Source organism: Mauremys mutica, chromosome 2 (assembly GCF_020497125.1).
Source record: "Mauremys mutica isolate MM-2020 ecotype Southern chromosome 2, ASM2049712v1, whole genome shotgun sequence".
Classification (NCBI taxonomy): domain Eukaryota; kingdom Metazoa; phylum Chordata; order Testudines; family Geoemydidae; genus Mauremys; species Mauremys mutica.
The window spans coordinates 139,137,012-139,279,069 of NC_059073.1; the positions used below are offsets into that span (position 1 = coordinate 139,137,012).

Below are 142,058 nucleotides of genomic sequence, written 5' to 3' on the forward strand. Positions count from 1 at the left end.
AGTCCACTTCACCCTGTGGTTTGGCTTAGTGATGTGAAAAAGCCAACTGGGGGTCTAGCAGCGATGATGTGTCTCCCAAAATGATAATTTACTCCCCAAAACAAAAATATCCTTTTCAGCTTCTTCCCACACCTCCCAAAAAAAATATGGTAGGTTCAACTGTCTTCACTTTAAACACTTTTCCTCTTCTGTTCAACCAGAAACCGTGAGAATTTGTGATATGGCATTATCATGTACACTGCCACACACCCCAGTTTGAGAACTGGAAAGACCCAAACTCACTGAAGACATGATCCAAAGCCCATTGAAGTTAAATGCGAGTCTTTCCATTGACTTCAATAGGTCAGGCCCTGAAACAGCAGATTCAAATCCCACCTGGACTGAGTAAACCTTTCTTCCTTCCAGGGTTAATAAGCTAAATTCCATGCCATTTATGTTCATGGATCTTTCAGATGAGAACTTAAGGTCTGACGCCCTATGTCCTGTGTCTATCTAAGGTACTTCTCACCTTCAGATATAAATACCATATGAATCTGAAAGATCCCTATTCTTATCAGAAGACTAGGAGATTCCACCCCATGTCTTTGGCCAAGACTTTTCCTTTTCACACTGCGGTGTAACGTAATATTCACCAACTGAGATCTGCCTTCACTATGGATGTCTGTATGGAGGGACTAGTCCCATCGCCATTGAAATCAATGGCAGTCTTTCTACTGACGTCAGTGGGATGTCTCTAAATCAGGTTTCTAGTGCCGTGGGCAAAAGGCACACCATCAATATGGATTATTCTTTTTATTGTTTGCAGCATTCAGTACCTAAACTATAACATTTTCTGTTCAATCTATGCAGATCAGCTTGCAGCTCTAGTGTGTATTCCTATGTAAATGGATACTATCACTGAGGCCCCTATGCATCAAAGGGGGTCTTCTTCTGGTCTCATCTGACCCCAATCAGTGCTTGTGCAGAAGTAAGCTTTGCTCTCCCCATGGACTTTGAAATCAATGTTTGACCCTGGCATGATACGAACAGATCACAAAAGACAGAGATGCCCCAAGAGATTATCACCATAAGTGCTCTGAGGGTTGACTTGTAAGAGGGCGTGGAGCACATATGTGTAGTATATGTATACCTGGGGTACCACTAGCATTATATGGAACATGTCACAAACAAGCAAAAGGGTTTCGATGCAACTAAAGAAGGCATCAGCAGTTTATGGAAATGAAATGGTTAATTCCACTTTTTCCTTCCGCTCAGATGATTGGGTGCTTTAACACTTAGAAAGACTAGATTCCAAGTTAGTGCCAAGGGCATAGAAATCAGGATCATGCTGTTTGGAGTATTACTAGGAGGGAATAAACCACTAGCCAGAACAATTAACACACTGACACTATGCCTAATGTATTATTTTCAGAATAAATTTGTCCCAGATCTAACCAAAATAGTGCTGCAGATGCAGGATTTAAATAATGAAACAGGGTGACTCTATCTGATGCCTCAGAAACAGGAAGTTCTAATGCTTTCCTCCTCTGAACCAAGCCAAACTATCCTGGCCTTAGATTTAACAGAATGGGTTTGCATGGGGAAAGAGGACTATATTTGTTTTGGGGTATTTTAAGTGAGTTGATATGCAAGTATCAATAAGTGAGTTTCTTATTCTTTCCTTCACCTACCCCTCTCCCACAAGGAAAATTTTGCTTGGGGTGGGGAAAATGTTCTTTGTTTAGAGATAGCTACAGAGTGCTCTCTCAGTCTACAGGCAGAGAGGAACAGAAAGTCAAGAATCAAAACAGGTTAGGATAAAGAATGGCTTAAAATTTTTAAACCGCATCTAGTGAGGGCCATTTATGTACCACTGCTAGCCGGTGTCACCCTTGAAATATTTCTCAGGAGTTCCTCCTCTACAACAACTTCAAAAACTGTCTTGCCTTTAAGGCTTTGCATCTCCTGCTGCTGAACTTGAATGCACCATAGCTCTGGGACCTCTGAAGGAAGTGACACATTTTCCTCCTGGAAAGGAAGCAGCTGCCTGCAGCAACAGTCCCCAGACTTATTCACAGGCTTAGCTCCAACTGTCCATTCTCTTTCATCGCTTTCTCATAAATGACTTCTCATTACGCAAGCTGTGAATAACTCTGTAGAGAGCGTAATTCAGAGATCTGGGTCCTGATCTTGAAAGTTACATAGGAGTCAATGGGGTTCTTCAAACCCATACTCTCCATGTAGAATAACTTGCAAGATTGGGATCTCTATTTTTTCAACCCCAGCACAAAGCAGAAAGGAAATTATTGGGCTTGTGAGGCACTTTTTTGCTTTTCTATGTTGGATAAAAGCCTTTATAGGCCTTTAAAGCTTTTGGGAGGGTTAAATGGGTGGGTGGGGGAGAATGAGGGAGTATTAGAAATTCAGGTCTTTCAAACCCTGGATAATTGGAACTCTAATAAATTTATGACATCATGAGTGCCAATGAAGTGATTCTTTATGAATAAAAAAATCCTCTCTTAATGTTCTTATATGTCAATAGTTCTACCTTAAGAGGGAAATAGGGCTCAGGTAGAATAAGAAGAAAATATAAGCTTTCTGTTTAAGAGCGGACAATTGTCCCTGGCTGAATTCAGAATAACACCTCAACTAACATGCAAACTGGACCAGTAATTTGGGATACCTTTCTTAAACTTCACAGGAGCCTGACTTTTAGAATCAGCAACAGAACAAGCATTAGAACTAAGGATTTCCTGTCTAATACACAGACCACACCTTTCTCCTGTTTATAGCATTAACTTATTCCCCACCAGAAAAGCCATGTAAATGGAACAATCCACTTTGAAATTCTGGCCTCCTTCCTTCCCTTTGCAATTCATTCCTGGCATTACTTTCAGACTCTCTCTGTTGCACAACCAGAAGAGTCAGTTGTTATTCCAAGACAAAGGAAAGTAAGCAAAGAATGTCTCAGAACAGCTTGAGCTGCAATGCACACGTACTTTTTAATTGCTGAGTTAACTAATGTTTGCAAAACACTGTGAAGATGTCCTAGAAGAACTAAATACTATTAAGTACCAATAGAAGAATGAACCTAAAAACAACATGGACCATAAAGCTAATGATTATAAAACAGCAAATGATACACCAATAATCGTCACACATCACTTAACTACATAACACAAAAATGGGGGGAGGAGTTATTTTTAAAGGTTTTCTAAAAAGGTTGTTAGGATAGTAGTATTGCTAACCCCATGCATTCAAAGACAGGTCCTCTAAAATCATTAGTTGTCTTAAAAATCATGAGATTTAAAAAAAAATAGCATTGGGGATTTTTATTTGCTTGTTGGATTTTGAGCCTTTAGAGGGTCACATTTTCAAGCTTTTCCCAACAACCACAAGATCTAGAAACTTATATTAAATATAAAATAAAATGAACAGATTCTCACAGATTCATGATTCCAGGAGTTGGGGGCTCCACATTTAACATTGGGAGAGCCGGCAACACTGGGCTGATCTATCGATTGGAGCAAAGAACTGGGAGTCCGCAATGCAGGGCTCTATGTCTGACTCCAGCAATCTCCCCCATACTCCAACCTACACTATACAACTAATTTAAAAATAAGTGTTTCTTCAAATAAAGTTTGACCACCAGGATGGATAGGTTCATACAACCTAATATTAACAAACAGACCATGAATCTGCAATGAGCTCTGTGCAAACAGATTACTCTCCCTGTGTAACCCATCCAATTAAGTAAATAGGCCTCCTTACAGACATAAAGATCTCCTCCTATGCAGCTCATTGCAGAATCAGGAGTTTATACTCCCCTTTAACTGGGCTACAACTTCAATAGCTGAAATTACTTATTTATTAACACTAACTTCAGTGCTGCACAAAGGATGACTATATCATTTGGGGGTAAATCCCCTGAGTTGTGTCTTCTATACTTGAGTTTACCCTTTGAAGAAGAAAAAAAACCCTCTCTACAGATATAATTTACCTACCTCACAGGACAGAGTGGCAGCTCATTAATTAACTAATGCTTATAAAGCACTTGGAGATCCTCAGATGAAAGGAACCATAGCCCCCAAGCTGTATTAGATAAATTATACTTATAAAGATGGTGCTTAATGGTTAACTGCAAATTCATTTACAGCTTCCTGCTCTTAGCAAGTAAGTTACTTGTATATAGCTTCCTCAGTCTGAGTTTTCACTTTTGTGGACAGGTGATTGGGGTGACCTGATTCCCATATAAAAAAATGCAATAACTATTCCCTCCTACCCCAGAAATAGTCCCTGTGAATAGCCCATGAATGTTTTCAAAAGCAAATTTAATGTTCTTTCAGCTGTATATCCAAGCTCCTCCTCTTCCTGCTCTGCTGACCTGGTAGTTGTCCCTCATAAAAGTAATGGTGCTTAGGGCCGCCTTCATCTATAAGTTACTTCCTGCTCCTCAGAGATGCAGTATAGTATCTCAGGTAAGTATATTTTAAACTATGTTGTTTCCACACCCAAAATGCATTTACCTAGTGCTCTTCATCCATAGGCCTCAAAACCCAGCGTGAGGGTGTGCAAGCCTATTCATCCTCATTTCACAAATGAGAACATTTAAGCATGGAGAAGTTAAGACAATATTTACAGAGGTGGGTATGTCAATTCTGCGGGGTTCATAACGTGACTATATGACCCTGATTTTTAGAGGCACTGAACTGAAGATAAGGCTGTAGGATCTGAGCACCTCTGAAAATCAGCCCAGAGATTTCTTGAAAGGAGTATTCCAAAACTGAAGCACCCCAAATCAGAGATCACTCCAGAAAACAGTGGATTAAGTGTTTTTCCCCAGGTCACACAATGAGTAAGTGATAGGTCTCATGATTGCTAGTGCTATGCTGTAGCCATATCTCTAGGTTTAATAGGATCATGTAAACTTCCCAATCCATTTCTGTTCTCCTTTTGAATTCAGAAAAATACTTGTGATTACAGCCTGTTTGCTTCACCTGTTTCAGAGGCTCAGCAGTTTTGCCTGAGCTTTACTGTCTTTTTTTTATTTATTTGAAATTGACATTTCAAATAAACCCCATGCAACTGAACTAAAATTAAAAAAAAAAAAAAGCATCAAACTGGTAACTTTTTGCAGGCTCTGGTCTCACATGTGGCATTGTGCAATTACTTCTCTTTAACAAATCCATTATGAGAATGGACTTAAACTTGTCTTGTAAACTATTTCCCTTAACACAGTTGTCAAATCATTTCCCAAACCAATTAGCTTTTGTGCTAGCAAAAGGAGGGCTAAAAAGCCTGGAACAGCCCTAATTTAGGAGACTACCTATAGGAATTTCCAATACCAAACCCCATTGAGACTTCCTCCTGTACAGCTAGTTAATCCAATGAGCTTTATACTTTTAAAATGACAGTTAAGCTGCTTGTATACCCAAATTCCTCATCTTTCTTTGCAGGGGTTTGTTCAGTGAGGAATGGCTTAGGCCACTGAGTTACAGAGCCACTAGACTTTATTGCTGTGTTATTTTGCTTAAACAGCTCTTTAGATGACGGTTACAAAGTGATCTACAAGGTATGTGTCATCTCTGTCCACTTTTACCTAAGATCTCCAGTGTCTGCAAATGGAGAGATTAATTCCTAAGTGCTCATTAAGTTGTGCTGCTTCTAGTATATCGTGCTCAAAGCTGCTAGCAATTTTAATGTTATACCTTTCCAAAGAGGGAGCACTAAATAAAAGAAAATCAGTTTTAATAACCAAGCTATTATAATGCCTTCAGCTTCTAGTAGCTCTAATAGGCTCTGCCAATGGCCCCAATCCAACAAACACTTACAAGCACATTTAGCAGGTGAATAGAACCATTGACTTCAATGGAAGAATGCCCATGAATCAAGTTAAGGATTTACATAAATGGTAGTCAGGGTCTGGCTGATGATAGGACTGGAAATGTGCTAGTTGTTACCTTTGTTTAAACAGAGTTATAGCTGTGATGATACCCTGAGAACAGGGATTTTCAGGGCTTTATAGCACTCTCTGTTCTGAGTGAACTCAGGACAAGTGAACCGACTGATAGCAAAGGAGAATGAAATCCCCATATGCTTTAATGCAGGGGTCGGCAACCTTTCAGAAGTGGTGTGTCAAGTCTTCATTTATTTAGTATAACTTAAGGTTTCGCGTGCCAGTCATACATTTTAATGTTTTTAGAAGGTCTCTTTCTACAAGTCTATAATCTATAACTAAACTATTGTTGTATGTAAAGTAAATAAGGTTTTTAAAATGTTTAAGAAGCTTCATTTAAAATTAAATGAAAATGCAGATCTCCCCGGACCGGTGGCCTGGATCCGGGCAGTGTGAGTGCCACTGAAAATCAGTTCGCTTGCCGCCTTCAGCACACGTGCCATAGGTTGCCTGCCCCTGCTTTAATGCATCAGAATGTGACAATTGCCATTCCAGGTAGGGGCCTGGCTATTCTGAGAGTATTTGTATCAGTGTAAACTCCCGAGGCAGACGTGCTGCACTGATGTAAACTGGGGCTCACACTAGTAATGTAACCTGTGAGTACGCCTGCACAAAGCTGACTGCAGGGCCAGGGCTATTTGACCATTTTGTTAAGCAGGAGTTTCCAGCTGGCAATAGTACAAAAAAGCTAAAACTATGAGTTGTCAATTTGTTGGAAGGTATTAATTAAATGGCTGTATAGCTAGGAACAATGATATGAAATTAAGAATAGGAGAATTTAGGCTATTGGGAAACTTTGCCAAATATTAGTGCCTTTTAGCCTCTGCAGTGGTTTCCCAAAGACAGTGATGGAAGTCTCGGTGTTTGAAATGTATTAAAACTAGACTGGATGAAGTGCAGGAGAATATGCTGTAGGAAACCATTCTGCACAGATGCCAGATAGCGATAGAAGAGACCTATTAGGTCACATCTAGTCTAACTTCTATGTTCCATTATAATTAATGCCTTTGTTATTTCTGGAATTGATTGTTATAATTCATTATCCTCTTGTCTAACAGATCATATTATTAAGAAACTGCAGCAGACACCGAGTATGCTGCTGTTAGAGTTCTTTCTGTGTCTAGATTGTTTGATCATTGCCCTAGTTTTGATATATTTTCATTAGTTACCTGTCCGATTTCACTTGATTTGCTTGAACTGATTTGTGTGTATGTGTTTTTACCACTGCCCTCTAATAAGCTGAATCAGGACTCATAGACTTTAAGGCAGGGTTTGCTACGTGTCTCAGTCCCTATATTGTTCTCAGCTAATGTTGATTCTCCTTTAGTTAAGTGGTAAGGATATGGTTTTGAAACACAAGGATATGGGTTCTAAACTTGCAGCTGCTGTGAAATTCTGCATGGCCGTTATGTGTCGCATAATGACCTTCAGTTGTAAGCTTTTTAGGGCAAGGACTGTCTTTCAGTTTGTGTTTGTACAGCACCTAGCACAATGTGGTCCCGGTCCATGATAGGCATTTCTACCACAATACAAATGAACAGAAACAAAAACGAAAACGGTGAAGTCCTATAGGTGCCCATGACAGACTTGTCATCATATGGTTCTTGGTTTTCTTAAGGTTAATATCTGTTGATTGTGCTAAATATAATTTTATGGTAGTTGTCACTCTGGATTCTACCCGAGTCTAATTTATGCTATGTGAATATGGAGTTTGTATTACCTTTGTACACATGAAAACATGAATCAATTTTTAAACCACAATTGAACAAGGCATATGTTTAAGAATATTTTGTTCAGTGTAAATCACCCTGGGATGTCTTGTGAAGGGTATTGTATAAATTTAGCATAGTGCTGTTAAAGGCCCTGATTCAGCAAAGCTATTATGCACATGTTTAAATCCCATTGAAGTCAATGGGAAATAAGCATTTGCTTAAGAATTTTGCTGAATCAGGGCCATAAGATAAACATTCCTCATTTGCACTAATCACTAAACTGGCGTAAATAACTGGATTCCATGAATTAACAAGTGTGTGAACATACAAACAAGCAAAGATCATGCATCCCGAGATGTTTCACTTGTTATCACAACTGTGATTTAATGTTGTTTATAACACTTCATTATTATAGTCTGTAGTTCAGTTTGTTTGGAGGGGAAAAAAAAGCAGTGGTCTTGGTATTATGTGGTATTATAACACTTTGGCATTGTGATATTCAATGTTTGCTAAAGGGTGGGGAAGAGACTGACTTTAGTTTGTGCTAATTATAGAGTGAATTAAGGCATCGCCATTACATTAGAGAGCTAACGCTGTTTCTGAAACAATGTCTCTGAAGAAGTTTTTGAACTAATGTGTGCTGTAAACTATGGGCCAATTCCATTTCTGGAGTAACTCCATAGGAATCAATGAATGAACTGAAGCTCATAATGCAAGAGAGACTTGCTTGCTAAGTGGTGGCCAGATATTTTTGCTCAGAGCTGTGCAGCATTGCTGTCAAGGAATCCTGAAACAACTGGCCAGGTTTCATTGCAAATTTGAAACTCAGTCCAGGTTTGCCCAAAGGTTTATAGATCTAGTGAGTAAAGATGGTCAGAACACCTCTGAGTTTTGGGAAAGTTTTGGACCTTGTTTTTCTGGCTGGCTCTTAACACTGTAGTGAGTCAAACAAACACCACTTCATCCTGGGTTATGACCATCCTCAAACTTTGGGCAAGTTTGGCTCTGGACTTGTTGACTTGCTCTAAATTCTGTAAGGAACCAAATAAAAGACCTGGATCCAAACACTCTCAAATGTAGCAGAAGTGTGTCTAGGGAGCTAAACTTTGTGCTCTCTCCACTTTCAAGTGAATCTGGAACCAGTCCTGAGTGAAAATTTTAGTTATTTATTTATAGGGTTGTATGCAGCCCCCAATACTGTGCAATCGGAATGCCTCACAAATATGAATCTATCCTTTCAGTAACCCTGTGAGGTAGGCAAGTATTTTATAATCTCATGGAGGCTCAGAGACCAAGGCTTAAATTTTCAAGAATGGCCTATGATTTTTGGCAGCTCAGTTTCTAGGTGGCTAATATGAGACATCTTGAGGCCTGATTTTTCAGTGACTGGAAAGCATAATGGGAATTAGGAATGGGGGTATTAAAAAAAACAAACAAAAAAACAAACAAACTGGACATATACCAATCTCCTAGAACTGGAAGGTACCTTGAAAGGTCATTGAGTCCAGCCCCCTGCCTTCACTAGCAGGACCAAGTACTGATTTTTGCCCCAGATCCCCCCTCAAGGATTGAACTCACAACCCTGAGTTTTGCAGGCCAATGCTCAAACCACTGAGCTATCCCTCCCCGCAGCATACACAATGCTGCTGGCATGGAGGGAGAATGGGGCCCCCCTGGTTTTGGAGGAAGGTGGATTGAGGGTCACAGTCTCTTGCAGAAGAAAGATTAGGGGATTCTGGTATGGGGGGAGAAGGAGGAATGGAGAGGCTTGTGGGGGAAGGGGGAATAAGGGTGCATACAGATGTTTTTACATGAGGGGAGGAGACTATGGGACCCTGGAATGGGGTGGTGCATACAGAGGCCCTGGTATAGGGGGCACACAGTCCTGGGCATGAGCGAGAGGATTGGGTGAGTTGCAAAGAGTCCCTGAAAGAGAAGATGAGAGGTGGCCCACAGGTGGAATAGAGGAATGGAAGGAGCCCCTGGTGAGTGCAGCAAGCTTGGCTTACAGAAGCTATGAAGGACATAACCCTCTGGTTATATCTGAGACTTGTGTGTGATTTCCATGAAGAAAATCAGGCCCTAGGTGTTTCAAGCTGGAAACTCCAAATCAATGAAAATTTTGTCTTAACCAACCCTAACCCTTAAGCAACTTGCAAATCACACAGCGAGTCTCTGATAGAGCTGGGAATACAAGAAGAGCTCTTTAATTCCAGCCCACTTTCTTCTCTAGGGCTGATTTGTGGTTTCCCATTTATAGCCATGTAAAATCACTGAATTTTTAGATCTGTTCAAACTGGAATTTAGATGTGAAAGTTGAGGTATCTGAACCCCATGCTGACTGAAAGCAAAGGAAACATTTACACAAATCTCTCTAAAGCAAACCTGATGAATTCTGCAAGGTCCTAACTGGATTGGATGCAGTAATTTATCTGAGTTCTGCATGTTAATTGCAGCTGAGACTTGAGGTGGGACCTAGTGAGCTGAAAGGGAGCCTTCATCCTTTTCAAGCCAGCAGGAGCTGTGCCAAGCTGGTCTCGACTGGAAGTCTTTCTTTGTAGATCTTACAGGCTGTCGGGATGAAAGGTGGATGTAGGCTAAAAATGGCTCAGGAGCATGGCTGGGTATATGCAGGGAATAGCAATGAGAAAGGAGAAGGGTTATCTAGTAAAATATGAACTAAAAGGCAATGGACATTGTGGAAACCATCCCAGGGGGGGTGGGGAGGGAGAAATGTGCATCCAAACAGGGTATGTGGCCAGAACAGAGGAAATGCTGGATAAGCCGAACGAGGAATGTCATCAGAGGACAGCAAGAGTGTGAAAAGGAACAGGTAAGACTCAATGCATGGGTGAAATAAGGAATGGGGCTGAAAAATACTTTGAAAAACAGTACAGGACAGAAATACCCGTATTGTTCCGAGTATAGGCCGCTCCTGATTATAAGCCGCACCCTTAAAGTTTGGTGCTATTTAAAAAAAATAAATTTTTAACTTTTTTTAACTTAAAGAAAATATACACATTAGTAGAACAGTATATCAGTATTTTATTTAATGAATAGGAAGACATGTACCAGTATTTTTAACACTTTTGGTAGTCCTGCTTTTGATGGCATATGTTATATACTCAGAAATATTGAAAACTATTTTGTAGTTATACTGTAAATAAAGAAGGGAAAAGGAATGGACAACAAGGAGACTGATGGGAACAGTTCTCACCCTCTCCCCTGCACAACAATCAACAACATTAGCAAATGTTCTTAGGGTTAGGGATCATGGCCCCCCCCCCGAACTCCTGCCCCATCCAACCCCCCGCGTTCCTTGACACCTCCCCCCACCCCAGGGACCCCTGCCCCATCCAACCACCCCTTCTCTCTGTCCCCTGACAGCCCCTGGAACCCTTGCCCCTGACTGCCTCTCACCGCCCCATCCATCCCCTGATCCTTTCTAACTGCCCCACCAGGACCCTTGCCCCTATTCAATCCCCCTGTTCCCTGCCCTCTGACCCCCGCAACCCCTATCCACCCCCCACCCCTGCCCTCTCTCCAACACCCCCTCCCTGCCCCCTTACTGCGCTGCCTGGATGTGGCTGGCGGCACTACAGTCCGGCCGCGGCTGGAGCCAGGAGCCCCGGGATGCTGGGCCAGGGCAGGAGTCACGCGGCCGGAGCCCGGAGCTGGAGGATGTGGCGGGAGCCGGACGGCCAGAGCCAGGTAGCTGGCCAGCCAGAGTAGGGCGGCCGGGAAGGGATGCGGGGCCGGAGCCGGGCGGCAGGGGACGCGGGGACAGGGATGGGTGATGCGGCGGCGGGGGACGCGCGGCCGGGCAGGGCTGCCCAGAGAATTCCGGGGGCCCGGGGTCTTCAGCGGGGGGGGCCCCTTCCATTCCGGGACCTGCCGCCAAAGTGTCCCGAAGACCCGCCGCGGGGCGCCCCTGTCGCCGAATTACCGCCGAAGCGGGACCCGCCGCCGAAGTGCAGCCCGGTCTTCGGCGGTAATTCGGCGGCGGAAGGCCCCGCCGCGGGTCTTCGGGGCACTTCGGCAGCGGGTCCCGGAACGGAAGGGCCCCCCGCCGCCGAATTACCGCCGAAGACCGGGCTGCACTTCGGCAGCGGGTCCCGCTTCTGCGGTAACTCGCCAGTGGGGGGTCCTTCCGCCCCGGAGCGGAAGGACCCCCCCCGCAGGCGAAGACCAGGAGCAGAAGAAGCTCCTGCGCCCGGCCCCACAAGAGTTTTCCGGGCCCCCGAGAGCGAGTGAAGGACCCCGCTCCGGGGGCCCCGAAAAACTCTCGTGGGGCCCCTGCTGGGCCCGGGGGGCAAATTGCCCCACTTGCCCCCCCCCGGGCGGCCCTGAGGCCGGGGCCGGCAGAGGTGGGTACACGGGGCTGGGGCCGGGAGGTGGGGACGCGGCCGGCGGAGGCAGGTGCGTGGGGCCGGGCGGCGGGCGGGGACGCGGCCGGGGCCGGGCGGCGGCCGGGGCCGGCCGGGCCGGGCGGCGGGCGGGGCCGGGGCCGGGCGGCGGGCGGGGCCGGGGCCGGGCCGGGCGGCGCCGGGGCCGGGGCCGGGCGGCGGGCGGGGACGCGGCCGGGGCCGGCGGAGGCAGGTGCATGGGGCCGGGGCCGGGCGGCGGGGGAGGCGGGGACACGGCCGGCGGAGGCAGGTACGCGGGGCTGGGGCCGGGTGGCAGAGGGGGCGGGGACATGGCCGGGGCTGGCTGGGCGGCGCGAGGCCAGGGCCGGCGGAGGCGGGTACACGGGGCCGGGGCCGGGCGGCGGGGGAGGCGGGGACGCGGCTGGGGCAGCCCAGAGCCCTCTGAGTCCCGGCCGCAGCTGGGATTTAAAGGGCTCTGGGCTCCCGCCGCGGCTATTGTCCCGATTGTAGGCCACCCCTAGTTTAAACACTCACATTAGGGGGGAAAAGTGCGGCCTATACTCGGGACAATACGGTAATTGTGCACTAAGAAGGTGGATTGATCTGACACATATATTGAAATCTATTCTATACCTTTTTCAATGTGATAAATGTAACTTCAGAAATAAAATACACAACCTCCCCATTTTCAAAGTGGTAGCTGTGTTAGTCTGTATCAGCAAAAACAACAAGGAGTCCTTGTGGCACCTTAGAGACTAACAAATATATTTGAGCATAAACTTCGTCAGATGCAAGATGATTTGTAACCAAGTTCTTTGGGGGATTGGAACATAGCTAATTCTTTGAAGTGCCATGTCAATTTGTGACATGAATCAGAGGGGGCCCAAAAACCTTTTATCCAGCAGCTAGTGGATACTGGGCTGGGTTATGGGCGCAGTGGCATAATTGGCAAGTGCTAGCCAGAGTTGTGAGCACAGCAGGTGCAGACAGGGCAAAGGTATAGGTGCAGAGGGCGTAGCTAGCTGAGGTTGACCAGAGGTGAAAGTGCAGTGGGCCCAGCATTAAGCAGGGAGGGCCTGTTGGCGAACATAGCTGTTGCAGGTAGGTAGGGTGACCAGATGTCCTGATTTTATTGGGACAGTCCTGATCTTTGGGTCTTTTTCTTATATAGGCTCCTATTAGCCCCCACCCCCTGTCCTGATTTTTCACACTTGCTGTCTGGTCACCCTACAGGTAGGCCAGGTGTGTAGGAGAAGTGAATGCTTTTGGCAGGTGCTGGACGGAAGTGTGGGTGCAGTGGTCACAATGGGCAGAGAGGTTGGCGGATGTGCAGCTGGTGGAGGCTGGGCCAGGGGCGGCTCTATGTATTTTGCCATCCCAAGCATGGCAGTCAGGCAGCCTTCGGTGGCGCACCTGTGGGAGGTCGGCTCTGCTGGTAATGTGGATTCAGCAGCATTCCTGCTGGAGGTCCACCAGTCCCACGCCTCCAGCATACCCGCCGCCGAAGCTGCGGGACCAGCGGACCTCCCGCAGGCATGCCACTGAAGGTGGCCTGACTGCTGCCCTCACAGTAACCAGCAGGCGCCCGCCCCCCCTGCGGCTTGCCGCCCCAGGCACGCACTTGGTGCGCTGGTGCCTGGAGCAGCCCCTGGGCTGGGCAGATGTGCAGGCTCAGTGTAGAGTGAATTGGGGGTGGCTTACTAGTAGGAGCTGGGCAGGGCAGAGGTGCAGTAAATGCAGTGGATGGGGATGGCTGGGGTGCAGGTGGTGGACTGGGGATATGTGTGGGTGCGGCGGGGGGAGCTGGGTGGATGTGTGGGCACAGCTGGGGTGCAGTGAACACAGTGAATGGGGCTGGTTAGCAGCTGGCAGGGGCTAGGCAGTCCAGCTCGCGGAGAGGCACCAGAGAGTGCAGCAGGGGCGGACGCAACCGAATCAACCTTCTTTCCCGGTCGCCCCTCCTGTCCCTCGCCCCCCCCCCTCGCTTCTCTTTGGAGTTCTCACCCCGCCCCTCGTCCCCCCTCCCCTCCCCTCTCCGGGTGACGTCACCCCCAGCTCAGCCGGCGCCATTTTGAAAGTGGAACCTTGGAACGGGAGGGGGGGGGCGGACGAGCGAGCAGGAAAGACCGACTCGGAAGAGCGGGGGAAGCCGAACGGAGCCGGCTTTACACCGCCCCCCCCCCCCCCGGTACAATCTGCCGCCATCCTCCCTCCACGCTCGCCATCAGCCCGGCCAAGGGGGCCCTTTCTAGAGCGGAGAGGCCGCTCTCTCTGACCCGGCCGCTATTGGGAGCTCAACATGGCAGGTAAGGGGGAGAGTGCCCCCTCCTTCCCGGGGGCCGGCCCCCGCTGCCCATAGAGCCCAGGGGGCGGGGGGATGTGTGTAGGGGCAGGTGAGGCCACTAAAATGGCCTTGAAAGCAGCCTGCAAACCTGAGCTGCTGCTGTTGTCGCCTGTTATGTGTGGAGGTGGCAGACTTGCTCGCTGGGTACATCGGTCTCTCCTTCTTTTCCTCTTTCTCATTCCCTCGCTCTCTCTCTTATTCCTTCCTCTGAAAATGTGGGCTCGGTTTCTCTTGATCTCTCTCTTTTTTTTTTTTAATTTGCATTCCTAAAACCTTCAATCCTGAAATGCAATTTGCATCGCCCCCCCCCTTTTAATATATTTGTTTTCTTTCTAGAAATCTGTGTTCTTTCCCCTCTTTTGCTTGCAGAACATTTGTGTTTCACGAGGAAAAGGTGGTGGTGGCTGGGTTTGGAAGAAGCCCTGTATTTCTGAAGTTGAGCATGTTAGATTTCCAAGCAGGGTGGTGTGGTTTTTTTTGTTTGTTTTTTTGTTTTTGTATTTCTTCCCTAGACTTTCTGGTTTTGCGACGGAATTGCTCTTCGGTGTTACGTTCTTGAAGTGCAGTTTGTAGGGGTGCAGATGTGCACAGGAGGATGGCTGTAGGGTGCAGATGTGATTGTGTTTAGAGTGCAGCTGCACTCTACTGTAGGGTGTAGTTGTGTAAATATCTGCAGATAAAGGTGAAATTGGGAAGAGGATTGTAATTTGTTAGAAAATTCAGGTATCTCTGTGTGTGTGTGTGTGTGTGTGTGTGTGTGTGTGTGTGTGTGTGTGCGTGCGCGCAATAATGTATGGTGTTTTTATTTCTTATTCTGGAGATTTATGTTCATTCCCAATTTGCAGATTGCTTATCTTGCATCCTGAAGTGCGATTTGTAAGATAAAAATTGATCCACATGCACAGGATGTCTCTTCCTCTTACTTTTTCCTCTTCAATTTTTTTTTCTTCTGGTGATATGTTCATTTCCCCTCCTCTGCAAATGAATTGCCTCTTCGGTGCCTTGCATTCTGTAGAACAGCATGAGAGGCTGTATTTAGGTTTGCACCTTGCTTCCCACACACATACCAGGCTATCCCACTCCACCCTTCTCTTTCCTTTCCTTCTTAATCAAGGGAAACAAGGCCTTGAATGTAGCAAGTTGTATGAAAATTAAAATACAGTTTGCTGCATACGATATATTATTTTTTCTTGCAAAGAATCATTTTCAAAATGCTTCCAAGGTGTTAAAAGTAAGAGTTAAATAGCAAATAGCAGAAGTGTGGGGAGGACAAGAAATCGAGTGGATAGGGTTGTTGGTGGTTGGGAAAGATGCTGAGGGTGGAATACTTTTCCAATACATTTATCCAAAACAAATATTGCAATTCATATTGTCTAGATGGACATCCTGATAAGATTTCCCCCATCACCTTGGCTGATTCTAGTTCAGGTTGTCTCCCCTAGTTCCCGGACTTTGTAAGAAGCTCCAAATACAGACCACAGTCTAATCCTTTTCAGACTCCTCTCCCCTTCTTCTCTCTCCTTCTCCTACTCCCCCCCCCCCCCCCCCCCCAGGCAGCCTCTCGATCTTTCATGGAGAGAACTGCTCCTGACTTGAACTTAACTTAATTTGTTCCTCAATTGGTGTGATTGGGGGGAGGAGGGGAATCCTTGCATGCCCCCTCTTCCCCAAAAATGTTGCATAACCTTAAAGCTTTGCAAACTGCATCTGTTCTGTAGTCCTTTTCGGTTGTTGTGGGTTGAGAAGGAATTTCCATTTTGATAGCCTCCTGCAGACAGTGCAAACTTGTTTCCATCTCTCTTCCTGTCTGGACCCAGCCCAGTGATTTGTTAAGAATGAAATGCAAAAGAAATGGGTGGTGTTTTTTGGGGCATTTTGGTGGCAAGGTTCAAATGAATCACTACCGTCCGCCGAGGTGGTAATGTTCCTGAAGTTTTCTCTTCGATCTATTTTCTATGGTAGTTATACTTGCTGTTAACTTCAGGCAGATTGTTCAGATTGCTGAACAGATTTGTTGCTTTTTAAAAAACCTAAGCCTGACGGTTTCTTTTGGTACTTTTATGGTGAAGGAGGGAGAGGATTATAAACTTGTTTTCTCCAGCCTGAAGTACTTAGGTGGTGTAATGTATTTTCCAAAAGAAAAATGAATTGTTTTTTTTTATAAAGTGCAAACATTTAATGATTTGAAATATTTGGAAAACTTGTAGGGGCCATTCTGGCACCTAATATTTACTAAGAAATTTAAGTCACTTGTAAGTAAAGTGCTCTGTTTTTTAGAGGGCACTGAAGTTTTTAAATTAAAAAAAAAAGAAGTGTTGTGAAATATTCCGACTGGTGCTCGTTTTAACATGGCATAGTTTATTAACACTAGCTGTGCTTATTTTGATAGTTTTGTGAGTTTTCAACAATTGTACAGAACAACTTTTATCATCCCTGCTGCTACTTTTGACAGATGTTGCTTTGGATATTGGGCAAATAACTGACAAAAGCAATATCAGGATTGCCGGGGTGGGGGGCAGGGAGGCGGGAGGGACTTGCAGGGGAAAAAAGTTTGTAATCAACTTTTGGAATTTCTATATTTGCGTAGGAAACATTGTTTGTTTGTTGTAGGTGTGTACAGTAGTCTAAACTGAGTCACTTGCCAGCGGTGGATACTGCCTCTGTGTTTACTGGAGTAAACACAAAACAGACTGATTTAATGAGGATCTGTTTTATTTATTTTTTGTTTTGTTTTTTCTAGGAGCTGGAGGAGGAGGGAATGACATTCAGTGGTGTTTTTCTCAGGTGAAAGGGGCTGTAGATGATGACGTAGCAGAAGGTAAGAACAAACTTTTACAGTGATTTAATCTGATTGCTGATGAAACGTAGCAAGGGTGTTGCTGAAGTTTCTCCTTCAGAATTGGGTTTTGTTGTACGTAATTTTATTAAAGTAGGAAAGCAAGTGGAAACATGCAGGCATCCCAGTATATTCTGGGATCAAACTTGTATGTGAAATAAGTGGGTGCAATTCAACTGACATCCATGGTCCTCCTGCTGCTTACGTCAGTGTTGAATTTGGCCTATGGATTGCAACAGTAGTTAACTTGTTTTCCAGAATATCTGTCACATGACAGATAGTAGCTCTGTTTCAACTGAGACTAACTTGTCTGTTTCCCCCCATGAAATGGGGATAATAACACGTTTTTTACAGGGGTGTTGTGAGGATTAATTAATGTGTGCACAGCACTTTGAAGATGTAAGGTGCTGCATAGGTGTCAGGTAAATCTTCGTCTTTCCATCCTGCATTAGCCATCAGAATTAAAGTGGAATTTTTGTACAAAATTACTTTTTAAGTGTCAGTTTATTTTTCATGATGAATTATTATTGGAAACTGCTGTAAGCTTTTGTAGTATAGGGCTCCTACTCTGCCAGTTACAGATGTCACCTTTTTAGCAAAATGGCTGCCTCCAGTTGATGATGTAAAAATTCCATCTGGAATTTTCAAATTATGCTTGTTTCATGGAAGGTAGAGGTCTTTCTTTCCTTTCGACTATTCAGCCTTCTGAGATGAACAGGGCCCTTGATCCTACTGGCTGTTCCTCTGACTTGGATGAAATTTTCCATGGCTTTAGGGGTCCATTTACACAGAGCAGCTTGCAAGAACAAAAGACCTAAAATAGTTTTCTCTTACAAAAAAACTGACTTTGGGTGTGTGTTTGTATGATTTAATCAGCCTATGCACCATTTAGTCCTGTACTCACTAACTTACAGGCAAATGAGAAAAATATTTGTTGCATTTAAGAAAGTAGTAACTTGTTTCATTTCCATTATTTTTTACTTTAAATTCTGCAACTGCTACTACGAACTGAGACAGAAAAACATTAGAGCTGTTTCGTTGATGTTCATGCATTTGTTCCATTAAATAATACTAACTGGTGGGGTTCCCTTGCCCCCCGCCTTTTTTTTTTTTTTTTTTAAATATATCTGTGATTAAATGGATCTGGAAATCCAAGAGCCAGTCTCCGTTCTTAACTTCCCTATTTGTTCTTAAATATTATAGTGCCTACACATTTAGTATGAAAGATGATTTAGCAGTCTCTCACTTCGTGACAGCTGCAATAGCTAGTCACAATTGATCGAGTTAAAGGCCAAGAGTATGTTAACTAGCTTGAATTTCAGCCTGACACTCAGTGTTGCTTTTAACAGTTTTTTCTCTAAATATCCATTTCTAATTGTATAAAAGTAATAAGCTGCTCATTGTGCAAGCTGTCCCTAGACAGAGACAAAGAAGATTATAATAACTTCATAGTCAGCTATATCATCATCTTGTAAAGGTGTTTTTTAGTGTCTATTACAGGGCTTCTACCTAGGGCCTGAGATTTTTGTAGTAAAGTTGTGCACTGGGATGGCTGCTTAAGTAAGGCCCCTAGGAAAATTTAAGTGGGAGTATCTGACCATAATGGATTTTGTTCAGCTGGAATTCTTTTACCCGTATGGCTGACTCCCACATGGCATGCCAAAACCCCTTACACAAAATAGATGGACAGACATCTTTCAAATCAAACTGTAACTTTAGCTCCCACCCAACTATTTAAAGGTACTGGTATACTTCAGATAGATCCCTTATCCTTGAAATATTGTTCCAATAGTTTAAATACTGTTTAATTGCATTTCTTAAGTTTATTTCCTTGCATTTGTTATATTTCTAGCTGTTTACTGAGTAAACACACCTTTTAATAATCCTCCTTGTGAATTTGGGACTATAGTTTTACATGTTTCTGGTGTATGTAGTCTCTCTAAATTGCACGGGAATAAGTATGCAATGGCTCTAAGTCCAGGCTGATAATCTTGTTCTCTGTCTGCCTTTCTGCTTGTTCCTTGTAAGCAGGTTGCATATTGAAAGCTTACAAGAATGTTGCTGTCTGAGTCTTGAGAGGGTGGTGGTCTTTTAAATTTGCATGTACTGCCTTCTCACAAGAACGACCTGTGATTATGGAGGAAAAATGCTGGTTATTGTAAGGTTGCAGCTAGTATGTGTGTGTGTGGTTTTAAAAAGTGATCTTAAAAAGACAACTGAATTGAATATACACAATTTAAAATCAAATTCCTTGTAATACTACTAGCTTGGGTTGTTAAAACTGAAACAATTTTAAAACTAATTCACTTTTCACTTTGTTATGCAGTTTATTTCTTGCTTTTCTTTCAGCATGGAAGGTTAAAATAGAGTAGTTTCACTTTTGTTTGTAGTGAAATGTTAGTAAGTTTCACTTTTTATAATGTTTACATTGTAAACACTTAGTGCAGTGGTTCTCAAACTGTTACACTGGTGATCCCTTTCACATAGTAAGCCTCTATGTGTGACCCCCCCCCCTTTTAAATTAAAAACACTTATTTACATATTTAACACCATTATAAATGCTGGAGGCAAAGTGGGGTTTGGGGTGGAGGCTGACAGCTCGTGACCCCCCCCCCCATGTAATAAGCTCGTGACCCTCTGAGAGGTCCCTACCCCCAGTTTGAGAACCCCTGATTTAGCGCTTGTTTGCCATCCTGATCCTCTCTTCTTTGCCATCCAAAATTTCTGCAGACTTAGGCAATTTTGGGTGCACGAGTGATGCAGAATCAGATCTTCTTTTTAGATTTAAAAAAAAAATCTTAATTGTGCAAAAGAGCTCTTTGATAGTAACTGGATGCTGCCAAGTTGTAGCCTACAGAGTAAAGGACAGCAGACACATTATAAACTGAAACTTGGGATCAAAATAGCAATATTGGTAGACTTACTCTAGCTACAAATCATGTTGTTATACTTCTTTCCATTGCATCATCTGTTTCTTAATTTGCTAGATTGTACTAGCTTGCTTTCTGGATCTGCTGGTCCATTTGCATGCATGGCCATGGGATAGTCCCTTCTCTTTTACATTTGTATTCACATAGTAGGTTCCCAAATCCTGTGAATGATCTGCACTCAACTGAGACCCTGTTTACAGTAGGGATGGGGTGGGGGAACCCATTGGCTTTACTGGTTCAGCTGAATCAGAATACAGGTGTAGACTAGGCTCCTCCATTGGCTTCTGGAGTTAAATCTTCTCAGAAGGTTTAAACACTAGTGTTAAAAGAACCCAGAAGCTGCTGGAGCCTTGTTCTTACTTGTGCTACCCCTGGTTCAGCACTGGTAGCAATTTTTTTGTTCTTAAAATCCCTAGTGTAGACATAGTAGCAGTGTCCTTTTTATTTAATAGTAATTCTATGCATGGTATGTATCTCACAGTTCCAGAGTAACTGCATCTGTATTTCCCCCACCATGGCATGCACTCCAGGAGTGCTCAGTCAGGTCTCTAGTCTCCAGCTATCACCTGTCTCTTGGGAGGGACTCTGGTCCCACTCCTATCTGACCAGGGGTTTTAAGGCTGCACTGCTCCTTGCCTTACGCTGATATCTCCGACAAGCTTGTCTGCTTGAAGGCCGATATCTGAGCTTTGCTTTTTGTCCGAGGGCTAGGAACAGTGTTTTGCCAGGAGTTACAAGTTACCACACAGCTCTTTCTAAGCAGGCGTATTTATTCTTAAGGTAAAAGCGTTACTGAGAAAATATAACAACAACAATCAACACATTTAAACCCACACACAAATCATATCAGGAGTCACCTGTCAGTCTTATGGGACCTTAGCAGACCAAAGTCTGTCCAACCTTTCAGCAAGGGTTGAGGCTCTCTGTGGACAGAAGGTCTTGTTTGTGTGTGTGTGTGTGTGTGTGTGTGTGTGTGTGTATATATGTGTGTGTAATATATATATATATATATATACACACACACACACACAAACATTTTTTTTTTTCTAAAAAGGCCACTTTAGGCAAGCCTCTTTTTAGGCACTTGTGTAGTGCAGGAGGTTTCTTGTGATACTTGTGACATCATGGAATGATGAATTTGGCAGCATCGCAACAGAGAGGAATCAAGCACACTTTGGAGGAGCTGAAAAGAAAGAAGAAAAACTTCTAGTGATAGACCGGGAGTTAAGAGATGTATTCCTAGCTGTGCCTCTGACTTGCCATGTGACATGGGCAAGTCACTTTCCCTCTCTATCCCTCTCTATCCCTCTGTTTCCCCTCATATTGTTTGGCTTGTCTATTTAGGTGGTAATTTTTTTTGGGGGGGAGGCCCTGTCTCGTATTATAGCAGGGGTTGGCAACCTTTCAGAAGTGGTGTGCCGAGTCTTCATGTATTCACTCTAATTTAAGGTCTTGTGTGCCAGTAATACACTTTAACCTTTTTAGAAGGTCTCTTTCTATAAGTCTACAATATATAACTAAACTATTGGTGTATGTAAAGTAAATAAGGTTTCAAAATGTTTAAGAAGCTTCATTTAAAATTAAAATGAAATGCAGAGCCCCCGGGACTGGTGGCCAGGACCCGGGCAGTGTGAATGCCACTGAAAATCAGCTCGCGTGCCACCTTCGGCACACGTGCCATAGGTTGCCTACCCCTGTACTATAGGTTTGTACAGGACCTAGCCTAATGGGGCTCTGACTTTAGTTCGGGCCTCTGGGTCCTACTGTAATACAAACAATGAAAATAGTGATGCTGAATGCCTGATGATATTTGGGAAGTACAGTGCTTAAAAACATTTTTAAAAATTCTGTTTCTCTTTTAATGAAACCCAACAATACAAATTATCCAATATCAGATTTGTTAAGTCATCCCAGAAGGACCAGAATCTAAAACATTGGCCTAAGAGAACAGTTAAAAGGAGTGCCAAACATCCTGAATCACTGCTGATCTTTAACTCTGTTTCCTTCCTTTTTTTTTTTGGCTTAAAAGGATTTCTGTTTTTAAAGCCCCAAGCTAGACTTCAAGTCTAAAAATCTGGAAGCCATCCCCCATTGGATTGTAAAGAACTTCTTAAAATGTCCATTTCCATCCCTGACTCTCTTGGCTAATAGCTGTTGATGGACCTATCCTCCATGAACTTATCTTCTAAGGATGAAGGGCTGCTGGTGATCACAAATAGTTCTTTAAACTTAAAAAGAGATGGAGTGAATTAAAAGCAATTTGAACAAAATTATGCCTGCACTGGCATATGCCAGATTTCAGTCTTGAAAATCAGGGTATTATATGTGTAATATTTAAAAAGGGAAAAAAAAAAAGGTGCAGTTGCAACTGCATTATAATGCTACTCAAACACATTTTATCTCTGTACGTATTTTTATAGTGCCAGTGATCGTTATATCAATACATAGGATACAGTAATCAGATTGGATTTTCGTACTGGTTAGAACCATTTTGTCCTGCTCCAGGCTTGGTGAGATTGTACTTCATAGGTCTTTAGAGGAGGGTGGAGGAAGAGAATTTGCTATAATTCTGCAATATTGCCTATAAAAAGAAAAGGTGTAATCAAAAACATTTCTTGTGCTCTGAAAGAGGAGAGATGTTGAAGTATCCTGACATGGTATAGTATGGAGTTGTGTAATTGAGCATCCTTCACTGCAAATATCATGTTTTTCAGTCTCGGGCTATTTTTCAACCAGAAATATGTTAGGTGTTTTCAAAACATCCCCATAGGCTACATTTAAGACCACATGATTCTGTTTGTTGAAACAAAGTGTCATGTTGGTTTAAAGCAAAACAAAATCTGACCTGGAAAGAGTTAGTTTATGCTCCCCTGAAAATCAAGGTTTAATGCAAACACTGGCTGTCAGAGCCTGAACTATGGTGGTACTACTGAAGATTATAATAATATTACAGAAACTTCAAATGACTGTTTTCAGAAATTGATCATAATTCAGTTGCAGAGCGTGGAACTGCTGCAAGCTCTTCTCTTCTAACTCACCATTCTTTTGTTAATCACCGAAGGAGAAGTAATTACCTTAGGCACACAGTCTTTATAAAAATGTACTTTGCATTTAGAGATTCACAAGTGATAGCAACATTTTAAGAAAAACCAGCTTATTTGGGTTGCATGTTAAAACCCCTAGGCAGTTGTGCTTGCATCTAATTTTGGAACTGTAGGCAGAAGTTTTAGGGTCAGTGGGAGAGAGTGGAAAATCTGCATTCTAAGTAAGGTTGATTCTTCAGGTATGTATAACACAGCCTGTGTAAAATGTTTTTTCTTAGCATTTTCAGTTGAATTTTTTGTATGACTGATTCTGGGAACGAATAGTGACTCCCTGTGAAAATACTGCCTTTGTACTTAACTGAACCCAGCTACTCAAAATCATTATCTGCATAAACTACATATATTTCAGGATAGTTAACTTAATAAAGACTTCATATTGCATATTTGTATTTTAAAATTTGCACTGAATTCCTACTTATGCACTTAGTTAAATCCTGCTAGATTTTTTTTTTTTGGGTCCCCGATAAATGTCAACAGTATTCCAGGAAGCATTCTTTGAGTCTTCAAAGCAGTGATGGCAACAGTGCTTTCCACCATGTCAGTGGAAAAAGATTTAGTAAACAGCAGTCGCATTCAAATGTGACCTACATATACTGCCTATGTATGTGTGTTCAATACAAGGACTTGTTTTCCCAAAATATTTTTTCCTTTTTTTAAAGCAAATTGTCATAGTACATATGAAAATCAGTTGAGCTACAGTCATACTGAAATCAACTTCCAGTTTGATCCATTATAAAAACAGATCATAGTCCTTGTAAAGAAACTTTTTTCCCAAGAGGTCCTGATCATCTATTCAGCAGAGGAACATAATCAATACAAATACATATCTTAAATGTGTCTGTTCCAGGTCTTTTGTGCTTTTCACAGGGATGTATATTTGGATGTGTTGAATGGCCTTTTTTAATCTCTTCAATTCCAATATCACCGTTGTTTGGGAAATTGCATTGCAAGTCTCTTGTTTTCAAGAGAAGTGGGTTGTGCAAGCACATAATTTGGAGTGAGGAATTTGTGTTTTAACTGCGTCAAGGACTTGGAGTCCTTCAGTGATCTTAAGCAAGTCAATTACCTTCTCTCCCATCAGTTTCCCGATCTATAAAATGGTTGTACTTGTTTACTTCTAGAGTACCTCCCATGCAAAGTACTCTGCTTTCAACCCATACCAGTGAATTAAGCCTCCAGTACCCCTGAAGTGATAGGTAAGAACTAACATCCACAATTTACAGTTAGGCAAACTGAAGCGCATATATTAACGGGGGAGCCGTTTTCAAAGGGCCTCCTTTGAGTGCTTTGCAGAGGATGTCATTGCCCAGTTTTGCATGTTCAAAGAAGGGGACTTTTCAGAGCATGAGCTGTGCTTGGTGGTTTGTTTATTTTTTGTTTTGTTTTTTTAAATATCTGCTGATGGCATCAAGTGCCCAAGCTGTCTGAAAGTTTAAACTCAGCTGGGTGCCTGGGCGCTGGATTTTCAAAACCTTATTGCTAGGGACCTACCAAATTGATGGCCATGAAAAACATGTCCTGGACTGTGAAATCTGGTCTGCCCCCATGAAATTTGGTCTTTTGTGTGCTTTTGCACTACACTATACCGATTTCATGGGGAGACCAGTGTTTCTCAAATTGGGGGTCCTGACCCAAAAGGGGTTGCAAGGTTATTTTAGGGGGGTCGTGATATTACCACATTTACTTCTCTGCTGGAAAGCCAGAGAGAGGTGGCTGTTCATGAGGCGCCCAGTTCTGCAAGCAGCAACACAGAAGTAAGGGTTGCAGTGCCATACCATGCCATCCTTACTCCTGCGCTGCTGCTGGCAGTGGCTCTTCCTTCAGAGCTGGGATCCTGCGGCCTGCAGCCACCACTCTGTGGCTGCCCAGCTCTGAAGGCAGTGCCGTCGCCAGCAGCAGCGCAGAAGTACGGGCAGCAGTACAGCAGGGCCCCCCCCCCCCTTTTTGGGTCAGGATTCCTACAATTACAACACTGTGAAATTTCAGATTTAAATAGCTGAAATCATGAAATTTATGATTTTTTAAAATCCTTTGACCATGAAATTGACCAAAATAGACCATGAATTTGGTTGGGCCCTACTTATTGCTATATTATGCTATGCTCTCCAGGCTCTGCTGTTTTGCTGGAGCTAAATGTCACTCGTTCCTCCCTACCTCAGTCCAAAGTCACTCAGGACAATTGAACAATTCTAGTGCGAGGCACCTGTAGCCTGTAAAACACCTTCAACAACACAGAAATGATAGAAGAGCCTCAAATGGAGGAGGGGGTTGATCAGTGGAGGATTGGTCATTGGTTTGTAGAAGTGATTTTAAAGCAGCAAAATGGAATGAATGTAAAGCAGATAGGAGGCAGTTTCCACACCATGGGCAACATTTTCAGAACCTTGGGTAAGGTCAAATAGCAGTATGAACTTCCATCTAGGAAATCAAGTGGGGGTTGGGCAGTTGGAGAAGATAGGGTGCAGTTCAGAGATGATGTTTGACTGAGCACAAATTGTCTGGGATTTTCAGAAGTGCCCAGGCAAACTTCCTAGTACCCAGGGCTGAGCAGAAGCACCCACAGATCAGTTGCCAATACACTAACTGGTATAATTTGCACAATTTGGAAAAGATATGGCATCATTTGAATGTTTTAAACATGGAACCGCTATCATTCCCCCTACACAAAATAATGGCAAAATAGAGGAATACAGTTTGTAACTGTATTGAGGAATCTTCTCCCATATTACGAATTGGGACTGGGAAGATAGTAATAATACCAGTGTTGCCCCAGATCAGGTTATCTTCTCCCCTGCTAGCCTACCATCATCCCAAGAAAACAAAACAACTACTACAAAAACCCAAACAAAAAAATCCCCCTGCAAAACCCAGCAAAAGATCATGCACAGGATATTCGTTTGCTGTACAAATCTGTTTATGCAGCAGTGTTAAAATAAATTCCCATTCTAAGAGTTGCATCTTTTCCCCAGCACCCAAAGTGGAATTGGCTGGCACCATCAAATTCATGTTCTCAGTAACTGCTGCAGCCTGAGTTAAGCTATTACATTGGCTTGAGTTGTTCCTAAAGAATGAAATATTTTGTCAGATTGATATCTCCAAATGCTGTGAAACTGACAGTGAATACAGAGAAATTGGAATACAGAAAAATACAGAGGCTGTAATCCTGAATCAACACTGATTTGCTATCTGAAGTTGGGGGAGTGTCTCTGCCTTGGTTTCCTTGATTTGTAAAGCCAGTGTGCCTGCTTATCTCAGGGGTAAGTGTTGAGGAGCTTAAATAATGGCATTGTGCTTTGAGATCCTTGGATTAAATTTAATATAACCACTTAAAACTTTATATCTTGCTTTACAACTGTTAAATAACTTGATATCACCTAGGGAGAATTTTTACTTCCATATTTTACAGATGAGATTAAGGCAGAGAAGTTAAATGACTTACCCAAGGCAATAGAGTGAGCCATTATCAAAGCAGCTGTCTTGCTCAGACTGCTAGTGGTTCTCAACCTTTCCTGACTACTGTTCCTCTTTCAGGAGTCTGGAACCAAAGCCCTGCCACCCAGGGCTCAAGTCTGAGCTCCGCCACCTGTGGCTGAAGCGTGTAACTTAGTTTCTCTGGGGCCCCAGGCAGTTGCCCTGCTTGCTACCCCCTACCACCAGCCCTGCACTTGTGACCCCTCTAAACCCATCTTGTGACCCCTCCCCACTGGAGGTCACCCCCCCCATGTTGAGAAACACTGATCCAGATGAGTTGATGTACCCCCCCGGAAGACCTCTGTGTACCCCTGGTTGAGAACCACTGCGCTAGATTATGCTTCCTCTCTGCAAGATGCTGTATAATGTATAAGTACGGGGCTTGATTTTTCAGAGGTGTCAAGAATCTGCAGCTTCCATTCATGTAATTTGGAGTCGTGGGTGTTTCCTATTTCTGAAAATCCATCCCACGGTGTTATTAGACCCATGTTAACAAGGAAATTTAAAAAAAGATAAACAAACTGAGCCATTTATGTTTGTGCCAAAATAGAAACACAGGAAAATATTTGCTAAATGGGGGGTGGGGGGGAGAATTGGTAAAGGGAAAACTATTTACCAGCCTCTAAATGGCACCACAAGCAATTGATTAAACTAATTTTAAAAGGAAATAAACTGTTAAAGTAGTTGTGTCCTTCTATGAGTGAAGTAATCAGAAGCTTTTATTCTGTGATCATTTGATAGATAGATCTGTGTATTCATTCCTGTTGGAAATGTAAGTTGGAAATGTACTTGTGACCTTCACAAGTGCTGAGCTTTCCAGGACGCTGCCTGAAACTCCATCTAGCATGTGTGTGTGTGTCTCTCTCTCTGCCCCTCATGCCCATTATGGCAGGTAAGAATAATTTTGCTTTCATTTGATTCTTTCAAGGAAAGCACCTTCCCCAGGCCCTAGGAGACATGCTCCTTTGTGGTCTAGAGCTTGACACTTGAGGATTAAGGGCCTTACAAACTTCTGGACTTAGCCTTAGTATCTGGAATTAAAGCATTGCTCAAATAATCTGTGTGAGGAGGCTTGAAGGAATGGGATCTCCAATTAAAATAATGGGTTTAAAATCCACGCAGGAAAGTCTCCTTGGGTTAGAGAACTACAGTGGCTGAGTATGAAATGCATTTCCAGACTCTACTTATGCTTTTGATAGCAGTATTTTTCTTATGTATTAAATATTTGTTTTAAATTTGTATTGTATGTCTGAGTGGTTTCAGTTATAATAAAAAAAACAAAAAAACCACCCAGATAATCCAGGCTTTTACTGCACAATATGTAATGTTTTCAGTGACAAATCAAGGAAGTCATTGCCTAAAGGCTTCTGATATTTACATGCAAAACAATAACACAGTAAATTATTTCCAAACATATTGGCATTTGCAAGCACAAACCTAACCACTGGCTCTTCTGTGCTGTGCAGCCTATTGAAATTCTGGCTGTGGTTTCAGCAGAGATTTTTCCATAAATAGCTCTGTACTACTTTGGAACACTAGCAGGCCTTCTGAAAAGAACTAAAGTGTGGCCTTCCAAGGACTATTCCTCAATCTAGGGTTATAATATGTTAGTAGTACTTCATTGTATGTAGCTCTGTTTTGCTCTATTTTACACAGAGTGGGCCGGGGGATGTCAGGTGGGGAATAGGAAGGAATTGAACAATAAATACTTCTACTTTCAAGATAAAGATACGGATTGATATGTGACCTGAAGAGAATTTAGAGGAAAGGGTTAAAAAAAGGAAAAAAAACCCAAAAACTTATCAATGAGCAGCTGGCAGGTATTTTTCCTAAACAAATACTGAGTTCATTTTAACATTGTCACGTTTTAAGTTAATATTCGTATTTAACATACGTGATCTGTTGCTTTAATCTGGAAGGTTGCCCAACATCAGAAGGATCCTTGCAGAAGTTTTATAGATCTGATGTTCTGTGATTTATGTGAATAGTGCATACATTTATTTTATAGTGAATATTTGTTATCCTTCCTAGGGATAAGGCACTAGAATTGTATATCATCTTCATTCTTGAATATATGAGTGATTCCATGGTCATGTTTTGTATAAAATACATATTAAAATAGTAAGACTTGATTTTTGGGAAAGTCAGCAGAATCTCTTAACAAGAAATAAAAATAGTTCCTAATCTAGGAAAATTTAATTAAAATATGGACTGTTTTCTTGAAGAGGAGCTTATAACTTCCAACACGTGGCACAAGAGGCAACAGAGAAAATATTTGAGTGTCTCTTAGTTCATGGGGCTCCTCCTGAAGAGGAAGAGAGAGAGAACAACTGATTGAGCAAGGGTTCAAGTTGTTGCCCATTGTGGGCTGTTATAAACTTTTTTGTGCGATAGATGCAAGTGTTGTAGGACTTGTCTACGTGGAGCAGCAAGGTGCACTGCAGGGGTGTGATTTCTACAGCTTGCTAATTTGTTGTGCGTTGATTGGTCTGTGTAGACCCTGCTGGTGTAAACTAAAAGTTCCCTAATGTGCTCTAACATACAGCACTGTGTTAAAGCTCACTAGAGAACTTATAGTTTGCACCAGCAGAGTCTACACGGACCAATTAATGTGCAGTGTGGTGGTAGGCTTTAGAAATCACACCCCTGTAAAGTCCCTTGCTGCTCCATGTAGACTAGTCTGTAGCGATGGGTACTATAATAAGTTTTTTGGTCTCTGGAATTCTGCAGTATATAAAGTCCAGACTTGGCTTTTTTGTCTGTGCTTTTTTGTCTAACCCAATCTGAATAATGACTTTTGATTTCTCTCCCAATAGAAGTATAAATTTTGCATGTGGTCATTTATTCCTTTACACATGTTGTTAGCACATACAGTAAAACCTCAGCGTTATGAACATCAGAGTTATGAACTGACCAGTCAACCCCACTCCTCATTTGGAACTGGAAGCACACAATCAGGCAGCAGGACTCACTCTACAACTTTCAGAAACGGTGTGCCAAGTCTTCATTTATTCACTCCAATTTAAGGTTTCACGTGCCAGTAATACAATTTAACGTTTTTAGGTGGTCTCTTTCTATAAGTCTATAATATATAACTGTTGTATATATGTAAAGTAAATAAGGTTTTTGAAATGTTTAAGAAGCATCATTAAAATTTAAATTAAAATGCAGAGCCCCCTGGACCGGTGGCCAGCACCCGGGTAGTGTGAGTGCCACTGAAAATCAGCTTGCGTGCCGCCTTCGGCATGCGTGCCATAGGTTGCCTACCCCTGCTCTACAATACTGTGTTAAATGTAAAGTACTAAAAAAAAAAAAAGAAGTTTAAAAAAAAATTGACAAGATAAGGAAACTGTTTCATTTAAATTAAGATGATTAAAAACATCACTTTTCTTCTGCATAAAAAAGTTTCAACACTATTAAGTCAATGTTCAGTTATAAACTTCTGAAAGAAGTTTTTAAGAAGATAGTTTTGTTCAGAGTTACAAACAACCTCCATTCCCAATGTGCTCATAACTCTGAGGATCTACTGTATGTGTTCAGTCCACATGCTAAAAATCCTTAAGACATTTTGATTGAAAAATGTACTGTAGCACCAAGTTATTTCTTGTGAAAGACCGTCTGTTGTTTTTAATATAGCATGGGTTACTTTTTCCATGTTGGTTTTTCCCCCATGATGTTTCTAATTATAAATATGCTTTAAAATCTGGTATCCAGGAACAAATTAGTTGAGGCGTACCTAACCTCTGAATGTGTAGTGCTACCAGAAAAACAAGAAATGCTCTGCATGATCTTGCTGATATTACGACATGGAGCATTAAGTAGTGGGGGTGGTTCCCATGCGATGGAAAGGAAGGAGGTGCAAAACTAAGATCGGAGATGGTGTTAAACACTCGTCTGGAAGGAAACAATTTTTTTTTCTTCTGAATGTGGAATTAGGCTGTTTGGGTTCGCAGCCTGCAAGAAAGGTGGTGTGTGGTGGCTGGAAAACTGAATCACACTTCTGGCACTAGTGTTGATCAACTAGATGGCATTACAAATATCAGTGTGTCAGATTTGTCTCTGATTGCTGTTCGTTAGAGGAAAGGTGTCCGTCCCCTCCTCCCCACCCACCCAGGGTTCTGGAAAGAGCTATTTAAAATGCCATGGTGTAACTTCATTTTATTTTGTGACTACATATTTAATGTAGCTCCTGCAAATGAAGGACTCACAGAAAAGCCATGACATGTAATTACATAGTCCTAATTGTGGATAAATATTGTGGTTTCATAACCTGTGGTGGTCACCTGCCTTTCCAAGGTTATTTAAGACTGGTACAGGGGCAGGTCTGGATTGTTGCCATTTATGTCTCTTATGTGTATGATATTAATAAACTGGTGTCAAATGTCCTGGGAACGGGTGATGTGGGTTGAAAGACCTTTGTTTCTACCAACAATAGAACTGAATTACTGTGAATAGGAAAGGCAAATAGGCATTTCCTGTCATATTTTGGGGGTGACTTTAGTGGAGCATGTATACTAAGTAAATTTTAACAACTGTACCAAAACTGTACCAAAAGGTTGCTTATTATATGTATATGCTTTATAGATTTTTTTTTTGCAGCTGATCTTCACTTATGTTCCCAGCTTTGCAAGTATAAAATAACTTTTCTTTAATTTCCCTAAAAATGCCTGTATATTACAGTGCTTAATAAGGCAGTGAAATTTGGGGAAAATCCATTTGTTGAAGTAGATTATTAAAATTTTACTAACCTTCTGTGTGGCTAATCTACAAACACAGTTACCTGTGGACAATAAACTATAGGGGACTTGTTTTAAGAACTCAGCTGGGTCCCTGAGTTAAGTATCTGAGCTAAAAGCACCGGTTACACCTAGAGTTTCAGACCACCTTTTCAGACCCTCCACTCAGAGCTGATAAAACTTCTCTTTTGTAAAAGTCCAGAACGGAGTCAGCCTTCGTCCTCTATGAGATGATCATAATTTAAAAGACCTAACATTCTCGGAAGTTGCAGTGCCTGTAGATGGAAATACCAGATACTTGCAATATGTAGTATTCTAACAGGCTGTCACCAGTGCAGTCCTTTAAGTGGGAGAATTGTCAGTCTTCCAGTCTTGAACAGTCTGAGGTTAGCTGCCATTTTCAAGGTAGAAGATATTGTTGAGTAAATGTTTCTTTGGTAGAGACTGAGGTAAAGGAACACTTGTCAGGTTTTAGAGCTGGTTAGTTCTAATTGTTGGAGTGATGAAACCCTTACTCAGTTCTCTGTAAGGTATTGCATTGATATCACCGAGTATCCTAGTTCTAAAGGTATGTCTTCACTGCAGGGTTAACTTGGATTCTTATTTGGGTGTTATCCCTAGCCTGCCCATGTGCCAAATGGGCATACAAGTTCTCCCATCATTCACTCTGAAAGAATCCTAGACCAGCTGAGCTTAGAGCAGCAAAAAGAACCACGGGATGTGCCCCCAGAAGTCCTAGCAACACCCAGTGAGGACACACGAATTTGGATATGGTGTTGCATTGTGGCTACTCATGCCCAGGCTGGGCTAACATGAGTTGACTTTGTAGTGAAGATGTACCCTAACATAGAGGTGACTGACTACTAGGTCTAATAGCAGTTTCCAAACTTTGCCTTTTCTGGTAGTCTTGGCTGTACTTCATTGGACTTTGATCTATCATAAATTAATTTCATTTTCTCCTGCTGTACATGTAGTTAGCCCTGATGCTCCTAGTGTAGTTTTATTTCTCCATGCATTGCTCATCCGACTGCATAATGGCTAGAATAGGGGTATTGTTTTGAAGGTACAGTAGTTTGCAGCTTTTTGTAGGCTATTAAAATACTGCTGGGGTCTATATTTCACTGAGTTGGGTAAAGGGAACCATTGCTCATTGGTTTCCTATGCATTTGTTCTGAGAGGAATTGCAGTAGTGTCCTTTCTCAAGGTTTAAAAATAGAAGGTAATTAATCAGGGTGATGAGGGTTAATGGTTTCTGTCCAGAAACCAAACAGCTTTGCATCTGGTTATAGAGAGAATAACCTTGTATACATATACTATAATTATGGTTTGTTTTTTATTTAGGAAGAGATATTTTAGTACTTTATATATGTATGAAATCTCTCTCTCTCACACCCACCCACACCAGCTTTTGGCTTCAAAAAAATTAGGGGGTTGGGTATATTTTTAAACAGTTGGAATGCCTTCCAAAACACCCGTGTAGAGGCTTTTTTCAACCAACAAACCCCAACCCTTTAGTTTTCCCATTTGTAGACTGTTAGGCTTGTCTACACTGGCACTTTCATCACTAAAACTTCTGTCGCTGAGGGGTGTGAAAAAACACACCCCGATAGACAAAAGTTTTAGCAACAAGAAGCACCGGTGTGGACAGTGCTTTGTTGGTGGGAGCTGTGCTCCCGGCGATGAAGCTACCGCTGCTCGTTGGAGGTGGCTTTATTTTGTCCCATCAAAAAAGAGCAGCTACACAGTGCACCTTACAACAGCAGAACTGCACTGTTGTAAGGTTCGCAGTGTAGACATAGCTTTGGATTTGTAGTGTAGTAGGTTCACAGAACATTTCTATAATGAGTAGATGGTGTGAAAGTTTAAACAAAGAACAGGACTCCTATTTTCGTGAGCAGTGTAAAGGTATAATACTAACACTGTGGACAGGTACAGTCCAGACAGACCCAGAGGATGGTGGTTATAGTAAATGGAATGCAGCTGGAGCTTCATTATTACATGTAAGCATGTGGATTATTTCCATAACGTTACACAATTTTTAAGGAATTTAAGGTTTGAAAACTTTTCCCCTGACCATGTAGTAGTTTTTAAATTAAATAAATGCGTTAACTCCCCAAAATTAAAACTTTAAAGATGTTTAATTATGTTATGTTAAATGATAGGAAATATTGAATGTTCAGTTTAAATGGATATAAATCCCATCTCCTTGAAAATAATCAGACCTGTATCTCTGGCCATGTTTGACACATAGCAGAATGATGGCAGTACCATAAGTGTTTAGGCGTTATGCATGCAGGAGACCTTGTGTTTCCAATTTTTTTTTTTTTTTAAGCAGGTGGAAATGGGACTTTAGTGGCATGGTGTTCATGTTTCTTCTCTCTGCTCTCCCCTCCGCCCCCACCCCACCAAGAGTTGTCAAGCACTCTGCTCTCATAGAATCCGTTTCTCCCTGTCCTCTTTGTTTATGGGCCGTAAGCATGAAGGAGATGGTAGAGTTTGTAAACTCTTGACTAGTGCTGCGTTAATTGCCATTGCTGGGAGGCTCTATGCTCCCCCGTTCTCTTTGCTTGCTTGATAGTAAGGCTGCAAACACAGGCTAGAGTGGTGGTTCTCAAACTGTGGGTCGTGACTCCTCAGAGGGTCGTCCAGTTATTACGTGGGGGGTTGTGAGCTGTCAGCCTCCACCCCAAACCCCACTTTGCCTCCAGCATTTATAATAGTGTTAAATATAAAAAAGGTGTTTTTAACTTATAAGGAGGGGGTCGCACTCAGAGACTTCCTGTGTGAAAGGGGTCACCAGTACAAAAGTACGAGAACCACTGGGCTAGAGGAAAAGTCTGAGGTGTATATAAGATATTTGGGGGTTGAATTTTCATTCCTTGTATGCTTAAAATTCCCATTGCTCAAGGTAGGTAAGTTGATTGAGTCCTCTTGTTTGCATTAGACCAATCTTTCATGTCCAGTATAGAAAATTAAACATTTACAACTTGAAATTGTTGATTGTAATGTAAAGAAAACAAGTTTGAGCAAATAATTGGTGAAATAATGCATCTAATTATTGACAGTTGTTAGTAAATATCCTGTATAACTAAGGATCTGTAGTATAAATTTGCAGAGATGGCATGTTTAGAGTTTAAATCCACTCTATTTGCTTAACCAGTAATAAAAGCAAACAAAACAATATTAAACTATTCACCAACTTTGTCCTTAGGTAATAAAAACACCTGCATGAAGTCTGTTTTTAATATTCTTATGGAGAAAATGCCTAATTTTATAACTTCGGTGCTCAGTGGTCTCAAATTAAATCTTATGTAAATGCTTGGCATGTAATTATGAAACAAGAAATTGCAATCTTGCATTAGGCTTCTCAAAGTTTTTTCCATGACATGAGAAGGGTTTTCATAAACACATTTTTGCCTTTGTGGGTGACAGAAATCTTCTCTTTGCCCACAGACTAGAGGTGAAAGCAGTAGCAAACTTCCCCCGCACTGTTCAGCATCACTGGATCTCAACATCGGGGAGACTACTTCTTGGGCTAAGAGGGTGGTTGTCTCCATGGCTAGCTCAATTCTTCGCTTCTCGCCTGATTGCTAACAGTGGGAGGAAATAGATGGTCGATTTTTGTTTGGGTTTGTTGATGGACACTTGGACATTTGGCTGCTGGGCTGAGATCACAAAACTTAATTCATGTGGAACACCAAGCAGCTATCCCTGTGTGATTAGCTGCTAACCTGGATTTGAACTGGCACCACCGAAAGCAAAATGCTCTATAGCAGCAGTTCTCAAACTTCATTGCACCGCGACCCCTGTCTGACAACAAAAATTACCACGTGACCCCAGGAGGGGGATTGAAGCCTGAGCCTACCCAAGCCGGGGGGCTAAAGCCCAAACCCCACTGCCACAGGCGGGTGAGCTGGCCAAAGCTGAAGCCCTGGGTGGGGGGTGGGCCTGTAACTTGAGCCCAGCCACCCAAGACTGAAGATCTCATGCTTTGGCCCTCGGTGGTGGGGCTTGGGCTTTTAACACTAGCCCTGGTGATCCCATTAAAACGGGGTCACAACCCACTTTGGGGTCCCAACCCACAGTTTGAGATCCATTGCTCTGTAGTCAACTGACAATTCTCCAAGTAGCCCACTCTTCCTGCTGCTTAAAGGTTTGTAATATTGAACTTGTGACTCTTGCTTTGCCATTAAACATTGGTCAGTTCAATATTTGTAGCTGTTAAGGGAATTACTCTGCAGGGAAAGGGAGGGTTGGCTAGTGGATAGAGCATTGGACTGGGACTTAGGAGGCCTGGGGTCTGTTCACAGCTCTGCCACTAGCCTGCTGGGTAACCTTGAGCATATTGCTTTACCGCTCTGTGTCTCAGTTCCCCATATGTAAAATGGGGATAATACTGATACTGACTTTCTTCGGTAAAGTGCTTCCAGGTGTAATCCTGGAAAGCACTATAGAAGAGCTAGGTTATTCACTTTTAAATCTACATCAATATAGGCACTTGATTATTTGTCTCCTTTTGATCATTCCTTTGCAGACCTGGGCGGCCTCTGTTCCCCGGGTTGGGCAGAGTTTGTGCCTCTTGATGGGCTACAAGCCCAGTAAAGCTGCTTGAAGGAGCAAATAGCCCTGCGCACAACCAGAATCTAGATGGCTTGGAGTGGTATTGTCATGTCACTTCAATGGAAGGGGATGGGGGTTTGCGATGCTGTAGCTATTAATTTTCCTCCGCAGACCTAAGACTTGACAGGAATAGCTGTTCTCATGAGATTATGAAACCACCGAATAATATTGTTTTGAGTTTAATTCTCCGATTTTATGTTATCTCCAAACTGCCCATGAATAATAGGTCATAAGTTTATCTGTAATTCAAAGCTATCATGATATGTACTTTCCTTTACGGTACTAGTCATTGTCTAGCTTTCTGAGCTTTTATTGTTCCTATTTTTGCTTCTAAAAAGTCTGCAGATAGTTTCAACAATGGTATTACTGTCAACCCTAGCTTGTGCTCTTCATCATATTCTTAGGCCTTCTGCGCCCTTTTGTAGATTGCTCTTTGTGCTGCTTCAGCTGGGATAGTAGATGCCTTCCTGCCAGCACCCTGTGCAGTGTGGATCACAGATCTGTACTGAAGAGCTTTTACTGGCTGAAGATCATTTAGGAAGTCTGAGGAGAGGCTGAAATGGAATGGCACAACTCCATTTTCTTAAAACAAATAAATAAAAATAGACCATTGAAGTGAGAGGTATAGCATCAATGGCAGGTAAGCTACCCAAGCTCTCAGAAGTTGATAACCACAATTTTTTTAAAACAAACGTCAGACTAGTAAATCTGCTTGTATAAAACAGGTTCTGTTATTTCCCATTGGCCAGGCAAGTGAATTTTTTGTTTTTTTAAGCAGGTCAGTTGTCTTTCTAAAATGCCTTTTCTCCAATCTGCCAAGGGTACCAGCCTCCACAACCTGCTCCCCTTTCTCTCTCCCCCCCCCCTCCTTTCCCCTGTCCACAGCCTCTTAAACTTTGTAGATAAATTTCTGATAATTTTCACACGACTTTACATTGTGTCTCTTCATACAACTCTTGTATTGGGTCTACCCACGTGTGACCTCTGTTTTCATGAAACTTTGTATCAAAGCCTCATGTAGAAACTTTGCACTGAACCTTGGTATAGTGTTATAGCCCCTAAGGATAGAATAAGGCTTTGGCTACACTTACACTTCAAAGCGCTGCCGCGGCAGCGCTTTGAAACGCTAAGTGTAGTCAAAGCGCCAGCGCTGGGAGAGAGCTCTCCCAGCGCTGTCCGTACTCCACCTCCCTGTGGGGAATAACGGACAGCGCTGGGAGCCGCGCTCCCAGCGCTGGGGCTTTGACCACACTGGCGCTTTGCAGCGCCGCAATTTGCAGCGCTGGAGAGGGTGTGTTTTCACACCCTGCTGCAGCGCTGCAAATTTGTAAGTGTAGCCAAGCCCTAAGATAGAAGAAAAATGTCTTTTTGATAGCAGTAGAACAAGATCTCCCCACATCAGTTGCCCAGTTGAATGAATGAGGTGTGAATGAGCAAGGTGTGGAAGGCAAGCAGCTCCAGACAGCTGCAACAGTTGGAGAGGGGATGGAAGCCAGACCCAAGGACAATAAAACTTGTCAATATGAGACATATTGACGGCCTTGGGGATTAGAAGCAAGCACCTTCTTTTGAAAACACCCTCTTTGAACAGCATTGGGACAACACCCAGAAGGAAGCAGCACAAAGGACCAATGGACACAGACACAGATTTTGAATCTGGTACAGATTTGCATAAGAAGGAAGCTGCTATAAATGTGAGGTGTCTTGCAGAGGACCCCGGGTCTTGTCTTGTCAACATCAGAGCATCGATCCGGATCCACAGAAGCCTGACTCCACTCCTCCCCCATCTAACTCACCTGGCCAGTGAAGTTAAGGGGAGCAACTAATTGGTAACAACAACAACAAGATTGTGTGTGTGTGTAGTGTAATATATCATATGCATATGATACAGTGTTAATACATGTATTACCAATAAATGTGGTGCTTTGCCTTATTCCCCCTGAAAAGATCCTGTGCGGTACTTTAAGTGCAACAACTTTCTATGTTGCCCTCTGTGTGGAAGTATCTCCCAATCCCAGTTTGTCATGCCCACCTTCCCCATTCATATTCCTCCTGAAGATCCATTCTTTGTTGAGGTCCAGGATCCTGAGACACTCTAACACCCCCTGAAAGTGGTTTTATGTCCATTTGCCATCATATTTGGGGTCTCCCATTATCTGTCTTCTAGCCTGTATACCTTGCAGATCTGACACTGCCTTTGCATTTGTTTGTTGTAGGTCACTGAGCACATTGCATCAGTGCTCAATTCAGGAGGGTTCATTAGCTCCATGCGTACTGATTGACATAAGTGCTGCTTACCATGCTGTCTTTGGTAGCTCTCCCAAAGTGTTTGCCTCAGTTCCTTTGTGTACTACCTGTCTCTTGGCCAACAGAGTCAAGCTGTCTAAGGATTGTGGTCTCTGCAGACTGAAGGAGAAAGGGTGGATGAGACAAGGTATCCCTATACAGGAAGTAGGGATGCCTCTGTTCTGAGTTGGGGGAAATTATTTTCCATCAAAAGAACAAACAAAAGCAAGAGGAAAGAAGAAACAGGAGGGGGAAATGGGAAGAGAATGAGTGAGAGAAGGAAATAAGGAAAAATAAAATGCATGTAGCATATAGGCCTGAGTTACAGTTCTTGAACTGATATGTTTATTTCAGTTAGGGGTATGGCCTTTTTTTAAACTGGAATAGTTATGCTGATATAACTCCTGTTGCGGTTATATCAATAAAAGGGTGTTTTATACTGGCATAGTTTATTCCCCTTTCTGCATGGGAATAGACTATACCAGTAGAAGCCCTTCATATTAGTGTAACTGCTTCCTCACTAGGGGGATTTTACTCCTTTACCTATACTGAGATAGTTACAATGGTGATGCTCGTGTGTAGTCAAAACCTAAGAGTAGTTCACTTGTACTTGTTTCCCTGACACACCTCCCTTAGTTCTATTTGGGGGAACGGTGACCCATGTATTACTTTGGATTAAGGCCTGGCTTGTTATAGAGATTGTGGGGGTTTGTTTAAAAACTACATACCACAACAGCAAGAGACTGGCTTCTCTTCACCCTTGAGTAACAAGCTTAGTAGGAATAATGAGTGAATTTCAGCAGAATTATCGTGCAGTTCAATTCAGATGTGTAACATTGCTCTTTAAGAATCTAGCAAAGAGGCTATTTTGGGACACTGGCACCTCATAACAGGTTCTTTCGACAGAACAGAAAAACACTGACGCTGTTGTAAAAGTACTGCTGCTCCAAACAGGACTGGCATGCTTTCAAAATCAATAGGAAAACAGAAAGATTCTTAGCTTAATGGGACTAAAGATTTTGAACTCTGTGGGGTCATGAAAGTCCTTCTGGAATATTTCTCCCTGTTTATACACACTTCCAGATTCATTCAAAGCCAGAGAAAACAGCATAATCTTCTTTTGCCTGGATCACGTATCTGGCTTGGCCTAATAGCCTGGCTACACTAGCAGGGTCAGCGGTATAAAACTAAGCAGTGTAATTTGTATAAATTCTAATTTTCATCCCAAAGTGTTTCACATATGTGCGTGTACAGCACTATTGCAGAATTGGCATCTATGGGTGGGCTGCAACCGGCTGGTTCTCACAACATGTTTAACAGTAGGAAAAGTGGACATTTTGGCCTGGGAATTCTGTGACAATTTCCCTACTCTTACCAAGAAAAGAGCTAGGTGATCTTCAATGCTCTCTTATCGCAGGCAGGACAGACCTCAGTTTAAAAGATTGTTCTGGAAAGACTCCCATCGTGTAAACTGAAAGTAGGATGTCCTGTTTCTAGATGGTGTTCCTGCCACAGGTGCTGGGTTGGTTTGTTTAAGCTGCTGAGTGTAGAACCCAGAGAAAATCATGCATGAAACCTAAGAAGATGGAGAGGAAGAGAGAAGTGTTTTCAGTAATAAGACAGTTAGTTGTAACCCTCAGTTACAAAATCACTGCACTAAAAAAAGAGGGGGGGAGAGATCAGGGATGAGGATGAGAGAGGATATAAAAATCACTCCCTTTCTCCTACCCACCACCAGTGAACAAAGACTGTTAGTTGTTACCTATCGGTTTCTTAATCTAAATTATAACTGCCTTCCAGAGATTAAAAATGTCATCTCTCTGAGTTTGTTTATACTTCTTGCCTGTCCCATGCCCATTTTCTATGCTCTTCCAATCTTGGTCTCTTTATCCCCACTGACTGTCTGTGGCTGGGTGTCACGCTTTCAGTTGTGTTGTCCCATGTGTTGGGAACGCTGTTCCTCCCATCATGGTGATTCACTCTTTCTAAATCTTGTTGTAACTGTTTTTCTGTTTACTTTTAAGATTTAGTGCTCTGTAATCCATTTTATGATATTTGTTTTAAATACTTAGTGTATTAAGGACTCTCTATAAATGCAAAATATATGCACATAAACAATGAAGTACCAGTGGGATGGCTGAAACTTGCAGGGTATACCGTGACATTTCTTAACAATATTTTAATCTTTGTGTGAAGTTGCTTCAAACGTCAGTGAAAGTATAACTAAATTTTCCCACTTTTGATTCCTCTGTTTTATAAGATCTTTTCCACAATAATGAAATACATAATTGCAATACAGAATCATTAGAAAGAAGAGAAAATCCAGCTTGGAATGCCAAACTCCATGTGTGTACACAATTTTCTGTCATCAGCTACTATTATCATAGAATATCAGGGTTGGAAGGGACCTCAGGAGGTCATCTAGTCCAACCTCCAGACAGATTTTTGCCCCAGATCCCCAAATGGTCCCCTCAAGGATTGAACTCACAACCCTGGGTTTAGCAGGCCAATGCTCAAACCACTGAGCTATCCCAAGGGGTCTCACAGGAAGTTGCCTCTGTTTTGTAGCCTCAAATAGGAGGAGAATTTTTGCCTAGTCTTAGATTTGAAACGAATAAACAAGTTCCTACAGATGCTTTAAAGGTAATAAAAGGTAATAATTGGAAATATACCAATCTCCTAGAACTGGAAGGGACCTCGAAAGGTCATCGAGTCCAGCCCCTGCCTTCACTAGCAGGACCAATTTTTGCCCCAGATCCCTAAGTGGCCCCCTCAAGGATTGAACTCACAATCCTGGGTTTAGCAGGCCAATGCTCAAACCACTGAGCTATCCCTCCCCAGACACTTAAGAAAACACAAAATTATAGTTCAGAATTAATCCTTCCAACAGGTTTCCTGGTTTGTCCAGGCCTCTCCATTTAGTATCTCATAGTCTCTGACCCAAGACAGCTTATGTCCTATGTTCATTTTTGACTTGAACACTACTGAACACATTGGTTGCTATTTTTTTTCCCCCCAAACAGTCTGTGGGATTTAGGCTTAATAGAAGCATTGTGCCTGAATGTCCGAGATGTGTTTGAAAATCTCAACCATTATCTGTGCTTGGTGAACTCCAAGAGTTCCTAGCCTCTAAAGACCTCATGATGCCACCTTACTCCCATTCTGCTCTCAGCTGATGTTCCTGAAGCTTATAGGAAGCCACTGTTTCTTTTGAGTTTGGAATTGTCCTTTGGATCTTCTTGAAGATAATGATGGTTTTAGTTATGCCGCCTTTTTGCTAGATCTACTTGTATCTTCATCCCTAAATGCTTCAGCGATTGAAAGCTTGGTCAATGATACAGTTCAGGAGAGTTTGGAGGAGCACAATTGTCCCATCTCCTACCAGGAGTGCCCTTCCTGAGAATTCCATATTGTGGAAGACTTCCAAGTACGCCAAGATTACTAGTGTGTCTTTATCAGGGACCAAGCTGGTGCAAATCCAGGTCAAGATTTTGGCCCAACTAGAAGAAAAATTAATCTTGGCATGGCAGTATTGCCAGGTTCTGGTAATGGTGACATATTTGCCCTTTGTTCAGGACGGGTTCTTCACATGCATGCTCTTCAATCCTGTAATCTCCATGTAAAGTAATGATGGTGGAAGTGGGCAAATCAGTGGGGAAAAGTTAGTTTGAAGGACATCCTGTCAAAGGACTTGCTGAGACCAGGGAACAAAGTGTTCTTTAAAAGTGATAGCTATCATGATTTTTAACCGCACTTAGCAAGTAGTGGAGAAGACAGAGTTAACATCTTAAAAAATGTGTTAGCTGGTAGTAACCACTCCCTTAGTCGTTCACCTCTTTGCTTTACTCCAAATATGATTCACCATGGTGATCACTTGTTCCAGTGGATTGTTTGTTTCTGGTAAACAAGAGAAAAGTCTACTTGGCATAGCAATGTCTTGAACAAACATCTTGGAGCTTTAAAAAACTTTTTTGGGGAATGGGGAGCTGAAGTGAATAACCAGGACATTTCTGTTGTCCACAAAATTTTCTGAGATATCATACACAAAACCGGGTAGAACAGAATATGTAATAACTACTTAAGGATGATATCCTGCTGTTTTATTTATCTGACTCATCTTGGAGTGAAAGTCCACTTTGCCAGGAGAGTATCAACCTTGCGGGCAGTCAGCTTCTCCATAGAAGTTTTACAGGGTACCGTTCTGTACTTCTCTGCATACTTGCGTTCGGCATTACAGTTTGGCTGTAGCTACATCTTATAATACAGGACGTGCAATGCAGGTGTTTACAGACTGCCTTTTCTATAGAGTTCCTGTACATCCGTGATCTGACAAATGCTTTGGTAGTCTCGCTGTTGTGGCTGGCACAGGAATATGATCAAAAGAGTAATGGATTTCTTTGACTTTTCTCAATCCAGATGGTTTGCTGAGTTACTGTGAAGGAATATGATTGAGTGTGATTGATTTATTCATAATAAAGTTATAGACTGGACACAAGCAGCTAACAAACCTCAGAAATGGTATCCTCATCAGCCCTTTGAATTTTCTGTTTCCATTTTATAAGAACGGCCATATTGGGTCAAACCAATGGTCCGTCTAGCCCAGTATCCTGTCAGTGGCCAATGCCAGGTGCTTTAAAGGGTTAAACAAAACAGGGCAATTATCAAGTGATCCATCCTCTGTAGTCCAGTCTCAGGGTATGGCTACACTTACAAATCTGCAGCGCTGGTAGTTGCAGCGCTGGTCATCCAGCTGTGCAGGGCCAGCGCTGGTGTGTGGCCACACTCACAGCTACCAGCGCTGGTGTGTGGCCACATTTGCAGCATTTGCAGCGCTGTTGGGAGTGATGCATTATGGGCAGCTATCCCAGCATTCAAGTGGCAGCAACGGTGCTTTTCAAAAGAGGGGGGTGGGGTGGGGCGGGGCGTAGTGTGACAGGGAGCGGGGGGAGAGAGAGAGAGTGGATTTTTGGAGCCAACACTGTGTTAGCTTCCTGACTTGAAAAATCAGAACATGTTCCCGATCCCTTACCCTTAACTCTTAACTGCAAACAGCCAACACGACTCCCTTTCTCCCCTCTGCCCCCGCTGTTTCTGTCAAGCCTACACTCCCTGCCTGCCTGCCTCATTATCTCATTTGATTGTTCACAGATTGATCACAGCAAACAGGAGCTGTGTTTGTAGATAATCAACGGAGCTACGGAGCTCGAGCTCGGAGTTCACAACAAAACAAAGAGAGGCTGCATAACAAAACAAAGTAATTTATAAAACCATTCTGGGATACATCCTTATACCCTGGAGGCCAATCACAGTGCTGGTGTGTGGCCACACTTGATGACCAGCGCTGCAGCACCAGCGCTGGAATCCTTATTCCCCATGCCGAGTGAGGTGTACGGCCAGCGCTGCAGCCAGGGAGTTGCAGCGCTGGAAGTGCCCTGCAGGTGTGGCCACTTACTAATTGCAGCGCTGGTGGAGGCTTTCCAGCGCTGCAACTCGCCAGTGTAGCCATACCCTCAGCATCTGGCAGTCAAAGGTTTAGGGATACCCAAAGCATGAGGTTGCATCCCTGAACATCTTAGCTAATAGCCATTGAGGAGGATAGGTTAATGGAGAATAAGTTTGATTCCCTTTTGAGGCCAGTTTGTAGTTTTAGCCTTCACAACATTCCCTAGTCATGAGTTCCTCAGGTTGACTCTACAGTGTGTGAAGAAATACTTCCTTTTGTTTGTTTAAACCTGCCACCTATTAATTTAATTGAGTGACTCTAGTTCTTGTGTTATGTGAAGAGGTAAATAACACTTCTTTATTCTCTTTCGGAAGACCATTGTCAATCTGTAGTCTGGACTGGCATATCCGTAGTCCATAAAACATAGAAATCCCAGAATTGGTATTTAAGGTCCCTGGGAAGGTGCATAAACAACAAATAGCTCCAAAAATATTTTGGAATACTGCAATTCTTTGTTCAGATTCTTTAGAAACATGAGCAGATTGCTCCACTTGTGTAAACTGACTGATTTGCTTGCTGAGTATATACACACTTGGACAGACCAAAGTGGTTCCAAAATCTTGTGCAAAAACTTTTTTGGACTGGTGAAATAAAGGCATTCTGTTAGCTGCCATGATTGTCTTACTACTGTAGACTAGGTAACATGTTCTGCCTGCCAAGCATGTTTTATAAGCAAAGCTTGCCCAAAGTTCATATTATGTTAAAATATATAACCTCTGCCGATATCAGTAAATGTTCTATTACAGTTGTAAACTAGAACTACAGATTCAATACAGAATATCTTCTTAGAGTCTCACAAATTCAGATTGTGGAATTAAATCAGTGCATTAAAGTATAGTCAGCTCATTAGACTATAATTAATCTGAACTAATGGAGTTTTCAGTATTTTAACCCCTTCCAAGCTGTTTCTTACTGAAATCTCTTTTAGAAACTCTCTTGCTTGCATTGTCTCATGGACTGAGTTTTCTACTGTCCAGTTTTCAGGCCGAAGTATGGAAGATCCCTCAACCAGTTGCCTACAGTGAGATTCCAATTTCAAACACATTACTCCTTCAGAGCAAAACAGCTGTAAGGTCTCAGGGATACGTTTATTCAGCCATCCCTAAGCATGATCTTAGCTCATTTTCTTACTAGACATTTATCTTTTTGTTTGACTTGCACGTCATTGTTAATTCTTCTGGCCCAGGCCCTTTGTTTCACAGGGTACGTCTACACTACGGGATTATTCCGAATTTACATAAACCGGTTTAACAAAACAGATTGTATAAAATCGAGTGTGCGCGGCCACACTAAACACATTAAATCGGTGGTGTGCGTCCACGGTCCGAGGCTAGCGTCGATTTCTGGAGCATTGCACTGTGGGTAGCTATTCCGTAGCTATCCCATAGTTCCCGCAGCCTCCCCCGCCCCTTTGAATTTCCGGGTTGAGATCCCAGTGCCTGATGCGGCAAAAATCATTGTCGCGGGTGGTTCTGGGTAAATGTCGTCAGTCACTCCTTCTGCTGGGAAAGCAACGGCAGACAAGCATTTCATGCCTTTTTTCCCTGGATTGCCCTGGAAGATGCCATAGCATGGCAATCATGGAGCCTGTTTCGCCTTTTGTGACTGTCACCGTATGTGTACTAGATGCCGCTCACAGAGACGATTCAGCAGCGCTACACAGCAGCATGCTTTTGCTTTTGCATGATAGCAGAGATGGTTATCAGCCATATTGTACCATCTACCATACCATAAATTGGTAATAAGATGATCGTGGCTACCAGTCCTTTTGCACTGTGCCATTTGCTGCTGTCATAAGTGCCCCTGGCTGCTCTTAGCCAGGGGCGCAAAAGCCAAAATTGGGAATGACTCCCTGAGTCAATCCCTCCTTTTTGGTATCTAAAAATAGAATCAGTCCTGCCTAGAATATGGGCAAGTGTACTAGAGAACCACTGTATCAGAGAACCAGAGAGCACAGCTGCTCTGTGTCAGATCCTGCAGAAATTATGAGCTGTATTCTATTCCCAGGGGGTGCTCCTGCAACAACCCCACCTGTTGATTCCGTTCTTCCGTCAGCCTTCCTGGGCTACCGTAGCATTGTCCCCCCACTTGTGTGATGAAGTAATAAAGAATGCAGGAATAAGACACAGTGACTTGTTAGTGAGATATGAGTGGAAGGCAGCCTCCAGCTGCTATGATAGTCCAGACAGGACAGTAAGGAGTGTGTAGGAGAGGAGCCCAGCATCCCTCTGCTAGTTCAGGGGCAATTGAATCTTTTCTTTACACATGAAGGGTGGGGGCTGATGGAGCTCAGCCCCCTGTTGCTATGATGACGATGGTTATCAGCCATATTGTACCATCTACCAGGAAAAATTAGGGCCAGGCGCCCTTGATCGACCTAACAGATGCTAGTCAGCATGGTTACCAGTCCTTTTGCACTGCCCCATGTGCCAATAGGCTGATGATGAGGACGGATACCAGTCGTTTTGTACCATCAGCCATCCATAGCATGGGGGGAGCAAGGATGTTGGTGTTGAGTGCTGCACCATCGCGTCTATCTGCAGCATTCAGTAAAGATAGGGTGACATGTAAAAGAGTCAAGAGAGGATTGTTTTCCCTTTCACTTCTCGGGGTGGGTGGGGGTGTGCGTAAATTGCCTAGCTATGCCCTGACCCACCGCGGACACTGTGTTTGACCCTAGAAGCATTTGGAGCTCAGCCAAGAATGCAAATGCTTTTCAGAGACTGCAGGAACTGTGGGATAGCTTGAGTCCTCCAGTCCATGAGCGTCCATTTGATTCTTTGGCTTTCCGTTACGCTTGTCACAGAGCAGTGCGCTGAGTCCCTGCTATGGCATCTGTCTGGAGATATTTAAAAAATGATTTTGAGCGCTGATAGAACAGATTTGCCTGCCCTTACAGCGATCACGTCCGCATCGTCCATGCGGGAGCTCTTTCTTTATTTTGATTTTTAACTGCATCACCACCCGTGCTGATCGGAGCTCCACGCTGGGCAAACAGGAAATATTCAAAAGTTTGCGGGGCTTTTCCTGTCTACCTGGCCACTGCATCCGAGTTCAGATTGCTGTCCGGAGCGGTCAGTGGTGCACTGTGGGATACCGCCTGGAGGCCAATACCGTTGATCTGCGGCCACACTAACCCCAATCCGATATGGTAATACCGATATTAGCGCTACTCCTCTCGTTAGGGAGGAGTACAGAAACCGGTTTAAAGAGCCCTTTATACCGATATAAAGGGCCTCTTAGTGTGGACGGGTGTGGCGTTAAATCGGTTTTACGCTCCTAAAACCGGTTTAAACGCGTAGTGTAGACCAGGCTTCAGCTTCACCTGAATCCTGACATGGCTGCCTTTCTACAGTGGACCTTGTACTCTAGTTAAAGAATATCATGGACCTAAGCACATCCTGCTTGTCAACAAGCAGGTATTCATGCAGCTTCGCAGTAAGAGAATCTAGGGTGAAATTTACAGACCAGGGCAAGATGCTATGAACAGGTATACACCAACTTCTTTTGAGGAGTAACTAATTTGCTTGGTTTCTTGCTTCAAAGGACCTTTCTAAACCTGATGTTTCTGCTTTCGCTGTCCTGCCCTTAATACAAGCACCATATGCCAAAGTCTAGTGTAATTCATTGTTACTAGAAAAAAGGAAATGAGCTTTCTTTATGCTTTCCCCCATGGAATAGATTCTTGCCTAAACTTCTAGATGTTCTTTACTTTGGAAGGGTTCATTGCATACTGTATGCATATTCCACGGACAGTTGGCTTCTCTGAAGAGGGAAACAAATAGAGTCAGCAGTGGTGGCAATCTTTTCTCCGTAAGCAATGTTAATGCTGATGATGCTCCCTCCATTGAAAATGTTTCAGGTAACTTCATGACTAGACATTATCAGTTTGATATTGGGGCAGTCTTAAGTCCTGTCTTTTGGTAGAAAGGTACTCATGCTGCCGTACAGATTTGTAGGTTTTCTTTCCACCTATTATTATTTGAATCTGTGTTCCAGCCATTCGTTCTAATGTCCCAAATTCAGTGCCTATCCTTTCAATTGTCAGAGGGGTAGCCAACTGTTGGGAATGGGCCACATCAATCCTAATTGAATTGGCCTCGTTAGCACTGACCTCCCCTCCTACCCCCCCCCCTTGGTTAATTTGACATGATTTTCTGCAAATACTGAAAAAAGAACAGGAGTACTTGTGACACCTTAGAGACTAACAAATTTATTTGAGCATAAGCTTTCGTGGGCTACAAATACCGAGTGACTATTTTTTCATTGCACCACCTTGCTTTTGGGGGTGTTTTATCTGTTAGCAATTAGATGTGTTATATTTTTTAAGCTTCCAGTATGTCCTATCTTCCCACAGTGGAGTCTGAACATATTGCATCAATCATCAAAACATCTTTTCATACGTACCTTTTTTTTCCCCCCCTTGATATAAAAGGAAAGGAGCCTTGTTTGATTGCTCTGGTTTTAGCTAGGAGACCTGCAGGTCATTGTTTCTATCTTCATGTTTACCTAGAAAAGCTTGTGTTTGAAACTACTGCAGAATTTATCCTCATAGTGAAGATTAGTTTTCTTCTTGACCCCAAGATAGTTTTGATTTTTGTTAGATCTCTAAAAGTAAAGTGGAGAAGATTTGTCAGTGATGGGAAATGTAGCGAGCTAACGGCAGCTTTTCAGAACGAAGATCATATATATATTCCCACTCACTCCTATAAAAAGTTATAGCTTGCAGCTACTTTATCTGGGATAGCTACTGGAAGGCTTACAGGACGCCGGACACAAAGCAGACTGCGTTCTGTTAGGATAAGGCAATGCTTCAGGGTCAGTTACCAGGAACCTCCAGCCGCAATCCTGTAGGGCATTTTAAGATACTTGTTTAAGACCATTGGCTTGGTTTATTTCTTTAATGATACTTTGTGCTGCTGTGCAATGTATCTGGGTTGATTCACAGTCTTTCATTTGGGTTGGCATTCTCCTATAGGTGATACTTCCGATTGGTTAAGCAGTAACATGGTTGTCCCTGGCAAGCAAAAAAAAAAAAAAAAAAAAGCCTGGCTTTCATGTGGTAGTAGGGATTGAATTTTTTGCTTTCAACTCACTGGGTTCAGGACCAGTATTTGGCAATGTTTACAAGTCACAAAAATGTTTGTAATGAGCCAGCAAAGGTGCAACTAGTCCTGGCAAGTTGCATGATATTGGACCTTAATATAGCTTCCTGATAACGATCTTGTTTTAATTCCTCCACTATGATTCCCACAGTTTTAGTTGTCAAAATCTTATGAACCACTGAAGGTGAAGATTAGCATTTTATACTATTCGAAAGCTGTGATTCCAAGATGTATTGGCATAAAGTACTGGTTTGTTTTCAGCTGTTCTTGAGATACCAGCTATATAATAATGCTAAGAAAAAAAATGGAGGGCCAGTGTTTTCAAAAGGGACTAATAATTTAGGTGCTTCCATTTGTGTGTCCAAAGTGTGATGCTTTTAAGGTACTTGACTTTTTGAAAAAGTGCTGAGCGTCCAGCCTCCGAAAATCAAGAGTATAATCAGAATGATGGGATTTTAAAGTCTAATATATCCCACCCAGCTGGGGTTAGTGAAGAACACTGCACAGAAATTTGGTGTTTCATCTTTAAAGTGATATACAACATGTATATCTAACCCCAGTAGTCCTATAGTCAATGTTATATAGCTCAGGTGAACTGGAAAAAGGTAAACAGTGATGTGACAAAGGTTAGAGGAAACAAAATAGTCTAGGTTAGCTATGACTGAAAAGGACTGTGGGGAGCTTCAGAGGGGCCTAACAAAGTTATTTATTTGGGCACCACAGTGACTGATGAAATTTAGTGTTGAAATTTGTGAGGTGATGCATTTGTTGCTGGGTTCTAATATTAATTAACCACTCAGGGTGAGGGCAGGGGGTGGAGAGGGCCAGACAACTCAATGTAAATTTCTGCAGTGGGTGTCAAAAAATAAATAAGCAAAATGTTAAGCTGTATAAAGAAACCAATACTGAAAATATTATAATGCTATGATATAATGCAATGGTATGCCTTTCCCTGGAATATTGTGTTGAGTTCTGGTAACACTGCCTCAGAGAGGATATAGCAGAAACAGGCAGTGAAATTGACTGTAGACATGAGAAAAGATGAGATGAGACAGACTGACCCCATTTAGTGTTGAGAAGATGCAAACAAGAGGAAGCATGATGGTAGTATACAGAATTGGGGTGTGGCTGTTTTCCCTTGTAACAAGAATAAGGCTACCTTACGTTAAACTGAAAGGTAACAAATCTAAATTGAAAGGAAATGCAATTTTAAATACTATATAACCTCTCAAGTTCACTGTCTCAAGATATAACTTGAGGCCTAGTAAGATTAATAAAAGAATTAGGTATTTGTATGGGTAATGACAACATTTTTATAAGGGTATAATCTCTCCCACTTTGGAATAAGCCTGTATGATAATGGTTAGAGGAAAAGCTTCACTATGGGCAAGTTATTTCATGTCTGTGCACTACCGATATTTTGGTCTCTTCTTCTGTAGCATCTGGTACTGCCACTATAAAACAGTGTATTGTAGATGAACCTTTGAGGTGAAATCCTAGCTCTAGAGAAGATGCTGGGAGACTTGAATAGTGACAGGATTTCATCCTGTTCTAATTCATTATGACAGTTTCTGTTCATACAAACAACAGACCTTCAAGCTGTTACTTGATTATTCTGTTTAGTCCCTTCTGTTGTCAGTATCATGGACCTGACTATAGAAAGTTCTGGCCCCAATAGTAATTTTTTATCCCTTTTGGAAGGAGGAAAAATGGGTAGAAAATGGAGTATGGGGAAGAAAGAAGGAAAAGATGATCTCTAAGATGAGGAGTCCCTTCATCAGTAAATAAAAAAGGTCCTAAGTTGGATGTAGAGTATTTTTCTCACCTGCTCTCTAGATTTCTCTTTTCAGATATAATGGCTTTTTATATATCTAGTGTAGAAATTAAATAGATACTTCCTGTCTGATTTGAAAAAAAAAAAACAATAAAAGTAACTGACAATCCCATGCCACATTAATAAGCAAGATAGATCAGGTCACTTTTGTTTCCTTTTTAGATTTGGGAGAACTCTACTTAAACTGTGGTGGGACGAATGAGCAGGAAGTTTAGGTGCCCTGGAAGAGTCCTCCATTTATCCTCTCCATGACAACTGCTGCAGGGGACCAACCTGGTGATGTACGTTTGACTGTCCTTTGCTAAAAGACCTTTATCAGTTAGGAATCTATCAAACCTGCTTTTCACTTCTGCTCCAGGATTAGGCAGTGTGACAAAGTTCCTCTACCTTGGTGGGTACTGCGCTTATTGGCGGATTTTGGTAGCCTCAGAGATCTTCCTGTGTTGGATCAGGAGTTGGGAGATTTTGGGGGGAACCCAGGCCCACTCTCTACCCCGGGTTCCAGCCCAGGGCCCTGTGGACTGCAGCTGCCTAGAGTGCCTTCTGGAACAGCTACACAACAGCTACAATTCCCTGGGCTACTTCCCCATGGCCTCCTCCCAACACCTTCTGTATCCTCACCACAGGACCTTCCTCCTGATATCTGTTAACGCTTGTACTCCTCAGTCCTCCAGTAGCACAGCCTCTCAGCTCCTTGTACCTCTTGCTCCCAGCTCTTCTCATGTGCACCACAAACTGAAGTGAGCTCCTTTTTAAACCCAGGTGCCCTGATTAGCCTGTCTTAATTGATTCTAGCAGCTTCTTGATTGGCTGCAGGTGTTATAATCAGCCTGTCTGCCTTAATTGTTTCCAGAAAGTTCCTGATTGTTCTGGAACCTTCCTTGTTATCTTACCCAGGGAAAGGGGACCTACTTATCACTCTCCTGTAGCCTTCTGGCCTGACCCTGTCACAGCAGACAATTCTAGTTTATAAAAATATACCTGCAAGGAGTCTTGTGCTATTGTAGTTTAGGAGTTGCCTCTACTAGATTTTTTTTTTAATTTATTTATTTATTCAGATGTATGCATTGCAATTGTCTGCCCAGCTTTATTTGAACAGAACTCTGAAAACCTATTGTAAATATATTACAAGCCTAACTACGTACCTAAATTGACTGCATCCATTATTTTGCAGTTATATTTACAAAGCACTAAGCATATTAATAGTGGAATTAGGTTATTCTTCCTATATTACATTTCATATGAATAAGAAATTGAAAATAATTTAGTGAATAAGCAATTTTTTTCTAAACATCATTACAGTACAAGAGCTGTAGTTTAGCATAACTATCTTTGATAAGGGCCCCCTAATAATCCTGTTTAGAACTTTTTTTACTGTATTAATTTAATATCCTAATTCAGGAGACGTGAATAAGATTAACAGTTTTTAAATTTAAATTTGAATTATAATCCATGTGGGGGAGGGGGTGTCTGTTGCTGAGTAAAACTGCTGTAACAGATCAAAATAGATATAAAAGAGTTGGAGTGGGGAAGGCTTTTTATGAAAATAACTTATTTTCTCAACTCTGCTGATTTGAAGTTTGATGACTTCCCATATCTAAGGTTGAGTAAGCAACCTTGTGGTTAATGCACTGGACTGGGGTTCAGGAGAATTGGCTTCAATTCCTGTGGGATTTTGGGCAAGTCACTTTGTTTTTCTGTGCTTCAGTTTTCCTGTCTATAAAACAGTGATTGTATTTCCTTACCTTAATGTGGTTGGGTGAGAATAAATTTACTAATACAAGTGCACAGCTACCATAGCAATGAGGGCCATGTATGAATCTAGGTAATATCTCTCCTGTTTTGCCTTCATCAGAATAGTGTCTTCCTCTTGCCTGCTCTTGATACTGCACCACTGTAATTAAATTCTTGGTCCCTTGAAATGTCAGAATACTGCTTCTTAGGCCATGTCTACACTCACTGGGGATCAGAGCACTCTCCAGTACTCCACCGAAGTGAGAGGAGTCAGGCAAGTTGACAGGAGAGTGTCTCCCATTGACACAGCACGGTATAGGCACTGCAGTAAGTTGACCTAAGCTACATCAACTAATGTAGCTGGAGTAGCGTAACTTAGGTCGACTTACCCCGGTAGTGTAGACAAGGCCTTAGTGTCAAAGAAATCTCAAGACACCTGGAGTTTAAAAAAAATAAAATAAAATACAGAGAATAAGTGCCCTCCTAAGACAGATGGATTGTGTATTCATTCTGTGACTTTCTCCAGGTCTGTCAGGAGATTGACGGAGTTAACTATATTCACTAAGGTGTATCAAATATGTGCAGTTTTAGGTGGCTGTTCTTTTTCATTATATCTCTTGTGACACTGTTGCTTCGGGGTGGAGGGGAGCATTCTGCAGTAAAATATAGAATGCAGTATATTTCTGAAAGTCTGTTGTGATGCAGACTTACTAGAGCATCAATATATTTGCTGCTTCTCCCTCATAGATTTTCCTCCTGTGTACTGTTTGCCTATCATTTGCACGCTCCTGGGCAGTGGTGAAAGCAGCCCTGAGAGTTTCCAAGGCCTCCACCTAGAGACTGTAGCGAAAATAGCATACACAAAAGGAGGCAAGAGAAAGCAGCACGTTCTGTAGACGCTCTGTTTCTCATTGCAGCACTGAAGGACTAAAATAATCCTGCCTTGTAATTGTCACTGGGATTCTAGTTACCATTTGAAAGAAAAGACTAGCATTCATTTTATTTGGGAACAAGGGTGTTAACACAGATGAAAATACACAAGCGAATTAGTGCACTGCGGAAGATGAAATGCTTCCCCTGTCAATTCTCAAACACTATTAAATCCGCCCAGTCTAACACCAGTGCTTTGATGTCCGCCTCTTTCTTTGACCAAGGTATGGGAATACAGTATTCTTAACGGTGAGTTATTTGATTTAAAATGCTTGATTAGTTGCTTTGCTTTCAGTACTTATTTTATATAAATGTGCAGCTCAGCACTATTTTCAGGCTAATAATAGGAAAGCCTTTTTTTGATTACTTGTATAGGATACATGTGTTTTGACCTTTGAGAATGAATAGCTCAAGCTTGCCTTATAAGAGACAGGTTCCTTAGATTCATTTTTACTTTTTTTTTTTAAAATACGAGTTTTACAGACTTAAAGGAGTTGCTAATTTTCTGTTGTGATTGCAAATAAAGAACTTTCTTTTTTTAATTTAAAACTAAATTGATCCAAGCCCTTTAAAATATCTGTTTTCTGGATACTAGAAAAATAAAACACAAGTAGATGCAGCATTCAGAGTTTGAATGTCTTGTCACCTTCAGAAGAGCATGCTGTCTTTTCTTGGAGGGGGTTGGGATGCTAGCGCTGAAACTTCTTTCACTGGTGGAGGTTCATGCAGCTGATTCTGTAAACAAAACAGGAACTGTGTCGCTCACACAATACACACAAACCCGTAAGGTACTAGGAACAGAAAGTAAGGTGAGAGGTAATATTTAGACTGGGAGACCTCTTACAGGCTACTGGATGCATTTAGGAGGTGATTTCTAGGCTTAAAATTATAAATGTGTACAAAACGTAAAACTGTGGTGAAAAACAGGTAGTTGGTTTACCTTCATGAGCAAAGACCGTAAGAAGCTTCTCTGAATGTATTTCAGACAAATTATGTTCAAGGAAAATAGTTGAATCAACAAACCTCAGAAAATTCAGTTACAATCCCTTAACTTAGAATTTCCTGTCTTCTGTTGCTGTATATCACGATTGTAAGGCTTTCAACGTGTGGTCTTTATCCTTTCCTTTTTTTTGAATGGCAGTTCTGCAAAATAACTTGTCATGAAATGCATCAAATGTGAATTAATTGACCTGACTTACTGTTCTGATCATTCCTATAAACACACATTCAGGCTTGCAAAAATCTGCATTTTGGCATGAATATGTAATATTTTAAAAGCATGCTTTTTCCTGGCCAAGTAAGTACTGTGATAGCTTTTTACCCATGTCCTCTGTGGTCAGGTTCTAAAGCCAATTTTTACCTTTCAAACTTGCAGGTGCCATTCCAGTTTATTAGCAAAATGGTCTCCTCAACACCATGGTTCGCTCAGTTGTCTGTGAAAATACTAGCAGCTCATTTTCCGGAATGCTTTTCAAACTATATTTCATTCTGTACATTTGTTAGTATTCAGTGTTTTCTGAAGCCACACAATATCCATTTTGACTTGGAATGAGGTGCCAAGGCTTTTATCTGATAAATATTTTCCTTTAATATTGCTTATTGGATCATATAGCTTTCTCAGACTTGCAAGTGCTTTACATTAACTAACCCTCAAAATAATCCTTTGCAGTAAGTATTATTTCCCTGTTTTACAGATGGGGTAATAGAGGTTTTTAAATTTTACTCACCCAAGACAACAGAGGGAGTCAGGATTTGAACTTGGGAATTCCTGGCTCCTACGTCTACTCATTATTATTTATTTGTATTACTGTAGTGCTTGGAGCCCTAGTCATGGATCAGAATGCTAGGTGCTGTACAAACACAAAATAAAAAGACTGTCTCTGCCCCTTACAGTCTAACTTGTGAAGGGTGTACATTGAACATGCATACTACTGTTTATTTACATAAATATTCTGAAATCTTTTTTAAAAAATAATCTCTCATATCTGCATTAGTGAGAGGCAAATATCATTTTAGCCTGCAGTGAGTAGGAATGAATGGTATTGTTACTTTTAAAAGGGGGGAAACATCAATTTATGAAGGATAAACTTCTCTATTTTGTTAAGGGATTTAGAGCATAGTATTCCCCCTCTCTCCTCTCTCCCCCCCCCCCCCCCCCCCCCCCCCGTGTGGTGTGAATATTGGTGTATTTAGAAAGAAGCTTACATCACATCTACATATTTAAGTTTAGGATCATGTTAGTGAGAAATTTCATTATCTCTGTATTTTCAGTTCTCTAATATGCGGCAATGAACACTGCATATCACAGAGCAGAACTGAGCTGTGCATCTAACATACTCCCATACATGCCAGAAGTCTGACGTTGCATCTTTTTCCTTGATATTTGGGGATTTTGCAGCTCAGTTTGGCCTGCATGTTTAAGCTGTCTTGGCATTGCACAATTTTGAGACAGTAGTCTGTGCTTGTAATTGCTTTATATTGCAGTAAATAGAAAACAGGATATTTTGGTAATGCCCACAAAGGGCACCACCCATTTTTCTGGAATAACATCAGAATGATTTTTGCATAAGATCCACCTTAGACATTGGAAAAATGTCTCCCTTCAAAATCACAGAGAAAAGACGTGACATTTCCTGTCTTCCTTTAAATGAGAGGGGCTTGGTACTTCTGGTGTCTGCTTTCTGTTCTCATAACATGGATTCCTGACCTGCCTCTCTGCAGAAATCTTTGGAGTTAAGATATACTTGAAACGTTTTGCTCAGTAGCATTCAGTATGCAAGGTAGCTCCTCAGAGCTCCAAAACATAAAACAAGAAAACAGAAAAGATCAACAACTACTATAACAAAAAGTGTGCAGTGCATTATTCATCTCCATTACACAAGAATAAAGAAAAAAGATATTTTGTACTTTTTTCTGCTGGAAAGTCTTATATTTGTTGCTCCATGATTTAGGGGGAGGGATAGCTCAGTGGTTTGAGCATTGGCCTGCTAAACCCAGGGTTATGAGTTCAATCCTTGAGGGGGCCATTTAGGGATTTGGGACAAAAATCTATCTGAGGATTGGTCCTGCTTTGAGCAGGGGGTTGGACTAGATGACCTCCTGAGGTCCCTTCCAACCCTGATATTCTATATTCTAAATGGAAAGTGAAAATTAAATATTATGTACACCTCTACCTCAATATAACGCTGTCCTTGGGAGCCAAAAAATCTTATCGTGTTATAGGTGAAACCACATTATATCGACCTTGCTTTGATCCACCAGCATACGCAGCCCCTCGCCCCCAGAGCACTGCTTTACCATGTTATATCCGAATTTGTGTTATATTGGGGTAGAGGTGTATTTAAGATATTATTCCTGGAATAAACTGAAATATCTCTTCTAGTTAATGGAGAATGTACATATTGTGGTTTCATCGAAGGAAGTCTTTATAACCTGGTAAATCTATTTATTTCTACACTGAAGTGCAAGTTTTGATTTCCTCATGTATTCATTCTGTTGCTTCTGAAGAAAATAATCTGGGTTGGTTCATCTCCAGAATCCACCAGGAAAAATACATACTTTTGCTGGATATTTTTTTTTCTCTGTATCCTTGCTGACACTATGTGTATAGTGTATTATGTATTTAAAAACTAACTAGAATGAAAATGCTTTGGCAGTTGATTGAGTTGGATCGGGGTGGTAAGTTTAAAGGTTAAACTTGAAACATTTTAAATTCTGAATGTTTTAGATTAATTTTTAATTTAATAGCATGTTATGTGTAGGATTCAGGAAGCCTAAAGGAATCCTTGCACAACATTCAAAATAATTTATGCTTAGTTTTAATTTCTGCAGAGGAAAGATATAACTCAGATGAAAACAAACATGCGTGTATTTGTACGTGTGCTAGGAATTTATATACATTGGTGGGTATGGGCTTAATTTTCACCCTATGGTCGACATTTGACATTGCCTCTCTTGCAAGACCAGTTTATTTACATATTGTAGGCTAAATTCAATTCTTAAAGGGATGATTGGCAGAGATGAGTACTCAGTATATAGAATTACAAAACTTGCCCAATTTATATAGCGCTCTCGAAGGGGGAAAAAAACTTTAGTAAATAATTTTAGCAGGTAAAAACCCAATGTGAATCTGATGAGGAAGTAATCTGAGAACAGTAATTCCTCTACTTTTTTTTTTTTTTAATTAAATAAAGACCGCCATCTGAACTTAAGATCTTAACTTGAGTGTAGTTGTTCTGGTTCTGTTTCCTTGCATTCCTCAGATGCTGATGTTTGAGCATGTCCACTCTAGTAAAACAATTCTGCCTAAAGCTTTCCAGTGTGTACATACAGTCCTGAAAAGACAAGCTTTGAGATCAGTATCGGTAATGGGCATGTGTCCACCAGTTCTGCTGTTAAAAATGAATGTTAGAGGTCTAGGTGAAATTAGCATAATATATATGCAGATATCAGTTTACCAGAAACACTTGAAAACCAATTCCTGCTTCATATATGGCATGGCCAGAGATTAGGGCTGTTTCTCAGTTTTAGTAATAGATGACCAACGACTCCTGAAACAGACAGTGAGTATGACTGAATCCGGAACTATGATCTTTCTAACTCAATGAATGTGGAATGATTTTGAGATACTTAGCTTAAAATATTTTTGCTATTCTGCACCTCTTTACAAAACCAAACCAAAACCCCACTATTACCAGCCTTTTTCTGTCTGAGAAAACAATTTTGGACATTTTCCCTGTTGTGAGCATTTTATTCAGAGAATAAGACTGATTTAGACTAAAATGAGCCTTTGTCAAGCTGTCAGGAAAGATTTTCTGTTTGTGCTCCTTAACTATTTATAATTTTCTTGACTTTTTGAATAGAAGTTTAAAACAAATGCTGACTCGTGGCTTTTTTGTTCTTGGTTATGCAGCGGATATAATTTCTACGGTAGAATTTAACCATTCTGGAGAATTACTAGCAACAGGAGACAAAGGAGGTAGAGTTGTCATCTTTCAACAGGAGCAGGAGGTGAGTGTTAACTGTTTAAAATAAGTCATGTATTAAAACTCTTCCCCTATCTCCAAGTGACCTTAGGAGTGAGGTGTATACTTGTATGAGAAATTATGCAGTTGTATTATAAATATCTGATCATTCTAAGGTGCTGGGAGAATAAACAGTGAAACTCAAAAGCCATTAACAAAAGAACTGTCAAAATTGATTACATTATTAGGATCTTTAAAAGTCTGGGCCTGTTTTTAATTTGTAGTCTAAACACAGTTTATAGTGCTAACAAAATTGGACTAAAAACCTTGGGGACCCCTTGAAGTGGTCACTTCAGATAGCATGCTGCCTTTTGGGGATGTTTCTTAATGCAGGTTTCAGTGTAGCTGTTGGGAAATGAGAACTGGCTTTAAGTGAGTATGTGGCCTAAGATGTCCCTTTCCACTCTAATATGTATCAGGCAAAAATTGGTCAAGGTTCTTCTGTCAGCATTGATTCTTTGCAGCTTGTTTTGGGGTGATTTAAGAGCAGATTTCTTTCTGCCAGCTAAAACTTATCATGTAAAGGTCTTAACATCAGAGGGGAAATGTCTCCTAAAACTAAACACAAAAGTTCCTTTTGCTGTGTTTTGAACTGAGTAAGTTTTCCTTCCTGACTACAATGATTTTGCTCATGTCTAAAGATAACCGCTTATTTTAAGCATAATATTGCGTTTAATATCCTTTTATTCAGATTGGAATCTGTGGGTAGCTTACAAAATGCACCTATGACATAAAGTTCTTGCTTTAAAATGCAAGTTATTGCATATATACATTGATTTATTTTGCACAGTAGTCTGTTAAATGCACTAAAAAATGAATGGGATTCCAAAACTATCTTTCTCTGAACATAGGAAGATGATTAAGGAAGTTCTGAGCTTGCTTTTGAGACACTTTTTGGTCTTTAGCAAGGCACTCAACCTCAGTTTCCCACTTGTAAAATGGGAATATTACTTTTAGGGGGAGTTTTGGAGAGTGAAGTGTTTTTGAGGATGGTAGTATTATCACTAATACATTGTATTGACTTTAGATGGAGAGGCGTAGAGGATGTTAATAAGATCTCTTGTCCCTTGGTACTGTGTCTAATTATCTTTACCTTAAATGAATTCCCGTGGCTTGTTGGCAGAACTTTGTGTCTGTGCCTGTTCTCATTATCCTTGAGTTGGCTGACAAGGCAGTTTCCTGTTAATAGAGTTGCCAACCCTCCAGGATTGTCCGGAAGTTTCCAGGAATTAAAGATGATTCTTTCATTAAAGATTATCTCATGTGATGAGACCTCCAGGAATATGTCCAACCAAAATTGGCAACCCTACCTGTTAACCAAATTTCCCTTTGATCAGACACTGCCCCAAAGTTAAATCTGCCACTGGCTCTTGTCCCTTTTAGCATAGCTCACAGATCTACATGGACTTTTTGTTGCTGAATGTGATGTAATCTCTCTGGCTTCTGACTTAACTCAGAGCTTAGTGGCATTTAAATATACAGTAGAACTATACACTGACTAAAGAGGCTCACTGGTACCGTAATTACTGAATTCTATGAATTGGAGTAACCACAATAAAACAACCATAGTGCATTGCTGTGAACTTCACTTATTTGGAAATTTGTATTTTATTTTTAAGACTTAACCATGTACTGTAATATACCCTGTAAAATAATGAAGTCATGCAGTTGAAATTTCACTGCCCTGGAGGCTTTTAAATCTTTGCTGAGAAGTGAGGAGACAGCCACTCTGTGCAGATTATAAAGTGTGCAGATTAGTGAGATCCTATTGTTGGTGAATAATTGCAAGGGTTGAAGACAAGTTCCTGTACATCAAGTATTTATTACAATCCTTGAACTCTATCCTTGTTCTGAATGATTTTCAAATGTGAGACAATCATAATACTTAGCCCTTCTATAGGGCCTTTCATCTGTGGCTCTCAGTGTGTTACAAACACTAATAAATTGATTCTGGCATTGCTCCTATGAGATACTTAAAACTAATAGCTATGGGGACTAGAGAACTTGTGTGGCAAGAATAGTATGCAATAGAAATTATACAAAGCACATAGGTGACTATTCCACCTGCCTCTTGAAGAGATGTAAAGCAGTTGAAAAGCATGTGAATGTCAGAGTTCTCGACTGATACACTAATTGTCTGAATTAAAGATGTAACTTTATATGCAGTATTGAATACATAGTGAGTTAAACATCAAATGACTGCCTATATGTAGTTAAGGAGGGATAAAAAATATGAGCATCTGGAAAAATGCCTTGAAATAATGCTGCCTATATGGATCAGTCTTTCCTATTCTGGAATGAATATATTCATATAATATGCGTGTGTAAATCCACTAGTAACAAGAGATGAAGACTTATGAACAATGTGTACATTACTGCCCTCCAAGTTAGATTTTTAATGTATACTATACCGTATTTAGTTGAGATGGGGTGTGTGTATATGGCTGTTGTCCCCCACAAAATCTATTTGTATCAGGTACAGAATGCTTTCCATCTCTTGCACCAGTGACTAATACTAGATAGCTGTGCCTTTCCTGTACTTAATTTAAAAACAAAACAAAAAAAAAAAACTTGCTGCCCTGATTTTCTTAGGTTGAAATTCTGACTTCATTTAAGCTCTCTGAATACTTCACAAGCTCTGAGCTATGGAAATGACTATCCAGTAGAACAGGCTTACTTCTATTCAACAAAATAATGTAGAATTTCTTGGCTTGAGCCTTTTGTTAATCTTTAAAGGGTAAAGCAGGTCCTTGCCAGTGTTGGCTTCTTTGGAAGTGTCTGCTTATGAAAGTCATTACATTCATATTAAAATAAGTAATCTTCATTTTTGTGTGTGGATATAAGTAGTAGAGAGGCGTATTAATCTACTTGACAAGCAAATCACTCTCTACTTTTTAGTTAACGGAAATTAGTAAATATCTTAATAGTTGTATTATTATATTCAGATGAGTAACATTTTGAGATGCAAATTTGAGGCAGCATTTTGAAATTCTTCCAGACCAGCTTCAAAGCTAGTGAGTAGCTCAGCTAATACTCAGTCAAAACCAGAGAGGAAGCTGCTCATTTAGAGGCATTTTGCATATAGACAAACAGTATGCTTTTGGAAGGACTTTAAGATTTGATCCCTCTGCCCCCACAGCATGTTTGTTAACTTCTGCACTGATGTTTGGCTCAGAATGTCACAGCATATTAAATTAGTGGCATTTTCAAGAGTGCCTTAATCAATTGGGAGCATAAATCCGATTAAAAGCCAATGTGACTCGTGCTCCTAAGTCACTTAGGCATGTTTGAAAATCCCACTCCGTATGTCTAGCCAGTTGAGATATGGAACTGATGGCAACCGTTTATCCATGTGATATTAATAATCAGTAGTTGCATAGTGCTTTTGTCTTCATAGCACTCCACAAACAATCCTCCCAGGATTCCGGTAGGGTACATATTCCCATTTTAAAGGTAGGGGAGCTGAGACAGAAAGTTTGATTTAGCAGAGGCTGCAGAGAGTCAGCATTGGAATTCGACCAATTGGAGTTGGCATTAGAGTTAGGCGGTGTCTGGGGCCCTAATCTATACTTGGACCATGCCTCTTCAGAGGGGTGTAACTAACTTATTTTATCTTGCCATAATTGTTACCATACCATTAGCCAAAACTACCTTACCTGTAAGGATTTTTTTTTTAAAGTTGCTAAACATTAAATATATTTTTTAATGACCTGTATGGTTGAGTTGTATAGCCCACAGGAAATAGGAAAAAAGGTTTCAGACTGGCTTGAGTGTCATAGAAGTAGGAGGAGTAAGAGTCCCTTTTGTTTCCCTGTCAATATGGGGTGGGTTTCCTAGAGGACACTTACTAGTGTTTATTCAGTCTGGTTGTAAAAGTCCTAAGCAATGAGAATTTCGCCACTTCTCTAAGGAGGTTGTTCTTCCACCACCTGCAACAACTTGCTTGCTTCCAGCCTGTGCAGAATTGAAACTTGTCTTAGGCAAATAAATCACTAGGGTCAGTTAGTGCCATCTAGTGGGGTTTATCTGACTTTAGTCAGGACAAGTAGCCTTATAGCAACTTTGTTTAGCTGCATTATGGTTTTAATGTAATGTAAAATGCAGGATGTCCTTACTATAATTTTCTGTTGGCTATACTGTAATTTGAAATCCACTACAAACTTATGCTTTTATGAATGTAGACATGCTAAATAAATAGCCTTTATACAGGTTAGTGTCCTAGAAACTTTAATTGTTGCCATCTAAAAGACTAAACAGATAGCAAATCTTGACTTTCCTAAGGAGGTGGTCTTTATAGTTGACTCTCTTATAGTTCTGTACCATAATCTATTAATGCAGAATATATTGCATAACTCATGAATCCTAGATCTGACACATTTGAATTTACTGATGTAGCATCTTAGCCGTAGACCATTGTGCATAATACTGTAAATATAAACATAAACACAAACTTTACATCAACACAACTTAGCAAAACAAATACAGATATTAAAAACCCAGGATTCGCCCTGTCCTAAAATCAGTTTCACCTTTTAAAATCACCATCCCTAAAACAGTATACAACAATAAGATTAAACAATAATTAGAAGTACATTATTTCATTTGGGTCAAAAGTAGCCTCTCGTTCACATGTTTAGTTCTTATTTTTGCAGCTGGCCAGGTAAATAGACAGTCCATATAACTGAAACATTTTCATTGCATAGCAAATATTCTGATTTCTAAGGTGATGATTCCTGGCACATAAAAGTTACTCTGTGATGCTAAGGGGCATCACAGAACAGCTAGTCCTTTAAAGCAGTGTAAGGATTTTGAAGTTCTTCATGGCTTCCCCAAAGACGTTTCCTTTACCCTTTCTCTTCAGGTTCAGGAAGCTTCCTTCCTACGTCAGCTTTTCTTCACTGCCAGCCCTAGCTGGGTCCCACTCATTTTTTGTCCACTTGAAATCGCCAGGACCAACCCACTAGGGGTTTTGCAATTTCTTGGCTACAAGTTTCCACCTTTGTGGTGAGACAAATTCTGTTGCAGCCTTGTGTGTTGCATCATTATGCTGCCTCAGAAGATAACATTGCCTCAGTTGTTTTATGGGCCACTGAAGTGGTGAAAATTCAGATGACTGAACTTGCAGGATATGGAACCTTTCCCTGTTTAAAAATCAGAACGGTCTTGGAGAGGTGGGGATGGGCAGCAACTTGTTAGTAGTCTAGCAATTCTGGTTACAAGTTAGGATCTGTTTAAGGAAGTGGAAGTCACTGAATACCTGATTTTAATGCTCAGCTGCTCTGAAAAACTCCCCTTAATTTCAGGTCAGAAATGCCAGTGAAGATCAGAGTCCAGTGTGACTGGCTAGGATATCCTCAGAGAGGTGTCAGAAAGGCAGGTGCAGCTGTTGGTCTTGTGTAGTTGAGTACCTTTCTGTGTGTTTATGCAGAGCTTCCTGTTTTCAGTACAAAGTGTTATTTGTTGACGGGTGTGTGTGCCTTAATTTGAACAGTTACTGGGTAAATATTTGCTTAAATTTTATGTGTATCAAGCCAGCGTATGCACCTTGGCTCCATGCCAGTTTTAGTTACACTAGAATACAAGGAGTAAACGTTTTGTGGTTAAGAAACTGGATTCTGACTCAGGAGATCTAGGTTCTTCTTCAAGTTACAGTGGTGTCAGCTATTAGCTTTCCAGCTACCGTGTAATTATTTGGTTTTTTTACCATTTTATTTTGTTTTGTTCTTTAGCTGTTTCTTGTATGTTTTAAGCATAAATGTGTGTTTTTGGAGTCCCCCCTCCAATTTTCTTTTTGCGGCCAGGGCCGCCTTCACACTCAGCCTTTATCTGCAGTCTCCGTGGCAACAGGGGATATGCCAAAGACACTGGGTTTCAAAGCCTGCCAGATCTGTTAATAGAGTTCTTGGCGACAGACATTCCAGTTGTCTCTGCTGCCTTGGAGAGTTTCACATCCCATCCAAGTGCAAGGCCTGCACTGGATTTAAGGCATCTCAGAAGCTGAGGGAAGACTGACTGAAGTTTCTCTGGATGGAGCATTCCTTGAAACAGGTGGGGTCCAATTCTCTATTTCCTCACCCCAAATGCATTGGCCTCTACCGCTCAGACTGCACTGGTGACTTCAGCCTGGGTAAGAAGAGACAATGTGGCAGCTTAGGAAACAACACATCTCAAAATGAAGAAACCCCATTCCCTGGAGACGGACTCCAAAAGGAGAGGAAAGTCATCTTTGAGGCCAGGGAAGAAGGAGGTATCTCCTCCCAGTATAGGTACTGCTAAGATTCCTGCAGGCCCTGGTACCGAGATACTGGTACCCATCAAAAATACTTCTGGTACGCCTCGCGCTGAGAAGTCTTCTAGCAAACTGCACCAAATGGTGCTGTCATTGGTACCAGCAGCAGAAGCCTCCAGACACAGGGACTCTCCTAATGGGCCTTCAACATATGCTTCCTGGTACCTTTCTCTTGAGACCACAGCCACAAGGAATGCATGGACCCTAATGAGGGACTATTTTCACCAGCCTGCATGGCAGACACCCCCAACTCCTTGTTAGTGAACACCCTCAATAAGAGGAATCAACAAGCTTGCTTCAAATCAACTGTCTCGGACAAAAGCACAAGCATGTTGGCCTCTGAAACCATAAGAGCTATTCATCAACTGCTCTCCGGTTTAGGATTATGAACTATCAGTCCTGATGGCAAAATATAATTTTCTATACTTTTCACATTTTATTGATGATTTGCCTCAAGCCCAAAGAGCAGTTTCAATCCCTCATTTCAGAAGGCCAGATGACTCTGAAAAACACCATAGCAGGCTCCATGAAAGTGCTTGCTCATGAACACCACGAGTGATCTTTAGCAGTTTAGTCTTTTAGAGCATATGTCAGCCTTTAGGCCTCCTGGAGATAGATCTCTTTGCAACGCTGTCCAATGTGATGCTCCATTGCTTGTACTTAAGGAGAGGTTATGGCCACAAATCTTCTACTTGTTCCCAAATCTACTTTGCCCCTTTCTCTGCAGGTGCATCTTTGCTGTCCGCTCACGGCGGCTCTCCTGACACGGATATCAGGCACCATGACCCACCCCAATATCTTTTCACCACACTTCCAGGTTTGACTCCTTAGTAGTTCTCGGAAGTAGAACTGGACTCTTTTCCTGAAGTTAAGACTGTTCCTGAGCAGTGGAAAACCTGCCTGCAAAAGTGGAAGTGTTTCCAAGCCTGGTGTGCCCATTGATCTATATCTTCTCACGGACATAATCAACTGCCTGATTCATTACAGAACACCAAAGTTTGTTACTCAGTTCCATTAGGGTCCTCTTAGCTGCCATTACAGTCTTTCACCCACCTGATGAATTTTTTTCTGTTTTTGCTCATCCTAGCGTAGCCTGGATTTTTAAATGTTTGTCTAACCTTTTCCTTCATGTCAATGAGCTAACTCAACCTTGGAATCTTTTCCTAGTTCTGAATGCCTTGAGTTATTCTCCATTTGAACCCATGGGCAGCTGTTCATTTCTTCATTTGTCTTCCAAGACTTCATAACCATAACTTCAGCCAGGTGAGTAGAAGAGCAAGGGGCACTCCTGGCTGTGACTTACTCTTAAACAACTTTCTACCATGACAGAGTGACCGTGCATCCCCATCCTCGCTTCATACTTCAGGTCTTCTCAGAATTCCACGTCAGTCAGGGCATTCGACTCCCAGTATTTTACCCCAAGGCTCACCCTGAGAGAAAAGGCTAGTCTTCATACTCTGGAAGTGAGAGGGGCTCCTGCCATCTACCTTGATAGAATAAGTCCCTCCAGGGCCTCTTCCAGACTCTTTATCTCCTTTTCTGAAAGGGTGAAGGGACAACCAATTTCTACTCAGAGACTGTCAAAGTGAGTTTCAAGATGCATCTTAGCTTATTACGAAGCATCTGGAGCACAGCCCCCACTTCGAGTGACTCTGCCTCTGCTAGGGCTCAGTCAACCTCAATAGTGCCCATAGGCACAAAACATTTTGAAGAACTCCAGCTACCCCACAGGTAAGTAATTTCTCCTTCAGTTCCCAGCTCTGCCACAGACTTCATATGTCGCCTTGGGCGAGTCATTTAACCTCCAAACACTGCCAACTTAAGTGCAAGAGTGTAATAAGAAAAGCCAAAGAGGAGTTTGAAGAACGGCTAGCCAAAAACTCCAAAGGTAATAACAAAATGTTTTTTAAGTACATAAGAAGCAGGAAGCCTGCTAAACAACCAGTGGGGTCCCTTGACGATGAAAATACAAAAGGAGCCCTTAAAGATGATAGTCATTGCGGAGAAACTAAATGGATTCTTTGCTTCAGTCTTCATGGCTGAGGATGTTAGGGAGATTCCCAAACCTGAGCTGGCTTTTGTAGGTGACAAATCTGAGGAACTGTCACAGATTGAAGTATCACTAGAGGAGGTTTTGGAATTAATTGATAAACTCAACATTAACAAGTCACCGGGACCAGATGGCATTCACCCAAGAGTTCTGAAAGAACTCAAATGTGAAGTTGCGGAACTATTAACTAAGGTTTGTAACCTGTCCTTTAAATTGGCTTCGGTACCCAATGACTGGAAGTTAGCTAATGTAACGCCAATATTTAAAAAGGGCTCTAGGCGTGATCCCGGCAATTACAGACCGGTAAGTCTAACGTCGGTACCGGGCAAATTAGTTGAAACAATAGTAAAGAATAAAATTGTCAGACACATAGAAAAACATAAACTCTTGAGCAATAGTCAACATGGTTTCTGTAAAGGGAAATCGTGTCTCACTAATCTATTAGAGTTCTTTGAAGGGGTCAACAAACATGTGGACAAGGGGGATCCGGTGGACATAGTGTACTTAGATTTCCAGAAAGCCTTTGACAAGGTCCCTGACCAAAGGCTCTTACGTAAATTAAGCTGTCATGGGATAAAAGGAAAGGTCCTTTCATGGATTGAGAACTGGTTAAAGGACAGGGAACAAAGGGTAGGAATTAATGGTAAATTCTCAGAATGGAGAGGGGTAACTAGTGGTGTTCCCCAAGGGTCAGTCCTAGGACCAATCCTATTCAATTTATTCATAAATGATCTGGAGAAAGGGGTAAATAGTGAGGTGGCAAAGTTTGCAGACGATACTAAACTACTCAAGATAGTTAAGACCAAAGCAGATTGTGAAGAACTTCAAAAAGATCTCACAAAACTAAGTGATTGGGCAACAAAATGGCAAATGAAATTTAATGTGGATAAATGTAAAGTAATGCACATTGGAAAAAATAACCCCAACTATACATACAACATGATGGGGGCTAATTTAGCTACAACGAGTCAGGAAAAAGATCTTGGAGTTATCGTGGATAGTTCTCTGAAGATGTCCACGCAGTGTGCAGAGGCGGTCAAAAAAGCAAACAGGATGATAGGAATCATTAAAAAGGGGATAGAGAATAAAACTGAGAATATATTATTGCCCTTATATAAATCTATGGTACGCCCACATCTCGAATACTGTGTACAGATGTGGTCTCCTCACCTCAAAAAAGATATTCTAGCACTAGAAAAGGTTCAGAAAAGAGCAACTAAAATGATTAGGGGTTTAGAGAGGGTCCCATATGAGGAAAGATTAAAGAGGCTAGGACTCTTCAGTTTGGAAAAGAGAAGACTAAGGGGGGATATGATAGAGGTATATAAAATCATGAGTGATGTTGAGAAAGTGGATAAGGAAAAGTTATTTACTTATTCCCATAATACAAGAACTAGGGGTCACCAAATGAAATTAATAGGCAGCAGGTTTAAAACAAATAAAAGGAAGTTCTTCTTCACGCAGTGCACAGTCAACTTGTGGAACTCCTTACCTGAGGAGGTTGTGAAGGCTAGGACTATAACAATGTTTAAAAGGGGACTGAATAAATTCGTGGTGGCTAAGTCCGTAAATGGCTATTAGCCAGGATGGGTAAGAATGGTGTCCCTAGCCTCTGTTCGTCAGAGGATGGAGATGGATGGCAGGAGAGAGATCACTTGATCATTGCCTGTTAGGTTCACTCCCTCAGGGGCACCTGGCATTGGCCACTGTCAGTAGACAGATACTGGGCTAGATGGACCTTGGTCTGACCCGGTACGGCCTTTCTTATGTTCTTATGTTATGTTCTCCATTTTTTCCCCCCGTCTGTAGAATGCAGATATTTCCTACTTCACATGAACATTCTGGAGATTAATTCATTTGTGTTCAGAAATCACACTCTGGTGATGGGGACCATAGAAATATGTCAGTGGTGAAGAGCAGAAAACCTACCCTCAAAATAGAGCTTTGGGAGTAGATATGTTGACTACTTTCCTGAGATTTCAGGGAATGAGTTCAGAAAAATGGATGCCCTAATAATACGCCAGAATTTATTTTGTAACTACTTGTGTGTGACCTTGGCAGGGGCTGTTTTATAAATAAGGTTATTTACACAGGAGCATTTTTATATACCTTAGATTCATATAGCACCTTTCATCAGAAAGCATTCCAGAGTTCTTTTATAACCTGTAGAGAGCATCACTGAAATGAGATTCCTCTGTATAGTTACATAAGCATGTGTAACTTCATCCACCACTGACATGTTACCATCTCTGAGTTGGAATGTGGCAGCTGTTCAACAGTATAAAGCAAACAGTGTTACATAAGATAGGACAGGAAATGAATATTGTATCCAAATGAAACTGCACGAGGAACTCATGAAGGTGGACTGTAATTATCTTAGTTGGAATTTGACTTAGGGGGACTGGGGTTTATTCCTCTTAGTTTTTTATGTTTAGTTCTATGACATCCTAAATGACTCAAAGGACCTTTTGCTTTTCATCCTAAAGATGGTGTCTCCTACATTATAGAACCCTCTAGCCCTGTATATTTTTTTATTAATCGACAAAACAAGTGTGTGTCAATCTGAATCATTGAGTTTAATATTGACTTGAAGTAGAGAAAACCACTGAATCATGACCAGCACATCCTTCAGCACAATAGCTTTACCTTGAAAGTCTCCCATTCAGTGTACTGACTGCTTGACCCTGCTTAACTTGTTAGGCATGATTGAAACACAACAGCAAGTTCCTTCCTCTTTCTAGGATGGGAGGCCAAAATAATTGTTGGGTGTTAAATAGTGTGATTTCTAAGGCAGCTTTCTTCTCCTTGCTTCTGGCTTACTCTACAACATGATAAATTCTAATAACTACTCATCTTCATTAAAATGTAAGGATGTGGTACAAGACAAAAGGATTTGAACATAAGAATGGCCATACTGGGTCAGGCCAAAGGTCTATCAAGCCCAGTATCCTATCCTGTCCTCTGACAGTGGCCAATGGCAGGTGCCCCAAAGGGAATGAACAGACAGGTTATCAAGTGATCCATGCCCTGTCACCCAATCCCAGAAAATGTAATGCGTTTGGGGCCAACAATGATCATACCAGGTAATAACTTTGGGGTGAGGCAGAGGGGCACAATCGTGGATGAATGGACCTGAGTCATATGTAAAGGGAGGAACAAGTTTCACAACCCAGAGCTCGTCACAGCAAAGGCATGATTCACCTGTCAACCTAAGATGGTGATGGTGGGATTGCAAGAACCTAGGTGGGATATGAAAGCACTCAAGATTTGAAGCTAGAAGTGTGCTCAGCTATGGACTGTTTTAAAAACCACTTCCTTCCTGGTTGCTCTTCACATAAGAGGAGGTCAAGTTCCTCCAGAGTGAGTGTGGCTTTAAGGAATCACTACATAAAACACAGCTTTTTAGCAGGGAGAGCAGCAGCCTGTGTAAGATTTGAGGCTTCCTGTCATTCCAGGCAGTTCTCCCATCCATCCAGGGTGCCCTCAGAGCATAGGCTGTCAATCATAACTGTGCTTTTAATATTAAAGTTATGCTGGCTAAAGGTGATACAGTAGAATGGGGTGGCCATCCTGTGACTCCAGAGCCACCTGCGGCTCTTCAAAAGTTAATATGCGGCTCCTTGTACAGGCACAGACTCCGGGACTGGAGCTACAGGCGCCAACTTTCCAATGTGCTTGGGGGTGCTCACTGCTCAACCTCTGGCTCTGCCACAGGCCCTACCCCCACTTCATGCCCCCTCCCCTGAGCCTGCAGTGCCCTCGCTCCTCCCCCTCTCCCTGCCCCCAGAGACTCCTGCATGCCACGAAACAGCTGATTGGGAGGGAGGGGGAGGCGCTGATCGGCGGGGCTACCGGTAGGTGGGCAGGGGAGTTGATGGGGGCTGCTGACGTATTACTGTGGCTCTTGGGCAAAGTACATTGGTAAATTCTGGCTCCTTCTCCGGCTCAGGTTGGCTACTCCTGCAGTCAAACCTCAGTTTGGAACACTTCAGGACTGGAGGTTGTTTGTAACTCCGAACAAAACGTTATGGTTGTTCTTTCCAAAGTTTACAATTGAACATTGACTTAATACAGCTTTGAAACTTTACTATACAGAAGAAGAATGCTGTTTACCCCTCCCCCCCTTTTTTTTTTAAAAGTAGTTTAACACTGTACTGGACTGTATTTGCATTATTTTTTTGTTTTGTTTTGTCACTGCTGCTGCCTGATTGCATACTTTTTTCAAATGAGGTGTCTGGTTGACTGGTCAGTTCGTTAACTCTCTTGTTTGTAACTTTGAGATTTCACTGTAGAAGCTGTGACTTCTCTTTTTTCCAGTGTAGCTTCCCAAAAGTAAGGAAAAAGGGTTTCTAAGAAAACAGGAACTAAGACTGTTCAGGGGTGGAAGAGCTGATTTATATATACACCTCTACCCCGATATAACACTGTCCTCGGGAGTCAAAAAATTCTTACCGTGTTATAGGCAAAACCACGTTATATCGAATGTGCTTTGATCCGCCGGAGTGCACAGCCCCGCCCCAGCAGAGCACTGCTTTACTGCGTTATATCCAAATTCGTGTTATATTGGGTCGTGTTATATCAGGGTAGAGGTGTATGTCTATCTGGCTTGCACTGTGGTTGCATTTGGGATTCTCACCACTTGAGCAGCAGGTCAGTCTTCCCCAGAGTAGATTAACCCAATGTGCAGCAGAGAGAGTCTTCGGGAAACTTTGGGGACTATACTCCCTTGGAAACTACATATTCTGTGGGGTGGATGAGACACTCCTAACACAATTTTAGTAAGTTTTTTTTTTTTTTTTTTAACTTTAAAGGTTTCTTAGCTCTGAGGGCTGGTTATTTGCAAAGTTAGAAGATTCAAAGTTCAGCTGTTTTGAGTTATTTACAGAGGGCAAGTGACTCTGTTGTAAACTGTGCACAAGTAGCTTAGAGGACTGAAGGATTTTTTCTGAAAGTTTAAACATTGTGATCACATTGAAACAAAGTATGGAAAGTGACAGCCCAAAAAGAAAACTGAGAAAGTTGAGTGAGTGAAAAGAGGAGATTGGTTAAAAATGAAGTGGCTGTGCAACTATACTGTCTTTATGCTGCATCAAAAGCAACAAAACGTACTTAGCACTTCTGTGGTGCTGAAACTTTACCCAAACCCTTATGAAATGGTTGAGCCCTGTTGCATCCATTTTGTAGAATTGGAAAAACGAGGCACAGGGAAGTTGCAGCCTGTCAGAGGCTATACAACAAGACTGGCAAAGGCAGGCATAGTCCTGGCTACCAGTCTCCTGTTTGAACCATTAGTTTACATGTGCATTCTGTGTAAACATCCCCCCCTACAATCTTAGTACACGTGCACTGCATATAAGCCGTAATCATGTAATTCTCGGAAACAAATATTTTCTCTCTTTTTAGAACAAAATCCAGTCTCTCAGCAGAGGGGAATACAATGTTTACAGTACTTTTCAAAGCCATGAACCAGAATTTGACTACTTGAAAAGTTTAGAAATTGAAGAAAAGATCAACAAAATTAGGTGGTTACCCCAGAAAAATGCTGCTCAGTTTTTATTGTCTACAAACGGTAAGTTTTCTTTTATTGTACACAGTAAGCTTGAAAGCAGAATACAGCTCTGTAGAATGAATCTCAAATTCTCTGCTCCTCTTTCTGCCCTTACTTACAGCATACTTACCTTTGACTAGCATCTTAAGATTCAAAGGCCAGTCCTTTACTCAGTAAAATCTGTTCTGAGTCGAGCAGTGGCCAATAGCTTGATGCTACAGAGGATGGGGAAGAAAACCCCTATATTTGTGAAATGCTATACGTTTGGAGGAAAAATTCTTCCGGATACTGTTTTGATCAGTTTATTCCACAAATCATGAGTTTTTATAATATTTAGATGTTTAATGCCATCTGCAATCTACACAATGCAATAAATGGATAATTTGTGCTTGGTTTAATTGTATCTGGGTATCTAAAAGAGTTTACATGTAAACTTGTTTACTATTAGCATGGATTTGTTAATCTGAAGGTTTTTCAGATCTGATTGTCTTTTTTTAAACTAAATGTCAGTCTAAGGCAGTGGTCCCCAACCTTTTTCGTCTGGCACCACGGAGGACAGTGGTGGCGGACAAGCATCCGCCGAAATGCTGCAGAAATTTGTCAGTGGCAAGCAGCGTCATCCAGAGGTGTCGGCCAGTACGCAAGCGCACTTAGACTCCCTGGTGGGCGCCATGGCCCCCACGGGCACCACGTTGGGGACCCCTGGTCTAAGGGCTTGGCTATACACGGGTTGTACTGCTTTAACTATACTGCTTTACTTAAAGCAGTACAATCCCCCCTAGTGTGAACAGTTATACTGGCATAAAGATGCTCTCTACCAATTTTGCTCTTCCTGTACCGGAAGGGCAATAAACTATATTGGCATAAGGCACCTTTATAGTGACAGAACTGCATCTACATGGGGGCTTGTAGTGGTTTAATGGTTTTGCTTTAAAAAAAAAAAAATCAACCAAAATACTGGTACAAAAACTTTGTGTAGACCAGGTTGCAAGTGCATTTTAACTTTCCCAGTTCATTTCAACCTAATTGTAAGTTGAGGCAACAGTCACATCCAACAAAATATGCATCTCCATTAGCTTTTAGAGTTTTTGTGGTGTTTATATATGTAGATAGATAATCCTGACAGGCTCACTTGAAAAATGAATACTGAAATGATCCAAAAATACCAGTTGTGAAAAGAAAGCGGCCTCATGCTTGAACTTTCATTTGAATTTGGACAACTCATTAATTTGTTGCAGATAAAACAATAAAGTTATGGAAAATAAGTGAAAGGGACAAAAGACCGGAGGGCTATAACTTGAAGGAAGAAGATGGGCGGTATAGGGACCCTTCTACAGTTACAACACTACGGGTGAGTAGCTCCTCTATCTAGTGGGAGAGTCCTCAGAGTCACCATCTGAGGGTAAGTGAGTATTTAGCCTCATTTAATAGATCGGGATCTAAGGCAGAGGCAGTTTGATTGACTTTCTCAAGGTCCCATATATAAGTCTGTGGCTCAGCTGGCAATAGAAGTCAGAACTCCTGACTCCATGTGCCAGTCATTCTCTGCAAGACCATCCTTTGTATAGTGATATTAACCATGAGCTTCCTATGGTGTCCCACATATTGTACACCAGCTGTTCCTTGCCTGCTATGCACAGGACATTGATTTCTGAAGTGGCTTCTGGGTCAGGCTGGTGGAGGTGCATTGGATGGGTGGCTGTCAGTACACATTTATATTACATGCACACCTTATATTTTGTGTTTTCTTGTATTTTTCAGGTGCCAGTATTCAGACCCATGGATCTTATGGTTGAAGCCAGTCCACGAAGAATATTTGCAAATGCTCACACGTATCACATCAACTCTATCTCCATCAATAGTGATTATGAAACATACCTATCTGCAGATGACTTGCGGATTAATCTGTGGCACCTAGAAATTACAGACAGAAGTTTTAGTATCTTTTTATCGGAGAAAGACTTTTTGCCATAACCAAAGTTGTTAGATTTCTCTTTTCCCTTGAAGTGTTGTATGCTTAAGACATCTTCCATTTCTTAGTTATTTTTCAGTTGCAATTGCAGAGAATATTGCTACTGGCATGCCAATACCCGAGGATCCTTTTTAGGCAACATAAGGCAAAGCGGAGTTATGATTAATGTTCGTTGTTTTCCTGGCAAAAAATTAGGGCAAAATCATGGCATTGGTTATTAGAAAGGAGGAAAAGGTAAAGCTCCAGGAACACAAGAGGAGCAGGGCTGGAAAGAGAACGATTTGACAGTATTTGTCTTTTGAAACGAATCTTGAGCTACGTTATGGGTCCAATCTGCGAGAGAGGTACCATCGTCAGTCCTTCAAATTATTGGTCTGCCACAGAACTTCCCAGCCCCCTTCTCTCTCTCTCTCTCTCTCTCTTTCTGTGTTCCCCTGCCGCCCCACCACTCCACTTCTGCACACATGCGAAAAGGTTCTAGGTCTCTAGAATCACAGGAGTATATTCAGCCACTACTGTACGGGGAGCAGGAGCTAGAGCAGTGGGCAAATAAGGAGTCTGAGTTTTTGAGGAAAAAAACACAACAGGAAATCACAAAATCCATGACTCCTATGACAATCAGCCTTGGTTATGTTGCAGCATTTGGTGAAATTAGACGCAGGCCAGCTGATGCTCTAGAGAGCGAAACTGAACAACTGATGTAGTGCAAAATCATTTTTTTAGAATGTTGGATTTTAATTATTTTAAGCTTATAAAATATATTGGTGATTGTTGCTTACTAGATTATAGAAAAAATTTAAAATGACGGCATGTTTATATTTCAGGACTGGTTTTATAGACAATTAAAAGAAGACTGTTTCCATTTTTCGAGTAGATAAATAACCCCCAGAGGGAGCCTGTGGCAGAGTCCTGTCTCCCAGTTCCCTGCTGCCACACTGCTACCTTCCTCTTTTGATTGTTTTATGTTTGTCTGTTTTAGATACCCATTTATTGGTGATTGGAGAGGCTTTGTGGAATAAATGTATAAAGCTGTATAAGTGTGTTCTGAAAATTTGTAGAGAGAATTCCTTAATAAAACGCTTTCTAGATATTGTAGATATTAAGCCTGCCAACATGGAAGAGCTGACAGAGGTGATAACAGCTGCAGAGTTCCATCCTAACAGCTGTAATACATTTGTATACAGCAGTAGTAAAGGAACAATTCGTCTGTGTGACATGAGAGCATCGGCACTCTGTGACAGACATTCAAAATGTGAGTTCTACTTCGTTATTGATTTCCTTTTCCCCCACCCCCGTTTTTTAAAGCATTCAGCATTTCAGTACTAGAGAAAGCTATGGGCTTATCTACACTTGAAATGCTGCAGCTGAGCCACTGTAGATGCTACCTATGCTGAGGGGAGGGGTTCTCTCATCAGCAAAGGTAATTCACCTCCCTGAGAAGTGGTAGCTTGGGTCAACAGAAGAATTCTTCTGTTAACCCCGTGTAGACAGTGCTAGGTCAAGTTGGCTTAACTACGCTGCTTGGGGTGTGGATATTTCAGACCCAGGAGTGATGTAGTTAAGCCAACTTAATTTTCTAGTGTAGACAGTGCTATGTGTAGTGTCTAAGCATCAAGTACTGTAAACTGAGGCTTTTGTCAATAAATTTCTAACACACCTCACTGAGTGTGTATAATGAATTTCCTTAGTATGGGGGAAAAGAGGAAAAAAACAACAACAAAATCTTAGTGGGATGTTGGGTTTATCTCCTTGCTTGAGTGAAAACAGTAACTTAATGTTACTGCAACTTAAAAAATTAATGCCAGAGGACTGGTTAATTGAGAGGATTGGAAACAGCTTAATGCAGCCTTTAACTTTTAAATTACTGGTTCAGTTCAAACTCAGGTCTGTAGCTAATGCTCAAGACTTGCAAATGAGTACACCCTCCAAAAGTTAGATTCCTCCCTCTGTCTTGGATTTTTTTTTTTATTGTGACCAATTTATAGAAAGCAATATGTATAGTGATTTGCCTTTACTTCTATCTTACATAGACTCGATTCATTATCGCTTTAGAAGCTAAATCCAACATTTACTTCACCATATGGAGGTCACATTACAGAGCTTTGTCTTTCTGAAATATTACATGTAATGGCAGCAAGGCTATCTATTCTAGCTCAGCTAATACATTGTAAATGTGTAATAAGCTTATTTGGGTATATCCTGTTTTAGCAGGGACTTGTATCCTGGACTTCTGAGGAGATGGACTCAGTGGTCCAAAGATCTTATATCTGACTGGTTTTAATTCTTCCTGCATTTTTGATGTTACAGCCTTAGGCCATGGATATAAGTGGCATTTGCCGTATACATCAGTATGCAACTTTTAATGTTCTTGTGCCAATATTTCTTATGACGATAAGTTTTCTTCCTTCATCTGGCCATCAAACACTAGATAACTAACAGCACCTGCAGTGTTTCTAATCAGTCTGTGTAGTATGATGAGTATGCTGTATTAGGGTATGGGAAAGGCTCCTCAATCTGTGCATGTATAAAATGCAGTCCCAGAACCATTTGAGATTTTTGCCAAGGTTCATATTGAAATGATTGTTTTGAAGCATGAGAGTTTGTATGGAATTGGCTTAGTTTTGAATAGATGTGCTTTGCTGATCGGCATGCCTGTTTTTTACTTAGTGTTTGAAGAACCAGAAGACCCTAGCAACAGATCGTTTTTCTCTGAAATCATCTCTTCCATATCTGATGTAAAATTCAGCCATAGTGGTCGATATATGATGACTAGAGATTATCTGTCAGTGAAGATCTGGGATTTAAATATGGAAAACAGACCTGTGGAAACATACCAGGTATTCAGTGAAATTTCATACACTGGTATTATAAACTTTGGAAGTATGTCATGTCCTGAGTATGGCTGTGATCCCATAATTGGATCTGTGTGTACAGATCCCTGTTCCTATGCAGAGCTTCAGCAAAGACAGTGGGGCACAAAGACACACACGGGTCTGCTCTCTGTGATCTGATTGTAGGATTAAGATCTACATTTTAACATGTATGACATGCTTTTTCTCATGGGGTGGGACTCAGGAAGGGTGCAATAAGCGTGACTTGCATTCTGGGCCACAAGTTAGCATAGTGATGGTGTTTTGCAACATCAGAGAGGAGACCAGAGTTCACACCTTTCTGCCTGGGCACCAGGAGGCAGTATTGTGCAGGACACTTGCTCAGTTTAGGGACAGTCCAGTGCCATGGAGTGAATTGTGACGCTCCCTGACAACTTACAGGGTGGACTGAGAGTATCCGAAGGGGGCCCCGTTCCGTTTTCCTTAAGAGTCAAGTTGGTCTCTGTGTAGCTTGCTTGGACACTTTCATGCTTTTTAAATATTAAAGAAACTTTTTTCCCCTTAGGTGCATGAATACCTCAGAAGTAAACTTTGTTCTCTGTATGAGAATGACTGCATTTTTGACAAATTTGAGTGCTGTTGGAATGGATCGGACAGGCAAGTCTAACTGTTTTTCTTCACATATTTAAGCCTTAGTTTTGGGAATGGGAAGCAGCACTATGGGTTCCTTCTGACATGAGAAATTCAAAATGTAGCCTCAAATGTATGAATCCTTTTCTTCTTGGGTTTGGTTGTATTTTACAGTATTATGAGCTAATGTAATGTATATTAGCCCTTACTGTGGGAGTCTTGCAATTTGATATGCAGGGAGTGAGAATCCACCCATGCAGATTTTATTGCTGGATTGAGGCCTTTGATACTCTTTACCCTGGAGAGTATATATTTCTTATGACTGTAAGTTGCCTAATATGCTTTGGAAGCTGTTGTTCTCATTAATAATCCTGTCTTGAAAATATGTAGATAATCCTCTAAGCATTTCATTTTTTTTTAAATGACTTTTCAAGCTTGCCTTGCATGGCTGCCTCCCCAGTAACATTACTGTTAGCTTAAGTTGAATGATGATTAAAAAAAAAAATGCATTGAGCCACTCATTTGCCAAATCTAAAGCAGCTCTTTGGATCCCCATCTGTTTCATCATGAGGGGAACAATCTCTTGAAACAAAACAGCTGTTTATCCAAATATTTGGATAATCTCTAAGCATATTTGCCTAACTGAAAATCTGCTATATTTTAATTTGGTGATCTTAAACTAGCCAACTCTAAGGTGGTGTATCAAAAATTGGGTATATTTTGGTCCTGATGCTCATGCAACTCTAGCAATGTACTTTGAGCCAAATTCAAAATTCTGCTCCTTCTGGCTATTAGTAATTTCTTTCCAGGGTACACTCTGTTGCCAGCCAGAAGGGCAATACTGACTGCTTACATGCAGAAATTCAAATGCTTGTCTTAATCACAGAACCTTGTAACAGGTTGTGATGTTTCCCAGGGTTGTGAGGCACCTCTCTACCACCTGCCCTTAGTGTGAGGATGTTTTCGGTGCCCGCTGTGGTTCAGCTCCCTGAATCTACTAGCCTCTGGCAACACAATTCTCCACAGGCCTTGCTCTCTCTGAACAGGTTAGCAGTAGGCACACACCAACTCTGGACTTTTCCGAGCATCCCTCTGGAGTGTTCAGACCTGTTGCACTGAACGCTCACAGAGCTCTGATTCGCTACTCCCAAAGGAATAGCACACCCCAGCTTGCAAGGAGTCAACTCAGGATCCCCACTCATCTTAACATACAGCACTTAGATATAGTTATAGTGAAAACAAGAATAAGTTTAGTATCAAAGAACAGAGATTCAAGTAATAAGAAGAATATTGGAAACAAATAGTTGCATACAAAACAAAATCATAACATGCTTTCTAGAACCTAAATTTAACTCTCAAGACATTCTCTTGTCTCCTACAAGAGACAGTCAGTGGTGAAAGAACAGGTTAAGGACTATTTAGAAAAGCTGGATATGCACAAGTCCATGGGGCCGGATGCACTGCATCCGAGGGTGCTGAGGGAGTTGGCGGATGTGATTGCGGAGCCATTGGCCAGTATCTTGGAAAACTCGTGGTGATCGGGGGAGTTGCCAGACGATTGAGAAAAGGCAAACATAGTGCCCATCTTTGAAAAAGGGAAGGAGGAGAATCCAGAGAACTATAGATTGCTCAGCCTTACCTCAGTCCCTGGAAAAATCATGGAGCAGGTCCTCAAGGAATCCATTTTGAAGCACTTGGAGGAGAGGAAGGTGATCAGGAACAGTCGACATGGATTCACCAAGGGGGAGTCATGCCTCACCAACCTGATTGCCTTCTGTGATGAAATAACTGTCTCTGTGGATATGGGGGAAGCAGTGGACGTGATATATCTTGACTCTAGCAAAGCTTTTGATACGGTCTCCCACGGTATTCTTGCCAGCAAGTTATTGGATTGGATGAATGGACTAAAGGTGGATAGAAAGCTGGCTAGATTGTTGGGCTCAGCGGGTAATGATCAACGGCTCAATGTCTAGTTGGCAGCTGGTATCAAGTGGAGTGCCCCAGGGGTCGGTCCTGGGTCCCATCTTCATTAATGATCTGGATAATGGGATGGATTGCACCCTCAGCAAGTTTTCAGATGACACAAAGCTGTGGGGAGAGGTAAATACGCTTGCAGGTAGGGATAGGGTCCAGAGTGACCTAGACAAATTGGAGGATTGGGCCAAAAGAAATCTGATGAGGTTCAACAAGGACCAGTTCAGAGTCCTGCACTTTGGACGGAAGAATCCCATGCACTGCTACTGACTGGCTAAGCGACAGTTCTGCAGAAGAGGACCTGGGGATTACAGTGAACAAGAAGCTGGATAGGAGTCAACAGTGTGCCCTTGTTGACAAGAAGGCTAATGGCGTATTGGGCTGCATTAGTAGGAGCGTTGCCAGAGGATTGAGGGAAGTGATTATTCCCCTCTATTCGGCACTGGTGTGGCCACATCTGGAGTATTGCATCCAGATTTGGACCCTCCACTAAAAGGATGTGGACAAATTGGAGAGAGTCCAGCAGAGGGCAATGAAAATGAAATTAGGGGGCTTGGGCACATGACTTATTAGGAGAGGCTGAGGGAACAGAGCTTATTTAGTCTGCAGAAGAGAAGAGTGAAGGGGGATTGGATAGCAGCCTTCAACTACCTGAAAGGGGGTTCCAAAGAGGATGGATCTAGACTGTTCTCAGTGGTAGCAGATGACAGAACAAGGAGGAATGGTCTCAAGTTGCAGTGGGGGAGGTCTAGGTTGGATATTAGGGAAAACTGTTTCACTAGGAGGGTGGTGAAGCACTGGAATGGGTTACCTAGGGAGGTGGTGGAATCTCCTTCCTTACAGGTTTTTAAGGTCAGGCTTGACAAAGCCCTGGCTGGGATGATTTAGTTGGGGTTGGTCCTGCTTTGATCAGGGGGTTGGACTAGATGACCTCCTGAGGTCTCTTCCAACCCTGATATTTTATGAAGATAGCTTCCCCAAGTCCTCTCCCCAGGGTTCTCAACTAAATTGGCAGAGCCCCCCTTTCATAAAATTGAGTCCGCTGGCAATTTTTCTTCACAGATGGATGGATGCCAGGGTGTCTCTGCACTGCCAGATATAGCAGAAGAGACTTTCAAGGTTCACCTGAGTGCCTTCCTTCTCCCTCCCCCCCCCCCCCCGCCCCCCGTTTACCTCTTCCTGTTAATTTCCTTCTGAAGTTCCCTTCAGCTCTTTACTAGCATTTGACTTAGTATGGTAATAGACTCCTCTTGTCTGTCACCCAGGGAGATAAGTGTCTGATAAATTTTGTCTCAAGACACGCTACCTTTGAGTGACCTGCTTTCAACCACAGACCTAGAGAACATAAATTTTAGTACATATACATAATTCCTCACATATTATCTGTACATGCATCTCATAGTGAGAGGGATGACCATTGTGACACAGGCTTTCAGTAAAAATCTTACATGTGTTCACCAAATTGGTCATGTGATCCCTATACTCCTGTGAACCCCTGTTGGCATCAAAAGATCCTTGGGTCACACAGGTATAATCTATAAGGCTTAATCCTGTGAAATATTGAGCATCTGTTGAAGCATGCTGAGCAAACTAACTGCCCAAAGTCAGTTGGAGTTGAGGATGCTCAACCCCTTGTAGGATTGGGCCCATAATCATTTTAAAAACTGTGTTTAGCTCCCAAAGAATCAAAATTAGTCCTCTGTGATTCAGAAAATACTGCTGTTTTGAGTTGGGGTATGACCATATTTGATACTTCTTGAAGTTAATAACTTAGATGTTTTTCTGAAGTATTGCTTTGCACGGGGACTGTTTGTTGGGGTTAATTTTGGCACAATGTGAATTCATGTGACAAAGAATTTACGTAGCGAGAGCTCCCAGTAACAAGGTCTTTGCAAAGGTAGTTGATTGAGTGGTTCTGGATAAAAATCTGAGTTGTACCTCTAGTGGCTTTTAAAATAGCTGTTTGGGGTGAAAAAATTCTATTGGCGGCTACAGGCCCTAGTTCTGTAAGGTTCCGAGTGCCCTCCTCTCCCACTGACTTCAAGAGCACATAGCATGGGTGATACAGCTTCTTACAGCAGCAGGCCCAAAATAGGCGACCTTGTTTCCTCACCAGTGTGCAACTCAAAAGATATTTTCTGAAAGGGTGAAGGGGAATGGAAAAGCAGGATTTCTGGGTTCTTGTAGGGTGGAAGGAGGATCTTGTGATTAAGACATTGGACTGGGAATTGGGTGATGAGTGGTTCACATGGGACCTTGAGTTAATCACTTACTCTTCCTGTGCGCCTCAGCTCCCTAGCTGTAAAATGTGAACACATACTTTATTTTCACTACCCTTTGTCTTCTCTGTTTGAATTGTAAGCTCTTTGGGCCAGGGACTCTTTCTATTTATACATACAGCGCCTAGCACTGTGGAGCCCTGTTCTCAGTTGAGGCCTCCAGGCACTACCGTAATACAAATAACTCCCTCTTTTTAAAATGTGGCATTTTTGGATTAATCTTTAGTTTTCTTATTTCCAGTGTTGTCATGACGGGATCTTACAACAATTTCTTCAGAATGTTTGACAGAAACACGAAGCGAGACATCACCTTAGAAGCATCACGGGAAAATAATAAACCCCGCACTGTTTTGAAGCCCCGCAAAGTCTGTGCGAGTGGCAAGCGAAAGAAGGATGAAATTAGCGTTGACAGCCTAGACTTCAACAAGAAGATACTACATACAGCCTGGCATCCCAAGGAAAATATCATTGCTGTAGCTACTACAAACAACTTGTATATATTTCAAGACAAAGTGAATTAGGATTGGCATTCCTAACAGAAGAGTCCACTTCCTGCATAGTTGAGATAGTTGAATCTAGCATTTGTACCTGTAAATGAAAGAGAATAAAAGAGAGAGGTCCATTGTGGCACCCCTTTCCAGTGTTTAAAAATGTGCCATATGACACACTTTTTTTTAGCTACATGGAGAAAGCTCTGTTGATCCATCACAGTGGTGTTCTCCATGTTTGCTAGCCATTTAGGTGAGGGTAGGGCACTTTTTAATTTAATGACTACTTGCACCATCTTGCCTAATGGACTAGATTGGACTGTATCAACATTGGTTTACTCCACTTTTTATGCCTTCCATTGTGATGACGTCAAACACAGGGAAAGCCTTCAGTCATGCTATGGGATTTAATTGTGTAACCTCATTACTGTATCATTTGTGGCCCTTTTTTATTAAATGCAACTCATTCTTGCTGTGGCTTGTAGCATTCCTCCTCCTGGACTCCCCCTTCCCCTCCTTCATTCCCTCCACCCATCCCTGGTGGTGGCGTATAGAAAAAAATGAAATAAAGCACATGAAATGGGTCAGTTTGGGGTCAGTGGTAAAGGGGTCTATGTTGCGAACAAATGTTTTAATAAGCAGTTGACTGTAATCACTCCTTGCCATGTTTGGCACCAAAAAAGAGAAAATAAGGAAGAAAAAAAAAACTACTGAATAAAAGTGACAAAGAATGAAGAATCTGGGTTTTTTTCTCCTTTTTTTTAATCTACCTCTTTATACAAATATTCTGTGTTTTACCTTAGATGCATGAAAATAATGTCTTTTTGTAATAATTTTAACGAGTATTAATTATTATTTTTCAGCAGGCAGGGGAGAGAGGGAGGGTTTTCGCAACTGTCTGGCTGTCATTCATGTATGAAAATGAACATTCTGATTCTGGTATTTATTGACCATTTCCATTTCAAAAACCTTGAAATGCTACCAGACTTTGCCATAGTCATGAACAGTAATTGACCTGTTCCGTCTCCTAAAAGCCCCTTTATCTGTTAATTAAACTATCCTTTATGTCTGAGTGTCTGAATTTGTAGAATTCAAATCCATTTATTGGGGACTAACTTTTTAATCTCATCCTAATTTTATGTAATGCTTTGTTTAGAATACAAAGCCAGTGTTTTTTAATTGTTGTTAAAATTCTTGTTCAACAGTATGATGTAGTAGAAAACTAATCTCAAGTGATTATAGATGAGAATTTACACTGCATTCTGAGTACATATATATTTTCTGTATTTTATTGCTATCACTGTCTGAATGGAAATGTAGATTACCATATGAGTGCTGCTCCTTTCTTCTGGCTTTTTAAAGCAATTAAAGATCAACTTCAAAAGGTACAATGATCAGAAAATGCTTGAAGTACAGAAACTGCATGAAATAAATCTTAATAGTTGTCTGTAAGTTGATTTTAAACTCTTTTTAAGTAAATAAGGCTTATCCAAAGATGAAGTATTGGATACTAACATTTTTTAAAGCTTGTGGGTTTTTACCTCCAATATGTTTTTGCTAATTGTGCTCTTCTGGTGCACTATAAGGTCTAAGTTGTACTTACCATTCAACAAACAGTCAATGGCGTTTTAGTCCATAGTAAAGCCTACCATTGATTGGGAGGAACTATACTTCTAAATCAACTGTTTAAATTCTTTTTGTGATTTAGTTGTAAGTAAAAACTTCTATAATGCTTCAATAACCCAATCAACGTAAACATTGTTTCTGCTGTAAAATGTTAGCAGGATTGCACATCGTTAACAGGATCACTGATGCAACACTATGCCTTAGTTTCATTCAAACTTGTATAGTGTTTTGGAAATGTTAAACGCTCTAAATATTTATTACGTTTTGCTTTGCGTGGATACAATATATAACTCTTTTGTAACATTGACCTGTGAGGAATTTTGTGAGAGTATGAGCTATACCTTTATCCATTTTCATTTGTTGGCCTTACCAAAATTTAACACTCCTAGGGATCGTAACTGATGGGCAAGTCAAATATTAAGCCCCAGCCTCACATATTATTGTGCACTAGCTTAATTTTGTTCAAATTATTAGTCTCCTTGAAGTATTTGGAACTACTTGTGTGAGTAAAGTTAATTGCATACACAAGTGTTCCCAAGATCAAGGCTGAGGTTTGTTCATTACCCTGGTCATGGGAGTGGATAGGCAATTAGATTTTTTTTGTGCCAGGGCTGATAAAGCAAAGATGGTTGTATGTCTAATCACATCTGTTGTTTTGGGACAATCTGAGTGTTCTGTAGGGGGTTGTGGCATCTGTAAGGAGTGCTGTTTTACTCGCATGTTTAACTTGTGTGTGTATTCTGGATGGCATATTGAATAGCTGAACATGTCGCTTATCAAAGACACGAAATTGAATCTGGGATGGAACGAAGATGCAGACTGTGAACAGGTAGATTTCACAAACAGCCTGAAGCACAACTTTCTAGCAATACTGAATTAAAGTAAAACTGCCTCTGGGACCTCTGTTGTGCTTGTCAGGAGTGCCCATGGTTTTAAAAGGATAAAGTGGCTTTAGGAGAGCCTGAACTTTGCCATGCCACTCCGTATCACTAACAAATCCCTCTCCCCCAAAACCAGCTACTGATTGAGGTTGCTAGATATTTTCCAACTATATATTATAATTCTTTAATCACACTGTCCATTGACGTACACTGTAAATCCTGCTGATCAGTTTATATGCTAATGCTAATTCTATTTTCTATTAATAAAAAGTATGCATAAGAATAAATGTACTTCTTCTGTCAGGTTGCTCTTTATCCACTACTCCCCTTATTTCATGAGGTTTTTCAGGTTACTAATATCTCTCTCCTCCCCCTTCCCCTCTCCCCCCCCCCAAATGAAACAAACGACATTGCTTCATCTGCACTGCTACATCTGGACCTTTTCCTAGATAGCTGGGAGGGAATGAGAGTTTGCAAGAAGATTCTGGTCCCTCCGCAGGAACAGAATCACAGGAAGCAGATGGTTCTCTTTAGGGGCCTGATCCAACTCCCCATTAAGACAATGCAAGCCTTTCAATCAACTTGAGTGGGTATTGACCCACATCCTATCAGACCAGTCTTGCCCCCTGACTGAAGTCTCTGACATTGTTGAAACACAGTCTTGCTCCTGTTTGACTAAAGGTGTGATTTTTAAATGGATTTAGTTAAATGGTGCAAACACCTGTGGAAAAACTGAAATTTACAGATAAGTATTTAAACCAGTATAAGCCAATGTTCAACCAAATATTGTTTGCCCTGATTTAGCTAAATCTGTTGTAAAACCAGTGCAACTTGTGTGTGTAGACACGGCCTGTGACAATGTTCCCTTTAACTTCTGTGGTGCAGTAACAGGCCCTAAATATGTTTTCTGCTGAGAATTGGCTATTGCCTTCATCTCCCAGCCATGTCAAATACACAGAAGGGGGGCTCTTCCCCCTATTCAGTGCCTAGCTAAATTTGGACTGCAACTTCCAATTTAGCCTTTGTATACGTTAAAGAGGAACACTTCTCTGTCCAAGCCACACTGGAAGAGAAGACCAGATGCAGTGGTTGAAGTAAAGAGGTGAGATTATTGCCCTCAGGAAAAGTAATCTGGTAATCAGAAAAGGGGGACGTTTCCCAATTTAACATTTAAAACTATATTTAGGATAATTGGGGGTGCATGATTTAATATTCTGGATTATTTTATTAGGGGTATAGGATTTTTTTTAAATCACATTTCCTAGTTTTAATGTCTTTATTCTTATAAATTGGAATTAGACATCACAAGATATGCTTACTTGAGACTAGTCACGTCCGTGGTGCATGACAATGCATAGAAGGCACGTAGGTTCCCAACTCCAAACACGCCCTTCTGTCTAATTGAGCAATAGGAGACATGTCCACAGGCTGATCCATGTGATTTGCCTCTTGCTTATTAAAGGTATTTCTATTTGTGCCGGCTGGCCCCTTGAACTTGTCACGCATATTCACTCAGAAAGTTCCTTTTTAACTGGGCATTGAAAAATTGTCACATTTGTATTTATTAACACAAAGGAGTAACAGGTGAAAGCTGTTAGGAGGAGTGGCTGGAACAAGGGAAATAGAAAGATACATGCATTTCTCTGCCTCAGTTTCCTTTCCACTGCAGAATATTCTTTGAGTGTGTACAGGGTCACCTGGTTTATCCAGTATTCTTAAGTTGCAGTACATGGCTACTGTGCTGAAACAAAATTTTTTCCTTGGACAGTCCATCCTCTTTCTCTTGCCTGCCCCATCTTCCTGTGTGTCTGGTCTCTGAGTCCTCCCCCAAGAGTCCTGTCTCTGTCTTGTTTGGGAATTTTCCATTCTCCCAATGTCTGCCACCTGCAGAGAGCAGGTAGAGGGAACTGGTTTCCCTAGGAGTTGGTTAGGCCTTGTCTACACTGCCACTTTACAGCACTGCCACTTTCTTGCTCAGGGCTGTGAAAAAACACCCCCGAGTGCTGCAAGTTTCAGTGCTGTAAAGTGGCAGTGTAGACAGTGCACCAGCACTGGGAGCTACTCCCCTCGTGGGGGTGGTTTCAGCTTGTAAGCCGTGGTGGTTACACAGACTAGAGGCATTGCATGAAACAGCAACATGATATCAGACTGAATTCATAAATTATACAGATTTTTCCCCCAAATCATCACAGGATCCATATATAATAAACAGCAAAACCCCAGTAATTGCGGTAGGAGGGGGGTTAGATCATCCTTTACTTGAGTACCAGTGCTGCCAACTCTCATGTTTCTGTTGTGAGTCTGATGATAATTGTTTTCCTTAAATCCCCAGCTCATGGAATCAAGTGGATATGTAATGATTGTGGTTTTCACTCAAAGAAAAAGTAAGTTTCTAGCCCTCACGGCTGTGGAGAACACTTCAAAATGTGACCCTTATGCACCCTAAAGGCTCAAAAAGTGGAACACAAATAAAAAAACACCAGATCTATTATTTTTACACAATTCCATGATTTTAAAGCTAATATCACGATTTTTGGTGAGTCTGACTCATGATTTTTGAACACTTGGGCTTGGCAATACTGTCTCTAACTGCTGAAAATTCTTTGGAACCTCAGATTCATAACAGGATCAACTCAGCTCTTTCATTTGGGCCAAGTGAGTGCCAAGCCTGGAATCTACATCAGTCTTTCCAATTAGGACTTAAAGCATTGGGGAGAACTTTGTAAATGATTTCAAGAAATCAATTTAAGTTACTTTATTGGCATAGAAGCTATTCAGAGAAGATCAAAGATCTCTCTGCTACATGCCAAAGGTGTTTATGCCACAGCATTCATTTTTCCAGGCAGGATTCACAATTAGTTTGGAGTTTTATCCCCTCCGCCCATTTAGGATTATTGTCTATTTCTCTGTTTCTGATAAGGTGGAAGGTTCCTCCATAACATGAGGCTTATTGTCTCTCTTAATTTCAGTTAAGTAAATGTGAGGCAAAGACTGGAAGGAGAATTTCCCTAGTTATATTTGCACTGTTTTTGAGTTCTGGTTAGTAAGAGGTCCAGCTTTGTTTACAGAGAGACAGTCCTCTCTGCTTTTGTGGTGATATATGTGTGTGTGTTATCTCTCTTGCTTTCCGTTTTCCCATGCTATTCATGTTAGCTTTATGTATGTGTTACGAAACATCTAAACAAACAGTCCTTTTAAAAAGAGAGGTCCTTTGTGCGTCTGTACTTACTGACCTCCAACAAATGTACTCAGCAACTGGGCCCAAACTGTTCTGCGCTTGTAAGGACAGCAGATTGCTCACAGGATGGGAAAAGGAGCATCCCAGGGACGTGCTGCACCATTACAGATTATGCAGGTCTAAAAATGGGGCTGCTCTCACCAGGTTTAACACTTTGCACCTGGGTTAAGGAAAGAGGAACTGGTGCAGCCCTTGTTCTGAGAGTGGCTTAAGCTAGACTAGAGGCTGTCAGTAAGCGGACCACCGGCCAAATCCGGACCGGCGGGCCCTTTTGAATGAACCCTCAAATCTTTTTTTTTACTTATTGTTATTGTTGGATGATTATTTTCTCTAGAGGCTGGATCTTGACTAGAGCTTGACCAAGCAATTCGGACTTTGACAAAAAAATAATTGACCTGCCCTGGCTGGACAATGGAGGGGGGAGTGAGGACCCTGGGGGGGGCAGGGCTAAGAACTCGGACTCCTGGGTTCTTTTCCTAGCTCTGGAAGGGGCTGTGCTCTGTGAATTATGGAGGGGAGCCTTGAGTCCCGGGCCTCGCCTGTGCCACGGAACACGTGACCAGACAGCTGGTCCCCATCCCAGCCCTATGGGAGTCTTGCCTTCTACGGGGCGGCTCCACCTAGAAGCCAACCTAACGCATGCGCACTAGCGCCAATAACAGCCGGGCCCAGAAAGCGCATGCGGTTTGAGAAGTGACGGGGTGGGGGGGTATTCGGAGTGGCACATGCGCAGTGTAAAGAGACGGCGCTTGGTGGTGGCGCAAGCGTAGTGACGGCCAGGCCGGGCCTCGGGGAAGGACATGCGCAGTTACTGGAGACGACGTGCCGCTGCCACATGCGTGGGTGGGGCGGCGTCTGCGTGGTGAGGCTGAGCGATCCGCTGGCAGCCTCTTGCGTCAGAGTGGGCGGTGCCTCAGGGCTGCGCCTGCGCAGCCGCGGGAGGCGGGGTGCTGGGGCTGTGCGGAGGCTGGTTTGTTGTTGTTGTCCCAGCTCCGGAGGCTCCTCAGTTGCCGCCGCGACGCGCCGCCATGTCCTGTCCTCAGGAGCCGCCGCAGCACAACAACAACAACAACCCCCCGGCCGAGGGGGCGCCCGCCGAGCCGGGCCTCAACAGTGAGTGCGCCCCGTGTATTAGCATAGGCAAATGACATGTAAATGAGGAGGGCCTGCGGGGAGCGCGACCCCCTCCCATCATCCCCCCTCACGGCGGGGATTGGCGGAGAGCGGGGCCACGCGAGCGTCTCCGGGCCAATCCGTAGGGTCCCGGGCGCAGTTGGTTCGGCTGCGTCCGCATAGGGGGTTTTAGAGGTGGAGGAGGGGCTGGGTACCTGGGGGAGCAGCATAGGGGAGGGCGCTTCGAGGGATGGGGGAGGGGGGTGTCTGTGGGGTTGTGGTTCACTGAGAGGGGGTTATGTGGCTCTATGGGGGAAGGGTACGTTGGCAGGCTGAGGGTCTTTAGAGAGTTGGGGGTATACTGGGGTGTGGAGAAGGAATAGGATACCTGGGGGGTTGGGGTACACTGGGGTGTGGAGAATGAATATGGTATATGGGGGGCTCTAGGAGGTTGGGGTACACTGGGGTGTGAAGGAGGAATAGGAAATGGGGGCTCTAGGAGGTTGGGGTGTACTGGGATGTGGAGGAGGAATAGGATATGTGAGGGGCTCTAGGAGGCTTGGATACAGGAGTGTGGAGGAGGCATAGGGAATGCAGGGAGGCTCTAGGGTGTTGGAGTATACTGGGGTGTGGAGGAGGAATAGGATATGTTGGAGGAGGTAGGGGGTTGGAAGGCATGTATGGTTTTGGAGGCCCCCTGGATGGGTTTTTTGGAGGGGGAGGGTGGTCTGGGTCTTGCATATTGGACAGAGTGGTGAGGAGAGGTGCATTATTGTGGTCTGTGGGGTGGAGATGAGGGCTGGGGGTCCGTGGGAGGATGACAAAAGGGGAGGTTGTTCAGGAGTTAAAGGGGGATGAAATTGGCTCTGGTCAGAATGGGAGGCAGCTGAGGGGACCATGGGCAGCAGATTATCTTGTTGTGGGAATAGGTTTATTGAATAGCTGAGTTTAGGTAATATCAGGAGACCAAACGATCACATTTAACTCAGTAAGTTTTAGTGAGTAGGGTGTAAGTACAGTGGATGAGTCAAATGCAGGGGGAGTCAGGGAATTTTAGTAGCAGGGTTAATAACAGGGATGTGAGTAAAGGTGGATGTGACTTGATATGTAATGGGGAGAGGGAGTAGGTTTGTTTTGTGACAGGAATGAATTTATTTAGTGACTGGTTCTAACAGCAAAGATGATGGTACAGCAAGAAAGTGGGGAGGAGCTTGACTGTGGGAATGATTTTTTTCAGTGACTCAATATCACTGACGTGAGCTATTTTTCGCTGTATCTCACATGTATGTTAGCTGCTTTGCTGCATCCTTTTGTTCCAAGGATAACATTTGTGTGGAAGCTTGGTGATTTTATCTAGGATCTCATATTGGTTTAACTGATGTGTTTTACATCTCAAATGCACAGCCATTCAATATATATTTTGGTTTGCTTTTAAGTGCCAAGGATACTGTGATAAAACAAAATGTATTAATGATTAACCGTTCCCTCTATCTTAGTTTGCTAAATCATCCACAAAATATTTCAATAGGACCAGCTAAGTGATCTCTGGTAATTCAGCGGGAAATGTATTAGATGAGAGTAAACTGTGTTGATATAACAACATTTCCATTGCATTTTTGTCTGTGCATTGAGTGTCATGTTAATTACAGCAGTGTGTTTCTCTGATCAGTTGGCCTTGGAGAACTGCACACACAAATAAATAAATAAAACAAAGGCACCATGTCCAAATTATTCAGGACTGTTAACATGTAAAAATATATAAATGTATATTGATAAGATTTCACTTGATTTTTGGAAATTTCATCTTAGATTTGGCATGTCCAAGTAAACCTAATGTCTATTTCTACAACTTAAAATTAGTTTATCCGTGATCTGAAAATACTCATTCTTCCATACTTCATTTTTTTTTCCGTTTTCTGTTCACTGTTAATACAGTGACTTACTGTGTTGGAGATGTCAATCTGTAAGATAAGAGCAGCAAGAGGGGGTTCAGTGTAAACATTTTAGGTCCCAGTCTTGAAATGAACTCCACAGGGGCACATTCCCATTGAAATCAGTGGGGCATCATGCAGATGTCTGCAAGGGCTGCCCACAGATATCTCACTGCAGGATCAGAGCATAAAGGATTAGTAAAATCAATGCAGTTACTCAGGTTGGCAAGTGCTGTGTGGTAGCATGAAGTGTTTTCAGGACTGGGCCCCATAAGCAAAACAGATGTAACCAGCCAGTTTCATGAAGGCTCAATACCAGTTGTCAGTTCAATTTTGTCAGACTAGTGAATCCATACATTAATTCATTTTTGTTCTAAAATATCCCTTGCATTTATTTAGTGCCTTTCATGCAAAGATCTCAGATCACATATAGAGGTGTGAAGCTTGCCCATTGTGTCAGTGACAGAGCTGGGAATGGAACTTGGAACTCCTGACTTCAGTCTTGTGCACTAACCACAAGAGTGTGCTCTCTCTGGTATTTCCTGATGCCTCACTCGGATTTTAATTCTTTCGTACTTCTGTTAGATATTAGCAAAAAAACAAACGCAAAAAACTCCAACAATTTAAACTGGAACACACTTAGAGTTATTATGTTATGTCTATTTTTCAACAATATTTACTACATTACTGAGGAAAAAAGGCAAAAGGAGGATCTCCTCTGTTATAGCTGTACATCCTGTCTTGTGAGAAGTCTGGTTGCTGTTGTTGAGTACTATAGGTTGCTATTGTTGAGTACTTCTGGAATGTGACCACCAGTGTGCTGTAAAAAGCACTCAAAGTCCCTGGCTAGTCAAGTACTGCTACATCATTCTGGCCTTTTTACCGTGAAGGTGAAACAAAAAACCCTGAAGTGTTAGTGAGGATATCTATGGAAAATGGAAATGGACAAGCTTTTTTTGACAATGGTATTTTACTTTAATTACTGCTTAAGCATTTAGTGATACTTAAATAGTCAGCAAATTATGCTAGATTCTATAACTTTTATGAGATTATCCATTGGAATTTTTTATCTAATAGCCATTATGCAGTCACAGCATCTTCTGTGAGCCAGAAAGCTTAGTTATCACTGCTTCAGACTTGCAGTAAAATTTAGGAAAATTTGCTTATGAATTTCTTTTATGTTACTGCAGAAATTAGCCAGTTGAACCAGTCCCTGCAGTCATATAGTGTGTTAAAATGCCTATTCTGCATAGATCCCCATTGACTTCAACAGGACTGTGTGATGTCAGTTTGAGAAACAGCGTAATAAAAGTAAATTGAATTTGAATTAATACCCAAAACAATAAATCCATTCTACTCTGCAACAAAACTTGATGGTTTTCTATAGAAAAACTTTAACCAATTGTAAACATAATTCTCAGAAAAATATGTTTTTTTTTCTAGATTTTGACCTAATTAACAGAAGCAAGGTTATTAAAGCTGTGTAGCAAATGATCATGTTCATACATGCTTCAGTTCCTAAGCTTCTCTGTATGCCTGATGTTCTGGATACATACAGTTGTTGCTTGTAAAAGGGACACTGTCATATCACTTTAGGTCCAGGATTTTAAGATAAAAGTTTTGTGAAATCTAAGCTTAATGGAATTTTTTCCTTGACAGCTAAACTTCCTGACGAAAGTTTGTTAACATGTAATTATTCCTCCGCTGTGCATGTGATCCTATCATTGTGCTAGTCCATGAGAACCTGAAAGTAAATCTAAACTTGTTCATTAAAAACAAAATTGAAATTTGCATGTGGTATGTCCAAGTTTATTAAAATGCAAGAAAGTAAAAAATGGGGAAAAATAACTAGTCTTTTGGTTTTAATCTGTTAGCTATATATAAGGAGTTAAAAAAAAAACCCTAAGCTGATCGTCTCACTTTTATTACATATTAATCTCTTGACTAAATTTCTATTTTAAAAAGTACATGACTTTGCTTCAGATTGCTTTTTGAAGTGAAAGTGCACAATTTTCTTTTTTGAGAAAATGTCAAATTCACAATTTTTAACAAAATGCATACCTTTCAGGTGGTTGGTTAAAATTTTAGGACGAATAAAGTGCCAATCCTTAGTGTGGTGCTTGAAACTACAATCTGACTAAATGAAATGCTCTCCCTTTGGGGGGTAATATTACTCTTTGGAGAGGTTGGTTTGGGGATGAGAAGCACCATTTTTTGACTTGGTTAATCTAGTCCAGTGTCTTAACCTAGTCTAGTCTCAACCTATTTGACCCACAGTGTGTTACGTTGGCTGCATCCAATACTACCTGTATGGCCCTGAGGATGTCACGGGGGCCGCAGCTTTGTGCTGATTGGGCTGCAGGTTGAGAACCACTGATCTAGACTCAAATATTTTTCTGGGATAATGTTGCTGCTGGTGCTCCCAGTCCCAGTACTAAACAGCCAGCATATTTGGATCTGTAAGCAGAGGAAAAGGGAATATACTTGATCTCCAGCAGTTACTTTTGGCCATAACTTTGGAGCTGCATGAATGGACTTTAGAGGATTTCATATCCAGCCCATCTCAACCAGAAGGAAGGTTATAACACAGGGTCTTTGATGGAGGGGATCATCAAGCACCTTTTCAAACAGCAGTTTGTGGCTGTTTCTTGAGCCCTGTATTGGAAATCTGTGACAGTGTTTAAGCTTGATATCAGAATGCCTTGATACTCACTAAACATGTTTTGACTCATCAGGGATGAGTGGTCAGATGGAGAACGTGCAGTTTGTCATGTAAACTCCCTCCTAGGCCTTTTTTTGATGGGAGGAGTATTTAATTATGTTTTAACTTGTTTCCTCCAGTGTGCCTCTAACATAACTTATTTAAGTAGCAAATTCCACAATTTAGCTCTATTAAGACTGTGTTTTGTAGGCTTAAGCACAACTGAGTCCCAATCATGCCAGTGCAGTGATAGGTTATAGCAGTCAGTTCTGATTAGTCCTCCACTGCAATCCCAGGCTTCCTCTTTGGTCATCTACCAAAACTCCTCCACCAGGCTAACCTTACAAGAAGTGGCCTTCCTTATTTAAGTTTACTGTCAGACTCCAATATTTCTGCCTTCATTTCTTTCCTAGTGTTTGCTACTGAACTCTGTTGTACAACGTCAGCAGGTGAGAGGGGCTGAGGGTGAAAAGAAATTCCTCATATACCTCACTTATTATAGATCGCACCATAGTAGATTTTCTGAACCCAAAGTTGTTACCAGCTGCTGACACGTAGCTATCTGAGCTAACCAATTCCCTAATTGCAATTGCAGCATGCCTTTCCACAGGTATTAGTGACATCATAATGGAAGATGGTTGCTCTAGGGTAGGTCAACTGTCCTGGCATACTTCTTGAAATGTGGTCTTCCTTTTCTGAAATTCTGCAGTCACTGCTGATCATCCCACCATTCCATGCCCATTGGTCTGACCTAAAACTGCCTTTCCACAGCTAATGCTTCATTGGCTAAAAAGCCAGACATTCAGTTGTTCAACTGGTGCATGGGCTCTAGATCATCTTGCAGAGTGCTCTGGCAGTGGCAGAAACACCATCATCTTCTCACTGCAGCTGCTCTGTAAGACTCCTGGTACCAACACACTGTGTTTGTGAATATAATCAACAGCATCTCCAGCCTGGGAGACATTCCTGGTTACTGAAGCATAATTTGCTAGGGTGTAGCAGAGTTAGCAATTGATCCACTGGTTCTAGGACAAAACTTCTGGAACCAGAAAAGGAATTCTTGGAATGTGACCTCCACTCCCAGAATGCACATGGGTTTGTACATGGGCAGTGTGCATTCACCCATAATTTATCACCCACAAATGTCACTCTTGCGATATGTCATACCATAAAATTGTTGGAGCTAATGTAGCTGAGCCCAGCACCAATCTGAACACGGGCTTTAAGTGAGTGCACTAAGCATGATTAATAATTGATTGCTTCATTTGAATCAAGTAATATGGGTTGCATATTGTTGAGCTTTTTTAGCCAAGGTAGACTACCTTAAGAGGTCAATCAATGTGGTGATATTCCCTGGGACCAGAACTGAATCTCCATTTAAAATTTCACTTTCACTTAAAAAAATCACTGGCCAATAGTTTGTATGCACAGTGTTAAACTTAGTCTAGTAAATTAAAAAAATTATTAAATTTAAAATACCCCTGCTAATACTTTAGGTTTTCCAGTCTCCCAGTTTCTATTTTTAAAATGTTTTTTTCTCTTCCCCAGTTGATGTGAAAAGATTACACAGATTGGGGAACCTGACATTATACAAGATAAGAGTGACACATTTTATACCCAGTGTTGTCTAATGCAAAAAGTAAACAAATGATCAGTAGGAATGTTTTAGGTGTGACAGTAGTAAGTTTAACAAAAAGAAATCAGAAAAGCATGTTACTTTTAAGATAATAAGTGTGTTTTATTTTTGAGAGTATTTGCTCTCTGCTATCCCAGTTCTTATATTGACATGGGAATAAAATTTGTATTAAGCTTTGAAAACAATTTTTGTTTAAGAGGTAGCAACTTTATATTATTAGGATAACAGGGTGAGATATTCGGAAGTGACTCAGGAGCACAAGTCCCAGTAGTTGTTGCTATTGAAAATTCCTCCCATTAAACAAAAACGATAGTTTTTAAAGTAGTCCAGCCTGCTAATAGTTTTGATTTTAAAATAGAGTATTTAGATTCTCTGTGTGCCATAATAAATCCTACTTACATCAAAGAGTTGTATTGACCAAAAAACCCTGCTAGTATATAAAGATGCAAAACAACAACTTCTTCAACAAACTGCTTTGTAATATCCCAGTGGCATAGTTCTTCAGACTAAATAGAATGTAATAAGATTCTGAATTTGAATATAGTCTGAGATGAGGGTCTGAAAAAAGGTATAAAATGAATTGCTTGAACCATGTAAGGCAAAAGTGACACCAAATGTAAAATTATTGCGCCAAAGAACAAGAGCTTATGCAGAAAAGAAACTTAATGTGTTTTAGCTTATGCCAACTGTTCTCAGACAATTAATGTACTCCGATTAAAAAGGAAACTCTCTAAATTCTCAAGTGATAAAGTTAATGAGTTTGAATAAGAACCCCAGGTTTGCAGTTGAATGGGCACTAGATTAAATAAGTGACCCATACTTCAGGACTCAAGTGGCTTAAATTCACCAGTCAGAACATAAACTATCTATTTATTAATATTTTCAAAATATCTTAAATGAAACCTGTGACTGCTTAATGTACTGGTAAAATGTTTTATATTGTTACTTTGCTTGTTTAGTACAGTCTGCATTTAAAGCATGTGTTTTCAGTGCTAATATGATGCACACTGCTCCTCAATCCAATTGAGGTCCTTACACTGAGATCCTGTAGTTAAAACTAGTTATAACAGTGGCTCTCAAACTTTTTTACTGGTGACCCCTTTCACAGAGCAAACCTCTGAGTGCGACCCCCCCCTTATAAATTAAAAACACTTTTAAATATATTTAACACCATTATAAATGCTGGAGGCAAAGCAGGGTTTGAAGTGGAGGTTGACAGCTCTCGACCCCCAATGTAATAACCTTGCTACCCCCTGAGGCGTCCCGACCCCCAGTTTGAGAACCCCTGAGTTATAAGAACAGAGTCAGAATGAATTACAATATATGTAGGCTAAGTGTAGTACTTAGTATATAGAATCTTCCCTGCAAAAATAGGTTTAACTATCAGTTACAAGAAGGCGGTTAACTAGGTTAACAATAATTATTTGCACTATTTGAATTAGAAAATGTTAAACTAAATATTTAGATAAGACTGTAAGATTGTTAGAGACTTCGCCTGCCCATCTCAAAATATTACAAAGTGAGAACCCTGGTTTTCCCACATACCTAGCATAAACAGTGGAGCATACGTGTGAACACACAAACTCCATTTCCAGCCAATTATAACCAACTTAGTTTCATAGCGTACAGTAGATGTGCATAGGTCTTTAAATATGTGGGAAAACAAGGGGCCTGCCTCAAGGACCTAATAATTCATAGACCTGTGAATCTATAATCTAATTGGATATATCCCAGTTATTAAAGTTCTGATGTGAGGGGTAACAGACAGTACTGGAGAAGAGATTGGGAATGGAAGGCCGGCTGAAAGAAGTGAGGTTTGTTTGGGAAGAGGAAAAGGAGATTGCTTGCCATATGGCTAGAGAGGGAGGTTGTTCCAAGCACAGGGGGCATTGTGGGGAAATAGGCATGAAATTGCAAGTGGGAAAGAACAAAGGGAATATTAAAGAATGGAATTTGTTTGGTTCAAGGATGAGGTGTAGAGAGAGGGGTAGAGTCTGAAGTTATATGGTGAGGATTTGGAGCTTAAACCGGACACGTGAAGGGGATGCCTGTTAGGGGATTTTAAAGAAATAGCATGAGGGCGGGGAATGACTGTTATTACTTCCAATCAAGACTGTTTAGTTCAGAACTTTTAAGACTGCAGTTAACTTAAGTGATGGGGGAAACAGACCTGCCATTCTTGTCTTCTCTATTTGTTTATGAACTTTTTTTTTTCTGGCATCAGTGGATGTTATCTGAATTCACCATGTTCACATTCTTTCTGCATGTAAATGATAAACCTTAAGTGAGGTTTTAGTTTTGCTGCTTTTAATGAGCGCCATCTGGCTGGCCCAACAGGTTCCTGGGTGGAGTTACAGATGAACGGCAATGGCAATAGCAATGATAATGCCAGTGGGAAAAATGGGGGCCTGGAACATGTCCCTTCGTCATCATCTATCCACAATGGAGACATGGAAAAAATCCTTCTGGATGCCCAGCACGAATCAGGACAGAGTAGTTCAAGGGGTAGTTCGCACTGTGACAGGTAAGGAAACACAGCTGTATCAGATCTCTTGAACCACTTACTTTCCCATATGTTATGTGATGCAATTTCCATTCTTGATCCTTTATCAAGGGCAAATGACATTTTATTAGCTGTATATTTCTTCATCCATGAGCCAGCCAATGTGCCATTTGGAATACTTCTTGAATCCTGCTAGCTTTAAACAGTATAGAACTTGGTTTGTTTGACAAGCAAGTAATTGTTGTTAAACTTAAAAAATAAATAAATACAGGAGTAGAACAAATTGCATCAATATCAGTGTGAAATCTCATATTAGCATTGTTCATGTACTGTGTAAAAAATAATTAACGATGTGATTACTGATGCATGATCATTTAAGAGAAAGTAAGAACAAGGGATCCTATGACTGAAGGTAGTATTCACTATGATGAAAATGTAATAAATTGGCTTTATCAATTTTTCAAAGTAACTTACTCAGTTACAGCTGTATACTATGTGTCCAGGCAAGAATAAATGCAAGACAGCGATAGAATAGACAACATATTCATAATTCCCATCCCTCTTTCTCCCACAGAGGAAGTAGTTGGGAGAAAAAAGTGTCTTCACTCGAAAAAGCCTTCTACTTTTTGCCCTTAAAAGCCAAATGTTTTTATTTATATCAAGTAAAATAATCTTGCTTATCATGTCAAAACAAGTGATACCCTTAAGGTTTCAATGTAGTTCTCCCTCAGAATTGTTGAACAGTTAAGATGGTGTTAGAGCTGTCTTGGGAGCCTCTCTTTCTTTTCTTATATTGCTGGACAAATGCTCTCTTCTTGCCATGTCAAGTATGTAACATTTATATCACGCTAGATCAGATGTACAACCTACAATGAGTCTGGATGGAACTTGAAATTAACTCAGTGATAATTTCAAATAAAATTGCCAAGTGCAATGGACAAGAAGAGTTAAAAAGATTTTTTTAAAAGCTACTCCCTCAGAAAAAAGAAAACAGTTTGCTATACCTTTATTTCTAAAGCTGCCAGTAACTAGCATAGTATGTTGTCACTTTCTAGTTCAACTAGAAACATTTGCTAGATAGTGTCTGTAATGCTCATTTTCGTTCCTATCAAGGTAAGGACTTTCTCTCCACCCACATCTTTAATTGCCCCAGTATTTTTAATTTAAATACTGTCAGATAAAAATGTGAGATGAAGACAAATCCCTTTTTTCTTTTTTCTCAACAGCAAATGCTTGGAAAACCAAAGTTCCAATTTTGTAGTGAGCATATCAGCTCATGATAATGGACAATAGTTGGATATTTATAGAAACCTGAGGTCTAAAACCTTTGTAGAAAGGAGTGATAACGGCTGTAAACCATCTATTGAGTCGTTTAAAAGAGGTCCTGTTCCCAGTGTAACTTTTTTTTTCATTCAATATCCATCTTTTTAATGAGAGCTAAAATCAGATTAAATAGGGGTGTCTAGAATTTTGATGCAATGAAATGACATCTCTACATTGCACTGTACTTTTACTCTGTCCCTGATTTTAAATTCTCTAGTGTTTTTTCCCATCTGGGTGTGAATGTTACTAAAGCAGGGGTGGGCAAACTACGGCCCGCAGGCCAAATCCGGCCTGCCAGCCGTTTTAATCAGGCCCTTGAGCTCCTGCTGGGGAGCGGGGTCTGGGGCTTTTCCCACTACAGCCAGGGAGTAGGGTCGGGGCCACTTCACGCAGTTCCTGGAAGCAGCGGCATGACCCCCCTCTAGCTCTTATGCGTAGGGGCAGCCAGGGGGCTCTGCTCTGCATGCTGCCCCCACCCCAAACGCCGCCCCTGCGGCTCCCATTGGCTGGGAACCGTGGCCAATGGGAGCTGCAGGAGCGGTGCCTGTGGACAGGGCAGCATGCAGAGCTGCCTGGCCGCACCTTCGCATAGGAGCCAGGGAAGAGACATGCCGTTGCTTCCAGGAGCTCTTGAGGAAAGCCCTGCCTGGAACCTGCACTCCTGAGCCTCCCCCCGCACTCCAACCCCCTGCCCCAGCCCTGATCCCCCTCCCGCCCTCCAAACCCCTCGGTCCCAGCTCGGAGCTCCCTCCTGCACCTGAAACCCTCATCCCCAGCCCAGAGCCTGCACCCTCAGCCAGAGCCTACACCCTTTCCCGCACCCCAACACTCTGCCCCAGCCCTGATTCTCCTCCCACATCCTACCCCGCACCCCAGCCTGGAGCCCCCTTCTGCACCCTGAACTCCTCATTTCTGGTCCCACCCTGAGCCCTCACCCCCTCCTGCACCCCAACCCCAATTTTGTGAGCATTCATGGCCAGCCATACAATTTCTATTCCCAGATGTGGCCTTCGGGCCAAAAAGTTTGCCCACCCCTGTACTAAAGTGTTTCTCTTTAGTAGAGTATACTTAGGTTTTAATATTGAAAATAAAAGTATTTATTCCTTTGGGTGGTTAATTTGTTAACTATTAAAAGATATTTTGGTGTGTAACATATAATGCCTGCTGGAGAAATTCCTTAGTGTACAGTGGAACAACACTAAGGAATCCCTCCCACAGATATAGTCCTTTAAGCAACCACTTTTAAAATACCTACAAAGTTTCAGGTACAGTTTTATTCAAACTCCATTTAGGGATCCACCTTCTAGGTAACCTGATTTTGCTCGTGACTGCTTAAGGTTAGTTTTACATCACTGCCATCTTTCTGATATACAGTAGCAACTGTAGCAATGTATTGCCTCACAGGAGATGAGAGTTCGGGACTCCGTCTTGGTCCTTTGCTCTTGGGCCGGAGTTACAGTGGAGTCACTGTGCTGATTCCATCCCATCTCTTTATGATTAACTGAAGGGTAGTTGGGGATGGGGAGGGTATTAAAACAGGAACAAATTGGAAATATGGGAAATCTTTGGGACTTGGAAGATTTTTCCTTGGGGGGCATAATGATGAAGAATCCTTGTTTCTCATCTGAATTGTTTGCGTACCTTATATGTAGAAATAATGGAACTATGGTGCAAGTAAACTGACGTTTCAGTAAGTTAATAACCCAAAAGTGACAGCAATGCCATCATTCTTTCCTTTAGCCCTTCCCCACAAGAAGACGGACAGATAATGTTTGATGTGGAAATGCACACGAGTAAGGACAATAGTTCTCAGGTATTTTCTCCAGTAAATTCTAAAGTACACAACACATTGTCTAGGAGAGCAGTGTTTAAGACACAATATTGTATATTTGTAAATAGACAACTTCATGTCAAGACGAATAAAAAAACTAGTGAAGCATGCTAGAGGGCTGAAGCCAAATATTTAAAATTATAAATTCTGTATATAAATATACAACTTTAAACTGTTAATTTCCAGCAATGCATTATTAATATAGTATGGAAACAGCTGCGTGCACAGTACCTATACTGAATTAAAGGCCAAGAATATTAAACTCCAGTTATTGAAAGCCTGTTTATTCAAAATCTGGAAATGTCCTTTAGCCTTTTAGAATAACCGTGTTTACTTGTATTATATCATGTTATTTGTAGCTTTTAAAATTAAGGCAACAGTTTGATTTGAACTGTGTGAACAACATTATCCATTCTTGCTTACTTTTGGTGTAAATAAGTTTTAATGATTCACTGAGTCTTTGTATAGTTAAGGTTATGATGGTAACTATATTATAAACTTGTATTTTAGGAGATTATAACATGTCTATTAAAAACTTTGCTCTGGGAGGTAGTGTTATAAAAAATATATATATATTTTACTAAGCAGAGAAGGAGAGAGTTATTTGTATGTTTAAATTCCAGTAGTGGGGAGGAAAAAAAAGTCTAGTTTGAAACACATGCTTTGGATTTATATAACTTGGACTTTATAAAAATTCAATTTTTAAATCTTGGAGTGGGAGAGAGTATCAGGCACCAATCCTGAACTTGAAATAATTGTATTGAGTATATGTAGTAGCAAGTTATCAGATATTGTCAGGATTTCTTTTATACATCTAGTTATGTAGGTATGTGATAGAATTATTTGTTTTACAAATATTTAAATTACTATCTAAGAATTCAGGATAATCATTCCATGGTTAGTGAGCTCACATAATTCTCAGTCATCTCAACACAAAATGAATCTAATGCTGAACATTTAGTTTGGTCCTTTTATGAAATTTGCTGTCTTCAGCAGTACAAGTTGAGAGCAATAGTGGAAAAATGAACTGTGCATTTAATTTTTGTCAGAGAGGATGGCCAAACAATAGGATCGTCACCATTCTGTAGCCCTATAGAGAACCATACCAATCTGAAAAAAAAACAGGAGTACTTGTGGCACCTTAAAGACTAACAAATTTATTTAAGCATGAGCTTTCGTGAGCTACAGCTCACTTCTTCGGATGCATAGAATGGAACACACAGACAGGGGATATTTATACATACAGAGAACATGAAAAGGTGGAAGTATGCATACCAACAGGCAGAGTCTAATCAATTGAGATGAGCTATCGTTAGCAGGAGGAAAAAAACTTTTTGAAGTGTGAGCTTGTTTGCTTTTTGTTTTGTCATTCAGGGTTGCCATCTCCCTATTACAATTCAGCATGGTTCCCTTTTTCCATTGTTTTGGTGCTTCTTTCAACTAAGCTGTACTCCAAGTGTTATAATGTAACCTTGCTAAAGACTGAATTTGGTCTCAGTCTCCCATTGAATTCAGAAGGGAGAGGACAGCTTGGGAATGCCAACACATGCAGCTCTAGGCTTGGCAGTTCATAGCCACGGCACCTCTGGGCTTGCTGCATCAGTTATGAAAGTAAAACATTTCTTGAGCCCCTGGCACCTCTTCCATTACAAATTAAGCATTGTATATGGCAGTCCTTTCATGAGAAGGAGGCATTAATCTTTGGGGCAGGGACTGTCATTTACCATATGCTTGTACAGTTCCTACTATAGTTGGGCCCAGACCTAGTTGAGGTCTACTGCAATATACATGTTAAATAACAGTAGTAAAATAACAAACAAAAGATATTTGTTGTGACATTGACAGCGGGCAAACTTCTGAAAGAAATGATTTAAAATATTTTTGTACAATTTAAGCAGAAGTACTGCCCTTTTCATTTGATTACATCTAATTTTAAGAATCGCTAAAGTTTTAGGGAACAGTTTTTACTTTAAAACATTTTGTGCGACCCCATCTTACTCAAGCTATTGTTAAAATCATCCTCTCAATTGTTCTTCACTCTAATTTGTAATATATATATATATTTTTAACTCTCATTACAATGAAGCTTGCTTAAGTCCATGATAAAACAATACATTTATCAGAGATGCACTGACATCAGCGAACCCTGTGGGTATAGTAAAATCCCTTCCAAATAAATCCTTGATGTCTTTTCAGTCATCATCACCTTTCCCTTCCCAACCCCAACATATGTAGAAACAGCCCAATGGAATGAAAACTGCCAACAGCTGCTGCTTATCATTTTGTCACTGCAGTTGATGCTCTTAAAATTAATACCATGAAGAATAGCTGAGTAAGTGTTGTTACAGGGCATGTCCCATGTATATTTTCAGTCTGAAGAAGAAGCAGTAGAAGGAGAAAAAGAAGTGGAAATTTTGAAGAAAAGTGCTGACTGGGTTTCAGACTGGTCGAGTAGGCCTGAAAACATTCCTCCCAAGTGAGTGGAACTCTTTACTAATGAACACTCCTTCTGTAAGAAGGAAAGAAGAATCATGCTGCACACATGTATGGAATTATTCTGGCTACCAAAATGGGATCATCACCGAAAAAATATTTTGAAGACTTGGGTTTTCCTTGGAGGATAGATAGCATAAAACCAATAAAAACTGCAAAAAACGTAATTGCATAACAAAGATACCTTTACTGAAAGCAACCCAACAATAAGCTTAATATGAAGTTACTTTTTCCATGTCTTTACTTGTTAGAGCAGGGTACCTGGAGCTTGCATTGGTGGGGTTTAGTAATGGCTCACTGACTGGTCTGGTATTGGGCAAGTCACCTAAACTCTCTGCTTCTTGGTTTCTGCATTTGTAAAATAAGTATAATGCTTATAGGGACACTAGACACTATCAAGCTTTGAAACCCTTGAATGGAAAGCACTAGATGAGTACAAAGTGTTCGTTAAACTGGAGGATGCTATCCATGTCTGGCAGATTTCTGCGTCCCTGCTTGAAACAAAAATGTGGCTATTACTAACAAGTCATGTACTGAAATTTCCTCTCCCAGACCTGCTTGTCTCCCTGGCTTGTGCTCCCATTGTCTCTGTACTTGAGTAAGTGGTCTTTCCATACTACCTTACATTTTTCTTAGGGCAAAAGCCAGATTGCAGAGGACCAATCTATTCCACCTTGAAAAAATCTGTGCAGTTCTGCAATACTCCTGTCTATTTTTTCCCTTCAGGGAATTTCACTTCAGACATCCTAAACGTGCAGTATCTTTAAGTATGAGGAAGAGTGGAGCCATGAAGAAAGGTGGCATTTTCTCTGCCGAGTTTCTTAAGGTTTTCATTCCATCTCTGTTTATATCTCATGTTTTGGCTTTGGGACTAGGGTAAGTACAAAGACTAATTTTAAACTTTGCATCTTTATTGCTTGTATTCTTACTGTAGTACTATGGGAGCTACCAATCTGAGGAAGAGCATAATAAGAATGACCAGATTATCTTGACGTTGTGCTGATAAGGTCAAGTATATTTGAGATGTAGGGAAAACTACCTTTGCTGTGACACATATCTATTTACTTGATTGTAGGGAAAATTTGAGATTGAATGGTCATACATTCAGAATGCACAGATTATCATGAAATCAGTGACCTTAGTTGACTCTGAGACCCTACTGCAAATAACCTTTGCAGTGTCCTGTGGCATGACCCACTTGTTCACTTGCTCATTCTATTCAAATTCTGTAGAGTATAGTGTAATAAAAGAACAATAAGACACTAAATATAAATATTATAGTGATTTTTCCTCTTTTGCTCCAAGAAAAGTCTGTGTAACATCATTTATTAGATGATGCTCCTGACCCATGTGTAATCTCCCACTAATTCTGAGTGGCTGGCTCTACTGCAGTTGCATGATGGTACTGAAACTAAGGGTTTGAAACTTGAAACAGAAATATACACAACATTGTGTACCTATCTGGCAAAATTAGCTACTGAATTTTCAAATGCTGTTAGCATTTCTGTAATTAGAAGTGATCACTGAGTGTGCTGAAGGTCTTACATTTGCAGATATGTATCTCATGCCCTCTTGTGGTGGGGCCAGAGAAATGTATTTGTAAAATACCATATTTCAGTTTTTATTTAACTTCTTATTCAATTATTTCTTGCACAAAGTTTGTCTTTCACTCTGATTTTAACATATTCTTGTAAATGATTATTTTCCTTAGTTATTGTCTAAACTAGCTGGATAGAAAATGTGAAGAGAAAATATTTGATAGCAAAAATTTATGCTTCTGAATTAAATTAGGTATGTTGCCTAGGTTTGTTAGAGATCTGCCTTTTTGTAAGCCCATAACACTCAATGTTTTAAAGCCTGTGTTAATATTTTTTTCTTTAAGTATCAAGAATTTTGTATACATATTATTTTAGCTGGGATTTTCAAATGAGACTTACGGAGCTAGACAGCCACCTCCTATTGAATTTCAATGGGAGATGAGTACCTAAATCCTTTGGGCTCTATTGGAAATCTCAGCCTTTATAGTTAGGTGTTTAGATGCAGTCACTTATATCGAAGAGAAGGGGGTGTTATGGAAAAACATCACAAAATGGAAACTATTGACAAGGGCAAACTAGAACAATTGAGTGAGCAAAGACTGTTGTGAAGAGAACTATTTCCATGAAATACAATGTTTTATGTTTTTATTTCAGCATCTACATTGGAAAACGACTGACCACACCTTCAGCCAGCACTTACTAAGAGAAGCAGAATGCAAAACTTGGAAATCCACGTGACCTGTGAAGATGTTATTGTCACATTAGTACATTTGAACTTGAGACCATTTTAAGCATGACCCCAGCCCCACCCTTTCTTTACATATCCAGGTTCCAGTAACTCTTGGGATTCAGTATTGTATTGGAACTCTGTTGAGGTGTTTGACTACCCACCTTCTCTCCCCCCACCCTTTGGCCTGCAAAACACGTCAGTTGCCTAACAGACTTTACAATTGTCTATACATTGCAAGGGCTTCTTTCAGTACAAAATTCCACCAGCAAATTATAATTTTATCAGTGATGCTGTTGCCTCCTCTGGTAGAACCTGACTTAAATCTGCAACTGCTCATGGAATAAATGTTGACTGTATTATAACAATTGCCAATCTCTTTAAAAGAAACTGAAGGTTGGTTAGAGTAAAAGCGAGTCTTTGTTTTTAGAAAACTGTTGGCTGTAAATCAAACTAAAAAATCATTGGCAATAAAGAATAAATAAATTTTAAAACCAGCTTTTTGGGTAATTTACTAACCCCCTATTTTGGCCATGACTTTTAGTTTGCAGAAGGCAAAGACTGCACAAAACATAAAGCAGGATAATAACTTAAAGACATCAGCATATGTTAATACTAGATAATTGTCATAATCTTGTTTTTCTATGAAGTAGGCTCCTTGTTTTTGGTAGGAAAATCTAATGCGTAGAAAACGTTAGAGGAATTGTGTTTGCATATGAAGAAGCTTTTATTTTCCTTTAGCTTTTTCCTTACTGGAAAATTGTAAATATAAAGTTTTCCTTTATAAAAGCAGTTTGAATGCAAATATTTTTTGGTGTATTTAGACCAGGGATCCCCAAACTTGGTTTGTGGCTTGTTCAGGGTAAACTCCAGGCAGGCCGCAAGACGCTTTGTTTATCTGAGGTTACTGGGAGCTGCTAGCGGCCATACCTGCAGACGCTCAGGTAAACAAAGCGTCTCATGGCCCGCCAGAGGCTTACCCTGAACACGCCGTGAACCAAGTTTGGAAACCCCTGATTTAGATTCTCTGTAAAAAGGGGAGTCTCCTCAAACCACCTACAATGATAAAGATACAGTGGTTCAGTAGGTACTCAAAGCATTTGATCTGCTGTTGGGAACAATGTTGCAGTTGAGTAAAGAAGCACAAGTGGTAAATCTCTGAAGTGATGTCTCCTTTAGTGAAGTTTTCAATATTCCCATTTCTCATTGTTTACTGTACAGTCTCCCTTAGGGATAATGTAGATCCTAAGGTCATTAGTGACGTCTCATGTAGCTAGGTAGAATTCTCACTAATGTTGAACTTTTATCGTTGGGAACACTCAGCCTTGTCCTTCTTCAGTGACACTTTCTTCAAAATGTGAAGCTTTAGTACCAAATCGTTACAAAGCATCAGGACGTAGCCTTGTCCTTAAGTAGATTTTATTGGATTTCAAAACGTAGCATTACTCTGAAGGATAGAATACTGTCTTTTTTTTTAATATATATAAAAATATGATGTAGACTTTAATACTAAATATTTAGGGAACCAATGTTAATTTTAAAACTAGCAAAATCTCATTTAAATGGAAAATGCATTAGGCTGACTTGTAGAAAATGTTAAGAAAAACTGGGCAGCAAGTTTGGAAGAGAAATCTACCTTAAATTTTCTGCTTGCATCAGATAAAGTTGATGATTTGGTATAGCAGTGATAGTTCAAAACAGTTCAAGCATGGAGGCTAATTCCTAGTGGAGGTTTGCTTTAAAAAAGGCACCTCAGGGAGCAAAGAGGCTAAGTATGAAATCCATTTCTAAAATGTGTTCATTTTATTCTCCACTTCTCACAGCCTTTAGGAGAAGGTTAGTATGTTTTAAGACAAGTCCAGTGTGAAAAGGTAGTTGAAGCATTCTGTTTAGGCATCTGTTTTTTCTTTTAATCTCAAATATTAGTAGCTCTTGAATTATCTACAACTGCGTATTTATTTCAAGTGTGGATATTGGGTTTCATCCAGACATGTGGAAGAAAAAAGTGGCAAGAGTGTTTTTAGGCAGTATAAACCGCCTTATTTTAGAGACCTAAATAAAATAGGAAGGGAGAGAGGCTGGTATACTTTATTAGTACTAATTATAGCATCTTCTTTTGTATGAAAATTGGAATAGTGGCAAAACAGATTTATATTAAGTAGGGAATATCTTTGTTTTAAAAAACCCACCATCCATATTACATTGATTCATCTGCAGAATACTTGATAAATTAATATGTTACAAGCTTGTGACTAGAGGATAAACACAGCTATGTGCTAATATTTCAAGCAGCTGTGAGATTAAAAATTGTTCATGGAAAATATTACTGAAAAATGGATACCTGATCACTGTAGCACTTGTTATCATACAATGATACAATGCAGTATTTATTGATACCCTCATATAAGCTCGGGATGGAAGTCTACAACTTTTAGTTTTACGATGAACCGAAACAGATCGTTGTATAATCTGAAAAGGGGTTTCAGCTATTGATAGTTGAAGTTTTGTTAAGATAAATATTGTTTAAAAGCTTTATACCTGTTTACAATTTTGGAAAAAAAAATGCAGGCTTCATTTTTCTTATGTTCAGTGAAAACTGGCTTAAAATATTTGTAAATAGGATCAAGCAAAAATACATAAACTCGCACATTAAAAAAATGTGACAGGCTAATTTAACTGTAGCAAGTACATATTTACTTACTCTGTTTTGAAAAGTGAAAACTGAAAACTCTGTTAGAAATTCAGATTTTTTAATTGACCCACTTGTTGAAATTATTGGAGTTAACTGAGCCAAAGTGATTATGCATCCTTCATATATTTAGTTAGCACTTTGTAACATTATATACAGTTTACAGTACATGTATAAGTTGTAGCTATAAACATTTTGTGCCATTAAAGCTATCACAAAGCTCTCTGTGTCTGTTAGATCACTTTGTACCAAATCCACCCCCACCCACCAGGGAAGATGTTGGATAACTTTATGCTGCTGCTTGTTTATGAAGTAATAACTGTATGCTGAGTTAAATGAACCAAGAGGTTGATTTTATTAGAGTGGGCTCATCAAGTTCTTGTGATGAAAAGTAATTAAAATATTGCCTTCATCAACCATGTTCACTACTTCCATCCTCTCCCAGCACCGTGATCTCCTTATAGATCAGGAAGACTGTGGTACCACAAATAAGAACTATGTATTGTGCTTTAAGAGCCATTGTCTCCCGGGCCAGTTATAGTTCTAAGACTCCTTCCAATTGAGTTATAAATGCAATTTGAAGAGTTGAGGCCGTTCCTTGTTCTAAGTCGATAGAGCTATGACAGTTTCCACCAGCTGAGCATCTGCCCTTACAGTATTAGCACAAGGTTATTACTTACCTTAAGGATGTCAAGGTATTGGAGAGGGCTGAAAAGGGTGTGGAGTTTATCTATGTACATTTTAAAACTAGCAATTTTTGTGGCCCATTTTATTTCCTTCCTGATTTTTTTTCTTGTTTAATGTAAACTTAAAAAAAAGTGTAAGAAATTAATACAATTTTCAAAGCATCTAAATTACTTAGAAGCCCAAAAGACTCTTTTTCAAAAGTACTTCTGAACTTAGAGTTTGACTTTCAATTACACTTACAGGTAAGTTCCAAAGTGCCCAAGTCCATTTTGAAAATGGGGCTTGGGCTTCTGAGTTAGTTAGGTGCTTCTGAAAACCATATGCAACCTCTTGAAAATTCTTCTTTGAGTATCTTATCAGAGCAGAGGGGTTATAAGTAGCCAGTTAAGGTAAAGTTACATATTTACTATGCCATTATTGAGAAAAATACACAGTGTTTATCTATCTCAGATCCTCTTTGCCAGTCATAGTGCCGGGTCCGCATAAGTAAGAAAATGTAATAACATTTTATAGACCAAGAATGCTCTTGCTCTAACAATGTTGTGCTTTAAATGGCAATCATAACTGAGTTGCAGACGGCTATTAGTCTCCCAGTTCAGCTGTGCTACTAAGACTCTCCAATTCAGTGGTGTTCTTACTCTCTCTACAAGAGCTGTCTGGTTCATGTAAAAGGGGTCGGTGTGTGTAAATGATACTGACTGCAGAAAAGTTTTAATTTCATTAGAACAGCTTGCTGTTTGTACATAGCTATATGCATACAGTGCACACACTTTGTGTCATGTCAAGATTGGAAAAGAAAACACAAAAATAAGCTAAAGCTTGAGTAAATTTTCCCTCTACAAAAGTTCCAAGTAGATTGAAATTACCAGTAAAATTATTTATTTATAGAGTTGTCTCATAACTGAATTCCTATGCAGTCCAACAAAGTTGGCTTATTTTAATGGCAGGAGGGAGTATATGCCAGCTAAAATATTCCAGTGGTGCCTCTGGTTTTATTTGATAGCTTTGTTTTACTTGACAGGTTATGAACTGTGTCTTTCTTTGCTGATGGAGATTGTTTTAAATTCTCTTTCAATCTGAACAAGCAACTGGTTTGGGCAATTTCCTTAGGGATACAGAGCCTTCATGTCTAGTATTTTGGTTTATTTTAAACTATATGGGTAAGCCTAAAAACAAAACAAAAATTAACATTACATTTAGAATATGATAGTTTGAGAGGTAAAATCCTCCAATTTGAAGTTCAAACACTTCATATCTAAATGATGAAATCTTTGCACTATTGAAGTCAATGGGAGTTTTGCCTTCAATGTATTTTAAGCGGTGGATGATTTCAGAGGGACTATTCACGTACTTAGTACATTGTTTGCTTAAGTCCCTTGCTGAATTGGGGCCTTGAAGAGGATATAAAATGACAGTTTTGATTTACTTGTTCTGCTATTATGCTGCATGGTTCATGGTTCTTGCCACCACAACACGTGTATATAGATGTGAGATTTAAAGGTGAACCTACACCCTTAACATGCACTTGCAAATCGGATCTTGGGTATATACAGCAGCTGTCCACAAGAAAAAGACAAAAGCTAAATTTACTTCCTGTTGATTAAATAAGTCTCTATGTCCTGTACTGCACATTAACTTGGCCAAGAGCAGCTGACTCAGCCAACTTCTCCTTGCAGCACTAAAGTGTGATTACTCTTGATATTCGGGGGGGAGGGGGGAGGGAGGTCCTCCATTAAGCAAAGTAAACTTAGCTGTTAACTCTGAAGTGCAACCAGAAGCGTGAGCAGTGTGGAAGTTTGCATTTTCCATTTTAAACAATAACACTTCTTTATATCCACCAGTACAGGGGTGGGCAAACTACGGCCCGCGGGCCGGATCTGGCCCCTCAGGGCTTTGGATCCGTCCCGTGGGATTCCCCGCCATGGTGCCGTGAGCCTTGTGCCGCTCTCAGCAGCGGCCGGCGCGATGTTCCTGCGCCCCCCAGTGCCTTGCCTCCAGGCACCGCCCCCCGCAACTCCCATTGGCCGGGAACAAGGAACTGCGGCCAATGGGGAGCTTCGGGGAGGTACCTGGAGGCGCGGCAAGGGCAGTGTAGGTGGAGCCCTTTGTCCCTCCTCCCCCAGGGGCCGCAGCGCTTCTTGGAGCGGCGCGGGGCCGGGGACAAGGCAGGTGTGCAGGGCGCCTGCCCTGGCCCTGGTGGCAGCAGTGCGCACCCCAGAGCCCGAACCTCTCCTGCCCCCTGCCCTAAGCCACCTGCCTGCACCGCGCACCCCAACCCCCGCTACATCACTCCTGTGCACCCTAACCCCCTGCCCTGAACCCCCTCATACACCTCCCACCCCTCCTGCACCCTAGCCCCTTCCTGCACCGCACACCCCTCCTGCATCCCCGCCCCCTGCCGCACCCCTGTGCACCCTACCCCCTGCCCTGAGCCCCCTCATACACTCCTCCTGCACCCTAACCCCAGCCCCGAGCTCCCTGGTGCACTCTGCCCCTTGTGCACCCCAACCCCTTGCCCTGAGCCCCCCCCACAGTCCACACCCTTCCTGCACCCCTGCCCTGAGCCCCTTCCTGCACACTGCACCCCCTCCTGCACCCCAACCACCTGCCCCAGCCCCGCATACAGTTTCCCCACCCAGATGTGGCCCTCGGCCCAAAGAGTTTGCCCATCCCTGCACCAGTAGCATGAGCAAAAAAGTCTGTTTTTGCAGATTGTGGGATTTCTGGTGACAAATCTCAAATTGCAATGCAGATCAATTTTGCATGCATCTGCTATTAAACAAGTAGACTAATAGATTAGTCATAGAAGGGGCCATTACAATAATCTCTGACCTCTTGCATAACACAGACCATAGAATTTCAACAAGTAATTTCCTCAAATCCATAACTTCTGGTTAAGATAGAGCATATCTTTTAGAAAGACACCTAGTCTTGACATGAAGACTTTAGCTGATGGAGAATCCACCATGGCTCTAGGTAAGGTGTTCCAATGGCTAGTTTACCCCCACTGCTACAAAATTGTACTTTTATTTTGAGTGCAACTTTTGTCAGACTTCTGCTTTCAGCCATTGAATCTTGTTAGACTTTTGTCTGCTAGATTGAAGAGACCTCTACTATAGGAATATTCTTCCCATGTGGTACTGCTAGACTGTGATCCAATAAACTATATAGATCTTTAGTATAAAACAAGTATTTAAAATGTTATTGCTTTTGGGGGCAGGTCAGACCGCCAACTACATGGCAGGACTTCATGTTATTGATCTACCCATAAAACAACAACTTATCAGTACCCAGGATGATATCCTGTTCCAGTTAAACGAAATCTGAGTTGGGACATTTGTACGATACTAAGGCAGCAAGAATATTTGTTAATTGCTCTGAATAAGGCCGACTTTTGGTTACAGACGTTTAATGCCAGCAGAGCAACTGTTGATTCCTATGCCCATTGCCTCTACCCACTCTCTGCTCCCATAGCTGAATCACTGGGATGGAATTTTCAAAGGAGCCCAAGTGATTTAGATGCCTAACTCCCACTGAATTTCCATGGGAATAACTCTCCTGCACGCCTTTGAAAATCTCCAAAGAATATTTCCTTCCTTCCCTCCTTTTTGTGAGAATTTGTAGAAAAATAGTTATACATTTCTAGTAGTTCTTCAAGACTTAAATGTTTGTGCTTCCTCTGCTGCTTGGAAAACAAAATGTTTCCTACTATTTTTTAAAAGTTGTTAAAAAGTTATATCAAAGCTGGGCTATATAGGATATAAAAAGGAAGTTTGGCAGGCCAAGCACTAAATGCCACAATTGCCATCTTTCCATCCTGAGTTTTGACCTGCTCCCATTAAAGTCAATTAGGTGCATCAGCAGCTGGTATAAACCTCCATAAATCCATTGAAATGAATAACGCTATGCTGAAGTCCATCAGCTGAGTATCTGGCCTAATGAATGCAGGATCATACCTCTGCTTCTTTATCTCTCATTTATTAAGTCTTGTTGCTGGCTTCCGCTCCCTTCATCCAGTTCAAAGCCCTCATCCTCTCCTTGAATGCTCTGCTAAGCACTTCTGCCCCTGCCTACATAACTGCCCTCATCTCTCCTCCTGCATGCACTTGAGTTCCCTGTGCACTGCCCAGTCATCTCTCCTGACAGCTCCCTTTGTTTCCTTCACCCGCTCCTGTCATTGTGCAGCCTCTCATGCTTGGAACAGCCTCTTAATGTCTGGCAAGCACCCTCCTCCAGAAGATCCAACAATTCCATGGAGTGAGATCACTGTTCTGTATTATATTGCCCTTTACAGCACACACTCACTCCTTGAGGACAACTCTTTCTGTGAACCTTTGTACAGAACCGTGCACTCTTCTGGTGCCACCTGTATAATTTGTACCTGATCCATTTTATTGGATTAAGCAAAGCCCATAACAGGTGTGTTTAAGAGGCGCCATCACATTTCCAGGTCACAGGAAGCAACAAAGCAGAAGGGGGCAGGTCTGTAGGGAGGACAGTGATTCAGACTTTATAAATCAGTTAAACCAAGATTAGATTCTGGCCACCCTGCTTATTCCACCTCACTTTCCTCCCTGGGGCATGTAGAAGACATTTCTGAGCTCACATTTCCTGTAAGGGTGTGTTGGATGAAAAAGCCTCAACTCCATTTTTATGTAAAATTAAAAACAGCTGACAAAAACATGCATCAGTTTTTCCCCATTAGCTGGTTTCTGGGGTTGGGATGGAGAAGAAATATAGGTGGTGGAAAGGATAGTTTGGGGGACTGGTGGTAACGATAAAGCATCCTTTTATTTGCAAGTCTCTGGTTCCATAGGCACAGACAGAAAGGCATAATTGTCTGATGACTGTTTGGTGGGTTTCATAGTGCACAGAGGTCCACAATATTAACCCCCCTGCTATAATTTGCATCCATAGTCAAAAGTCTTGGCAAAAAGGCAGAAGACTAAATGGAGCATGGAGAACTTTCCTTTCATCCTGGCAAGATGGTCCCCCCAGCACAGTGTTGAGGGCACGTTGCCATGTGGAAGAAGCTGGTAAGGCTACTTCCCATGCTGCATCTCTTCTGGGGGAAACCAGAGAACATCATTCTCTGGGGTTATCAAGCCAGCACTGTTCCAGAGTATTTAATTAAGGGCTAGTCTACACTTACCTGCCGGGTTGACGCGGTGAGTTCGACTTCTCGGAGTTCGAACTATCACGTCTAATCTAGACGCGATAGTTCGAACTCCCCGTGTGCTCCGGTCGACTCCGGAACTCCACCACTGCAAACGGCGGTGGCGGAGTCGACCTTGGAGCCGCGGACTTCAATCCCGCGGCGTCTGGACGAGTAAGTAGTTCGAACTAGGGTACTTCAAGTTCAGCTACGCTATTCACGTAGCTGAACTTGCGTACCCTAGTTCGACCCCCGCCCTTAGTGTAGACCTGCCCTTAGAATCAGTAAATACTATTTAGGGCAAAATCTGGAGCTGATGGGAATTTTGCCATTGATTTCGACAGGAGCCTTTACTGGGCTTTCCTCTTTGGGCCTGTGATTTATGTTCTAAATGCCTGATTTGCAAGTGGAGTCATATTCAGATACTATTGTGGTGAGTGTGATGTAAAAATTGGTATCTTATCTATCTATCCCCATGCACCTCCTCTATCTATCTAATCTATCTATCTACTTAGATGTCTAAATGGTCTGAATCATACCCAGAATTGTGGGTGCACATATCCTAGGGTTTGGTAATATGGCTTATAACCTGCTTTTGAATTCCTAGAGAGCTACACTGTTTTTTCCCACTCAGATGAGCAAGCAAGAGCTGCTTTCAACCTGCCTGGGTCCACCTTCTGTTTTTCTTTCAAGGTGAAATTTCCTGACAATTACAGATTTCTCTTTGAGGGAGCATTGTCTGAGTGTTAGAGCAGATATTCAGGGTTCTGTTTCGGCTCTGTCACTGTCTGAACATTTGAGCTTGTTACAAATCACTGGGGCCTTGTCTGTGTTGGGTATTTCAGACAGCAGTGCCCAGATTCTCCCAGGGGTCGATAGTGTAAACCACTGTACGCTGCAGTTTGCAATAGTGCATCCTATTCCTGCCTGATCCTGGGGTAACCTGCTGCAGTGCAAGTCACAGCTTGCCAGTGTGCACTAAGCATTTGAACCGGCCCAGTTACACGATGGATATAACCAGGGATATCCCCCAGTGTAGATTCTCTATTGTGCTCTGCCCACCTAGGTCAGATGTACTATTTTCTTATCTCTGGAGGGGTGGTACAGAGTTTAACTGCCTTTACTTGGGATTGAAGATGCTCTGGCAATACAAAGATCTCAACCTGCACGGTATTATCATTTTAATGCACTCTAAAGGATTCGCAGCAGTGAGTTGTTCTTTCCTCTAAAAACAGCACTGAACAAAAGCATGGATTTGCCGGACTGAAAGGAAGTTCTCTTGCTTCTGCCTCACCGTGTGTGTTTGGGGGGAGGGGGATTAACAGTAACAACCAGAGAGTTAGCCCTTTCCCTTCACGCTACTATTGCTCTATAGGTTTCCTTGTGAGGGGGGAAATAAGGGTTTCGTGAGAGAAAACGTACCCAATTGGCTGGGATCGCAGTGGCATGACAAGTGATGTCACCCAGGCAAGCTTATTCATTACTGTGTTCTGGCATTTTTCAGGCCCAGGCTTTTCTCTCTCAGCAGAAATGAGAGAGATTGGTGCTGAAAGGTAATTGGTCCCATTTCCTACGCAAAGGCGAGAGTCTGCTGGAAGTCACTGCTCTATTTAAGAGTGGAGGCGAGTCAAAGCTAATGTAAAATTAGGAGCAAGTGTCTGGGAGGCTATTAAATTCCCGGGCTTTGCACGGTGCGAGTGACTGGCTGCTCTCGGAAATCTTCACGTTGTTAACTGCATGGAGCCAAATTCAGGCCTGGTGTACAGGTATGTCCCTCTGGGGAAAGTCTCTGGGCCAAATTTCAGAGGTGGTGTAGATTGCCCATTGGGTTTAGCTGGGTATGAGTGTAACATGCACCAGTGGAGGTGTGCAAAGTAAGTGCAACTGGATGGGGGTACATGAGAAGAAACTTGAAAAACGAACAGAAGTACAACAAAGTAGAAATTCCCCTCACCCCCACTCACCTAGGCCTTTTATCCCCATAAGGGCCTTGCTATGTTAGGTGCTGTATAGGAAGAGACGGTCCCTGATACAAAGAGGTTAGTTGCTGTTCTTGTTGCTCACATCCAGCTCAGCATGTAAATTACATGTTTTGCACTCCCACTGAAAGCCAAATCAGTGCAAGCTGTGCCGCTCTACTGCTTACACCCTCTTCTGACCAATTTACCGTGCCCTCTTCGTCATTGCTGAATTTGGCTCATTGGCTTTTATGTATTGTTTTACCTTGAGCTTATTCTCTGCTGAGTCCTTTTTAAGGGCTTTTCTCTTGGGGCAGAGGTGTGGATTAGGACTAGGAGTCAGGGGAACAGGGTTCTTATTCTGACACTGACTCACTGCATCACCTTGGGAAAGTCACCCCAGCTATGTGACTCAGTTTCCCCACCTATAAAATGGAGATCATGCCTACTTCAGAGGGATGTTAATGAATGTTTGTTTAAAAAACAAAGTATTTCTATGGTCCTTTTTTGTCTGAGGATCTGACTCCAATAATTTATTTCATACTTACTGTTTCTGTGCCAGATACTCAGCTGGCGTGAATCCCTGTAGCTCCATGGAAGTCTATAGCATTTATGCTGATTTACACCAGCTGAAAATCTGGCTCATCCTTTATTTTTAGAAGAGCCCCAAGAGACTCAAACCTTCACTGAATTGGGTGGAGTTGCCACTGCTCCCATCCAGGTTTTTGAGGCTTGTCTCTGCTAGCTGCCTGCGTCCACTCCCATTTGAGGTCCTCGGTATGTACTTATTGGCTATCCCATAACACTGCCAGTGCTGCCGCTGTCACGCTGCTGTTTTTAGCAGACTAGCTCAATCAGAGCTAGCATGTGTATAACTACCTGAGCTGGGATTTCCACTTCACAGCTGCTGTGTAGACATATCTTTCAAAACTGAACATCTGACACTCAGTTAGCAGTCCATGTGAAGCAAGTTGGTGGTATCAGTTCAGTGGAGAGGTGTCCACACTGCAGTAAGTTTTAATAAGGTGCTTCTTTCCAGCATGCTAGCTCTGATCATGAGCGTGGTACAAGGACCCAGCTCAGGAGTTAGTCTTCTATTAATGCTGTATTATTCATTAGGCTCAGTGCTGTACCAAACTTGTTCTTTGTGGATATCCTTGTACCTGCCTGGAGCCCCAATTGAAAGCAGTGGGCATCTGCTTGGGTGCAGGTGTCAATCTCTGTGACACAAGATGTAGGACTGAGCCCTAAATTATACAAACAGCGCAATACAATATCACGCACATGTTAGACATGCCTAGGACATAGATGTCGCAGAGCCAGAAGACCAACTCTTCCGGTTTAAGAAAGATTCAGTATAATCGGTGAAACAAAAATTTTGTCTCCCTAATCTGTTCCCTCGTTTCTTTATGCAGCAAGGAAACCTGCATTGTTCTGGATGACTGGTGATTATCTGACAGCTTCTCTGGCTCTCCTATGGAGAAAGATGAAAACATTGTTGGTAGGCTGCAAACACTTCTATCTAATGCAGTGGGGCAGTGAGCTAGAAACTTAATGATGATCCCTAGAGGTTAGGCAGTGAGATTAGAAAACTGGGAGCGGGATAGAATAATTTAAACCTCCTAAAATGTCTAATTCTGAGAGGCATCAAATACCCACTGTTCCTTCGGCTTTAACAGGGATAGGGCTCGACTAAGGCATGAGCACTATAGGCTCCTATCCTGGAATTGTGTGAGTACATCAGAATCCAGCTTTCCTTTAAAAAAAAAAGAAAAAAGTGAGTTTCTAGCCCTTATGGCCAGGAAGAAAGGCTTGAAAAATGACCTGAGTATAAATGATGCAGTGATGTCTGTCTGCATCTGCAGGCCACCTGAAACAATAGCTCTCAGATGGGTGAACAGTCCCATGCATCTCAATGGAGTGTTAACTCCCAGCCTACAGGTCTGGTGATCCTGCAGAGGGATCTGTGTGGCAGGAGGTCCACCCACCCAACTAGCTACAGCCTGGCTGCTAGGATAAGCAATGGGAAGCCTCTGCTGCCACTCTTAAGGAGAGAGAGGCCCTATGTTGCTGCCCCTGCTTCTCTGAGAAGAGAAGGGGCCCTGTCCCACTGCCACTCCAAGGAGGCTGGGCTCCTTGGATAGAGCCACAGGGACCCCATGTTGTGCTGTGCCTAGGGTTTGGAATTCTCTTAGTCTGGGAGTTGTGGATGCTCACTAAATTCAGGCCTGTACTCTGAATGATGGGCTGAAGAGTGACTATATGAAAGATAGCCTGCTGTGATTTAACAGGTATACTGATTGGAAGTGTGGGTGAAATTCACCATGCACAAGGTCCTTTTTTTGTACAAGGGAAGTGGTGCAGTATATGTCTTGTTCCCACTCTGTATATCAGGGTGAATTTCACCCATTGCTCTTATCAGTGGGTTTCAAAGCCCTTCACAAAGTTGGAGTATCAGGACCCCCCACTTCAAAGATGGAGAAACTGAGGTGTAGAGAGACCATGAGTTGCCTAGGTTACGCAGCACATTAGCAGCAGAGGGCCTGATCAACTCTTGTTGAAATCAGTGGGAGTCTTTCCATTGATGTCAGTGGGCTTTAGATTAGGCCCAGAGTGAGGAATAGCACCTAGGAATCCTGATTCCCTATCCTGCGTGCTATTCTCCCAATCATGCTGACTACCCCTGTTGGGTTTATTAAAGGGATCCTGCAAAGGGAGATTTAATAGCAGTCTAGACCTCTCAGAAGCCAGTCAGCTTCTCGCTATCAGCTCTAAAGCTGCTGTTTTCAGGGCAGCTCTGTCTGCTGATGCTCCCAGCATAGTTCATCAGACATGCTGAGATGTAATTAGTCTAGCAGGTGTCCAGCACTACAGCTTGTTAATAACAATCCCTAAGATAGTGCTGTAAATGTGCATGACGCTTTGCAAAGGAGCAGGGTACGTTTCCTGTCCCTGAAAAGCTCTCAATTGCCTTCTATCCTAGGCAACTTTAGCACCTCACATAGGTTCCTTCTTACCCCATGTGCATACACTGGGAAATCATTAGTTTGCTGGATTCACAAAGAATTTCTCAAACGTCCCCTCCCCTGTAAAGCTATAACTTCCTCAGAAAAAAATCCAAGTTCAGTCTCCATTTTAAAACTGAATTAAGGTTCCCAGGTTTCTCACTTTGCAACTTTTGTCCATCAGAGCATCTTTGTCCTGCGTAGAAGTCCATGGAGGTTCAACATCTGGCACAGGCTTTGGAGTAGAGCTGGATGGAATTCTGAAATTTAAAAAAAGTAAGAAAGGAACTATTTAGATCAAGGTTCAAAAAAAGGGGAAGAAGGGATGGGGATTTTTTAAAAACAGGATATGGAGTCTTTCACCTCCAGGTTGTTGTTGGCCTATGTGAAGTGAACTGAACTGATGGATTTGTGAGTTGACAGTGACTTTTTAGAATGCTAATGTCTGAGGAGTAAAGCAGTGCGGAAAATATTCCTGCAAAGTCCATTCTTTCCTGCCACGTGCCTGTTCTGATAGTCAAAAGAAATACAAACCAAAACAGAAAAGCTCAGGGGGAAGGGAAAAATAATCTCTGAATGGAATAGTTATTTTGATGTCATGAATGCATGGGTTTCGAGGTTTGAGAGAAGAAACAGATGCTAGCTGTAGCAATACAATTCATCAAGGTTGACCTAAATATTAAACTGAGTTATATTAACCCCTCCTAGCTGATTATCTTGCCTTTGATCTATAGGACTACTTGTGAATAAGGAAGCCAGGGTTTGGCCAATACACTGGTTTCAATTTGGTTACTTGTGTGAATAAGGGGAGCAAATTTCAGTCTATGCACAGCTTTTGATGGGCCTACCCATGTGGTTAAGAAGAGCAAGATTTGACCTATGCACAGGTTGAATTGGGACTGATCATATGAACAAAGACACAGGTGTGTCCTACATATGTACTTGAATAGGACCACCCAGGGGAGTAAGAAGAGCAGGAGTTAGCCCCACATGGATTCTTTTCTAAAGCATCCATCACCTTAGTTTCTAGATCCTAAGGTACTGGTGCACCCTGGGGCAGGAAGGAGAATTGTAGTGACACTAATTCGGCCATTTTTCCCCAGATGAAAATTTCCCTCCTAACAAAAACAGGATGGGGTCTCATTAATTTATACCTGGAGCCTAGGACACAGATCGGGGGAGGGGAGCTCATAGCAGCTGTCTCGACATCCAGCTGTAACCCAGACAGAATTCTGATAAATAAATGATTCTGTACCATTCTAATGGCCAGCCTGTATGGAGATATCCATGAAAGCTGACTTTCCTTAGAAACTGTCTAGACTATCAGATGAAACTGTTCCAAGCAGACTCATCGAAAGCCGTCTGCAGTGGGTGGGGTAGTTGCTAGCAGACAGCTGGTTTCTTAGTAGCGGGAATGGCTGGCATGACAACATTGTATTTGCAGGCAGGTTTCCTCCGTATTATTGATGTAGGTCAGGCTCCTTTTCTCACAGCCTGTTTCTTAGCTAGCTTTTAAACATCTCTTTCTCCGTTGGTTTGCCTAACAAGCAAAGGACATGCTTGTATGTAACAAAGAAAAAGCAGTGCTGCCATCCATGAGTTGTAGTGCTCCCATCCCCCTTGAAATTTTTTTGTAAACATCCGCATTGTTAGTGCCCACCCTGCAAGGGACACAGAGAGGAGTTTCCTGGATTTAAATGTCTGCTGCTTTTAAAGTGCTCCAGTTAGAAGGGGTCTATAATCATTACCCTTATGGAGAAGTCGTCTGGAATTTAATCAAAAGGGATCTTTCTGCAATTGTTTTTAAAACCATTCCATAGGATTTAATAGAGAATGATCCCTGCTATAGAAAGGTTACCATTTTTATTACATTGTTTATTCTGAGTAGTTTCTATTGAACCCTTTATTAAGGCTGAGGTTTTCAGAGGTGACTAGTGATTTTGAGTGCTCACTTTGGGACACACTAAATGGGCATGATTGTCAGAGGACGGGTGCTCGGCACTATCTGAAAATCAGGCCCTGTGAGCTGATCCACCAGCGAGGGAATGTGAAATCACACTCCAAGCAACTCCAGCTAATTTCACAGGGCTTTCCTTATCAACAGAGACTTAAGATAACACAAGAAAGCTGCCTGATCCATCTCACCACCCTTCAGGGTCCTGTCTAGCCCTTGTCTCCAGGGTTTCACAGGCAGCTGTCTGACAGATGCAGAAAGCCCCTTTACCAATCAAGGGTCTCTCCTGTTTGCTTCCCAGCCTAAGCACCAGGAAGCTTTATATACAGTCTCCTGTAGGGTGCATGCATGAAAGAGAGCAAGCGTGTGACTTTTCAGCTACAGCTCCCAATCTTAAAGAGCCCAAGGACTGCAACAGGTGCACTGGGGCATGAACCTTGAGGCACAAAGCCCAGACCCTTTTTATGGTGTCTCATGATGGGACCCCACCCTCACGAGTCACTTTTGAAAACCTTGCACTGTAGGACTGTAACATAGGCGTGGGTGTCTATCTGCTGAGGGTCTTATATCATGCCCTCACCTTCACACCAGAGCCTGTAGGAGAATTGTTTACTACAGCATGGTTTAGCTTTGGGTTGCTCCCAGTTTATTATTCCTAGGATTAGCTGGCTGGCTTCAGCAGTTCAGGGATGGCAGCAGCAGTAAAAACCGTAGCAGGAAGTTGCTGCCCTCCAGCAGTGCAACCTGCTTGTCAGCCCTAATATTTTGTAAGCTTCGGAATAGATCAGCCCATCCAGGCAGCTGATGCCTGTTCTCACTAGCCCGTGCTTTCTGTCGTGCACTCCCTTGTCTAAAGCAAGGCTGGGGACTGCAGAGGAGCTTAAGGGCGTTGTGAGGTACCCGTCTCCCACTGAATGTATTTACAGTTCTGCTTTAGTCAAACAGGAGTTATTGGGCTAAATACAGAGGTAACGGGGTGGAATTTTGTGGACTGTGTTCCACATGAGGTCAGATTAGATAATGTAATGGTCTCTCTCCTGGCTTTAAAAGCTATGACTCTGTGAATTCTAGTGTGAATTGAGTGTCTAATTTCCTTGGCCTCCGTGGAGAAGCTCCACCCAAAGCTTTATTGTTGATTTTTAAGGGAGGCTACTACACAGAAGCCCTATTTTGTATCCAGCCTCAGAAGAGCCTTTAATGTTTGTTGGTCTTGCCTTTTTTTTTTTTTAAATCCATCATGGCAAAAGGCAAATCAAAAATATCCCTGGTTCTTTATTCACTGAGGCCCAGCTTGCGTTAGGCACTGAAGTACCGTTGCAGATCTGGGCCTGAGACATCAGCAGATGGAGAAGCAGTCTGGGCTCCAAAAAGTCTTTAAAATATTATGGGTGAGTGTGAGGGATATTCACCTTTTCAAAGGGCTGCTTCTGATTCCTGATTTTAACTGTACAGCTATGAAGCAGTGAAGTCATTAAGATGGAAGAGTATTTTTCCTTTGCATAGCACAGCTCTTAGACTTGCAAGCTTCCCCCCGAGCTTCAGTAAATTCATTTGGATGGTTTTAGGAATAGAGACAGCTACTATCCCTATATATTAAACAACAACACTTGGCCAGTTACAGAGCCCTATTCACCTGTAAATCTCAAAGAGCGTTACCGATGTCCTTAAGTATCTTTATCCCTATTATATACACGGGGAAATTAAGGTACAATAAGGGTGGCAGGCAATGCCTATTGTGATTTAAGTGGGCCAAATCCTGGCAGGGACTCAGCCTCTTCAGGGTCCAGTGAACTCAGGAGGAATTTGTCAGAGTAAGAGCCAAATGAAAATTGAGCAAGGGCTTCTTGACCTTCTCCAGTAATAATGTTATTATTAAGACAACTAGACATGATTTGCAATATGGGATTATTATCTTTAAATAGTCCACAGGGACTTGGGCAAAGGTGCAATTACCAGAGAGGCAGTGTTTCCCAGTGGATAGGGCACTGGACCGAGACTTAGAAGACCAGGATTCTATTCCTGACTGTGCCACTGACTTTCTGTGTGACATTGGGCATGTCATTTCATCTCTCCGTCATTTCCCCCCTCTCTATTTAGACTGTGAGGTCTCTGGGGCAAGGACTCTCATACTGTGTGCTGTACAAGAGCTAGTACAGTGGGACCAGCGGCAGCGTCTAGATGCTACTGAAATACATATAGCAGTTTGCAATTAAAACATTAATACCAAGCCAGCTGCAGCATGAGAATTAAGATGTATATAAACTGCACGGTTTCAGGGATTCATAAGCTCCTTTGGTAATACAGAATTAACCTTTATTGAGGAGCAAAAACATAATGCACGCTTCACAAAGGATTGCCTGTTAACAGCAGTGGTCATTTAACATGGATGTGAAATGGGGGGGTGGGATATTTTCCAGCAGGAAACATAGTCATTGGGAGTGAGCCGAGCACTTGTTAGCACAAAAGGGACAAAGCCTGGCCTGTGGCCATGTTGTTTCATCCAGGCTGCAAAGGCTGCAGAGCAGGAAGGTCCCTCATTGTGCTAACGGACTGATGATCCAAAAAGGGATCCTTCATGGTGGTGACGATGATCAGTACGTGAGAATGATAGCAAGCAAGCGCCTCTCCGATAATTGATTAATTATTCTCATTTTATTAACTAGTGTATTAAGTAGGGGTCAGTGCACCAAAAACTCATTAACCAGGGCAGCCAGGGACAAGCACAGAGAAGTGAAAACAAATTGCATCAGAAGGGATGCAAACAAAACCCCCTACCTCGAATGGCCCAAGTCACCCTGCTCAAAAGTGTCAATGTGCAGCACTGCAGGAAATGTTGCTCCTACTAGACTATCTTACCTATTGTTATTTGTGTTACAATAGTACCTAGCTGCCCCAACTGAGATCAGGGCCCCATTGGACTGAGTGCTGGGCACGCAGAGTGAGAGAGTGCCTGTCCTGAGGAGGTTGCATTTTAAATGGACAAGACAAACAAAGGGTGGGTACAAGGAAGATCTTATCCTCGTTTGACAGCTGAAGAACAGAGCCAGAGAGGATAGGGATTTAGTCTCCATAGTCACTTAGGCCTTGTTTTCACTACAAAAAAGGTGTGTTCTTAATTTGAGTTCAAATTCTAGTGAAGATGAGGCAGGCGTAGTTATAACATGAGTTAGCAGAGCAAGCTAAAACACCAGGGTGCCCTGTAGTCTTTAAGGATATGTCTTCACTGCAGAGCTAACTCATGTGATCTACATCCAGGTCTGAGCACCTGGGTTAGCTTAGCACGCAACTGTGGCCTCACTGGCGCTGCAGTCACCTGTGTCTCTCTCTAGAACTTCTGGAGGGAATATTCAGGGCCGGTGCAAGGATGTTTCACACCCTAGGCAAAACTTCCACCTTGCGCCCCCCTCCGCCCTGAGGCGACCCACCCCCGCAGCAGCTCCCCCCCTCCGCCCTGAGGCGCCCCCCCACGGCAGCTCCACCCCTCCACCCTGAGGTGCCCCCCTTGCGGCAGCTCCCCACCCTCTGCCCTGAGGCACCCCCTCCACCCCAGCTCACCCCTGCTCCGTGCACGAGCACTCCGAGCATGCTGTCGCTGCTTCACTTCTCCCGCCTCCCAGGCTTGCGGTGCCTAAACTGATTGGCGCCGCAAGCCTGGGAGGCGGGAGAAGTGAAGAAGCCACAGTGTGCTTGGGAAGGAGGGGCAGGAGTGAGCTGGGGTGGGGAGTTCCCCTGCGTGCTGCCCCCCTCCCCCTTACTTGCTGCAGGGGCCCTCCCCACACCCTGCTGCCCCAGCTCCCTCTGCCTAAATGCCGGCGGCGACTGGGGCGGCCAAAGATCCGGCCGCTGCGGTCGCTGCCGAAGAAAATGGCACCCCCCAAATCCCAGCACCCTAGGCAACTGCCTAGGTTACCTAAATGGTTGCACCAGCCCTGGGAATATTGCATAGTTCTTTGTGGTGCAGAGAGCTGAGCTGCTCTAAAATTCTTTCCCAGTGAATTGTGTAAGAAGTTGTCTGTCCTTCTAGTCACATGGAGGGAACTGTGGGAAAGCATTGGAGGACAATTAGCACATGTGGGATTTTACCTGCATCCTCACTGCAAAGTGAGTGGGTTATCAACCTGAGTGAACTGGGTTTTAGCCTATAGTCCCAGGGTGGGCCAGCTAGACTGGGTTGAAAGCACCACTAAATTCAGATCAGAGGGTTTTGTACATTGACAGGAGCTGGGTTGGAGCAACACCTAAGTAAGAGCCCAGTTTAACTTTGCAGAGAAGACATATCCTAACTCAGCCTGCTAACTCTAATTAAAACTCAAATTGGCTTGTCTTCACTAGGATTTGCACTCGGGCTACGTTCTGGTGAGAACTCACCTTTCTTTGTAGGCCTTGGATGCTTTTTCTCAGAGAAATTAAGGACCAGATTTTCAAAAGTAGTCCCACATGAGAACATTTGAAAATTGGCTGTTTCGTCATTTCAGCCAATTGGGAATGGCAAATAGTTTAATTTATATTACTTCCTTACCTTAAACTACAGATTGGTCAACGTCCTAGTGATCTATATGCTTTATGGATTTTGCAGATTATCTTTATTCTGATGGGGTTTTTTTTTTAAGTGTCCATATTGGGTTGGATTTTCCTGGTTCTCATCTGCCTGGTCCCTGAAATGCAGGGTTTGCAAGAAACCCAGTTCACTAGATTATGGTACAATTAAAAATCCTGTTCTCTTTTTCTTCTTCCTTTCTGGCACACCTGAACATAGAATAAGTCATTTCTACATGGAAGATCCAGTAAAGTCTACAACTGCGGGACATCAATGAAGAAGGAGTGAAAAGAGACAGAGGTGTTTTTTCTTCAAGGTATGTGAGGAATGGAAGTTAGATGATGTCTCATTTGTTTCACCTTAAATTGCTCTACTCCTGAGAGTTTGATTCCACCCCTTCCCCAGCTTTATAAAAGCACCATAAGCAGGGGCGGCTCTAGCATTTCCGCTGCCCCAAGCAGGGCGGCACGCCGCTGGGGGCGCTCTAGCGGTCGCCGTCCCACGGCTGCAGTGGACCTCCCGCAGACGTGCCTGTGGAGGGTCCGCTGGCCCCGCGGCTCCGGTGGACCTCCCGCAGGCACGCCTGCGGATGCTCCACCGGAGCCGCGGGACTAGCGGCCCCTCCGCAGGCACGTCTGCGGGAGGTCTACCGGAGCCGCGGTCCCAGCGGACCTTCCGCGGGCATGCCTGCGGGAGGTCCGCCGGAGCCGCCTGCCGCCCTCCCGCTGGGACGCCGCCCCAAGCACGCGCTTGGCGCGCTGGGGTCTGGAGCCGGCCCTGACCATAAGCATCACTAAGGATGCAGGGCCAATGGAGCTACACTGATTTACACCAGTTGAGGATCTGGCTCAATAGCTCCAAAAATAAAATTACCCAGTTTCAGCCCATATAGTCTTGGAAGCAACAGATTTTTATCAGTAAATGTTGATTTCACTGTACACACAAACTGACAAAAATATATTTCTATCCGTAATTGAAATATACAGATAGGTGAAGAAAAGTGCTGCTTGACAGCTTATTAGAGTTTGATTGAAGGAGGTTTACTCAGGGGCGGCTCCAGGCCCCAGCATGCCAAGCGCATGCTTGAGACGGCAAGCCACGGGGGGCGCTCTGCCGGCGCCGCGAGGGTGGCAGGCAGGTTGCCTTCGGCGGCTTGCCAGCGGAGGGTCTGCTGGTCCCGCGGCTTCGGAGGACCTCCTGCAGGCTGCCGCTGAATCCGCAGGACCAGCGGACCCTCCGCAGGCAAGCCGCCGAAGGCAGCCTGCTTCCCGTGCTTGGGGCGACAAAATGTCTAGAGCCACCCCTGGGTTTATTTTGTATATTTTGATTGAGCTAAAGGGGGTGATGTAGCTGTGGGGAGTAGAGTATCCTGTAGTAAACCTAGAACCTAGCAAGAGAAAATAGAGAGGTTTGGTAGGAAGGAGCCCAGGGAAATGGCAAAAGGATGGGGACTGAGGACCTGGACTGTGGTTATAGGGTCCCTGGACTGGAACCTGGAGTAGTGATGGGCCTGGGTTCACCTGCCAGCCACTGGTAACGGGACAGAGTTCTGAGCCGGGTGGGGGCTGAACACTACCTCGAGTTGTTCTGTTGCACTTTGTAACTCCAGAAGAGGTGGACTAAAAGATGACTTGGCCAAAGGACCAAGTTACCAGAAGAAAGACCATTACAGAGTGAGCAACAAGCAGCAAGGGAGCTACGTTCTCAGACTTAGATCCAAGGAGGTGCACCAGCGGTGAGTGGCAATCCCACTACAACCCTCTTGAATGGGACTTCCGGGTACCTAGATTTAGGGTTGCCCCCCTCCTCACTGACATGTGTGAAATTAAACTGCAGCAACTATCAAGCACAAAGTAATATATAACTCTGAGGCAAGTCCTCCTGGAGATGACCTGGTTATAAACAGGGAAATCGACAAAAGGGGATGGTGAGGGAAGAGAGAGCAGATAGTCTTATGGGTGAAGGCACTGGACTGGGACTCAGGAGATCTGGTTAAATTGCGGGCTCTGCAATTCGGACAAGCCACACGTGGCCAGGTTTTTAAAAGAACTCAGGGTCAGGTTTTCAAATGCTCAGCACCCACAATTAAGGCCCGGTATGCAAAAGAGCTCTGCTCCTATTTAGACACTTTATATAAGGGCCAAGTTTTCTGAAGCAGTCAGCACCCAACGTGCACTAAATATGTTGAGCTCTTTGGAAAATCTGGCCCTTAATTTCTCACAACCTCAGTTCCTCCTGTCCACCTTTTATCAGTCTTATCTCCTTAGAGGTCTGAGGTCTTTGGAGCAGGAGCTGTCTTACGCAATGTGTTTGTACAACACTAGCAGAATGAGGCCCTGGTCTCAGTTGTGGATTTCTGATGCTGCTGTAATGCACATAATAATAACAGAGAGAAATATTTTCTTGTCATAAATACTTGCGAAATCTTCACGGACAAGCTAAAAATGTCACATCTGTTGTTTTCCTTACTTCTTGCCGGCCTTGTGATTTATACGGGACCTCCAGGAATGACCCACATCCTGAGGCATTTACTCATTCTTAGCCCAACTTTCCATCTGGCCGGCTGCCTGAGAGCAAAAATCTTTCAGTAATATAAAGAACAGGACACCACCGAGAGGAAGGCTGATCTCGACAGAGCCTGCAAAGGCCTGAGCTTGATGATTGGTAACCACGGCAACAGGGCCTCCTTTGAAATAATTGCTTGTTACAGATCCCCATTTTGTGCGGAGAACTGGTCAGCATTAAAAATTGGAGAAGACAAGGTAAGATCTATGAAGCAAACGAAGGCATCATCCTGGCCTATCGGAACTGACTGCCACCCAGCTGAGTAAATTGAAGCAGGCACTGCCCAGGGGGACCAGTGTTAAATGGTGGTTTGACAATGCCCAGCAAATGGCTAAGCAGGCTGCTGCAGCTCCTCGACTTTTTGAGTGATGAAAATAAAGATTTAGCAACCCAAAGTGTGCATGTAAGAGTAAAAGGGACCACGTGCTGCTCTCAAGTGAATCCACTGAAGTTATGCCAGATCCAGCCCAAGGTCTTTGCCGTATGGAAAACTCTTAAAGGCTCTGATTCTGGGTTGCTCTGCTTGGCATAGGAACAATGGGGAGGGGTTTTATAAACCACCTTGTGCTCCCTGTATTCTGGAGAAGGTTGGGGTCCTGCTGTGCCCATGGTGTAAATTAGACCAGCCTTAGGGCTGCTATAATTTACACTCTGCTCCCCATGCACTCTTAGCACAGTGCTCTGGATACATTCCCCCTTGTCCCCCTCAAATATCCCCTTCCTCTGATTGTCTTAGCCCATCCCCGACACAACCCTTATACTGAGTGGGGAAGAAGTCTTGTGCTAGCTTTATAGTGGGCAGTGAGGCCCATTGCACTGGGGTAATCCTTGAGGTGCATCCCCAGTGGCTTTCTGACCCCTTTGTACTGCAGGAAAGGAGCATCAAGGCCAATCACAATTGAGAATTGGACCGATAGAATTTAACATCAACCATCTTTTTGATGGTGTTTTTAAACCAGCCCCCTGAGTTTTACAACAGGGATGGAATGATCTATTAAGCCCTGTGGGATATTTACAGAATTCAGTACAAAGGGGTTCTCTAGTGTGTAGTCATTTCTGTAGGACCCTATTAAATTTCCAGAGAACCCACTTGGTTTTAACCCTATGAAATTCTACAGGACTCTTCTGTAAGAAGACCTCCCAGGATACCACTGCAGGAATCAAGATGAACTTCGTGTTCGGGGAAGGTGCTGAAAACTGGAGGCTTAGGGTATAGCTCAGAGCAAATGCTGCATAGGCAACAGCATTGTCTCTTCTCCCTCACTCAGCCCGACCTAGCTCTCGTTTGTATTGATATTAATAGCCAGGGGCTCCATTGGATTCAATGGATTTGTCTGGTTTCTCCCTCAAGTGCTAGCTGAGGGTGATCCTGCACAATGGCCGCGCACTACTTAAATCTTTAGGTATTGCTCCTCCAGTGCAGAGGGGTCAGTTCTGGAATTCCAGCCCAAGTGCCTATTTCTCCACAGTAAAAGAACATTTGTTTTGGAAGGGTCAGATTCTGACATGGAGCATTTGTGTTGAGTAACACCTCACAGGGTGCTTGTCAACAGGACTATGAGTGTGCTCGGTACCGCTCAGCATCAAGCCTTTTACTAATAGAAACTGGACACAACGTCTGGGAATATTAAAGGAGACCAGGTTTAGTTGCCCTGAGCTCCCTTCCGTGGCCTCACACCCCAGGCCCACCCCGCTCCTTGACTCCTGATCACAGCACTCCCATGACCATAGCGCCCTGGACGGTTGCCCACATTGCCATAAGGCCTGCCCTGTTGTGGGCACTTACCTGGGCTTAAACCAGGCTCATGTCAGTATAAGTCAGTTAAGCTTAGAGTGACCAGACAGCAAATGTGAAAAAAAGGGACAGGGGGTTGGGGGTAATAGGAGCCTATATAAGAAAAAGACCCAAAAATCAGGATATCTGGTCACCCTAGTTAAGCTAAACTGCAATAAGCCCCTCTTAAACCAGAATAAGAACTTCTACACAGGGGTTTTCAATGGTTTAATTAAATCAGTGCAGAGGTGCGGGTAAACAGCCCCTAGGAATGAGGAGAACCCGGCCCCAGGGTTTCTGTAAGAGGGCGGTGTTTCATGCCCTCTGAGGAGCAGCCCTGGACATTCTGTTGCCATTACTATAGCAACTTGCTACCTCCTGATTTAGTTATGAATGGCAATAGAAACAGCCTCAGTGCAGGCTCCAGCTGACACCCTGCTGCTTCAAACATGCTTGAGGATTGCTTTCTTTTTAACCCGCCAGAGACCTGTGTGTTCCAGCTGGGGGATCGCCGTGCGTGTGCTTGTGTTGGTCTCTCTACAGCAGCATTGCACATGTACGTTGTGCAGAGGAGGCAAATCAGGGCCAGTTTTCAATACAAACCAATGCTGGGGAGGAAAAGGGGTCATGCATTTTTGGGAGCTTGCTGTTCACAGCATCGATCCCCCAAGATCAGTGGGAATCGAGGGCACTCAGCATATCACAGGATCAAGCCTGGAGAGCTGGCTTTGGCTTATCTGTAGCAGTAATAAAACACCCCTGATGGATTTTCTACCACTGTGGACCTTTGCCTTATGCTGCTTAAAGACACCATAAACCAGGGGGGAATCTATTGAATCTATCTATTTTGGGAGTGGCAGTTCAGTATTACTATCCCCATTTAATAAATGAGGAAACTGAGTCACGCAGACGGGAAGTGATTCCCCCAAGGTTAAAGGAAACCATTGTCAGGGCAGGGATAAGAACATGAGGGTTTGGGTTCCTGGCACTGGGCTAAACCACTATCATTTTTATTATTATGGTAGTGCCTAGAGGCCCCAGCCAAGATCAGGATATCATTGTGCTAGGTGCTGTACGCACACGGTCCCTGCACTGAAAAGCTTACAATCTAAATAGAGAAGACAGACAAAGGGTGGGAGAGGGAGTATTGTTTTCCCCATTTTACAGATGGAGAACTGAGACCCAGAGAAATTAAATCACTTGTATGAGAGCGCACAGGAAGCCTGTCGCTGAGTCAGGAACTGAACCTAGATCTCCGGAGTTCCACTCTGTTACTGTAACCTTTTCTCTCCAATGCGAATGGTAACACTTTCCTTGCAATATAATAGACCCCAGCAGTCTGTGACTTGTTCTCCCTATGAGCATCTATGCTGTGGGACCAAGAGGCTTGATTTCCCTACACAGCCCGAGGTGCTGGTAAGATGACATTCTGGATTTGCCATGGGGGTAGGTGCTCTTCTTGTAGTGTCAATTTTGCTGTGCCTAGTTAGAGTTCTAAGGCTCCAATACACTGTTGGCTCACCAGCTCAATCCCCCTCCGAGTCGAGAGCTCCTCTGATGAGGGATGTGATTTAAATTCATTGCTCCTCAGAACTGACTGGCCTTTCATCCATCTGAGGATGATACATACACCTCGTATACTGCATTTGAGACTATAACAGTTTACTGTAACATTAACAGTCCTCGGAGGCAGTTTTCCAGATAATTGCTTAATTATATATAATGCAATGAGCCTTCAGGTCACTTCATTTCATAATTGAATATTTCATGGGCCTTTAATCCCAATATCTCAAGGCATTTTACAATCATGAATGAATTAATCAATTAATCCTTACAATCCACCCCTTAGAGATAGGGTAGTATCATCCTCATTTTACAAATGGGCACAAACAGGTGAAGTGACTTGCCAAAGGTCACAAAGTGTATCGGTGGCAGAGTCAGGAATAGGACCCAGGAGTCCTGATTCTCACTTCCCTACTGCTGCGCCAAGACAATGCTCCTTCCCTTCATAATCAGATTTTGGGGAGTGAGGTAGAAGGGGAAAGAGATCTGAGTTTAAATGAGAAAACTATTCTGTGCCCAACCCTACAGATTATTACCTAAACAATCCTTACACAAATATTCCCATTTACTTCAGTGGGACTACGAATATGTGTGGAGCTTTCAGTATCAGATCCTATGCCTGAGTGTTACATTTACACACATTAGCAAAGCAAATAGAAAAATTGCAGAGTAGCTGGTTCATATGTCGCCCTTTAATACTAACTTGTCTGTTTCTGTTAGGAAAAGAAAATGGTGAGCAATTAGTGGGTGGCTCCCCCACTGCAAAGCTTTGGATAAAAGCTACCCAGATGGGAAGCTAAGTACACTACAGAATTGAATGGACCTGGGAAGATGTCCATTGTGTTCTGGGGCTCAGTCCTGCAAGATGCTGAGCACTGTAGCCCTGATTGAGCAAAGCGCTTAAGCACGTACTTAACTTTTAGTAGATGAGTAGTCCCATTGTTTTCACTATTCACATGCTTAAATGCTTTGTGGATTCCAGGCTGGTTGTTTGCAATTAGCGCCACGCAGGAGGAATCGATTCAGTCAGTTGCCTTTCCCACTTCAATTTTAATATTGATGCTTCTGACGCTTGATGCTTAGGGTTTCATGGTGAGATTTGGACAACCAATGCACACTCTCTGCAAAGGGAATTTTTTTCTCACAGTTACCCAGTGCTGCTAGATACTGCTGTGATGTTAGCTGTTCTGAGCTCCTCAATATAGAAAAAGCTTCCATGGCCTCTGGTGTGTTTAAACCCCATGCCAATTAAACCTGCTCAGAGCAAGGCCTGGTCTATGTTGGAGTCCATAGCTGTATCAGTGCAAACCCCTTGTGTAGACTCTGCCTAACCCAGTGCTCCAAGCAGGTGCCAGACTCATACATTTCAGGGATAGCTACTTATTAACTATAGAAATATATTTAAGCTTGTAGCAAGCTTTGTATTATCTACACTTGAAATGCATATGTCTGGACAGTGCCTTGCACACTGGGACCCTGATCCGTGGTTGGAGCCCCTGTGTGCTACCATAATAATAAACTGCAATTTCAGTTAGCTACAGCGGGCCTGTAAAGCTGGCTTTAAACAAATGTAACCCTGAGTTACTCTTGATTTATATTGGTGTAAGCCAAGGCAGGATCACAGCCACCAACTTCTTCACTTCCTTTCCTCAGCTTTTGTGCAGCGTTGCTGTGCGCCATTAAAACAGCTGCTGTGTTCTGCCCCAGAGGGGGACACATTTCACTGGTGGGTAAAGTGACCCTGTATGTATAAAACATGCATCTGACCATATCTCCTTCTGGCTCCCCCTGGCTGCTACAATGTCTCCCTAATTTAGGCATTACACTGGGGTCTTGTCCTTCTGCTGCATGAGCTTTCCTGTAATGACCTGGACAGCCATGCAGCAGCCAGCTGGATCCAGGCAATAGCTGTAAAACACTTTGAGATCCTTCTGGTCATCTGGTGCTATGTAATCGTAAGGTATTCGTATTCTAACCCAAGTGCTGGAAGAGTTTCCACTGCAGAACTGATAGTGGGAGAGGTTTGGTGGTGAATTCATGAGTTAATTCTCCAGAAGCTCTGGGAAGCACATAGATTTTATAAAACAAAAGGTCATAATGTGGTTTAATAAGATTAGATGTATTCAATAAGCAGAGCATGAAGACATTGGTTCAAGTTTAACCTTAGCTAAAAAGTACCCAGAGCTAATGGGTTCTATGAAGCAACGCAGACTGCTCTGATTTTTTTTCCATTTCTTTTTTTCCTTCTGAATTGTAGGGTTAGGAGGTGGTCTTTTAGTTTAATACTTCTCAGTCTGCCAGGTCAAGCTTGGCATTTCAGAACTGTGACAACCTTGTCTTCCTCCTTTATTCGATCAAAGTCTTTCCTAGCCACTTATATTCCCGGGGGGGAGTGGTCTAGTAGCTAATCACTGCAGTAGGACTCAGGAGAGCGGAGTTGTATTTCTGACTCTGCTGTAGATTCCATCTATGACTTTGGGCAGACCATTTAATCTCTCTCTGCCTAAATTCCTCATCCATAAAAGAGGCTAATAATACTTCCTTTGTCTGCATTGCCTACTCAGGCTGTGAGGCCAAGATTTTCAAAAGTAACAAGTGATTTTGGGTGCCCAGCTTGAGGTATCTTTAAGGGCCTGATTTTTCAGAATGGCCTGAGTATAGCTTCTGGAAATCAGGCCCCTTGAAAGCTGTCTCCAGTTGGGCACCCAAAATTGCTTGACACTTGTGAAAATCTTGGCATAAGCGCTTTGGGGCAGAGATTGTCTCTTGTGATGTATTTGCACAGCCCCTAGTGAGGCCCCAATCTTAGTTAATAACTGATGAATTATAATAAAACCGAACATATTGGGAAGCTTTCAGCCTGACTGTCTCATTTGTGCTAGCTTTACACCAGTGTAACTCAACTGACTTCCATGGAGTTGCACCTGACTCTTGCTGGTGGATGTGGGATCAGGATCGGGCCCTTTGTGAAGGAGGAGGGAGCCAGGAAAAGCTGGATTACTGAGACCTTACACTCCTTGGTGCACACTTACGCATGGGACTCATTGGCTATTTCTGTAAATGCTCATCTCAGGTGAGGGAGGATTGGACAATCTAGCTCTGTGTCTTCAATAACATTCTAGCCAAGGGATGCATTCTTTTCTGTACAGTTGTCTCTGGTTTTCCTTTCCATTCCCTAAATAAAGGATGACAAGCTATTTACCTTTGCCAGCAGATTCAAGACCTTTCCCCTTCTCTGTCTCTGTCTCTCTCTCTCTCTCTCTCCAGGAATCCCCCCAGTAAACCACTGTGCTCAGATGAGGAAAAAAATGGACCCAGAGCTGTTTTGCTAAATGCCCATCATTCCAATGCCATGGCTCTGTTAGTTAGCCAAGTTTAAAATAGCCTTCAAAGCCATCATAGACCATAGAGCCACTCAGGTGAAGCTGCTTAATGCTGCTTCAAGATAAGGTCCTCTTGTAACCAATGAACAGACCAGATAAACAGAGCATAAACATGTTCCATTGTAGGTGAGTTGCTGAGTACAATACAGCTTTTTGTGACTAGTTGTATCAAAAAATGCTTTGCTGTGTTAAATATTTCCATTGCAGAGGGAAAAAAAAACAAAACTTTTTTTTTGATACAGGCAGAAGAGTTGACAAGACAGAGAGATTCAGGGAGGCTGCTCTAATTGGCCAGAGGTGCAAAGGAGAAGGATCTTGCACCAAGAGTTGGTGGATTTCTTTCTCGCTTGATACATTCAGTCATAACAACCTTCAAGTTTCCAAGCTTCTTTTTTTCCACCTTGAGATCTGATCCTGGTGGCTGTGTATTGTATGGCTTTGTGGTGTTTGTTCAGTGTTTGAGCTTTGGTTCTCTTCGGGGATTTAATGTTCATTGTAAAATCTGTTTTTGGAGTATCAATATTCATCAGTTCAGGAGCTATGAGATGGACTGGAGCACCAATGCATTTAGAGCAGTTATTATTAATATGGGTAATACTGACTGGGTGACCAAATCTGGTGCATATTAACTTAGTGGGTGATTAATGTCTAATGAAATTTGTCTATGTCCATTGATTAACCAAAATGACTAAAGTTTTAGAATCGATAATCCTGTTCTCTCTCCCTTTTTACAGTTGAGCATCTGGTTCATGTTCTGACATGGTGACCATGTTTAGGAACATAGGATTTGTCATGGTGCATCAGATTGTTGGTCCATGCTTGATGCTTTGGAGGAAGTTGAAAACCCCCACAATGTATCAGGGCATTTGTGCAATACTGTACTTGAGAGGGGGAAAAAAATCCCTCCTGACCTTTACATGTAAGTTGTTATTCTCCATGCTGGTCAGCTTTGGTTCTTGTAGCACACTAGCTAAGTGGAATTAAACTGGAGTCCAGTGGAAGGGAAGGATGGTCTAGTGGTCTGGATGTTAGCCTGGGTGTAAGACCCAGGTTCAGCTCCATGCTGTGCCACAGACTGTCCATATGTCTTTCCATGCCTCAATTTATCATCTGTAACATGGGGATAATAGCACTGCCCTACCTCCCAGGGGTGTTGTGAGGATAAACACATTAAAGATTGTGAGGTGCTCCTGTACTATTGTAATGGGCTTCAGATAAGTACAATAGACCACATCTAGTGAGTGGTCTACAGACAAAACAAGAACCTACTACTGTCGCCAGCTAATGGAGTTATTCCTGTAGCCCAAGTGGTAGAGATTAGTGTTGAAGATCTGATATCTGATTACTTCTCTATTCTGCATCTTTAGACCTACACTCCTAGAAGATACAGGGGAATCTACCTGTTAAACATCTCGTTGTTTCTTTATCTCTTGTGCCTATTGAAATGAATAGTCTCCTTCCCTCTGTTCACTAGGCTCGGAGTTCTGGTACAGGTTCCATTAGTGGCTTTCAAAAAAACACTGTGGGGTGGGACAATGTTGTATAGTCTGCAGACAATTCCATTCCTCCAGTCCTTGTAGTCTCTTGAGAGAAATAATATCCAGTGCTTAAAAATAAGTCTGCCCCTGCCCAGAGGTTTAGCTCGATTAAACTAGAGGTGGACAAGTTTATTTTGTCCAAAATATTTTTTTTGGCTGAAAAATGCAGATTCGGGTTGACGGAAACATTTCAATGAAATCAGCACAAATTAACAAAAATGTTTTGTTTAGAAAAAAACTTACAAAAATAAAAAATCTGAAAAAAATTAAAAGGCTTTGTTCTGTCATTTTCAAAATGATATGTTTTGATTTTTTACTTCAAAATGATTTTTTTTCTTTTGAAATTTCTTTCAGTTTCTTTTTTTTTTAAAAAATTTCAAAAGAAGCACAAAATCAAAATGAAATGTTTGGTTTGACCTGAAATGAATTTTTTTCCAGAACTGCCGGTAAACCAAAAAACCAGTTATTCACACAGCTCTAATTAAAAGAAATATCTCTGATATCACAAATGTATTTTTGAATCTTTATTTTCAGTTGTAGGGTAAGAACTTACCATGCATAGAAAATCCGTTGGTTTAGTAAAAATGCAATGCATAGCAGTGTATTCCCAAGGAAGCTTTCTTATGATTAGAGTTAGCAGCATTCTAGATGAAGAGATTTGGAGGTCTCTGCCTTTTTACGCCCTCTTTCTGCTAACGAGATGCACTGGAATTCCCTTGAGGCATTACTTTGCATTTGTCTTTCTTAAAGGGGCAGTCAGTTACAATCTCAGGAATTCAAGCCGTTTCAGGGCTAGTAGGGACAGCAGAATTCTAAAACTCTTCCATAGCAAGATTATAAAATGTTCCCAATTTGTAGGCCATTCAGGAGTGGTGCTGGGGTTGAAGCATCAGGTTTAAGCTTTGAATGGGAGCGGATGAAGGGAAGATTAAGGCAGAAGGATGAGGAAGGGTGTAGGGAAAGAGAAGATGGGAGGAATAAGAGTAGAGATTTATATGAGGATCTCACCTTTAGGCCCTGATTCAGCAAGTCGCTTAAGTATTTGCTTCACTTTAAGCATGTGTGTAGTCCTATTAACTTAAGCCCATGCTTCAGTGCTTTGCTGATTTAGAGCCTTTTATAGCAACTTCCCTCTCAAAGTGCTTTACATTCTGATTTGCAGACTATGCCTGAAGTTCACCTCCATGACAACTGAAATGCAGCCCCTTCTGGTGTGGAACGGGGCTGCTGTTCAACATTGCACACCAAACATTCAGTGATCTTTCAGACAAGTGGAAAAGAATACCATATGCAGGGAAGATCTGAGGTTGACATAACATATTTACTTGAATTGAAATTTGACTGGCATGGTAGGGGTTAACACGCCGGCCCTTGTGAAAATGTCAAGGGCCTATTTAATGACCCAAATGCAGTCAGTATTTTTGTTTGAAGTCTCATCTCAAAGGCAGAATCTCTCTGCAAGGTACTTTCAGGAGCTGGGGTGAAGGAACTTGCACTGTTGCTGTTCATGCTTTACCATTGTGGGGATGAAAGACTTTAGACTCCAGAGATGGAAGCATGGCACTTTTCACAAACATTAATTTATACTTTAAAGAATCATTTTGAAGGGTGAGATTTTGAAAGGGCAGTTCGATTTCCAGCTCCCATCCAAAACCAGTGGGAATCAGGTGCCTAATTTCCATTTGTGTCTTTGGAAAATCTACTCCTAAATGACTAAATATTTATCCTACTGGCTGTGGGCAAGATGGCACAATGTAGCTTTCAGACAATCTGTTTTCATGGACTAAAACTCATTGGCAACAAACCCTGACTGGCACAAATTCACCAAGACTGGTTTACATTTGTCGAGGTTGCTGAGGACAAAAACCATAAAGAAAAACAAGGGTAAGCAAGAAAAGAAGGAGCATGAAAATAAATGAGCTTTGAGCATTTGAACAGACTTAACTCATTTGTCCAAACACTTGCTTTTGGTCTTTAATGTTTTCAAATTAGCGTCATTCTCTTTTGGAGTGCTCAGTGTCAGGAGAGGCTGTCAAACAGTTCAGCAATTATCATATCCCAAAGGGAAGCTGACTAATGATTTCTCTGGCTGCAGCTTGGTCTTTCAGTTTTCATGCTACGCCAGAATAGTTCCCATTTAATCAAGCATTTTAGGGTTTGGTTCTTGATGTTAGTATATGATTTTTGAAGTGTAGTGAAAGCTATTCACTTCCTCCTCTTGATACTTCCCTATTGCCCCCTAATATGAGAATTATGAGGTCACTTGATTAAATCAGCGGTAACTAAATTAATAACCAATAAAAGGAAATAGTTCTTCCATAGCAGGTGCTCAGGTAGTAATATTCATAGGCTGTTACAGAACTGCATAAAAAAGGCAGATAATTCCAATGGCTGCAAAATGTTATGATCAATAATGTTTGCGGAGATGGGCTCAAATCAAAACCTTGAATCTGATCACCCCCAAACTTTGAGGAGTTTGGATTTGGATGTGGATTTAGAGCCAAGCTTTGTGGCTCAGCTCCTCTCGAAACAACCCTTAAAATGGAGCAATCAAATCTCAATCTTCATCTTCACAGGAGTCAGAAAGAAATCCTCCCCTCAAATTCAGCTAGAATACATATCTTAGTGTACTCTAGATTCTTTTCCCTGACGGGCACTGCCAAAAACCCAACATTGACTTAATGGTCTAATAATCTAGGATAAATCTGTATTCCTGTGGCTAATAAAGACACAGGATGAAATCTTCCAATGAAGTCAATGGAAGTTTTGACATTGGCTTCAGTATGGCCAGTGTTTCACCTCAGATGTCCAAAGAAATCTGGCATGCAACTGTGCATGAATTTGTATGCCTTTTTTGTGCTTGCAATTACCATGATTGCATGCACAAATTAAGCACTTACATGCACAAGTGCCTAATTTTCATGTTTGGTTGCAAATGCAAATTAAGCATGAATTGCACCCCTAAAATCTTTTAATATCTGGGGTCATATCCTCAGCTGGTGCAAATCGGCATCGCTTCACTGAAGTCAATGAAACCTCAATTTACCCCAGCTAAGGATTTGACCCCTGCTCCATCATATTAACCCTTCTGTCTTTTGCAAATATATAGGAAGAAATGTATGTTTCATGGTATTTTGCCTCCACACACATACATATTTGAGGGGCGCCAGAGTCCTATGTTGCATGATAAATTTAGCGTACATTGAAGATATTAATAATTAATTTTTTAATAATGAAAGCTCCAGGTTTTGAGGCAGTATCTGTCATTTGCTTTTAATAATGGCGACATAGGCAGAATGTTCTGCTGTAATTTCTGTCTGAGTTCTTAATCTTTAAACTATGAACCAAATGATGTATTTGGGGCAAGGATCTCACCTAAAGGTTGCAGGGGAGTTAAAGTAACTTAAAGATTGCATTGCATTATTAATTCAAATAAAGTTTGATCATTCAGCTGCACATTACACATGTAGGTACTTATGGAAAGGGAATTTAATAAAGCAGGAATTACTTTTATTGTTTTGTGCTTGAGAAGTCAGGTGGGTTGTTGCAATCTAGTGAAATGGAGGATCTGAAATATGTAGGATCATGGTATTAGCTAGATGCAATATGATCTAGAAGAATGAGTACACAGTTGTATGTCCTGAGTTTTCTTGAGACAGTTGGGTGTAATGCATAGGGCACTGGCCTGTCAGGAGGCCCCAAGATCTATACCCCACTCTGCAACAACCAACTGTGTGTCTAGGAGCAAGTCAATTTTCCTGTTTCCCCATCTATATATCTTAGGGTTATATACTAATACCAATCATGATAGTATCCAAGTACCTCCTTGTAGAAGTAATAGCAAAATCCCTAGTGGACTTTGTGCAGCCCTTTGTGTGTCTTGTCTATTTAGATGGTAAACTCAGGGCAGAGACTGTATCTTGCTCTCTGTGCAGTGCTTAGAGTAGTCGGGCCCTCATCTCAATTAGGGCCTTTAGGCCCTACCATATTAATAGTACAAACCTAGCTCTGCCACCGATTCACTCTGTAGCCTAGGGCAAGTTACATGACCTTTCTCCCTCACCTTCCCCATCTATGATATGGAGATAACACTATTTATCTTTAAAGAGAGTTGAAAAATATTGGCTAAAAATTCTTTTGACAATCATTTTTCATTCCTTAAATTATTCAGCAAATATTTTCCCTTCCATTATTAGAGCAATTCTATTAGTTTATTGACTAGCATCAGTGGACTAATGTGTTCAGTTAAATTTCTGTGTTGATTGGCAAATAACTGTTCACATTTTTTTAAACTCTGCTAACTGTGTTCACAGCAATATTGCAAGAGTTAATTAATGCTCATAAAACACTTTGAACATGGGAAGTGCTGCATAAGTGCTAAAGACTGTTACAGCCTGATTCTAATCTCACTTACATGTCTGTGTAACTCAAATGGGACCAGTTCTTTACTCAAAGCAAGTTTTACATTTGTGTAACTCCATTTACTTTAAAGGAGTTTCATCTGTTGACACCAAGGTTTGGTGAAATTTGATCCATTGACTGCTATAGAATTACTCCCAATTTACATCGCTGTATGTGAAATCCAAGTCTGGGCCAGATTTTCAAAGGTATTTAGGTGCCCAAAGATGCAGATAGGCACTTAGTGGAATTTTCAAAAGGCTTTGGGCACCTAACAACTTTCAGTAAGTCTGATGGGTTGTCTACACTTGCAACACTACATCAGCACAGCTGTAGCACTTCAGTGCAGATGCTACCTATGCTGATGGGAGGGGTTCTCCTGTCAGCTATGATAATCCAGCTGCTCAAGAGGTGGTAGCTATGTTGACAAAATAATTCTTCTTCAAAGGTATTTGGGCACCCAACTTCTGTTGATTTCAATGTGAACTAAGCTTCTAAACACTGACCCTAAGGGCTTGTCTACATGAACAATTAATACACAGCAAGCTGGGACGTGAATCTACCCTACACTAGCCTGCCGTGCTATAAGCATCTGTGTGGATCCTGCTGATGCGCATTAATAGTTTGTTATTGTGCTTTGATCAAGTCCCGTTTCAAAGAAGACTAGATCAAAGTACATTGACAAACTGTTGAGGTACGACAGTTAATCTGCGGCAGGCTAGTGTGGGGTAGATTCGCACCCCATCTTGCTGTGAACTAACTAATGTAGACAAACCCTT

The 142,058-nt window shown here is 42.0% G+C and overlaps 2 protein-coding genes across 5 annotated transcripts; both read left to right on the forward strand.

Moving 5' to 3' along the window:
• The first annotated feature begins 4,004 nt into the window (after positions 1-4,004).
• On the forward strand, positions 4,005-85,319 carry PPP2R2A (protein phosphatase 2 regulatory subunit Balpha). 4 transcript variants are annotated; one of them, XM_045004701.1, is made up of 11 exons: positions 4,078-4,152; positions 4,326-4,457; positions 17,099-17,176; positions 58,360-58,457; positions 72,214-72,379; positions 73,597-73,709; positions 74,120-74,297; positions 75,418-75,582; positions 76,998-77,167; positions 77,727-77,818; positions 82,286-85,319. In XM_045004701.1, the coding sequence occupies exons 2-11, from the start codon at positions 4,439-4,441 to the stop codon at positions 82,563-82,565; spliced, it is 1,359 nt and encodes a 452-aa protein (XP_044860636.1). In that variant the 5' UTR covers positions 4,078-4,152; positions 4,326-4,438; the 3' UTR covers positions 82,566-85,319. The 4 variants fall into 4 exon arrangements, with proteins under 4 accessions (XP_044860635.1, XP_044860636.1, XP_044860637.1 ...); XM_045004700.1 differs by lacking the exon at positions 4,326-4,457 and having other exon boundaries at positions 4,005-4,152; XM_045004702.1 differs by lacking the exons at positions 4,078-4,152; positions 4,326-4,457 and adding an exon at positions 14,104-14,320.
• A 3,844-nt stretch (positions 85,320-89,163) lies between these two features.
• Positions 89,164-108,985, forward strand: BNIP3L (BCL2 interacting protein 3 like). The gene is made up of 6 exons (XM_045005844.1): positions 89,164-89,390; positions 97,996-98,182; positions 101,225-101,297; positions 103,688-103,791; positions 104,535-104,684; positions 106,001-108,985. Exons 1-6 carry the CDS (start codon positions 89,306-89,308, stop codon positions 106,047-106,049), a joined length of 648 nt encoding a protein of 215 aa, XP_044861779.1. The 5' UTR covers positions 89,164-89,305; the 3' UTR covers positions 106,050-108,985.
• Positions 108,986-142,058: the final 33,073 nt, after the last annotated feature.

Bases quoted from the DNA above. Each gene is read 5' to 3' on its own strand.
- BNIP3L (XM_045005844.1), top strand. From the start codon at position 89,306: ATGTCCTGTCCTCAGGAGCCGCCGCAGCACAACAACAACAACAACCCC. The intron at 89,391-97,995 runs GTGAGTGCGCCC...CTGGCCCAACAG, and splicing joins CGCCGAGCCGGGCCTCAACA to GTTCCTGGGTGGAGTTACAG. The intron at 98,183-101,224 runs GTAAGGAAACAC...TCTTTCCTTTAG, and splicing joins GGTAGTTCGCACTGTGACAG to CCCTTCCCCACAAGAAGACG.
- PPP2R2A (XM_045004700.1), top strand. From the start codon at position 4,110: ATGGTTAACTGCAAATTCATTTACAGCTTCCTGCTCTTAGCAA. The intron at 72,380-73,596 runs GTAAGTTTTCTT...AATTTGTTGCAG, and splicing joins GTTTTTATTGTCTACAAACG to ATAAAACAATAAAGTTATGG. The intron at 73,710-74,119 runs GTGAGTAGCTCC...TGTATTTTTCAG, and splicing joins CTACAGTTACAACACTACGG to GTGCCAGTATTCAGACCCAT.